Source organism: Poecile atricapillus, chromosome 24, assembly GCF_030490865.1.
Source record: "Poecile atricapillus isolate bPoeAtr1 chromosome 24, bPoeAtr1.hap1, whole genome shotgun sequence".
Lineage (NCBI taxonomy): Eukaryota > Metazoa > Chordata > Aves > Passeriformes > Paridae > Poecile > Poecile atricapillus.
In genome coordinates this window covers 4,038,631-4,161,394 of record NC_081272.1, presented here as the reverse complement: position 1 = coordinate 4,161,394, position 122,764 = coordinate 4,038,631, and the positions used below count along the sequence as shown (strand labels likewise).

The 122,764-nt window shown below is 50.9% G+C and overlaps 6 protein-coding genes across 10 annotated transcripts in view; 4 read left to right on the top strand and 2 right to left on the bottom strand.

The window, feature by feature from the left end:
- The first annotated feature begins 2,190 nt into the window (after window positions 1-2,190).
- On the top strand, window positions 2,191-25,189 carry LOC131587928 (protein argonaute-1). Of its 3 annotated transcripts, XM_058856282.1 has the most exons (19): window positions 2,191-2,343; window positions 9,299-9,482; window positions 10,215-10,335; window positions 10,466-10,647; window positions 10,896-11,032; window positions 11,134-11,268; window positions 11,514-11,601; window positions 12,691-12,838; window positions 12,941-13,060; window positions 13,854-13,976; window positions 14,387-14,520; window positions 15,733-15,917; window positions 16,076-16,235; window positions 16,522-16,612; window positions 18,268-18,462; window positions 18,589-18,723; window positions 19,612-19,713; window positions 20,515-20,714; window positions 21,139-25,189. In XM_058856282.1, exons 1-19 carry the CDS (start codon window positions 2,319-2,321, stop codon window positions 21,245-21,247), a joined length of 2,574 nt encoding a protein of 857 aa, XP_058712265.1. In that variant the 5' UTR covers window positions 2,191-2,318; the 3' UTR covers window positions 21,248-25,189. The 3 variants fall into 3 exon arrangements, 1 of the variants encoding a protein (XP_058712265.1); XR_009279477.1 differs by lacking the exons at window positions 2,191-2,343; window positions 9,299-9,482; window positions 10,215-10,335; window positions 10,466-10,647 and having other exon boundaries at window positions 10,900-11,032; window positions 21,139-21,637; window positions 21,890-25,189; XR_009279478.1 differs by lacking the exons at window positions 2,191-2,343; window positions 9,299-9,482; window positions 10,215-10,335; window positions 10,466-10,647 and having other exon boundaries at window positions 10,900-11,032; window positions 21,139-21,937; window positions 22,745-25,189.
- A 2,618-nt stretch (window positions 25,190-27,807) lies between these two features.
- On the top strand, window positions 27,808-51,827 carry LOC131587927 (protein argonaute-3). 2 transcript variants are annotated; one of them, XM_058856280.1, is made up of 19 exons: window positions 27,808-28,085; window positions 34,730-34,901; window positions 35,930-36,050; window positions 36,588-36,796; window positions 37,945-38,081; window positions 40,168-40,302; window positions 42,446-42,533; window positions 42,662-42,809; window positions 43,118-43,237; window positions 43,728-43,850; window positions 44,026-44,159; window positions 44,594-44,778; window positions 45,050-45,209; window positions 45,852-45,942; window positions 46,737-46,931; window positions 47,261-47,395; window positions 47,967-48,068; window positions 49,103-49,302; window positions 50,272-51,827. In XM_058856280.1, the coding sequence occupies exons 1-19, from the start codon at window positions 28,067-28,069 to the stop codon at window positions 50,408-50,410; spliced, it is 2,613 nt and encodes an 870-aa protein (XP_058712263.1). In that variant the 5' UTR covers window positions 27,808-28,066; the 3' UTR covers window positions 50,411-51,827. The 2 variants fall into 2 exon arrangements, with proteins under 2 accessions (XP_058712263.1, XP_058712264.1); XM_058856281.1 differs by having other exon boundaries at window positions 27,814-28,085; window positions 50,302-51,827.
- A 10,359-nt stretch (window positions 51,828-62,186) lies between these two features.
- Window positions 62,187-68,184, top strand: TEKT2 (tektin 2). The gene is made up of 10 exons (XM_058856486.1): window positions 62,187-62,317; window positions 63,117-63,288; window positions 63,657-63,782; window positions 64,432-64,637; window positions 65,129-65,272; window positions 65,761-65,875; window positions 66,214-66,321; window positions 66,699-66,842; window positions 67,044-67,123; window positions 67,801-68,184. The coding sequence occupies exons 2-10, from the start codon at window positions 63,133-63,135 to the stop codon at window positions 68,000-68,002; spliced, it is 1,281 nt and encodes a 426-aa protein (XP_058712469.1). The 5' UTR covers window positions 62,187-62,317; window positions 63,117-63,132; the 3' UTR covers window positions 68,003-68,184.
- Window positions 68,185-68,363: 179 nt separating this feature from the next.
- ADPRS (ADP-ribosylserine hydrolase) lies at window positions 68,364-73,710 on the top strand. Its single transcript, XM_058856376.1, has 6 exons — window positions 68,364-68,611; window positions 69,931-70,027; window positions 70,787-70,994; window positions 71,084-71,268; window positions 71,360-71,460; window positions 71,976-73,710. The coding sequence occupies exons 1-6, from the start codon at window positions 68,383-68,385 to the stop codon at window positions 72,266-72,268; spliced, it is 1,113 nt and encodes a 370-aa protein (XP_058712359.1). The 5' UTR covers window positions 68,364-68,382; the 3' UTR covers window positions 72,269-73,710.
- Window positions 73,711-77,838: 4,128 nt separating this feature from the next.
- COL8A2 (collagen type VIII alpha 2 chain) lies at window positions 77,839-105,047 on the bottom strand. The gene is made up of 3 exons (XM_058856375.1): window positions 104,990-105,047; window positions 84,534-84,724; window positions 77,839-80,084 (listed from the first exon to the last, which is right to left on the bottom strand). Exons 2-3 carry the CDS (start codon window positions 84,706-84,708, stop codon window positions 78,163-78,165), a joined length of 2,097 nt encoding a protein of 698 aa, XP_058712358.1. The 5' UTR covers window positions 84,709-84,724; window positions 104,990-105,047; the 3' UTR covers window positions 77,839-78,162.
- A 13,948-nt stretch (window positions 105,048-118,995) lies between these two features.
- The window catches only part of TRAPPC3 (trafficking protein particle complex subunit 3), a 5,562-nt gene continuing 1,793 nt past the window's right edge, over window positions 118,996-122,764 (bottom strand). For both annotated transcript variants that reach the window (XM_058856457.1, XM_058856456.1), the window contains 4 exons: window positions 121,826-121,923; window positions 121,483-121,582; window positions 121,044-121,226; window positions 118,996-120,569 (listed from right to left, as the gene is read on the bottom strand). In XM_058856457.1, coding sequence (XP_058712440.1) covers window positions 120,450-120,569; window positions 121,044-121,226; window positions 121,483-121,582; window positions 121,826-121,923 — 501 coding nt within the window. In that variant the 3' untranslated portion in view covers window positions 118,996-120,449. The remainder of the gene's footprint in view (window positions 120,570-121,043; window positions 121,227-121,482; window positions 121,583-121,825; window positions 121,924-122,764) is intronic.

Below are 122,764 nucleotides of genomic sequence, written 5' to 3'. Positions count from 1 at the left end.
CTGGCTGTTGTTGTCTATCAGTTACCCAGGCTTGTGCCCGGAGCTACATCCAAAGGGTGCAGAGGTCAGTGCACGGGATGTCCTGTGTCCACCCTCGCTCAGCCCTTTGGATGGGGAAGGGCCCTGGTTCAGAGCTGGTGTCTGACAGTGCCGACCCCCAACCCCTTTGTGGATGTGCTGTAGGAGTTTTCTGGCTCAATAGCGAGGGAGTGACTCTGCTTTCATTTTCAGAAGGCAGGGCCAGAGGGCATTGATCCATCCCCATCCTGATTCACTGCAAGGCTCTTTCCCTGTCCTCTGGAGGAAAGATCTTGCACTAAATATCACTTACAGATTTTCTTAGACCTTGCTATTGACATTTTCATATTTCTATGTCTAGAGGCTGCAACTTCAATGTAAAATGTTTGCATTTGTTCAGTTTGACTTCTGATGTAATTTTTTGGTTTCTATATTGTTAGACTTGTAATGTTTCAAATGGTATTTTATTAACTTTGGACTGGATGTATGTCTCTAGCAATACGAGGTACTTTCTAAACTGTCCTGGGGCTCACAGCCCCATGTCGAGGTAAGATGCTGGTCGTGTACAATTGCAATGTATTTTTTTTTTTAGCCTGCAGGGGTATTTTGTGTTCATGTGTCCAAAAATAATAATAATAATAAAAAATTGGCATTCTTGTGCCAAATGTTCTGTTTTTCCTTATTGGTGTCCAATAAATGCAATGTACAGAATAAGCAACCAACACTGTTGCCTGTAAACAAATGTCTTAAACTATTTAACTTTTAATTAAAACTTGTACACAATCTGTCACCTGTGGAACTCATTACCACAATATATGTATTTCTGATGCATTAAGAGTTAACAAGTTAAAGAAATACCTATGGGTGACATCTCCCAGGATCCTAAAGGAAGCTGAAATTGCAAATCCCAGGGGTGGGGTTCAGAATGGGCCCGTTTTTATAATATTTGGGAAATTACAGAGAAAATTTGGTGTTCATGGTCTGTACCTGCCTGGAGAGGGGATTCTATATCTGAGAGCTTCATCTTCTCTATGTGAGGTTAGGGTTTATCTCCTCAGACAGCTGCACTGCACTATAAATAATGCAGGAAGAACAGGAAAAGCTTTTGGAGGAGACTGGAGCGTGGGAACTGTGACTGAAACCAGGACAGGATTGTCTGAAATGCCAATACCTTTTGCAGCCCTGCATTAGGTGTCAGTTCTGTTTGCAGGGCAAGCCCTGGGGCTTTGGCACTGAGGTTGCTCAGCCTCATGGAAACCTGAGGAGGTTTCCCCAAGGTTTGCTCATCCTGGTGTCTTCCAAACATGATGTAAAGGTCTCTTGGACCAAACCTCAGGAACCCAGAACTGAGTGATGCGCAGGATTCAGTGCCACAGCCTTGCTGTCTGTGCAGCTCTTACTCCAAAATCCCAGCTGGGTCCTGCTCCAGCCACTCCCTCGGGACAGCAGGAGCTGCTGTCTAGCAAAAGGCAGCATGTCTAGCTTTGACAGCATGAAGTCCTGTGGCTTTTCCACAGGTTTCCTGGAATGGCCCAGCCAGGAACACACACCTGGGCTCGTTTTGGGAATGATGCTCCTGGGGTTTATGATGTTATTGACATCGTCAAGGCACAGGATCGGGAGTTGCATTTCCTGGGAAGGATAGGTCTGGGAGGTGGTGGGAAACGGGATGGAAAAGGGACGCTCTACCCGGTTCTATTGATTTAGATGGAGCAGGACCACGGAGAATTCCTGCCCTGCTCCTGCCTGGCGAGGTTCAGGGCACTTCAGGAATGACCATACAGCGGCCTATGCAAGAAGTACCGCTTCCTCCGCCCGCCCGCACAAAATGAATAAAAAAATAAAAAAACAAAATGTAAAAAAAAAACCCACAAAAACAAAAACACCAAAAACACACCCACACTCACACCCCCCCACACACAAAAAAAAAAAAAAAGAAAAAAAAAAAAAAAAGAAAAACCACGAAATAAATATTTGCGGCAACGGCACAGGGGGAGGCCCGGGCGCCGGCGGCCGGGCCGCGCTCCTCCGGCTGCAGCGAGGCCCCGGCTGGGCACTCCCCGTGGTCCTGAGCGGAGCCCTCGGGTCCCCTGGGTCCCCCCGCTCCCCGCGGGCCCCAAGATGGCGGCAGGGCCGGCGGGCGCCGCCTTTGTTGCGCGCGGGGCCGGGCGGCGGCGGCGCGTGCGCGCGGCGTGAGGGGCGTGAGGCGGCTGCGGCACCGGCCCCGGCCCTGCCCGGCCCCGGCCCCCGGCACGGCCCTGCCCCGGCCCCCGGCTCGGAGCGGTGCCCGCGTGGATGGGATGGAAGCGGGACCCTCGGGACCAGGTACCGCCGGCGGGGATGGAGGGGTGGGAGCGCTGCGCAGCGGGGAGCGCCGAGAGGGCGACGGGGGGCGAAAGGGATGAGGCCGGTGGAACGGGGGGCGGGTGTGCGGCGGGAGCCAGGGGGCCTATACCGGGTGGGGATCGGGGCGGGGGGTGGGGGAGCGCGGTGGAGGGTGTGCGGAGGGCAGCGCGGTGGGTGGTGATGGATGTGGCGGCTGCGCGGGATGTGCGGGGGCGATACCGGGGATCGGGGGCTGTCGGAGGCGCGCGGGGGTCTGAGCAGCGGGGATGCGGGGCAGGCGCGTCCCCCTGGTGCCCCGAAAGCAGCAGTGGTGCGGGCGTAGGGGAAGGGGCGATGGAGGGACTCGCAGAAACCTCTCAGGAGGGGGCACAGGGCCGGGGTCACGTCCAGCCGCAGGTCCCACAGCGCGGAGTGACCCCTGCTCAAGGGGCATGTTCTGTACAAAGCAGCAGGAGCAGCAACCCCCCAGCTCCCCATCCTTTCCCCCAGCTCCCGTTCCATTCCCCCTGCCTACCACCCCCATCCATTCCCCCGGCTGCCATTCCTCCACCCTCCCTGCCATTCCACAGACACCCCCTCTCCAGCTGCCATTTTATCCCCCCCAGCTTCCATTTCATCCCCCTGCTTCCCATCCATCCCCCAGTTCCCCGAGTTCAGGGAGCGGGGGCGCAGGCTGGAGCTGGCGCGAGGCCGGCGACGCCGTGTGCCGTGACAGCACGGAGCGTCTCTTCTGCCCGTGCCAGGGCATGCGCGGAGCCGGGGCTGAGCATGGCCCCGCGGGGCCGAGCTCCAGAGCCACCCTGTACCCCCGTGTCCCCTGCCACAACCTCCGCACGCCCGGCTGGCGACGGGAGCAGCCGGGCAGCTCTGCAGGGGTTTGGAGATTGTTCCCAGGCGGTCTCATCGGCTGCCGCTCGCTCCTGTGCCTGGCCTGAGCATCGTCAACTTGCGATCCTGAGTCGCAGAAGGATTTTGGTGCCTAAAATAAAGCTGAAGGAGGGATGGGGTGATGGCCATGCAGGTCACTGTCCTTCTGAGGCACGGGGTGATGTGGGGATGAGGAGCTGCTACCCTTTTGAGGGAAAGGGCAGTGGGATCAGCAGTTGCTGCCCTGCCATCTCTCTTGTGCTGGTGGATTTGCCACCCGCCATAACACATCATCCTAGTGAGATTTTGACATAAACCTGCTGAGTGTAAACTTCAGCCCTTTCTTAGGATATTTACTTTAAGTGTGGCACAGAAATCTCCCCGTGCCTGTGTTACCTTCTGGCTTCTGGTGCTTTGTGTTTGGGCTGATTTATGGCCTCTGGAAGCCGTGATTTGGCGGCACCGCGGGCTTTGCTGGCGCCTTGGGGCGATAGCAGTGCTGCTGCCTCAGGGCCACGCAGATAACGCTGCTGGGCACCCTCCTATCCCAGCCTGAAACAATGCTCTTAAGGTGCTTTAAAAGAATCTCTTGTATTGGGATGGGGATGCACTCGGTGGACAGGTTTGGGTTTCAGTCCCTGGCCCTGTGAGGGCTGCACTGGGAGCAGGGCTCTGCTGCTGCACCCTTGGGAGTTTCACCTTCTGTCCCCAGACTTGGCTAAAGGATATCTGCTCCCACCCAGATTCACCCCTTGGGCAGGGGACTCATGAACCCCATGTTGTCAGAGGTGCTGTGAATCCTGCCCTGCTGTGGCTCCCCTGGGTATAGGCTTAGCCTTGCATGTGAGCTCTGGTGATGTTGTGGCTTATCAGGGCAATAAAGCAGAAACTGGTGTATGCCTGGATGTGCCCAACATGGAGATGCTTGGACAGGCGGCGGGAAAACCCAGGACATCTGACCCACAGGCAGCATTCAGGGAGGTACACACATGCAGTGGTTTTAAAAACTAAACTTATTTTCCCACAACTTTTAGTTTTCTTTATCCCTTACAAACTTCCTAAAGGCTGTTAATCTCAACTGTTGTCTTCCTGTGCTGAACCTCGCAAAAACCCCAAAGCTGCTCCATCTGTTGGGGCTCTTTATCTTCAGGAAACACGAAATTGCGTATGCCTGGTTCTGGGACAGGATTAGACCGAGAAACAAAGACAGAAGAGGCACCTTGCCTGGAGAAACAGCATGGATGGTTTATCTCTAAACACTCTTTGCAGCCTCTCCCTAAACCCTGGGAAGAACAAAACACAGACAAATTATTAAGATGGCAGATGCAAGGAGGAAGCCAAATCAGGCAGGGAAGCTGCTCCTTAGGCAGGGTGATCTGCACGGAGCCACAGGTGGGTTCAACCTCCACTCTGGGAGCCAGTGGCACTGCAGGGCCGCGGTGGGACATGGAGAGGAGCTGGCGTCACTTTTGTCCTGTCCCTCCAGCACTGGGGGCCGCCTTTGTCTGCGACTCCCGGCTCTGCGCGTCCCTGGCCGCTGCCTGGGCAGTGCAGGAGCAGCGGGAGACCTCATGGTCTCCCAGGCCTAGGCGCCATTAGCAGGGACCCCAGGGTCACTGTGCCGAGTGCATAGCCTGGCTGTGCTACCCGATGTGCTCAGCAGGAGTGCTGGCACTTGCTGTGCCGGTGCTTCTCAAACCCCATAAGAGGGATGGAAAAGAGAGCTGCTGGACAGTTGAGGCCAGCTTGGCAGGACCCTCAGGGGTCGGCTCATGGTTGAGCCGTGTTTGAACCACCAGTATCATACCTCTGGCATCACCATGCTGCCTTCCAGAGCCAGAGCAACTGGAGTACAGCCCCTGCGTGCAGGTGTGATGGAATTGGCACCACTTTGCTGCTGTTCCTTGTGCTCTGTTGCAGCACCTGCAGCTTCACACTCTTGCTCAGCTCAGCCTGTGGGACTGCACGTCCCAGGGTGCAGGGACACCCATTTGGCCAGGCAGGTTTATAGCTTGCACTTTAGGGTGTCACCCATGAGTTCCAGGTGGGAAGCACAGCAGTGTCCTTTGCAATGTTTTGTGTGAGGATACAAAGAACTCAGCAGCTTTCAGATGTCAGTCTGTAGTAAAACGGTTTAGAGCCTGTTTTGGCTCATTTTTTTGCCTGCAGCTACCCCAGTGCAGGACAGGAGCAGAGCTTGGGCAGTTCAGCCTTGCCCGTAGCAGCCAGGCTCTGGTGCATAGACAGGTTTAATGCTGAGCTCTGATGGCTGCAGACGGAGCCTCTGTCCCGTATATGCATCACCTGCTGAAACTCAGTTTGGTTTCAGTTTCAAACCAAAAAGCATCCACAGGTGCAAGACCCTGGCAGTGCTCAGGTCACTCAGGAAGGAACAGGCAGCGATGTCTGGGTTGGCAGAGCTGAGATGGGGCTTTTTGAAGTCTGGGCTCTGTGAAATGGCGTTGGTTGCTGCTTAGAGCCAGTGGTTTTGAAGGTGTCGAGCCTGGAGATTGGGAATGCCAATTGCTCACCCTCCCCAGCAGCTGCTTTTCCCTCTGCCTTTCCTCTTGCTTTGCTCCCGTACATGGATTTCACTTCCGGGGGTAGGGGGTGCGTGTTGTTTCTGGTGTGGTTTAGGATGGGAGATGTCTCGGGGTGAGGATGGACCACGCTGCATGTCTGGTGGCGTTTTTTGTGCCGCGACCCCGTCTGCACATCTCTGGTTCCCTGTATTTTGGCGGGTGGGTGTGCGGAGAGGGGGCCGGCGCGGACCCGCCGCCGCCGCAATAAAACTCCCTTTTGTCTGGGCCCCGTTCCCGCGGCCCCTCGGCTGAATGCGGCGCTGGAGAGGATTTCAATGACATGGTAATTTCATGCTGTCCCACCGGCGGCTTCGCTCGGCGCAGGCAGCTGTTGGGCAGCGGGTCGTGTTCCCCAGCTGTTACAATAAATAACAGAAACAAAGCGTATTCCAGCGCTAATTACCTCAAACTTGCTTTCACTTCGGTGGCGTTGCCCTCGACGCCGTCTCTGCCTGCGGTACCCGGCGCAAGGGCGTCGATGCTCCGCCGCCGGCGCGTCCCCAAGGCACGGCTTTGTGTGCGAAAGTCTGTGATTCCTCCCGGGCCTCGGAATTTCTAATGGCAGCGGATTTCATCCCGCTCACTGGCCGCATTGTGCTGCAGGAACAACACTCGCCCTGCAGCCCCCGGCCCCGGCGCCCGCATTTACATGACAAAGTGGGAGCCTGTGCAGCTCCCATGGAGAGTCGAGGTATGCAGGAGCCCCCCTGTGTGCTGGAAGCCCCCCTGTTTCCATGCACTCTGGGTAGCTTTTTAACGGGGCTTCTTCTTTCTGGCTTCTTTTCTGCTGCCCTGAGCCGGCTTCAGGCATAAAGTGCCTGGGGATGACAGTCGAGCTGTCCGGGATTCTCTGGCAGCATCTTCTGAGCCAGGAGAAGGGTGGCTTTCACTGAGGCAAATCATGGAGGGACCCTGAGTGCTCCTGCTGCTGAGGGCAGGAATGTGGCATGTGAAAGGATGAGCCAAGCTTGCATGTTCACCAAAGGGTTTTGGGGTCTCTCCCACCTGGCTGAAGCAGCCAAGGCTGGGTGGGAGCTTGGCTCATGTGCTGGAGGTGCTGCCTGGTCAGCTGCTTTGGCTTGTCACATTCCAGGACCATGTGTTATGGTCACCAAAAGAAAACTCTCTTAAGTCAGCTCAGGGCTGAACTTGCCCATCCTTGATGCTGGTCATGGTCCTCCCCTGGTCTTTGCAGAGCATCTCCTGTGCCATCAGGTGCTGCTCCCTCTGGCCACTCTGCCCATTTATCTTACCCTGCGTTTGCTGTATCTTCTGGGTCCCATCAAAATTCTGAGCCAACTTTTGTTTTGCTGGAGGCTGGCTCCTTCCTTCATCTGTGATTCATGAGCCTAATTGCAGGGTGTTATGTTCATGAAGCATTTGGGGATCCTCTGGCAAAAGGGTTTGCATGGTAAAGCCTGGAGTGACCAAAGCAGGTGCCAAGTGTGGGATTGATGTGGGGCGAATTGGTCACCTCTCTGCAACTCCTGCCAGCCCCTAACTGGCTTCAGGTCCACTTGGGCACCCAAGTGCCACTGAGCAGCTGGCCAGCTGTGGCCACTGCCCTGTGTTCCGTGCATCTGTAGGGTTACTATGGGCACATAGTGTGCAGTCCTGCTTACACACGGCTGCCAGGATTGTCTGGGGGGTGAGATGATCCAGAGGAGGAGAAGCTGTGGGTGCTGGGCTTGACGTGGCTACAGGAAAGCAGCGGAGAGCTGCTGTCCCCCGACAGATATGGCAGGTGGGTGGTATGGTTCCTCACTCAAAATCAGGGACTGGAGGCTCCAGCAGCACTGGCAAATACCTCTTTGCTTGTGAGCCATGATTTAAAAATGCATCAGCTCGCAGCCAGGGAGCTGGCCACTGCCAAGAAATGTTAATCATGTGGAGACATGACTTACACCGGGAGCAGCTCATCTGAAAATCCGTTCCTTCAAATGAGCTGCTTTTGAAGTGCAGCACAAATGTTTTTTGGGGGCGGCTGGCAGTGACCCTGTCCTGGGGCAGCTGTGGGTGCCTACATAGTCTGAGCCCCACAGTGGACTCGGGGATCCCCACCTTGCTCCAAGTCTTGTGCTGTCTTGTCTGAGGAGGTGCTGGGGCCAGGTGAACCCAGGCTTGGGGCTCCCAGCAGATTTTGAATCTCTTGAGCTGCTGTTGCAGGGCAGAAGCAGGACCAGAGGTTGGCTCTGGAGAATTAACTTCTGCAGTTCAGCCCGTGGATGCTCACAAGAGTTCTCCCATCCCCTGGGTGTCCTGCAGCACTGGTGGCCTTCCATGGGCAGGAAAAGTCTTGTGAAGTTTGGGTGCAAAAGTAAAAGGCAAATTTGAAGCTTAGTTTGCTGCTGTACTGTTTTTCTGCTTCTGATATTTTTAGCCTGGAATGGAAATTTGGATTTAAAAAGAAAGTGGATGGGAGAAAGGGGTGCTAAAAGCACCATGTGTTCTGGAGCTTGAATTGGAGCTGGTTGCTTTGTGGGCCGATGTGGACAGTTGGCCGCGCAGATGGAGCTCTCTGAATACCCCCACACTCGATCCCGACACCAGCCCAGCTGGCTCGGACCTTGTGGTGTTTGAGGAACAAACAGAAGGTGCAGACTGAGAAGGGTGGAGATAGGCAAAGTGGGAATGGGGCAGGAAGGGCTGAGCTCACCTCAGAGAGTAGTGGGGTGGAATAATTCTATGGCAATATTTTAAGATACATTTGAGTGCAAGGGTGCTGTTGATTTAGAAATGCAGCTCAGTCCTGTAACCTTGTACTGGTGCCATCATGCATCTCCAGAACTTCATAAGTGAGACTGTGTAATGGGAATTGTGGAAAAACTGGTATTTCCCTCTTTACAGGTGCCCACACTGCTTCAAGTGGGGATTTGGGATTGGTTTGGATTTTTTGTTGTTTTTTATGGTTTGTTTTTGGTTTTTTGGTTTGGTTTTTTTTTGTTGTTGTTTTTTGGTTTTTTTTTTTTTTTTTTGCAAAACCCAGCAGTTCAACAATTGTGTAGTGCAGATGGAATAATGCGTTTCCTGTGTCTTGTGGCATCCTCCCTCCAGCAATAAGTCGGAATTTGCTGGGGAATGGAGGGGAAATATATGTGTTGTGTCCCTGTTGACAGATTATCCAGGGAATTGCACCCCCTTGGAAAGGGGCACTCTGACAGTGGAGCTGATGCTGCTCTCCCATAGCAGGTGGCAGTGCTGGAGCCTGTGTCAGGGGAGTTGGTGGGGACGCTGTGCCCTGGCACTGCCCTTCAACAGCTCGGCTGGCACCAGTGTTCCCCAGATGGTGCCCAGGGAAGCTGCTTCCTGGTGTGCTGCTCTGAATTCTGCCACTGCCACCTCCTGCCAGGAGGAGGGGTAGTGGGAGACCTACCTTCCTGTTCAGGATGTGGTGATGGAGAGCACTGTGACTGTGAGATCTGTCTGTCTGTCTGTCTGAGTATGGGGTCCCTGGCAGCCCTCCTGACCTGTGCTCTCTTCCACAGCTGCAGGCGCATACCTGCCCCCCTTGCAGCAGGTTTTTCAAGCACCGCGTCGGCCCGGGATAGGAACTGTTGGGAAGCCCATCAAGCTCCTGGCCAACTACTTTGAGGTGGACATTCCCAAGATCGATGTGTATCATTATGAAGTGGATATCAAACCCGATAAATGTCCACGCAGAGTCAACAGGTAAGGCAAGTATTAGAGGTTTGGCACTTGCTCCCTGCTTCGAGTTTCCTAGTGGAGGCTCTCTAAGTGCCTGTCTCTGTCTTTGCAGTAGAAACTATTAGGGTGACTGTTATGGCAGGGGTCACAGCAGTGGCAGGGATCATGGCGCTGCACAATGCCCACAGATGGCTGGATCCCCCAGCCATGTTTGTGCAGCAGTGCTGCTTCCTGGCCTGGGAGCGTGAGGGGTCCAGAGCCTCAGCACAGTCCCTGCTGCTCCAAAGCAGCTGTGCTATTTTGGCAACAATCCTTGATTTAAAAATAGCAAGCCCAGACCTCGGGCCATCATGTACTTTTCTTTGTTTCTCTTTTTGATGTGCTCTTCGCTGCCTGACCCCTCCTGCCCTCAAAGCCTGGGGAGCTTTGTGCCCCAAGGGCCGGTGAGCAGATGCTTCACGTGCTTTCGGCAGCAAGTCATACTGCAGCAGCTCCAGCCACTGTGTGTTCCCCTGTTCCCCTGTGCCATGTCAATTCCTTCTTCCCCCCAGTGCCATGTACACTCCTGCCAAAGCCAATGTACCGAGCACGTGGCTGCTTGTCCAGGGGCTTTCCTGCCCCAGGGGTCTCAGCTCTGCTCTCAGTTGCCCCAGGGAGGAAGACTGGACAGGTTGCAAAAGGTATCAGGCTGTAAAGAAAATTACAAAGCAAACCTCTCCCTTCTCTCCTCCTGCCCCCTCTGTCTTGCCTGTGTAGGGAAGTCGTGGAGTACATGGTGCAGCACTTCAAACCACAGATCTTTGGTGACCGAAAACCAGTCTATGATGGGAAGAAGAACATCTACACTGTCACGGCCTTACCCATTGGGAACGAGCGGGTAAGAGGGGGCAGCAAGCCCCATGTGTGCACTGAGACTTCCCTCCTGCCTGGGAAAGACCAGCAGAAAATGACCCAGCCTCGTCCCTGCAGGGATGCCATGGTCACTGTCCCTTCCCTCCTGCACCCAGGTTGACTTTGAGGTGACGATCCCAGGGGAAGGCAAGGACAGGATATTTAAGGTCTCTATCAAATGGATGGCCATCGTGAGCTGGCGCATGCTGCACGAGGCCCTGGTCAGCGGGCAGATCCCTGTCCCACTGGAGTCCGTCCAGGCACTGGATGTTGCCATGAGGCACCTGGCTTCCATGAGGTACCTGCGCTGAGGGACAATGGGGCTGTGCCAGGGAGGGGGGGGCACTGCTGCCGTTGGCAGACTGCTGTGGCTGAGACTGGCCTTGACAGTTGTAGGAGGCAGCTGTGCCAGTCTTGTCCTTGGGTGCTCCTGCAAAAGAAATAGAGGGGGTGATGCAGCTGGCAGGGTGAGTGCCAGCTTGGGCATCTGGGGGTACTGCTGTGGGCCCAGTGTGTGCCATTGACATCGTTTGCCCTGGTTCACAGGTACACTCCTGTCGGCCGCTCCTTCTTCTCCCCCCCTGAAGGCTACTACCACCCCCTGGGAGGGGGCAGGGAGGTCTGGTTTGGCTTCCACCAGTCAGTCCGGCCTGCCATGTGGAAGATGATGCTCAACATTGATGGTGACGTTATTTCTCATGCGGGGGAGCTGCAGTGGGAGGGCTTGGATGTATTTGGGAAGGCGGGTTGAGAGCAGAGACACATGGTGGTGTCTGTCCCACAGTGTCGGCCACTGCCTTCTACAAAGCCCAGCCTGTCATCGAGTTCATGTGTGAGGTGCTGGACATCCGGAACATCGATGAGCAGCCCAAGCCCCTGACGGACTCACAGAGAGTGCGTTTCACCAAGGAGATCAAAGGTAGAGCCCCCAGGGAGCTCTGGAACCTGTCCCCTGACACTGGCTGTGGCTTGTGTCCCACCTAGCCCCTGCAGTGAGGTGGGGTTGCACATTTTGATTCTGGGACATTCTCATGCTATTGTTGGAGTATCTTCAAGCAGGAAATTAGTTAAGGAAACTGTTGGCAGTATCCTGGGGAAGTTGAGCAAAGGGGAATTGCTCCCATCTTCATCATGACTGTGCTGTGTCTCCCTGTCTCACTTCAGGTCTGAAGGTGGAGGTGACCCACTGTGGGCAGATGAAGAGGAAATACCGTGTGTGTAATGTTACCCGACGGCCAGCCAGCCACCAGACGTAAGGCGGGTGGGCAGATGCCCTTGGAAAAATCTGGGCTGTTCTCTTTGTTAACAGCTGCTGGTGTCATTAGGGGGAGCTGAACCGGAAGCTCCAGTCTTTGCTGGCAAAAGGAGACGTGTCTGGGGCTCCACAGCCCTGTGCCATGTGTGGAGTGGGATGCAGGGCGATGGGAGTGCAGAGGATGCTGTGTCTGGCAGGCGGAGCATGGTGGTGGGCGGGAGCCGACATGCCAGGAATTGTCCTAGTTTTTGCCTCTGGGTTTGTTTTTTTTTCATTCTTAAAATAGTCGCTGCCAGAGCAGAGACTTTGTCAGGGGCTAACATAAGTGTCTGCCATGGAATTTTTTGTGTGTGCCTGAGAGCAGCCTGGCCCTGGGCACTCCTTGGTGTCTCCTGTGCACCAGCATCCTTGGGTTGCAGCCTTGGGGCTTAGTGAGAGCAGGAGGAACATGGCACCTCGCTGATGTAGTCAGCCTGGTTCTCCTGTAATTTTGGTTCGCTACAGAATATCAGGTCAACTCTGAATTTTCATGGAGCTCTTTATGGAGCTGGGAGCAGCTGGTGCTCGCTGAGGATGGGTATTGCGCTCCAGCTGCGGGTGTCGTGGCACATCTCAGCTCTGCAGCCAGGAAGTTTGGGGTTTTTTTCCCCTCTGTTTTTGAGGGGAGATGTTCCCCTCCTGCCTCCCTCTGCCCACCCTGCAACTGCTGTCCTGTACCTGGAGAGGCCAGTTAGCCTTTCCCAGTTCAACTCCCAGGGAGGACGCCAGGCACAGAAACCCTCCGGAGTGCCAGTGTGCTCTATTTTTTTTGCCCAACCATGGCATGTGTGGCATGTCCTGCAATAAACATTTGCCCTGATTAACTGGATTAGTGAGGAAGAGTTTTATTTAGGGACCTCACTCCCACACTGGGGTAAGAGTATTCCTGACTCCATTTCTGAAAATATCTTGTGCTTTTTATTTTGTTGTATGGCAGCTCAGGGTGGGAGCCCAGCAGCTCCCTCTGCCCAGCCACAGTACATAGTGCCTGAGTTCTGGAAGTGTCTGTTCTGAGTAAGTGCATCTTTCATGTCCTGCCTCTTCCAGGTTCCCGCTGCAGCTGGAGAGTGGTCAGACAGTGGAGTGCACAGTGGCTCAGTACTTCAAGCAGAAATACAATCTGCAGCTGAAATACCCTCACCTGCCCTGTCTCCAAGTTGGCCAGGAGCAGAAACACACGTACCTTCCGTTGGAGGTGAGTGTTGGCAGCTGTTGTTTGGGGCTGTGCTCAACTGTGGTCCCCTTGTGTCTTACCTGTCCCCAACACATGGCTGCTCTCTGTTCCCTCCCTGTGCAGGTGTGTAACATCGTGGCAGGCCAGCGGTGCATCAAGAAGCTCACGGACAATCAAACATCAACCATGATAAAAGCAACAGCCAGGTCTGCCCCAGACAGACAGGAGGAAATCAGTCGCCTGGTATGTGACACAGGTCCCTGGGGGGGCAGGATTAGGGCTTGGCACTGATAGCAGGTTATGGTGTTGTGTCTGTGTTGGACGTTGCCATGGTCCTGCTCCTCAGCTGCTCTGTGGTGGAGAGCTGTGACCCACTGAGAAGGTGTTGGTGAGCTTAATGGTGGGGTTTTATCACCCTCTTCCCACTGAATCCCTGTGCAGAGGTGTCTGTGTGTATGTAATGGACACTGGATAGGGGAGCCTGGCTCAAAGAGACCATAGCAAATTCACACCCTTGCACTGATGGAATCTGACCCAAAGGGAGCTGGAACTAAAAATGGGAAACAGATTAGAGACTCACTCCTGGCTGTGGGTGTTAGTGGGGCTGTGTGGTGGGGCTGCAGTACAGGAACTCTGTGCCTGGTCACTGGTTAACGGGGCTGTTGCTCCCCAAATGTGTACATTTGTACACATGTGCATGGCTTTTGAAGCCAGGGACATTTGGTATTCCTTCTGGAACTCTTGATAAGTTTCTTGCCAGTCTGAACTTTCCTGTTGAAATCTTAAATCTCAGGAGCAGGCTGTGCTGTTAGTTGCATTGGTTAGTGTGTTTCAAAATTAGGTCCCCCTGGGTCAGTTTGCAGGAGAGGGTTTGAGCCTCAGTGTTGATCTGCTTGCCCTCCCCTGTCAGAGCTGCTCCACCTGCAGCTCTGTGGAGAACAGGGCTTCAGGTGCCCACATTTGCTGGCCAGCTGCACCTGCCTGGGATGCAGCAGTTGGTCTTACTCCTTCCTGTGGCCCTTCCTGCTCTCTGCAGATGAAGAATGCCAGCTACAACCTGGATCCATACATTCAGGAGTTTGGGATCAAGGTGAAGGATGATATGACTGAGGTGACAGGGCGGGTCCTGCCTGCTCCCATCCTGCAGTATGGAGGCCGGGTAAGTGGGGCTGCCTGGGCTGGGCTGCACTGTGCAGGGAGATGCTGTCAACACCTGGAAACACTGTTTCTGAGCAAAAGTTGTGTTACCTTCATGTTAGAGCTGGAATGTTTTATCAAAGTGTCTTAGCTTCGTGGTTTTTGAGTTTTTTGTAATATAACTGGTTCTGAAAGTTGTAGCCAAGAGTCATTGGTGATGAGATGAAGAGGAGAGGGGTGCTCAGCATAGGGCAGCTTGGGTGAATTTTCTGTCACTGCTGAGGAGCTGAGGCTGTGGATTGCCCATCGCCAGGGAGTCAGCTCCAGGTCCAGCACTGGGACAGGGAGCACAGCCCCAGCCCATGCAGGGGCTCTGGGGCTGCGGGGCTGGGCAGGCTGCGGCCGCGCTCTGACCCTCTGTTTGCCTTGCAGAACCGGGCCATTGCAACTCCCAACCAGGGCGTGTGGGACATGCGAGGGAAGCAGTTCTACAACGGCATTGAGATCAAAGTCTGGGCCATTGCCTGCTTTGCCCCTCAGAAGCAGTGTCGAGAGGAGGTGCTGAAGTAAGGAAAGGGGCAGCCCATGTGGGTGGGGGAAGCCAGAGGGGCCGTGGCTCCAGAGGTGTCCACACTGCTGCTCGCAGCTGGGGACTGCGTGTCCGGCATCACCAGTGCTGGAGCTGCAGGAAGCTCCACTGCTTGTGGTACCAGTCTAATGTGGGGTGTCCAGTTCCTGCTGCTCATGGTTTATCCAGAGAGCCTGTTTGTCTCGGCTGCAAATGGTCCCTAAGCCATCACAGAGCTGCTAGATTGGAGTACCTGTGAGCTGTCAGTCAGGCTCTCCTCGATCTGCTCTTTGTATCAGAGAGCTGCAGTATTCAGAGATGAAACCACCAGCTTTGAAGCTGTATTGAACTCTTCTAGACTGAATCTCCTCAGAGAGAAGGGGTTCTAAGGATTAAAAGTTTCCCCAATAATCTGAAATGATGTAATTCATGTAGGAAGCATCCTAACTTTCCATGGGTTATTACAGAGAAGTTTTGGGCTTTCTGAAAAGCTTTAGTAATTTAGAGAATATGTTTCTGTAGCAAAGTGACACAGAGCAGGAACAGTTTATTTGACTTAGGGAAATGGTCACTTTGGTTTTGGATTCTTCTGGGGCTTCAGGTTTCTCCTGACTGAGAGTGGCTGCATTGAGGTGAGCACTTTGTGTGTCTCTTCTGGGTGTTTGGCATGGTCAGTGTTTGAGGTTTGGAGGAGCTCAGTGTCCATGTCTGCAGTACCTGGGTGCAGGTGGCAGTGACACCGCATTCCTCCCCGTGATCCCTTTGCAGCAGAGCTGTGAACCCTGTGTTCCCTCTGGCTCTTGCTGCATCAAATCAATCCTTGGCATTCCAAAAATCCAGAGTGTGCCTGAATTATGGTAAGTGCAGGGTGACATTAGCTTTGCAGTCACCTGGAAATCAGCTGTGGAAGGCAGCAGGTTTGTCCTCCACTGCTCCAGCTTCCTAAGGGAGAAGGGCTCAGCTCCATTGCATTAAGAAAGAGTCAGTACGTGGGTAAGATGGCACCAAGAGGGGACAGTTTAACCCTGACATGTGCTGGTCTTGTGTTTCCTGTGCCATGCATGTGCTGGGTGCCATAGAGCCACCAATAGGTGATATGCTGGCCCTGTCTCTGTCCTGTGCTGTAGCACTCAGCCGTGGGGCTCTGTGCTTGGTAGCACAGCTGTCCTGCAGGAGGCCTCAGGGCTCACGGCTTCTCCTCCTGGCACAGGAACTTCACAGACCAGCTGCGCAAGATCTCCAAGGATGCTGGGATGCCGATCCAGGGCCAGCCCTGCTTCTGCAAGTATGCCCAGGGTGCAGACAGCGTGGAGCCCATGTTCCGACACCTCAAGAACACCTATTCAGGGCTTCAGCTCATCATTGTCATCCTGCCAGGGAAGACGCCTGTGTATGGTGCGTCTGGGGCAAGCACAGAAAAAAGGTCTTTGGTCTGGCTCTGCAGGGCTGGCTCCTGCAGGGCTCTCTCTCCCCATTCCCAAGGGTGTTGCTGGAAGTGGTACAGGGCTGATTGCCTGTATGCTCACCTGCTTACCTGCTTCCTCTGCCCACAGCCGAAGTGAAGCGTGTTGGGGACACTCTCCTGGGAATGGCCACGCAGTGCGTCCAGGTCAAGAATGTGGTGAAAACCTCCCCACAGACTCTTTCCAACCTCTGCCTCAAGATCAACGTCAAGCTTGGCGGGATCAACAACATCCTTGTGCCTCACCAACGGTTTGTACTGCTACTGCCTCGCATAGTTTTGGGGTTGTACCTCAAGTCCCTTGTGGTGCTGACTGCCTGGCTTTACATGGAGAAGAGGGGGCCTTCATAAAGTAGCTCTTTGAAATGAGGGTTTGTAACTTGTTTCACCTCGTTGATAACGAGCTGTTGATGTGTCCAGGCCAGAGTTGGAGGTCAGGAGATATCCTTGATACCATCTGCTCAGCTCCATTGGGTTGTACATCACCCTGAGATGGCCCCAAAGGCTGACAGCTTGTTCTCTCTCCTCTCCCACCAGCTCTGCCGTCTTTCAGCAGCCGGTGATCTTCCTTGGGGCTGATGTCACCCACCCGCCAGCAGGAGATGGGAAGAAACCCTCCATAACTGCTGTAAGTTCACAGCTTGGTGCCCAAAAACCCTGCAGGATGCTGGAGCTGGAATGGGACTCATGTGTCCATATGTTATTGCTGTCCCCATGATGACTCTTCTCAGGGTGGGCCCGTACCCTGTCAAGTGTTCTTATCCCAGTCCTGGGAAGTTGCATCCCAATCCCTTCCTGCCTCCCTGTGCAGGGAAGCTGTAGTTTTTGGGAACTGCGGGGAGAGTGGCAGCTGCCACCAGATGGGGCTCGTGATGTGCTGGCCCTGAGCGTGGTCTTGGAGAGTGCCAGGAGCTTAGTGCTGCATGGAGTCATCCTGGGGCATCCCTGTCCAGCTGCAGCCCTTCAGGGACCTTCTCCCTACTGGAGAGCTGGGGTTTGGGACATGGGGAAAACTGGACTGACTGGGCTTCTAAGCCCTTTGTGGAGGAGGATTTGCCTCTTCTCAAATGAATAATGAGCATCCATGGAGCAAAGTTCTGCTCAGTGCCAGCGGAGTGAGGGACAGCTTGTGCCTTCCATTGGGCTGGGAGACACTGCCCTGTGCTCGTTGCCATACAGGATAAGCACATCAGCATTTTCCTGTTAAGTTCTTAACTTTCCAGGACTCACAGCTCAGGTTTTCCTTGGCATGCAAATGTGTCTTTGGAGGAATGTTTTTTTTCTTAATTAGAAGGGGTTGGGAAAGGCTTTGGGTTGTTTGCTGTAGGTGTGGGTGGGACAGAACAGGCTGTTTCCTGGCAGCAGAGCTTCCCCTTTGAAAATATCTTCTGTGGTTTGTGCAAGACCACTGGGGCTTTTTTCTTAATTTTTGTGAAAGCATTTTTGAAGCTGCAGGGGAGGAGAAGGGTAAAGCCTCTGGAGCAACTTGACCGTGTCCTTGGTGTGTTGCTGATTGGACTGTAGTAGTGGTTCTGTGGCTGTGAAACTATAGGAACAGTTTTTATTGTACACATTGGCTCCAGTGGGGGAGCCCCAGCCCCAGAGCTCTGTTTGCAAAGGGAAAGTGGAAGCATTGGGGCAACAGATTGACACTACTGAGGATGTGGAGTCTGTGGTGCTTCTCTTCTGCTCAGGGGATGTGGGGCACATGGCACAGTTGCTACTGAGTGTGGGGAGTGAGGCAGCTGGGTGTCTGTTCCCCAGCATGGGCCAGCACTTGATTCATGCTGTCCCTCCAGCCCTGTGTCACAGCCAAGCCAAGCTGCCCCTGACCTGTTGCTCTGACATGTCTGAGATCTGCCTGCACTGCAGTGGGAACTCCCTGCTCAGTGGTTGCCATGCAGTGACTTGACCCACCATGTCCTGGGGCAGCCCCACTTCCTCTCACTTCTGGGAAGGAGAAGTGAAGCAGGGGCAAAGCAGCAGCAGTCCCTCACAGCCACGGCATTCAGTGGCACCAACCAAAGTTGTCTCACTGGAAATTCCCACAAATGTTTAAAAGGGCATGGCAGAGTGTGAGATCAGCATGTGGCCATGACCATGGATGTCCCTTCTGGGCACTGATTGCCTGTACAGTATTTGCTGTCCCATCTGATCTGTGAGTTCAGGTGCTCTGCCCATGGCCAGCCGTGTGTTTGGGAAGCAGGTGAAGGCTGGGAATGTCCCACATCTCCTCTGTCCTTTCTGGTGTAAGACATGGGCCTGGCCTGTCTGTCACTGCAGGTTGTGGGCAGCATGGACGCCCACCCAAGCCGGTACTGTGCCACGGTGCGTGTGCAGCGTCCTCGCCAAGAGATCATTGAGGATTTGTCCTACATGGTGAGGGAGCTCCTCATCCAGTTCTACAAATCCACACGCTTCAAACCCACCAGGATCATCTTCTATCGCGATGGTGTTCCTGAGGGGCAGCTCCCACAGGTGAGGAACCTTCAGATCCCTGTTGGCCAGCGGGGCTGCACCAGCTCCCGTAAGGTTCCTTAAGGGTGCCCAGGGACAGCTGGGTGCTAGTGTGTCCCCTCATTCTGTGTGCCCTTGTCTCTCCAGATCCTTCACTATGAGCTCCTGGCAATCCGAGATGCCTGCATCAAACTGGAGAAGGATTACCAGCCTGGCATCACCTACATTGTCGTCCAGAAGAGGCATCACACCCGGCTCTTCTGTGCAGACAAGAATGAGAGGGTGAGTGCTGCAGGGTGCTAGGGCTGGAGGCGGCTGATTCATCCCTGTCTGATGGAAGAGCCAGCCCTGGCTTTGCCAAGGGGAAATCTCACCACTGGCAGGGAGAGTTCATTCTGAATGAAACGTGCTGCTCAGTGAACGCCTACAGCCACATGGATTAGTCTGCTTCTAGAACCCCAGCCAGCTGTTTATTGTTATTATGAGTTACTGTGTGCTGATGATCCTGGTGACTCTTGAAATAGCCTCTGTCAGCTTGAAAACATCTGTTGTTTTGGTGATAGCTGGAGTTGCTGACGTGACAGGCTGAATAACCCCTTGCTTGCTCACAGCTTGTTCATGTATGCTCTGCAGTAGCACTGATTGCTGTCATTGTTCCTAGATTTGATCTGAATTTAATGGTCAGATTGAGTCTAATCAGACTGCTCCACATGAGCAGGAAGATTTTATCTTGAGAACTAAGGACAGTTTTTGATTAGGATGTAAAAGACCCAGTATCTTGTGGCACAGACTCTAGAACATGTTCTACAGACATCCCTGGAGTTTTGCTCACTTAATCTTCATCTCTAAAGTAGGATGGGCCCCTGCCCAGCCCTCACCCTGATGCTCTCTTTCCCATGCTGTTTGCTATGTCTCTGTGTCATGCCTGGTGTTGATTCCTGCAAAAAATGCCAGCAGGCCTATTTGGGTGGGGAGCAGAGTAGGATGAGCTGCTTCTCTCTCCTCTGAATGGGCACTTAGAGACCATCTCAACATCTCAAATGGACATGGGCACCCTCCACCATGGTCCTGGGGCAGGGCAGATGTCCTTAACTGTGTTAAGGACAGTTCTCTTGGCAACTGGAAATAACCAAACTCTGCAGTGCTTGGATCTCTTTCTATTCCCTGCAGATTGGAAAGAGTGGGAACATCCCAGCAGGAACAACAGTGGATACCAACATCACCCATCCCTTTGAGTTTGACTTCTACCTGTGCAGTCATGCAGGCATTCAGGTACCATGCTCCAGTGCTGGCTCCTGGGATGCTGCTGGGTTTTTTGACTAATGTTGCAGATTGTGCTCTTGTGCATTTGTCCTGGCCCTGTCACAGCCTCCCTTTAGCATGGAGATGTGGGCAGTTGGATTTGAGGATAGTTGGATCTGAGCTGCCACTGCGGTGGTTTGGCAAGCAGGTGCCGGGTCCATGCTGCTGCTGCATTGTGTGGCACGTACTTGGTTTTTCTCCTGAAGCCAAGGGTCTCTCCTAAGAGATTTTTCTCCTTCAGAGTAGCCAATTCAGCAGCTTGTCAGCTGGTGTCTGAGTGTGCTGGGGCGCCCACTTGTCAGTAGGGACCTGCTGTCTGGCAGGAAAGCCAGGCCAGCCGTCCCTGCCTGCTCTGCAGCTGCCTGACTGCAGGCAGCCAAGATTAGTCAGAAACCAGACTGGAAAAACTGCACTCGTGTAATCTGCAGCTGCTTCCAGAAGGGAGGCTGCTCAGCTTCCCCTCCCCTGTGCAGCCAGCAGGAGCTGGCCCAGGGCGATAGGGATGCAGTGGGGGATGCAATGGGATATGCAGTGGGCTGTGGCACAGAGGGAACAGGCACCAGGCAGCATCATTAGTAATGCTTTGCATCTTGGTGCCAAGGGCTTTCCTGCCTTGCTGCTGTGTAGGGTTCTCACAGCAGAGAAGCACAGGCATCCTTCCTGCCTAGGCCGGCTGACAGATCATTTAGATCAGAGAGGGGATGATGGGGATGTGAGGCAGCTTCGTCTGGGTGCAAGCGGTATCTCTCACACCGGCCCCCTCCTTCCCAGGGCACGAGCCGGCCGTCCCACTACTACGTGCTCTGGGATGACAACCGGTTCACGGCGGACGAGCTGCAGATCCTCACGTACCAGCTGTGCCATACCTACGTGCGCTGCACCCGCTCTGTCTCCATCCCGGCCCCAGCCTATTATGCCCGGCTGGTGGCGTTCCGGGCGCGGTACCATCTCGTGGATAAGGAGCACGACAGGTGAGGAGCACAGCCCGTGGCCCTGGGAGGGCAGAGCCATGCATGGCCAGGGGACCTTGATATTTGAAAGTTCCTGTGTCTGAGTGCTGCAGCAGAGCCTTTCTAGGGGAAGACCTGCATGTAGCTGCATCCTCTTAAAGCGCAGCACAGGGGGAATGAGGATAAAGGAGGGTTAAATCCTATCCTGAGCTCCTCCCAGGCTTGTGGGAGCATTCCTTGGGTGTCTGAGCATTTCCAGCTGCCTCAAGGTGCTGGAATCTGCAGTACAGGCACAATCACCAGCATGCACAGCATCCCTATGCACTGCAGTGAGTTGACTTCCTGTGCTGCCAGCATTCGGCTGATCCCCATCTCCAGGGGAGTTTCTCAGTGTTCCCATGGGGAATATATGAAATAATTACACAGTGATTTCCTTGATTTTCAGTGGCGAGGGCAGCCATATATCTGGACAGAGCAACGGCAGAGACCCCCAGGCCTTGGCAAAGGCTGTGCAGGTTCATCAGGACACTTTACGTACCATGTACTTTGCTTGAAAGCCTAACTTTTGTTACCTCACTCAAGAAAGCTTTCAGATTTGTAGGAGCCATACAAAAAAGGAAGCATTGGGACACCTTGGTTTTTTTTTCCAATGAGACATCACTGCAGGGCAGGCAGTGTCGACTCGAGGCAGGAGACCAGCACCACGGGACAGAACGATCCAACACCTTTGTAGGATTGGAAGAGACTGATGATGATGATGATGATAATTTTTTTAATTTTTTCTGGCTTTGCAAAATTTTGACCTGACCAAACACATGAAGGCGTTCAAGGGAAGGGATAAAACTCCCAGGAGGCGGAAGCAGGTTTTCATTTTTAAGATGCAATACTAGAGACTCCTGACTGTGAACTGGCGGCTTTGGTCCTCCGTTGCCCACCAGGCGCTGGTAGGTATTTTTGTGGGTGTTGGGGGGAGGGGATTTTTAGAGCCTTAAAACAGAAGACTAGATTTATAAAACTAATATTTTAGATTATGAGATGCTTTAATGGATTGAGGGGAAAAGAAAAAAAACAAACAACTAGTTTATAGGAGAATTGTAACACTAACAGTTCCCCGCCCCCGAGTAATTCCCCCTGGATAATGTAAGGCACCCTAGCACTTAGCTCAGAACTGAAAACTGTCTTCCTCGTGTTACAAGCTAGTCAGCTGCTGCCGCTCGAAGCAACAGTCACAGACTTTTCCATGGGTGAGTGCCTTACTATGATGCTGCAAAATTTCAATGTTTTTAATCTTGTAAGGAAACTAGTAATCTTGTCTTGATGGTGGTCCATATTTCCATCGGAAGGAGTTAATTTCTATGGTCCTCAGTTGCAGTTTGTGTCAGATCATGACCTCACAGTGGTTAAACCCCATTGAAAGATGTGCACTTTCATACAGGACACGTTTAATGGCTGCTGACCCATTTTTGTTTCCAATGTATTACTTGTTATTTAAAACTGTTTCTGACAAATGGGGGCATCTCAATCCCATGAGGACAGAAAGTGCTATCCATGTTTTTCTTTAGGTTTTTTTCCCCCCTGAATTTTTATGATGGACACCGGGATTTTTTACTAAACATTATTTTTATACGATATTGAGTCTGTTGCCAAAATCCACAAGTCATTAACATTCTCAGAGTTTACATCACCGCACTTCCTGAGGCTGTATGCTCACACCACAGCTCTCCGTTTCTGTCTGATGAGTGCTGCCGACTGCAGCCTGTGCTGTGCCAGGTGCTCCACAGTGCTCGTTGCCCGTGTGCATTCGGCATGTGTCTGCCCAGGCTGCCTGCTTTCCCACCTACCATATCTCCACCTCCAGCACCCCAGGCTCTCACCCTCTCTGCTGCTAGGTTTTGCTGCTCTTTGTGTCATGGTATCACTGCTCTCATGCCCAGGATTTTTATTCTGAAAGCACACCAGATTGTTCCTTAGAATGATGAAATCCCTGTTGTTGTTATGGGGGAAACTCCTGATTTGTCCTTGTACCAGGAAAACAGCCTTTTTCCCCACAGGAACCTGGTCACTGCTTTTCAGACCCATTTTGCTGCACAGTGACCATACGCACGGTGGCGGGGCCATGGTGGCAGCTCAGTACCAATATCATCCGGGCACATTATCTGGGGTTTTTTCTATGAAAGTGTTCACAGCGCTTCCTTCAAGAGACAAACGAGGCGCACGCTCCTGCCACGCTCTGAGGGGAAGAGCTCTGGTATAATTTTCCTGCTGAACGCATTTCCCAGGCGGCCCCACACAAGCGCTGCCCCTGGCCCATGCATGGACAGAAGCACATCTAAACCTCTTTGGTTTGTACTTTCTGACGTTGAAACTTGCCTTGCCTTCATGAAAACCACACCGGTCATGTTGGCCCATTGAGCTGTCCTAACCCTGGGAATTCACTCTTCCCATTTTCTTTTGGGGCAACGTGTTTGTGAACAGTGACAACATCACTATGCTATGCAAACTAAGTGCTGAGCCCACTGATGTCACATTTGGTGAAGAGCCTACGTTTAGCACAGTCCTGTTTTCCTCAAGACCACAGTGTTTGGTTCACATCCTCCTTTGCACCTTGTGTCAACCGCCACTGCTGTATACCCTCAAGGTGATGGGGAGGAGAGCAGGAACTATCCGTGGTCAGTAGGCAGGGAACTCTTAGGAAGGCTTTTAGAGCGTAGGGAACACATCAACACTTAAGTGTCAACATGAGAAGCCTACATTCCTCTACACAAGTGCCTGCATAGTGACACCAATCAGCACCTCCATCTCATCCACCGAACTCTGGCTTGTGTTCACTGAAAACAAAACAATCTCAGAGGGGCTGTTCCTGCTCACCTGGTGTTAGAAGGCTCCTCCATATGAATAAAATTGGGGTCAAGGTCAAGGTTCTCTCTGCAAATCAGTTTGTTCACCAGCATTACACCGGAACGCACCTGGCTGCTGCTCTGCAGTGAGGGGCAAAGGTATTTTGGTTCCTCGTTTTTATTTTAGTGTTTTAGTTGGGTCTAGAATTCTGAAATGTCTTTTAGTAGCTGTGGCATAGCACGTGCCGTTTTTAACCATTTGAAAAGAGATAGTGTGGGCATTTACAGAAACAGCTTGTTGCTCTGTAACAATTTTTTTTTAACCTTGAGACTTGAAATGTAAAATGGACCTTTAAGATTTGCACTCATTTGTAAGGTGGCTGTTCATAGAAAACTATGAATGAAGACTTGCTGATGTAGCACCTACTTTTAACAGCAATTTTAACTACACAAAAGCTTCAAAGCTTCTGAAACTCTCAGCTGTTGACTTGCAGATCATGTTCTGACCTTATTTCACCCTCTGCATTGGGTTTTCATGGTTTTGGATAAACAAAAAAGCCAATCTCAGTAGCTGCTGTGCCCTTTAAACCCTGTTTCCACTTTGAAGAAGTTTAGAGAGGTTGGAGTGACGCGCATGTTTTCTATACCAGACTATGCACTGTACCCTCTCTGCGCTCCGGCATTGGCATTTCTCCCCCTCTCTTGTCCGAGATGCAAATGAGTAGCTGCATGCTGAGGTGTGTTTTGCTGCCTGTAGCGGATAGGTGTTACCCCAGGTACAAATCAGGATCTGTAGTTAGCCACAAACCCCACACGGGCATCCCGATCAGCTCCGAGTCTCTGCCTTCTCCATGCGCACGAATTTCACCTGCGATTGGAAGTGTCGCTGAGTGCATGCAGTTTTGTGGGAAGAGGAGTAGCTTTCATTTACCTGTTGAATGCTGTCGTTTCCCTTATCTCATATCTGAAAAGAACGGGGCAGGAGGGCTGCTCTGCCCTCTCCCCGCAGCTTCCAGGGCAGTCAGGGTGTTCTGGGATCGCACATGATGTCTCAAACAGCCCAAGCATCCAGTGTTGCCTCACGGAAGGTTTTCTTCTTGGAAAATCAGTGTGAAATAAAAGAATGTGATTGTTTCAGGAAGGGAAGCCAGACAGCAGGAGAGCAATAAACAAGTGAAATTCGTATCTTGCCCGAGTGATTTGCACTTCAATAGTTGTGAAAGAAAATTTCCATGACTCCAGTGCTTTTGTGTTCGATTTCCAGCCCCTTTCGTACCTCCTTTCTATGAGCAAGTGTGGGACTGTACATAGGGTGTTTACAGGATGCTCTGTTTGGGTTGTTATTTTTCTTGTGGGTTTTTTTTGCTCTAGCTTGAACTCTGTATGGTCCATTTGTTAAATAGCCGTGAACAGTTGATGTACAGTACTTACTAAACAAACAGCAGCACAAAACTTATTTTATTAAGAAAATATGGCTTATATTTTAAAGGTTGAATATCAATTTTTTTTTTTTTGTATGTGTGGAATTAAGACTGGTGAAGAGTAACAAAGTCCTTGGATTAGGCCAAAAGAAAATACTGTAAGATCCTAACCACCTCTTTATTAAAGAAAGCAGTATGATTAAAGAGCTCCAGAACATTGTATTTATATTGGATTTGATTTAATTGCATTTGTGGATTTTTTTTTTTTTTTTTTGCCTTGGTCCTGATTTTTGCTTGCAACTTCAACTTTGCATACAGTCCCAAGTGTCTGTTACCCTGTAACTGTTGGCAGAAGACCTAAATAAAAGCAATGTGAATATGTTTTTATTGACATAAAAATACTCCTGAGTCACATCGTGTGGGGAAGGGACATGTGCATCCCAGCCATTCCCTCAGGAAAGGCTGGGGGACAAACAGGGAAACACTGACTGGAGCCGAATTGCATCAGACACTGCAGAGGATCCAACACCTCTCACTGTCCAATGAGAGAAACACTTAAGCAAACAAATACATGCTTAAAACTTCTGGGAATATAGTACAATTCCACTTTTTATTAAAACATCACCTGAGAACTGACTGATTTCGGGCTCCTGGGTTAATAGATAATAGAAATGTACATCAAAATATGCTGTTCCTCCAGCCTCTCTGAGTGCTTCAGGGGCTCTTGGCTCTGAGGTGCTTTAAGGACAGATTTCAGACTCCTTTTTGGGTTGAGGTTAAACTTGATCCTCTGGGTTTCTGCAGTGCCTCATGTTTTACATTTCACATCATGTTTTATATTTCCCAGCTTTGCAATTCTTGCAAACATCCTAGCTTTCTCCAATGCCAGCAGCTTATGGTTGAATTTTACAGTCCAGAATTGGAGGTTGTTTGCCATCCTCTGAGTTCTTCGTTGGAGGAGTTCTTTGTTTTACTTTACAAAGGTGCAGGGGCAGACCTTAAGCCAATGAATGATTTAGCAGTTGAGCTGTAACTGGGTTTTTGAATAATGCCAAGGAATTTTAAGGAAGTCCTTGCTAATGGCATGCAGACACTCATCAGTTAATTTACCTAACTGCAGCACGAGAAAGTTATGTCCTGAGCTGGGCACCTGTACAGGTCCTGCACACACCTGGCTGTTTTGTGGGTTGTATCACCTATTTTAAAAGATTCCTACTACATAACAGAATCTTTAGCAGTTTTAAAGGAGCTTTTTCTGTGTGAGGTACAACAGCAAATTGTGCCTTGTACAGCTGGGTCTGGAGTCCTTGGAAAACAGGTCAGAAAACTGGTTTCAAGTGTTAGATTGGCATTTGAGCCCCAGCCCTGGTGCTGATTACAGTGCCCGAGCTGTGGGACCAGATGTGCTGCCCCTGAAGGATGTGTGTTTGCAGAGGTGCCTCTCTCCCACATATCTGCTTCATCCTGGAGATCACATTTTCCACTCCCAATTTCAGTAAAGGAAATATTCTAGTAGGTTACCTTTAATTTGGGTTTAAAATCCTTACTGTGTCACTTACCTGTAAACTAAATTTATGCTTTTAAAGACTAATTCAGCTGGGAATCTCCGGGATGCTAATTCTTAATAATGACCCTGAGATATGGATTATGGGTCTTTAACTTCTGGCCCAAAATTCCAGTTCTTCAGTACCTGCCCAGTTGTTTCCCAGGGGAAGGGCCCCTCTCACTACCAGAAAAAGTCATGTTCTTTCTTCACAATGAGTAGCAGGTTCAAACCCACTTGGACAAGTCCCAGTATACTGTTCTTACTAAAAAATGATCTTTTGAGGGCAGAGGAAATAGAAGTAAAGGTGTCACTGTCTGAGCCAGCACTGAGCCTGTTGCGTCTGTCACTTTCAAATGTCTTCCCGGCATGCCATTTGCCTCTTTCACCCCTCTGCTTGTTTGGTGCCAGTTTGTGTAACAAATCCGTAACGGAACAGTACTGAACATCGCTAAAAAGTCTCAAAAAATGAGAACAGGGCAAGCATAAACTCTGAATTTATGTTGATACAATGAATAATCGAATCATGAATCATGGAATATCCTTAAATTGGAAGGGATCCACAAGGATCATCCAGTCCAATGCCTGGCCCTGCACAGACACCCCAACAATCCCACCCTGCGCTGAGAGCGTTGTCCAAACGCTCCCTGAGTTCTGGCAGGGTCGGGCCCGAGCCCATTCCCTGGGGAGCCCGTCCAGGGCCCTTCCCCGCTCTGGCTTCCGCAGCGCTGTCGCAGCCGGACTCGTTCCGCGTGTTCCCGGACCGGGGCAGCGCGCGGGCCGTGCCGGCGGCTCCGGCGCTCCCAGCGTGTCCACGTCCCGCGCATGGCAACACTTGGGTGCCACCGGGGCCAGAGCGCGGGGGTTCTTCTGGCGAGGTTAGTGAGGATTGAGAAGGCATCAGCTGAGCTCATTGGAGACCGGGCTGGAAGCCCTCGAAGCCGCCGCATACGGCAGCTGCTGCTGCAGGTAGAAAATGCCGCAGACATAATGCGTTGTACTGAAACACCACAGCACTGCGGGGTCGGGAATAATCCCCCGGTGCTTCCGTTCTGACTCCCGATGGGGTCACGTTGTGCTTTCCCGGCGCGGGCGGTGCCGGTGTCCCAACCCCGTCCATCCCGCTCCGGGGCGGCCGCCGGTGCCTGCGGGGCTCCCCCGGCCCTGACGGCCCCGCCAGCTCCCGCCGCCGTTCCCGCCTCCCCCTCGCTGTTGCCGTGGCAACCGCGCCGGCTCGCGCCCCGCCCGCTTCCGGCGCCTCTTCCCCTTCCCCCGGAAAGGAAGGGGCACGCGCGGGGGCAGGGGAAGTGCGGGCGGGATTTCCGGCGTGCGGGGCGCGCGCGCGGCGGGGCGGGAGCGGGCGCGCGAGCCTGGGCTGCGGGGCGGCCACGCCACTTCCGCCTCCGCCGCCGTGTGAGGGGCCGGGACCGCCGGGAGCGGCACCGGGAGCGCCGGGAATTCCGGGAGCAGCGCCGGGAGCGGCCCAGCCGGGAGCGCGGCGGAGGAACCGCCGCCCAGCGCAGCCCCGCGCCGGCCGCCGCAGCCCCGAGCGGCTGCGCCCCAGCTCCATGAATGGAAATCGGCAGCGCAGGTGAGCGCGGGCCCGGCGGGCCCTGGCGGGGTTGGGGAACGGCTCCCCTGCGCCATCCCCCCAACTCCCGGTACTCGCCCCGGTGCCGCGGGGCAGCGGCCGGGCCGAGCCCATCCCGTGGGGGATCGGGCGGGAGGAGCTGAGCTCCGCGGGCAGGGCCCCGGTACCGGGCAGAGCCGGGGCCGAGCCTCTCCGTGCCCTGATTCCCGTGCCGGAGATGGAGGAGGAATTGTCGGTATTTCATAACCGGTGTGCCCGGCTTGCGTAACCCGCGCCGTGCCGGTGCCCGAGGGACGGACCCGCAGAGCCCGGCGGGACCGGGCAGCGCTCCCTCGAGCAGCCCCTGCCGGGCACACACCGGGTGTTTGGCCCCTGTGTGTCAGCGCGCTGACTTTTAGGGCTCGTTCCTGTGCCTTTGGGTGTGCTGCTTCACAATAATCATTCCGAGGTGGTTATTGCCTAGAGAAGTGGTGGCTGCCCCATCCCTGGGTAGTGTCCAAGGCCAGGTTGGACGGAGCTTGGACCAACCTGGGCTAGTGGAAGGTGTCCCTGCCCATGGCAGGGGGTGGAATGGGATGGGCTGTAAGTTATTTTCCAACCCTAAGCGTTCTGTGATTCTGTGAAAATCTTCATATTTTGGCTGTTTGATCCTTTTGCTGGGAAGCACGTGCTCAGTATTTATCAACTTTGTGGTTTAAATGGATTTTGAGGGTTGGAGAAGGAAGTTCTGATTCAATTTTTCAAGATAATTTATTCCAAGTCTGGCAGAACAGCAGAGGAGGATGCAGGGTTGGGCAGTGTTTAATCAGCAGTTCCCTGTCTGTACCTTGGTGGCAAAGGGAATGTCCAAAGCCACCTGGAGTTCCATGTCTGTCACTTGAATAGGTACCACAGGTGGTGAAAATACAAGACTGAGACTGAAGGTGTTAACACAAGACGTGCCTTCCCATCTCCATATGGAGATCCTTTTCTAACATACTTAGAGACTTAAGGACAATGATGGATTTGGCTGGAAAAACTCCCTACCTCAGCTGTTGCCTGGTTTGAGGCTGTGATGGGTTGAGAATATTTTAAGATGCAGGATTTTAAAAATCTGGTGGAATTCATATGATGCTCTCTTACACGATATTAAATAAACTCTGATTAAAACCTGGTGCAATTGTAGTTGTTTCCTGATAAACAGGTTTGCAAGTAAATGGTTTAGTTTTCCTTTGGAGTGGATTTACCTGTTGTTAGGCTGCAATATGTTGGATTTTATCAAAGCTGCTGCAGAGTGTTCCTTGTGGGCTCTGGCAGTGTCCAGCATGCTGGATGGTTCTTCCTATGCTGTGTGATGAGTGAAGTGTTAAGTGCAGTGTTCACATTCCAAGTGTTGGGGTGTTGGAACAGGAGGACACAAACCATCCTTGGTAGAACAAATGAGGATTAAAGCTCTGTCATGAAAGAGAGAAAGACACTTGAGATGTGCTTTGTTTTCTGTGCATGAAGAGAAAACATGGGATAAAATAAGCAGAGAGGGGAACAAAGATTGGTGTCTCAATGTCCCTGGAGTAAAGTGTGGAAGCATGTGCCAGGACATCTTGGGTAAAGCAGTGCTGTAGGTGATTTCCTGTTTGTATGAGAGGCTTAGCTTAAGGAATCTGGGAAGAATTATGGCTCTCCTGGTCTGTGGAATTTTCACGTCACTGAAAATAGGAGCAAGATGTGAAGGTGGCTACTTGGGACGTAGGTTGTGGTGAAACCAAACTGAGGAACAGCAATAAAGTGTTTGGTGGGAAAAGTGCAGGAGAAGCTGCTCTCGGCACAGGTCAGTCATTTGTACTTCCACCAGGAGAATGCCAAAAGGCAGGGAGGTTCAACCAACAGGGGATGTTCCATGATGTAACCAAGTTGTATCAATGCTGATTGTCTTCATTTCCCTGTCCTACTTTGTTCTTTCAAAGCTCATAGCTTTCTGTGTTAAAAGTGTTAAATTGGGTTTTTTTAATTTCAGTTTTTAATGAAGCACTGCAGGCATCCTTAATGTTCTCAAGTATCATACAAACTTTGGGCAGAGAAAATCCCGAGAAGTGTTTTTTCTCTCTGATTCAGAGTAGTGATTTGGGAGGGCCATTAAAGGTCCTGTTTTTGTGGGTGTGGTAGAGCAGGGAAGGGTCTGATTCATAGTTGCCTTCAAAAGTTATTCTACTGTGAGATACAGTGGCAGATTTCCTTTGGAATTGCTGTGGAAGTTTTTCGACTCACAGTATGAACTTTACAAATTGTTTCATCCCCAGAGCTTTACTTTCTCAGGGGTGAAGATGTCAATGACTCTTTCTTGAGCTAATTTTTACCTTCCTGATTTTGGTCTGTGGAAATACCTTCCAGGGAAAACCCTTGCAGGGTTTGTGTGGGCTGGCACATTCTCTTCTCCCGGAGCAATTGGGTATTAACTTCATTCACTATGTGCATATAAGCTGCTTTTTTGGGCTTAAAGCTTTTTGTATTTAGATTTTTTTTAATGGTTCAGAAGCATTGATTGTCTTTTAAATTCTCCCAAAACACTTCAGTGTGTTTTCTGTAAATCCATTAGGCCAGATTGAGTTACCACACCAGTATGTGCTTGTGCAGTTGGCAGTCACAAACCACAGCATCAGATGTTGGCTTTTGATGAGTTTGAACATGACTTAGTATTTGAAACCTTGAAAAAAACCAAACCCTAAATTGCAAGGAGGAATGTTTAGAAAACATGGATTGCATTACTCATAAATAATGTAATGCCACCCAGCAAGGCCAAGTGATAGAAATGAGGCAATTCATGATTTCTGGCAGACAGAGCTGGATCATTGAAACCACCATTTGAGTCAAACCTTCTCTATGTATTTTTTTAATCCAGAACTACATTACTTTTTGCTAGTGATAAGATTTTCTTAGCACTCTACAGGCTGGGCCTCTGAGTAGGGGCCAGGGGCCCTGTGAAAGGGAATCTTTTATTTTTCCCCCTCCATGGAGAGCTCTAGCTCTCCCTGGTGCAGCTCCAGCCCAGCCTGTGATTGGTTCCACAAATCTGCCTCGTGTTCCTGAGCCAGAGTAAGTTGTATTTACCTGCTCAGGCCTTGATGATGTGTTTTGGGCTGTTCCAGCACCCATCCAGTTTTAATCCAGGATTTAGAACTGTTGTATAAACAAAAATAAAACCATTAAGTTATTTCTGTTAATACAATTTGGCTTTATAATGCTGAAGACACAGTGGGAAAGAGGATAATTTTTTTCTGGAAGCTCGGTGGGGATGGCCCTTTCTGTAAGGAAATCTGCATTTCCTATTAGCATCCTGCTGGAGATCAGGGATTTTCTTCATTCTGTAAAAATGTTGTGCGTGCCAGAAGCTGCAGTTTTTCGTACAATGGTGTGCTGGAAGCATTTGCAGGTTTCTGAGCTCCTGCTCGTTGTGTTCAGGCTTTATTCTGACAGGGCTTCTCTGGTTGCTAGGTAGGTGCAGCCAGTGTTTGGATGCAGGCCAGACATGTCCGTGTGCTGGCTGGGCTGCCGAGGAATCACCATCCCTTTCAGCTGTGTTTAAGCTTGATTGGAACATCGACACTTGCGAGGAAGAAAAGATTCTCACTCAGAGCTCATTGGAACCATTAGAGGGACTTGCACAGTGGAGCTGGGAGAGCTTTAAGGTCCCTTCCAAGTCAATCCATTCCATAATCTTGAGACATGCTCCCTTGCTGCACAAAAGCCTTCCAAAAATCTGTCTGAGACACCAGTTTCAGTTGCTGTTTGTGTCTTCATTGCTTTCTGCTATAAATCAGTTGAGTTTTAGTTCCAAATCAGCTGAGGACTTTACTGAGCTAGTTTTATGAATTGAGCTCTACTTCAGCACACTGAACAGACTTGATTGGGAGTTTTCTTTGGATTTTTAAGAACGTCCTAGGAATGTATCTGAAGGGAGCCTACAAGAAAGATGGAGAGGACTATTTACAAGGCCTGGAGTGACAGGGAAACGGCTTCCCACTGCCAGAGGGCAGGCTTAGATGGGATATTGGGAAAGAATTCTTCCCTGTAAGGGTGGAGAGGCCCTGGCACAGGTTACGCAGAGAAGCTGTGACTGCCCCATCCCTGGAAATGTCCAAGGCCAGGCTGGATGGGGCTTGGAGCAGCCTGGGATAGTGGAAGGTGTCCCTGCCCATGGCAGGGGGTAGGAATAAGATGATCTTTAAGGTGCCTTCCAACCCAAACCATTCCATGATTCTATGGTACTTACCTGGTGCTGTAATGGCAGTTTCTTTAATTTCATTTTTATATTGGTTTCTTTAACACAAAGAGGTTTCTCCTCTCAAGCCTGTGGGCAGCTGAGCAGTGCAGAAGTCTCTGGAAGCACTGAGGAGCTGCTCCATCCCCTGTGGAGGCCTCACTGTCCTGCTGCTTTGAGAAAGGTTTTTGAGCCTTGACCCACTTTATTTTTGCATTGGTTAAAGGACCTGAAGGAAAGGATCTGCCACTTGGGCATCCTGTACTCTGCAGAATAATAGTACTTGGAATATTTTTGATTTGTGTGTTTATTTCCATGGGCTTGACACAGGACTTAGGCATGAGGTTGGGTGAGTCACCGATAGATCGGCAGCAGAACCATTCCCAGAGCATCGCTGGTTATTTGGGTTTGAGTCACAGCTCTGAAGCCACTAACACAAGACTTTCATAACAGAATCTGGCAAATCAGTGTCTCTTGAAAGCAAGGTCTTCTGAGTGGGTGCTCCTGTATTTGGGCAGTACTGGCATACTCATGTTTTTAAGTTCATTTGTCCAAGGGAGCTTATGATTCACACAATAATAGCAAAACAGCTGAATTTTTCAAAATGATACCTGAACAGTGTGTAGACCTGCACTTCCGATTCATTTATTGGTCATTTAATTCCTGTTTGCCAAAATCTGGGTTCTAACTTCTTCCAGGGTGGGCTGGGTGAGTGGGACACGCTGACCAGACTAAAAGAACCTTTTTAATGTTATCGTCATTTTAGCAGTTTTGTTAGTCTTTCCTTCATATAGGAACTAAATATAAACTATGGTGTGTATGTCTTCAGAATATTAAAATAAACTATTAACTTGTTTATGCCACTCAAATGTTTCGTAGTAACTTCTTTTTGCTTATGCTTATATTCTGCAAATATAGCTGGAGTAAATTCTAGGGCTGCTTTTACTCATGTGAGAGTATTAAAATGAAGGAAAAGTTGAAGAGAGCAGATGCTTGGAACAAGTTTTGCATAAGCAGAGTCTGTGAGCGGGTTTTAAATGATGCTTCTTGGTTTCTGTTTTGTTTTATCTTGTGGCTCCAAGCCAGCCCCACTCAGAATTTTTCAGTAGTTTTCTGGGTAGAGCCAGACAAATGTTACAGAGGAACTTGGCTTTGATGTTCACCTGTTCTCAGGACATGATTTCCTTCAAGATAATACAGGTTTTTTTACAGAAATTATGGAGATTAATCAAAAGGCAAATAAAAAACATTTTTTCCCAGCACTTGACATTTTAACTCTGCTATGAAAATGAGTGGGCTGGAATTGCTGCCTGCGTCACCGAGTAGGAGGAGAGGGAAGAACTTTGCACTACCTTGCTTTAATGCTCTGTAAATCAGGACATTTGTGCCACGAGTAACTTCTTAAAACTCAGGCTACCAAGCATTTTGGGGTTATTGTTGTTTCTTAACTGGAAAGAGGTATTTTTAAGTGGAAATACTAGTAGAAGTTCTGGGAAATGGGCTATGTTTACTACTGTGTTTGGTTTGTAAGGCATGAGTAATGCAAATCTTGAGTGGAGGGTTCTCATGTAAATGATGCAAAGCAAATTAAATAGAAGAGAATGGAACAAATCTGGGCAGGTATTTTAGCTACTTTTCAAAATACCTATCTCAGTGCAGATTTGGATGCTTCCCTTAGCAGTTCTGGCTATTCTTCTCTAGTGTACAAGTAATCAAGAGTTTTACAATCCTGTCTTAATCTGATTCCTTATTCTTCTGGCAAATTGACTTTATGGGGGCAGTTAGATGGGAGGTAATGGTCTTACTCTTCATCCATTTTCAGGCAGCAAAGTTCAAGAATAATCTGTCTTCCAAGACTAAGCTGATCTTGGCATTGAAATGAAGAGTTTATCTCAAATCCTGTGCATCAGTCCAGAGATACTTCTGTATTTTTGTACTCTGCAGCCACTTGGTTATTACCAGGGTATTCAGAAAAGACTTGTAAAACTTTCTGTGTTATTTTTGGGGTGGTTTTGTTTAAGGATTTTTTTTGTTGGGATTTTGTTGTTGTTGTCGGTTTGTGGGGTTTTTTTTTTGTTTTTGTTTTTTTTGTTGTTTTTTTTTTTTTATTTGTTTTGGATTTTTAGTTGGGTTGTTTTAGGAAATCTCCTAAACAAAACCTCCTGATTTTATTCATGCTGATCGCTGAAGCTCATGAGTAAGAGAACTGTCTAGACGTAGGTGGAGGCTTAGGGATTAATAATGGGCAAGCATTTGTTTGGAATTTCATGGGCAGCATGCTGTTGGAGACAGCTGACTTCCTTTCCTCAAGTGTGCTGGCTCTGGTGCCCACCTGGGGTTTTCCTGGGAGTTGATTCAGGGGATTGTCTGTTGTGCTTTTCTCCTAATCTGTGGGATTTTTCCTTCGCAGGACCCGTGGGGGCACAGCCCCTACTCATGGTGCCCAGACGTCCCGGCTATGGCACCATGGGCAAACCCATTAAACTGCTGGCCAACTGCTTCCAAGTTGAAATCCCAAAGATTGATGTCTACCTCTATGAGGTGGATATCAAACCAGATAAGTGTCCTCGGCGGGTGAACAGGTGAGAAGACACATTTGTCATGTAGATTATACCAATGGGAATGTTGATTAACATCAAGAGCTGTGAAAGGGAGAACTTCTTTCCTTTTCCCCACCTCCCAGCTGGGAGGTAAAAGTGCTGCTGCTCATTCAGCTTGAAGAGGAAGTCAATATCATCTTCCTGAAGTACTTTGGGTTAATATTGCCTAGCCAGGACATGGTGCCAGAGAGCTGCTGCTGTTTGCATGTGCTGAAGGAAAGTGTTTCCATTTTGTGCAACTGAAACACCAAGATTTCCCAAAGAATTCAGATTCCAAAGGCCTGTTAACAGTTGGAGGTGTTCCAAAAGTCTCTTTTTATCTACTACTCTCATCAAGAAGCATCTTTGTATAAGCTGAAAATTTCATGATGGTTTTTCAAGTGTAATTTCAGTGCTTGTGTCAGGTTAATTTTTATTGCCATCAATTTATAATAAAGCAAGGGAGGCAAATCTATAATTGTGTGCAAATTGGATTAGACTTTTACATGATTTTGTAAAAACTCAGGTTATTAAGGACTTAAAGCCAAACCTTTTTTGTTAGGGCATCTCATGTTTATAACTGGTGTAGGCAGAATTCAAAACCCTCATCAACTGAGGAACAGATTAACATTGCTGCAGACAGTACAATGAACTGGCAGAGCTTCCAGTTGGGGGTTTGTGCTGTTTTTTTCACAATATCACTTTGTGGGTTTTTCCCAAGGTAACAGTGTCCTTGTATTCCATAATAAAGATGATGCGAAGGCTTTGGTCATTTCTAGGAGTTTCTGAAATCATTTCAGTACCAATATTTCCCAGTACTTAAACATTTGCATTGATTCTTATTTTATTCTGTATAGTGTTTATTTATTTAGTTCAAGTATGTGAAGCACCTTTTGGAATAGCAGTGGGTGTTTATAATTCACTCAAGTATTGTTTATTGCAACTACTTCAGCAAAACACTAGGGAGTGAGAGCCAGCTTGGGTCTGATCCTTCCTCAGAAACATCTTCAATGTAAATATCCCTTTTCCAGGGACGTGGTGGACTCTATGGTGCAGCATTTTAAAGTGACAATATTTGGGGACCGTAGACCAGTTTATGATGGGAAAAGAAGCCTCTATACAGCCAATCCACTTCCTGTGGCCACTACTGGGGTAAGATAACTGGGATGATGCTGTATTGGTAGCAGCTTTATGGGAAAGGAAAAAACCCAACTTTAAATATTGCTGATGTCAGGAAAGCTGGAAGTATCTTACAGTATCTGTACTGAAACTGAGTCCTTCTGATACATTTCCTGCAAATTCCAGTGTGTGTAAATGTTCATGGAACAGTTGCATTCAGAACTTCCTGTAGAATTTCGTAGCTGCCTTCTAAAGCAAAATTGATTAAAACATTTCATTTTACAGACTGCAACATATGATCTTGTGAATGAATTGAAAAAACAAGCCAGAGTTCTTCTAGAATGTATCGCTTAATGATTAGAGCTGACAAAAAGTTATTATCTTCTTCTGCTTGGTCAGGGCCCAGTTCTCTTCACTTTGTGCATTTGATAATGTACTTTCATCAAATGTGCTGTCTTTCCAATACCTGAGTTTTTGAGTCTCTGGCCCAGTTATGGACAGGGGTAGTCACAAGGCTACCAGACTCCAGATTAAAAAGCTTTTTATTTCTTTCTTTTCTCCTCTGCCCAGGTGGATTTGGATGTGACACTACCCGGAGAAGGTGGAAAAGATCGTCCCTTCAAAGTGTCAATAAAGTTTGTTTCTCGGGTGAGCTGGCACTTGCTGCATGAAGTTTTGACAGGAAGAACCTTGCCTGAGCCTCTGGAACTAGACAAACCTATCAGCACTAACCCTGTTCATGCTGTCGATGTGGTGCTACGACACCTCCCCTCCATGAAGTAGGTTCACTGTCTTCCTGCAGTCTGTCTTTACCTGAAGTATCCCCACTGGGAGACCTTCATCCCCATTTCTTCACAGGTGAAAAGAGAAACTGCTCATTCCCCTTTGCAGCACAGCTGGTGAGCTGAAAGGGGAGCTCGTAGCCAGTCCCGTACAACTGTTTCTGTAGGCAGAGCAGGTGATGTGTGTTGGAAAAGATCAAGAAACAGCAGGCATTTATAATAGGTCTTCATTGAAATGTCGAGAGGTTCCACTGAGCTGTAGCACTGCTGTCCTGGTTCTGCTCAACCTGAGCCAAGTGATGGCAGTGCCTGTGAAAAAGCACAGGTCTCTCTAATCCATTGATACACTGTGACCAATGCACACTTCTCACGTCTGAAATACATGGCTGGGACCAGGTACCTGGCTGAACAAAGTCTCATATTTGTTATTTTATCTCAGAACCCTGAAATTTAGAGAAGGCTAATTTCACTTGAGTTGGTCAATGAAAGTTGCTTTTGAAGTTTGTTGGCTTTGCTCTGATAGGTGTCATTGCGTGTAGCTGACTCCTAAAAAAAGTGCCCTGTGGTTTTGTTGGGAATCCAGTGTTCCTCAGCTTCCCCAGATCTGAAGATGTTAACCTCTATACTAATGCCTGTACATTACAAAACAGGAGGTGTGGGGGCTCAGGAGCAGCTGTTTTCTACTTGTGAGAGAAACATAATTTCCACTAGTTCTTTGTTTGCCCAATAGTTTTTGCTTCTCTCAATGTATCTTGTATTCAAAAGGTCCCTATGAAATAGGAAAAGTGGTATTTATGGGTCAGGTCAGTATAGACAAGGCTGTTGTACACACTCTGCTGTGGTGGAGATTCCACTTTCTTGAAGCAGAAGATCAGGAAGGGTACGTTAACTTAGTTCTTGATTTGTTGTAAAAACTGAAAGTGGTTTGTGCATTGCTAAAAATAGTGAATGTTTTTGTCTAAATTTAAAAGCACTGCAATAGGAACAGAAGCATTCAGGATATTTTGTTTATAGTTGCTTCTTGGCACAGATTGCCAGTGCACAAAATGCCAAAAAAATAATAATGCTGTGTGTTATAATCTTTGTTACATGAATTTTATGTTTGGAAAGCAAGAACATAAATGTGTGGCCACCTGTTTCACTAGGTACACCCCTGTGGGCCGCTCCTTCTTCTCAGCTCCAGAAGGCTATGACCACCCCCTGGGAGGGGGCAGGGAGGTCTGGTTTGGGTTCCATCAGTCAGTCCGACCTGCCATGTGGAAAATGATGCTCAACATCGATGGTAAGTGGAGATTCAGGGCTGAGATTCAGACCAAACATGTATGGCAAAGGCTACCCAGAAATTCTAGTCTTTTTTCCTTACATTTGTCATCATGTCAATGTTTGAGCAGAAATTTAGCTGCCATATAAAGACCAATACCCTATGTAAGAAGGAATTGCACAGGGCTTGCTTTCCTACTTAATTTCAGTCCTGGTGCATCCCCAGTGACAGAGGCAGGTTGCCTGTGCTGTGTCTCAGTGCAGCTGTACACAGTGAGTGGTGCTCAGTACTTCCAAGAAAACTCTGTAAAACATACCCCAAACACTTCTCTGAATAGGGCTGATTGGGATAGGCTTTCTTATGCAAAAGCATGAGCTCTGCAGCACTTTGAGTCCCAGATGAATGGATCTGAGATTGGCTGGTGCCTTTGTCAGACTCCTCATCCTGTGAGCACTCGACTCTATTTAGTTGTTAAACCCTCATGGAAAAGTGTCAGTGGTGGAGGTGCAGGTGCTGCCTGAGGTTTTCTCTGATGTGCATTCAGTTCCCACTGTCTTTGAAAGGCTTTATAAACCCAAGGTAAATTGTCTTGCTTTACATTGAGCACTCCAAGTCAGGTTGTGCTTAGCATCTGTCTTGGAGCATAATAAAATATTGCAGATGTTGAATTGTCTTGCTGGAAATTTGTAAATCCATGTGTTCTGGTTTACATAAATTGTGGTGATTCTTGTGTCACACGGTTTGTTCTTGTAAAATTGCCTTTCTAACAGCAGCTGTGGTTTAAAAAATGAATGTAAAAATCCCAACCTGTCCCAGAAAGAACCAGTGCTGGTATCTATATGCAAGGTACTGAGAGAACTGCAGTTCAGGCAGGAGAAGAGGATGAATTTACACCAATTGATGATGTACTGTGCTGTTACTTTGTGAGGCAAGTTTTTCTTACCAGCATTAGCAAGTGTAGTAGTAATTCTTGGAGTAGAAGTTTTTCAGTCCTTCCTTGTGAATGAGAAATTTTAAGTTCATTGTAAGTGGTGATTCACAGAGCTGTTGTTCTGTTTCCTGATTTGAGGCTGTGAAATTGCCTTCAAATCCCATCACTGGAGGTTTTTCAGTTGTTTAGTTTGATGAGGTTCTCCATGAAAGTGTTGCTGTGGGAGACAACCCACACACTGCCAGGGTGGGGAGAGTGAGGATTTGAGGTCACTCAGAAATCTAGAGGAGTCTTAGGCATCCGGAGGTGTTGGCTGATGCATCATGTGAGGTTGGTAGGCTGCTCAAGTGACACAAGCCTGAAGAATGTTGGGTTGTATCAGCACAGATGTGTGGCGGGTTCGGTACATGAGATCTGGAAATTGATAAATTCTTGTTGAGTATTTCTTTACTGTTGTTACCATTTAAAGTTTTAAACGTATGGAACAGTTTGTGTCTGAACTCTGTCTAGTCCCACCTCACCCTTCCTGCCAAAGGTGTTGTTTCAGTTGCTTATAACTTAGTCCATAAGGTAATTTGTGATCTTCCTTGCATGGAATAAATCAGCTGTCATGCTTAAAACCAGTATATTATCCCTTAAAGTGATTGTGTCATTAGCTTGTGGGGATGGTGAGAGATTTGAATAGATTAAGGGTTCTACGCCCCACTACATGAACACAATTTGTGCATAGTCAAAATAGTGCTCATGTCTACACCAGATACTGTTTCAGTAATTGAGCAGATTGTGTAATTGACAAAATTGTGTGTTGAATTATGTTAGCTTTTAATATTCAAAAGTCAGAGGTAGAGAGGTATTAGTCCTATCTCTGCAGCTTCATACAGAGGTGAATGAGAATGTCTCTCTGGGGTGCTGCGGCTCTCTAGAAATAAATGTTCTCTGGGGAAAAACCCTTCCAAACCTCTGAAATTCCAGGTAGTAGCAGAATGACTGTACCAGGGACAGATGTGTCACTGTGGACCTTTTGCTGGCTTTTTGATATTTTACTCTTGCAGAACTCACTGTTCTGTTTCTAAATGTGCCTGAGGTTTACGTGGAATTCTGAGAAATGTTGATGTATGAAATGCTTCACAATACCTTGACTGGGGTTTTTTACACTTAATGTTTTGCTCTGTGTAGTTTCTGCCACTGCCTTCTACAAAGCACAACCCGTAATTCAGTTCATGTGTGAAGTTCTTGACATTCATAATATTGATGAACAACCAAGACCTCTGACTGATTCTCATCGGGTAAAATTCACCAAAGAGATAAAGGGTGAGTAGAAATGGGTCTGTTTTGTCCCAGGTGACACAATAAAGGTAATTCTAATGGAATTGTTTCGACTGGAAACCTGGTTAACATGCATCAGAAGGGCATGGAACTGCCAAGAGAATTATAGTGTCCATATATGTAGCTCTAGTGCTGAGAGAAGCAGTGTGGCTCTGCAGAGCTGAAGAGCATTCCCAGTGCCTTAGAGGCCAAGAGGGAGCATGTTGTTCATTGCCTGGGCAAAAGTAAGTGGCTGGTGCCAGCCTCTCCTAACCCAGGGTCCCTGAGGCTACCTGGCATTGTGTGTGGGCTCCTGCTGTTTCATTGCTGTGGCAAAGTGAACATTGATTTCAAGGCTAACATTGAATCTTTGAAAGAATGTTGTTACAGTGAGTTCTAATAACTAAATATCTTGTGGAAAAACAGGTACCACTTGCAGCTGAAGGCCAAATTCCATTCCAAATGAATTGCATAAGCTGCTGGTTTGAGTGGTTTCACTCCATATATGCTACTCGGGTTTGTATTTTCCCATATCCTTCATTGCAGTGTAATTTGCAGAGAGAAAAGACGTGAAGCTCAGCTCTTAAACACCTGATGCAACGTTAGACTCTACAGAAATACTGGGCAACTAAAAAGTAAATTTGAACTCTAGTCATAAAGGGATGTGCTCACAGAAGAGTCATGACTGAAAAAAGACTTATAGGAATTATTTTGTATTAGTCCTAACATGCCCCCTTTTACATCTACCTGTCTGTCTTCATTCTGTAGGGCAGGTAACTGGAGATTGAGAAACTGCCTCTTCTTAATCTCAGATGCCTCAGAGGCTCTGTTACCATAGTCAGAAAATGTTGAAAGTTATCCTTTTGCTCTCAGACTTGTCTTTGCTGCTTTAGGGTCTGAGAGCTCCAGCCAGGATGTGACCACATACAGCAAAACAAGCCCTGCATTAGAGCTGGCTGTGTGTGAGCAGCACCGGGGGAGGGCACTGCCTTGGTAGTGTCACAGCAGAGTAATGACAGAGCAGGGAATGGATTCCAGATATCTCTGTGTTCATCAACCCTTGTGTGTGGTCACAGTGCCCCATGTTTTCTCTATTTTCTCTTAATGCTGTGTCAGGGCAGTGGTGGTTTATTTTTGACTGTGAGTAATGCTGATGTTCTTGATGCAATTAGAGTTGTCAGGGAGCAAGGAGGTACATCCAGTGCTGCTTTGTGAAGTCTGTGTCCCCAGCAAACTAAATACAGTCTGGTGTCTGGTACCTGGGGACCTGATTTTGGGTGGGTGTTCAGTCAGTGGTCCACAAACCTCAACAGGATGAGCCATCCAATTGCTCTCCCAAAGGCCTTTACTACTAGACTTCACCAGTATTAGACTTTACTACTGGAGGTGAATCCTTTGAATACCCAGGCTCTGTTTTTAGCTGCTTTCTGTCCCCTGGGGCTGGAGAAAGACAGCAGCGTGTGGATGCTGTGCAGCCCTTGTGTGATAAGCTCAGTGCTCCCAGCAGATGTTGAGGCTGCTCTGTGTGAACAGCACAGTGTGTGCACAGTCACAGCAACAGCCCCCAGAGCCTCTTGGAGCTGCCACTGTCATGATTATCGTGGGCAGAGGTAAGTCTGGAGAGGCTCTGGTGTGTAGGCTGGGTGCTTTGAGGCGAGATGCTCAAAATTCAAAGTTCAACTTGGTCAATGAAATTAAAGAAAATTACGGGCTGAATGTAAAAACAAACAACAAATAAAAAGCTGGGGGGAAAGACGATAAAGTAGAAACCTGTTTTTGCCCTTTTAATTTCAAATACATTGGAACTGATAGTTTAGAGAGATGTACAAGACTGAGAATAAGAGGATATGGTGAAAAACTGCTCTCTGAGTTCAGTCAATGCTTTTTAAATGAAACTGCTAAATGAAATTCAGAAGACAATGAACATTAAATATTCTACGTCATGCTTTCTTTCTGAAGATAGTAATGAGGATTAGTCAGAACTCAAATTATAATGAAAGTAAAAATGTTTAGAGAATAATAATTTCTTACATTTGTGCTATTTGATGCTGACCCCAAAGCTGTTACGTTCTATGATTTGAAACCTTGTGTCTTCTGTGTACATGTTTGTGTAGTTATGGCATCAGGGTTTTTTTATGCTTTTATGCAGGCCTAAAGGTAGAAGTGACTCACTGTGGGACAATGAGAAGGAAGTACCGTGTCTGTAACGTAACAAGACGGCCTGCAAGTCATCAAACGTAAGAGGCTTTTTGTCAGAGCATGAAATGTGTGATAGTTTCACACTGAGTAACAGGACCTGATATTCCATTAATTTTGGGACAATGTTATTTGACAGCTAATATTATACTAACGTCTGTCTTCTCAGCTTTCCTTTACAGCTAGAAAATGGCCAGACTGTGGAGAGGACAGTAGCACAGTATTTCAGAGAGAAATACAACCTCCAGCTGAAATACCCTCACCTTCCTTGTCTGCAAGTGGGACAGGAACAAAAACACACCTACCTGCCTTTAGAAGTAAGAGCCTTACTCTGACTGATCAGCTGGGTTTGGATGGGTTCTATCAGTTTGCAAAACATTAAGAATTTATGCTCTTTGCAATACAAGTGTGTTCACAGGTTTACATGTTCAACCCTCTTAATTTCAGACTAAAGACTGTCTGCATCCTAAAGTGCTTTAAAGTGTAGAAATACAAGAAAGAACAGGAAGTTGCTTAAACATGTTGGCCTTGTGGTTTATAGTGACAGCAGAGTGTGGTGTGTGTACAGTGTGATGTGATCTGAGTGCTTCTGGTGTGAATTAATGCTTCTGATTTCCCCATGCAGGTGTGTAACATCGTGGCAGGCCAGCGTTGTATCAAGAAGCTCACAGACAATCAGACATCAACCATGATAAAAGCGACAGCCAGGTCTGCGCCAGACAGGCAGGAGGAGATCAGCAGATTGGTGAGTGCCCTAGTCCCAGCTCCATGGGACACTGGGCTGGATTATATCCATGCAAAACTTCCTAGTCTTTTAATTCCTCCTTTTCCTTTAACTGAATAGATTTTAACTACTTTTTTTAATAGGATTTATTTAAAATGGCCTGCAATGATAGCATGAATACAGGCTCTTTCTTGCATTATTATCTCTACAACTAATTTACTGTGAAGAAACACTTAAAAAAATCCTTTAGAACGAACAAACTCCAAATGAGCACTTGCATAATGAAGGGAACAGAAACCATCTCATCCACTATATCTCATGGTAGTAATTGTTTTCATTGGGGATGGGTTGATAGTGTTGAGCAGTCAAGTCTGAGCCTTTTTCAATGAAATTGTTGTAAGAACACTTCTGCAATGTTCCTGTTAACCTATGGCTTGTTATATGGATTATAATCAGATACCATGTAAAATAACATGTACATTTCCATGTAACATGGAAAAATCTCTCCCAGGTAAGAAGTGCAAATTATGATGCAGATCCATTTGTCCAAGAGTTCCAGTTCAAAGTGCGGGATGAGATGGCCCATGTGACAGGACGTGTGCTCCCAGCCCCGATGCTGCAGTACGGAGGACGGGTGAGGCTTTGGCTTTTCCTCTGGTTTCCTTTTTGAGGAGTGATTTCTTGTACACCTTGACTCTACTGGGATCAGACTTTGAATAATAAACTCTTCTTTGTTATCCTGAAACTGCAAATAGCACTGGCTGCTTCTTTTTCAGTCGCTTGAGTGTCTGTTGCTTTTGTTTCCCCAGAATCGAACCGTGGCAACACCAAGCCACGGCGTGTGGGACATGCGAGGGAAACAGTTCCACACTGGGGTGGAGATCAAGATGTGGGCCATAGCTTGCTTTGCAACACAGAGACAGTGCAGAGAAGAAATTCTGAAGTAAGGCATGTCGTGGTTCAGGCTTTGGACTGTTCTCTTAATGGAGTGAAACATGAATGTAGGATTACAATGAGCATTTTACCTGGGTTCAATGTGAGATATTAGGGTGAGAATCTGGGCTGGTGTGCTTCCATGCTGGAAGCTACAGTCAAAACACTGTACTGGGTACACTGTGGGGTGTTGGTTGTGTGCTATCACTGTATATAGTCCCTTCTGACATCTTGAACAAAGTACTGAAGGTGTCTAGACTATTTTTTAACCCATTCTGGCCTGTGGCATTTCACAGCTGTACAGCCTTCACATAACAAACCTTTTTTTAAATGCTGCTTTAAAAGCTATTTGGAATCATCCTCCTTTGATGGTTCTGTCCCTTTGTGCGTTGGTTATCATGTACTGTTGCTACTGCAAAAATCCAAAAATCTTCTCATCTGCAGGGGTTTCACAGACCAGCTGCGCAAGATCTCCAAGGATGCTGGGATGCCGATCCAGGGCCAGCCCTGCTTCTGCAAGTATGCCCAGGGTGCAGACAGCGTGGAGCCCATGTTCCGACACCTCAAGAACACCTATTCAGGGCTTCAGCTCATCATTGTCATCCTGCCAGGGAAGACACCTGTGTATGGTAAGGGCACACCTCTGTCTTCACCTGTTATGTCAGGTATCATTTGGAGAAATCTGCTGCCCAGCATATGTTAAAAATCACTCAGAACCATCCCTTAAGTATTAGAAACCACTGTTTTGTTGGAAGATAAATTGGAAGCAGGTCTGAGTATGCAGATAAGTTAGAAGTTACTGCAGAGTATGTGCTCTGAAGTTACTGTGACTTAGCTAAGATGGAAATGCAGCAATAACCTCGAATGGACTCAAGTTGTCTCCTTGTATTTGCTTCCCAGCGGAGGTGAAGCGCGTGGGAGATACACTGCTGGGAATGGCCACACAGTGTGTTCAGGTCAAGAACGTCATTAAAACATCTCCACAGACCCTCTCAAATCTGTGCCTGAAGATTAACGTTAAACTAGGAGGAATCAACAACATCCTTGTACCTCATCAACGGTAAGACACTGGAGATTGTGTTGGGTATTCTTTTAACAGATGTGGTTACATTTGCTGCTTAGCACCCAAAATTTAAATGTGGCCAAGTTTGAAGTTAAAATAGTCTTCTGATAGTAGTATGTGGTATTTGAAGTAGAATTAAATTCCTTCCGGCGCAGGCTCAGAGTGGTGGTTGGTCCGTGCATTAGGTCTTCAGCCAAGATTCTTGTCAAATGTTTGATCATTATCAAAGCTGAAATGAGGCACAGTTGTGTGAGGAAGAATGTTTTAAAGGCAGTGTAAGACCATCCTGGTGCCCAGGTACTGGAGAACAGTGTAATGTAATCTGTATGCTGGTGCTATAGCTCAGTGGTGCCCAGGGGACCCCCAGGGCCTCTGAAGCCCCTGGCTGTGCCACTCCTCTGAAGGCCTGGGGCTGCTCCCCACCAGAATCATGCCCCAGTTCTGGCAGTGTGTTTGCAGCGTGTTTTGGGCTCTGCTGGGGAGGGTTCCAAGTTCACCTCTTGTGCACAAAGATCCCATTGTTGAGCCTTGGCCCGGGTACCTGATAAGGCTGAGACATAAACAACCCCCACGGTGAGTAATGACCTTGCGGCAGCTCTTCAGCTACAAGTGTGACTTAGCACTTTTTTCTTTTTGAAGACCTTCTGTGTTCCAGCAGCCAGTGATCTTTTTGGGAGCTGATGTCACTCACCCTCCAGCTGGAGATGGGAAGAAGCCTTCCATTGCTGCTGTAAGTTTTATTAAATTTACATGGTATTTTTTTCATCTTGGGTAAATGTTAGAACAGTAAATGCGACTCATGGACTGTATCTGTATCAAATATCTTTCAGGGTTTATGCCAGTTCTTTGTACAGATTCCCAATGACATTAAAAACCATGTATTTAAAAGGAAAAAACTGCCTGATACTTCAGAGTGGTTCCTTAGCTCTTTAATTTTATAAATCAAGGTAAAATGGCATTGTTAAATAATATATTTCAGCAGAAATACTCTCAAGGAAACAACACAGCTTGGTGACATTAGCTAGTAACATTTTTTGTCTTTTTCAAGGAGAAAAGTGTAATTAAAGGCCTGATTTGGCAGAAATGTTTTTGATATTTCTTACCTTTTGTGTTGGTACAGTCCAGGAACTCAAAGTGGTGATTGGAAGCTTGGTCAATCCTCTCCTACTTCGTCCCCTTGGTATTTTAGTTGTCATTGATTGCAGTTATGGAAACTGCATTTGTGTTTAACTAAGGGAAGCTGAAGTTTTTCTCAGTGTAAAAGGTGAGAAAACATCACAGAAAAAAATGTCTGGATTATAAAACTATGCCACAGTGAGAAGACAAATTCTGCAGGTGCATTTCAGGATGCTAGGGGGCAAAAGGTTTTAAACCTGTACCAAATACAAGTTCCTGTTGAAAGTGTTACTGTGGTTGTTGTCTAGCACAAATATCTTGTACTTGCTGCTCTTGGCTTTTTTGTTTTTAATTGTTTTGGTATAGATTTGAGCTTGAAGCCCCTTCCCTGCTGCACTCTCCCTGCAGGTTGTAGGCAGCATGGATGCTCATCCCAGCCGGTACTGTGCCACGGTGAGGGTCCAGCGGCCCCGGCAGGAGATCATCCAGGACCTGGCCTCCATGGTCAGAGAGCTGCTCATCCAGTTCTACAAATCAACACGGTTCAAGCCCACCCGTATCATCTTCTACAGGGACGGGGTCTCTGAGGGACAGTTCCGACAGGTTGGTTCAGTTTCTTGAAAGTTCCTGTTACTCTGTAGTAGTTGCAGGTCTTGTTTTGTACTGTTTGAGTTGCTTACGTTTACACAAAATAATTGAGACTTTTAAGGGGAGAGATTTTTAATCTTGTTGGGTAAGAAGAGTTGCAGCTGTTTTCCTGTCTGGGAAGGAGAAGTCTTCAAATTTTGGGAACCACATATCTCTAATCACTTTCTGAGATTACCAGCTGTGTACTAAAGTTGTGCCTACTGTTAACTACACCAAGTCAGTAGGTGGTGTATATAGGATACAGTGGAAAGAAAACCTAAGTTCTTCTGTTCTTGTGCTTGTAGGTTTTGTATTATGAACTGCTGGCCATTAGAGAAGCCTGCATCAGTTTGGAGAAAGATTACCAGCCTGGAATAACCTACATTGTGGTGCAGAAGCGACACCATACGCGGCTGTTCTGTGCTGACAGAACAGAAAGGGTAATCACTGCCCTCTGAGTAGCCTTTTGGGAAAGCTTCATGTCAAGCTTTTAGGCTGCTGGAGAAAATATTAGCATGGGCTTCTGTTCATCTGGTTGAATGTACATGCAAGGAGGTGTTGATTTGATAAAATGGGGCCTCAAATTGAAAAATCATTGACCTTAAGTATGTTAAAAACCCCCACAACCTTTCATTGGAGCTAAAGTCCATGTGACTACTCAGAACCAATCTCTAGCAGTTGTAATAGAAGAAAGTACAAAATGGTGGAACCTTTTTTCTGAGTTAGTCAATCCAAACTGAAGCTGACAACTCTAAATACAAATATCTGTGCAGCTCTTCAGTCTGAGCCAGAAAGTTCTGATGTGCTGGAGGTGCAGTGTTGTGTAAAGTGCTGGAGAGCCATCCAGTGTCCTTGTCAAATCTCCAAGGCTGATGTAGTGGCACATTCCACACAGTTCTGTGGCACTTCATGTGCTGAAACCTTGCCAGTGGTGAATAGAAGCTTGCATTTTTCATTACAGTTGAGCTGTTATAAGCAGCTGAGGCCACACTTACCAAACCTCTTCTCTAGGTTGGACGAAGTGGCAATATTCCAGCTGGGACAACTGTAGATACAGACATTACACACCCCTACGAATTTGATTTTTACCTCTGTAGCCATGCTGGAATACAGGTATGGTTGTTTTGTGTAAGTAAATGTGAATTTAGAACACATTGTTTTTCTCCTTTTCGTGACACCTGAATACAGTTATTTAGCAGGGAAATGTTCTTTTAGCTTGGTTTTATCTGAGATAAAACATTTTTGTGGGACTTAGAGAATGATTTGCTTAACAGGTGGTCTCTGCTACATATTTAAATTTGCACTGATGTAAGTGGTGCTTTTTAAAGTTTGTGTTTAAAGAAGCCACTTTATTTTGTAATGTTTTTTCTGCAAAAAAAGATTTCAGCTTTTATCAGGCTCTTGCTTAAAATGTAAAAAAAAAATTGTTCTGTAGATTTTTATCATGTGAGTCTGACCGCATTGTCATCAGTTTTGTTTAGATTGGCCAGGCATTACTTCTTTTCAAGTTTTGAATCATTTCAGTGGGTTTTTTGTCAGTGGGTTTTTTGCTTGTGTCTGAGCAAGCTGGTTTTGGCCCCTTGGAAAAAGAAATTTATTGAAATTGCAGCTCATTGTGTTTAATATAGCAAGGCATAAAGAACCTCAACTAAATTGATACTTCAGATGTATTTGTTTTAAAAAGAGAGACTTCTAGCTTGGCTAAAGCACAACTATTTACCCAATTCAGGTGCACTGTAAGATTTAACTTGAGTTTCTAGTGTTCATACTTGCAATTAGGGTGCTCAGGAGCTGGCGGGATGTAAAAGCACTGGTTATTTCTCTGGGATGTTGCTCTGTGAGAAACAGTTTAATTGAAGGTAGGTAAAAGGTGCTGTAATTGTGGTTCAGTCACGTTGGGAGCAGATGCTGATCACTGAGGGTTATGTAGAAGGGGTTTTATCCAAGCAAGAACATTTAGAGCAATATAATCATGTATATGTTAGACTTACTCATCTGTAAATACATTTAGGCCTGACATAAAACTGAACTTGTTTGGCTGCTGTTACGTAGGAGCTCACACTAGATAGCCTGGCCCTTTCTGAACATCAAAACCTGGCTTGTTTATGGAAATCCAGAGAAGTGACCCTCCATTCCCATCTCTGCAGGGAACCAGCCGTCCCTCCCACTACCACGTCCTGTGGGATGATAACTGTTTCACAGCAGATGAGCTGCAGCTGCTGACGTACCAGCTGTGCCACACGTATGTGCGCTGCACCCGCTCCGTCTCCATCCCCGCGCCCGCCTACTACGCTCACCTGGTGGCATTCAGAGCACGCTACCACCTTGTGGACAAGGAACACGACAGGTAAATCACAGGCTGTGCTCAGGGTTTAGTCCCCACTGCTCTCCTCTACTGTCAGGCCCAAAGACACCTGACTACAGGAAGTTCCTGCTGGTCTTGCACTTAGTTTTTGTTGCCTCTAGGACTGATGTTAAGATCAGCACTCCTGGCAGCTGCTGCTCTACATCAAACCAGTGTGGGTTGGTGGATTTTAATGAATAACACTCAGATTAAAAGAATTCAGTTACTGATGTATTTAGTTATGACTCTGATGTGGTCTGAGGGAATCAAGCCATGGATTTAATTTTTTTGCTATAGGATCAGAGTAGTCATGAATGAACCAAATGTTAAGTGCTTCCACTTATCTAACTCTGTACGTCAGAAATATTTTATAATCTTCAAGCCATCAATGTATTTATAAAAAGCTTATTTTCAGCTGAACAAGCTGAGTAGCCATGGTGAAGAGATTTGTCAAAAGCTTCAAGGTTGCTGGGTGAATACAAGTTGATATTTCTCAGTGTCCAGTTCTGACACTCATGCTGTGTTGGTGAAGGGTCTGGAAAGTCAATCCTTTGGGTAGCAGCTGGGGGGGCTCAGCCTGGAGAAAAGGAAGCTCAGGGGGGACCTTCTCAGTCTCTACAGCTCCCTGACAGGAGGGTGCAGCCAGGGCTGGTTGGGCTTCCAGGTAACAAGGACAAGTCATGGGGAAACAGCCTCATGCTGTGCCAGGGGAGGGTCAGGTTGGACATCAGGAGGGATTTCTCTATGGAAAGGAGAAATTTGCATTGGAAGGGGCTGCCCAGGGAGGTGGTGGAGCCCCATCCTTGCAGGTGTTCAAGAACAACTGGACATGGCACTCAGTGCTCAGGGCTGGGTGATGTGGTTGGGATCAATCACAGGTTGGACTTGATCTTAGAGGTCATTTCCAGCCTCAGTGATTCTGTCAAAGAGATGCAGAAGCAGCTTTTTGATCCAAATTAATACAATTTACAGCCCTGCCTGTCTCTCCCTCGTTCCCTGCAGTGCTGAAGGGAGCCACGTGTCAGGACAGAGCAACGGGCGAGACCCGCAGGCCCTGGCGAAGGCTGTACAGATTCACCAAGACACCTTACGCACGATGTACTTCGCTTAAGTCAATGACCCAGGAGACACTCACGGAGAGGAGAACTGAGAACTTAAGCCACATACAATGTATGTTTCCAGGGGGTTGGTTTAGGGGCTGTGCCTCCCATCGTGCTGGAGCTGACGCTGTGCAGGGGCGAGAGGCTCACCCTTAAATTGACACGAGGAAGATTGTTTACTTCATCCAGGAACACAGCACTATTATGCAATATGAAACCAGCCAACTGCTTTTTTGGGGCGGGCTCCTGGGGGAAGCACCGCCATAATTTTTTTTTAATTATTATTTCTCGTAGTTTAACCCTCTTCTGCCTTTACCTCAAGTTGCTCGGCAGCACAACTATTGTTGCAAAAAAAAAAAAAGTAATAATAAACTAAAATCTATTGTGTAATTTAAAACAAAAAACAAACCACCTTTTAGGAACAATCACAGTGATTGTTTGGAGAAGGGAAGTGTGCAAAAAAGAAAATAAGTTTTTAATCCCCGTGCATTGAGGAATCTTTCTCTCAGTATTGCCATCGAGCATTCGAATGTGTGAACATATCCAAGTGCATTGGAATGCAACACTAGCTAGGAAGCAGTGAGTGGGGGAAGATGTTTTGCACACTAATCCAATAATTTGAGCCTAATTTAGCCAATGGCTGCCTTTGTGTCTTTTCTCACAGCTTTGGAGTTCTCAGCTCCAAGAGTTCCCTTTCAAAAGCAATCCAAGAAGCTCGTGGTTCATGTGCAGGCAGTAGTGACCCAACTCTTCTTGCTCCCTGGGGGAATTTACTAAAGCTGCTGTTTTACCTAGTCCAAAAGTTTCAATTTTTTCCTATCTGGCGAGTCAAATCTGTTGAAGCTTCACGTAAGATCTGATGTCCCAGGTTTTCTGGGATGACATACAGTAATCACCAGAACTGAAACTTTAGAGCTAAGGTCTTTATGGAAAAAAAAGAAACATGCTACTTTACTTGCTGCCTCTCACACCTTAATGTGATTCATATGTATGTGTGTTTGAAGTTTAGCTTCCTTTTGTTTCTTTTATATTTATTAGAATAATAATAATGCTTTAATTTAATTATTACAGAACATATGGTCAACAGCAACTTTTATTTTTTAGAAATGTAATCATGTTTATTTTTAAAAAAAAGAAACTGACAACTTGTTTTGCTATCTTTTAGTGCAATAAGCATTCTAAAGAAAAACTGTGTCCATTGAGCTGTACTGAAGCAGTGTCTGTACCACGGACTGTGGGAGAATGGACACCTCCAGGATTTTAAAAGGACAAAGTAAAAGCCTTAATTTTGAAAGGAAAGTTTTATAGTCAGAAGGAATCTTGAATTTTCCTTTTTTAAATCAAAAAAAAATACAAAAAATGCTTCTAGACTTCTGCAAGCTTTACTTGTTGTTGCAGTCTTTTGATTTAATAAAGGAATTGGCCTTATTTTTGGCTTTGAAATGTGGAGCATATTTGAATTAAATGGACAGGGTTTTGTATTAAGATCTCAGTTTTTACATGCTTAGTTAAACCTATTTGACATCAGTAAAATGTCTGGAACTAATAAAAGTTTTTAGGCTTTTTTCCTCTTTGATAGTGACTTTCCTTTTAAAATTAAGTTATTGGTAACTTCATTTCACTTTGCAAATAAAGAGGGCTGGGATAGTTCTAACATGTTAAATTACCGAAATGTGAAACAAACCAATGGGACTCTTTCATTCCACTTTAAAACCAATGTTTAAGATGTCAGAGACGAGTGTTTATTCAACGAGGGGACTGGGTAGTTTTGCACTTTGTAAACTTGTGAACTGCATTTTTGACTGTTTTTATTTGCACTGGTTCATAGTATATTTACTGCAGCTGTTTGTATGGGCATTGCTGTGATCCCAGCCCTCCCGACCTCCACCTGCTCTCACATGAAAACCTGGTTGGTCTAAATAGCTTCTCTCCTCATTCTCACCAAATCCGCTGTTTGCCAATATACTGTATTTTGAGCCTAAAATCTGAGCCCATTTTGCTTCACCAGGCATGAACCCCCTTTTTTCTGCCAGAAAAACCAAGTACTGTATTTTGTGTGTTTGTATATTGTATGAAAATGTCCGTAGTGCTGTTCACAACACTGTCTGCAAGAGCTTTACTAACAGCTGGCGTAGATACCTATTTTATCTCTCAAAACCAAGGAAAATAATGTAAAATACTAACTTGGCAAAGCTAAAATTGCACTGGAAACAGTGGTGGGGGTGGGCATGACTGGGGTGTTCGGAGGGGAGGTGAGGGTGGCTGGGGGGCTCAGCAGGGCCCCGAAGGGTTGGGGGCCCTCAGAGCCAGGGGGTCCCAGCTCAGAGTGCCCTGTCCCTGCGAGTGCCTTCGGACACACCTGGTGCAGGGAGGAGGCTGCGACCAAGTCCTTTGAGTGAGGTGGATTCTCAGTGAGTCTCTCAGATGTTTTTTCCAGTCTGTGGCCTGACACTTTTCTCCTAAAGCTCTCTCAGTAGCAGTGCCGTTTGTAAAAGGTTCAGCTTAAGCTTTATACAGAAATTTCTTTTGCAACAGAGAACTTTTTTTGTTAAAGAAAACAATTTTAGAAAGAGTTTTTGTGGACTTCTGGCATTTAGCTGAAAGTTCCTTTTTACAAAGCCTTCTAATTCTCCTTTCAAAGCTGCTTCTCATCCTGCCCACGCTCGGTGACTTGGATTTGAGAAGCTTTTTTGCTCCCTACTTTCACCAAAAACTAAAGAAACTTCATTGGCAAAGTGACTTCAGTTGTCAAGGTAACATTGTACCTGGTTTTCATGTGAAGAGTATTTGGAAGTTTTAATCTCTCCTTGGTTTTGCAAATATCTTCGTCAAGTGCCGATACTTCTTTGTATTACGATATCAAGTTACTGACGTTGTGAGGGCCACACATTTATGATGCTGTAGCTGCTATATTTATTTAAATGGAGATGGACAATTACTGCACTAAGGAATGAGGAGAAAAGCAAGGAATCAAGGTTAGTTAGATATCTTGGGTTTTTTTCAAAAGAGAATTAATGGTGTGAAATATCAAGTGTAACAAAGGGTGCTGTCATTTTAACTGAGATTAAATAGCCAGATATTCTTCTTTTGTTTAAAAACATATATATTTTGATGTTTGCAGTTTGGGGGTGGGGGGTTGGGATAAATGGTACCTCATCTGTGGTGGCAGTTTCCAGTATATTTTCAGAGTATATGGATTTCTTTTATTTTTGTACCTGCTCTCCTTGAAAAAGAAAAAAAAAAAAAATCGCAAATTTTATGTGCTGTTTGAGGAAATCTTGAGTGGCACAGCAGATCCCCCTCTCCGGCTGGGAGCTGGCTGTGGATAGTCCAAAGAGGGTTATGGGCACAGGCTGATGGCTCTTCTTGCTTTGCAGACACCAGCCTCGGGTTTCTGCCTGTGGAGGAAAGCAGTTCCCATCTCCTCAGACACTGCATTGAGACCTCACTTGTACTGAACAAGTGCCACTAAGTGCTCCCATGGTGGGGGCAGCCCCAGGGCCCTGAGAGCAGCCCCAGGGTATCACCGAGCCCCTCCTCACACAGCCAGCCCTGCCCAAACCTCCCACCTGGCCACTCTAGATCCAGAGCTGGAGAGAATCATAGAATGTTTGTGGTTGAGGCGTTAAACTTGCGACACTTGCCAACAGGAGGAGTGACTCCACTGTAAGTCGCCTTTTTCCCTTTCTAGGGACCTGAGCCTTGGCCATTTGACTCAGGATCGCTGTGTCACTGTTCCGTGTGTCATCTGGTTACACGTGTCCAAAAGTTATTTTTATAGGATTCATTCCGGTGTTCTTTTGGGAGTTTGGCCACAGAAATGGTTTTCAGGAGTAAAATGGGTTTCTGGAAGTAGTCAGTCAAATTATTTCAAGATGCTCTTGGTCCTAAATGATTTTCACTTCTTTATGTACAAATACTTGTCCTATAAAATGCTCAACATGAGATACCATGTAGTCTACTGTAAAAATTCCAGCTACATATACTGGTTTTCTACTAGTCTTAAAGTTCACTCTGGTGAAATTCCAAGCTCAAGCTTGAGGCCTTTTTTTTTTTTCCCCCCCTTTTCTTATACTTTCTTCATATCTTGTCCACTTCTGGTATTTTCCCTGTTTTGTGAACTGAGGGTTTAGAACCTTACTCAAAGCACTTTTATAACTAAGGAATCAAAAGCTCAGATTATGTATGTTGGACCTGTAAATTCAGTTTTCAAAGGTGGTCGTTTCTAAATGGCCATCGTGGTCTCTGGTCAGGCTGGGCAGATGCTCTGTCCCTTTCAGTGCTGTGGAGTTTCACGGCTGCTACTGGCAGGTTGATTTGATCTAGTGAAAAATTCCATAGGGGTGTCAAAGGGAAAGATTTCTGTCTTTTCTACCCAAAGATGGTACTTTAGGTTGATGCTGTATGTTTGGAATATCATTTTTGGTTTGGCACATGTTGAAATCAAACTTCACTTAGCCAATTCACTCCTTGTTTTTGTAAAATATTGTGGTTAAGAGCTTGAGCTCGTTGATGCTTTCTGTTGGTAGAAGATTTTGTACTTTCTGTAGCTGAGGTATGAGCAAGATGGATACAGGATCCTACATCTTACTTCCCAAGCAGAATCTTAAATTCCCGATCTTCATGACACTAAAACCCAAATTGTTGTCCCCCGAGTAGACAAAGGTGCATATGGAGAGGAAGTAATTGTAAGGGAGAGGCGTTTGAGGGAAAATATCAAAGCATTGGTTTGGTGAGAATGAGAGTGTTGGGGAGACTCCATCCACTTTCCATCCCATGTGCCCTGGCCTTTCACATCCTGTCTGAGGTACCCCCTCACCTGACATGGGTTGTTACCGTAGGGTCCTTTTCAAACAAAGCAGTTCCACTGTTTAAAACTTGGAGTGACTTTTATTTTTTTTAAGCAAGACAGTCCTCAGAAAGTGCCTTTTTAGAAGATGGTGCTGTAGATTTTTATTTTCCAGTTGTACGTGGCTGCAAATTTAAGATAAATTATTGAAAATGCCAAGTGTTTGATGGTATCTTTTAGGTACTTTCAAGCATCAGCGTCTCTGAGTCAGGACCAAGAATAGCCAAGGAAGGTGTTTTCCTTTGGAGGGAGAGGCATTGAGGAACGATCACCAAATTCAGCTGGTAGGCTGTGGTTAGGTTGGGTTTGGTCTATGTGATTTACCTCTTCATATTGAGGGGGCTGGCGGTTTGGGGTGTGGGAGAAGCCGTGGGGACATAATTGGTGCTGAGAGGAATCCATACCTCCCGAAGAATGTCTTCTCTTAGGGGAAGCACATTCCCAAAGATGGAGACAAACTGAAGGGTGTCTTTGAAAGATGTCTTAAGGATGGCCTGGGAGATGGTTGGTCCTCACATGGCTTGTGTGTGTTCAGGATGGGTCAGTGGGTCTTCTGATTGCCAGCTGAGATCTGGATGCTCTGGATGGGAGCAGCTTGGTGGCTGGGCAATGCCACAGAGGGGGTGGGTCCATGGTGAGTTTGGTGAGCGTTCCTGCAGTCAGGAAAAGCTGTAGACTAGACTATTAAACACTGCACCTCAGTAACCTTGTAATGCTGCATAAAGTAATAATAATAGCAAAGTTGTGCTTTGATGACACTGTAATGTGCTTGCACATGCCTGCAAAAAACACTTCCCTTTCCTTTGGTATCGGTCTGAATAGCAGTTATGGGACTTTTCTTTGATGATGAGCCTTGTCCTTTGTTGTGGTGTTTCTATATATTGGTGGTCTGTGTGCAGCTCATAAGTCTGTGTGTCTGCTCTGTGTGTTGCTTTTAACACTTACTTTTAGGCAGGAGAAGTTTCTGAGTGTTTTGGTTTTCTTCTCCAAAGAAAGTTGGCTTAACCAGTTGTGTTTGAGAGGAGACAGTTAACCCGCTTGCCATAGACAAGTGCTTCATTGGTACCTTGTTTCTCTACAACTAAAATGATTTTGTGCATTTTATTACTGTTTATAGTGTTGGGCATTCAAGATGTGGAATAACTTGATGTCAGGATATTTTTAAATATCAGGAGCTTAACCACAGCACTCACTGAGTAATTCCAAGTGGTCTCTTTGCAGGAATATGTTCATGTCCAGACTTTTTGTAGGAGCAAGCAGAACTTCTGGGCATAGTCAGCAAAATACGTGGGGTTCAGAATCCTAGCACTGGGCAATGCCCTTGCTGAGTTGCCCACACCTTGTTGAGGGGATGCTGCAGCTCCCCAGGCACAAGTTGACTCTCTTTGCTCTGTAATTTCTTCTGATGAAAGTTTGAGACATGATCCAATGTCTCTTGTAGCTTGTACCAACTTTCTTGTCTTATTGCAGTGCCCAATGCCACTGTGTTGGTATTTAAGCTTGCCATGATGTTCAATTATTTTATATTTCCAATTTCTCTATGTTACCAGGCTGGGGTTTAGAAAGCATTTTTCAGTCTAAATTCTGAGCCAAAACCGTGTCTCCTGACCCTTTTAGTTGTAGCTGTTGCTATCTTTTAGACTAAAAAGGGCCAAAAACCTTGCACCATCAGCTTGTTTGCAGCAATATTCTCCATCTCCTCCCCTGTCTATCAACCAACTGCTTTGTTTCATTTAGCTCATACTGAACCTGTTGAGATTTAGAAGGAAGTTGGTGCCTCTTCTTTCTATCAAAAGGAATGAACTTGCACCTGATAAAGCAGTTTTTTCTGTTGGACACAAATCTCTTGCCTTGGTGTCCATGAGCTGCCACATGGGAAGTTTAATTCTAGTAGAAGTGTTTCTGTTGCAGTTATTGGAGGGTGCATGATAGTTTAAAGTATCCAAATTAAATAAGAGCTAACAAATCACTAAAAATAGACATTATTAAAATACTTTAAATTAAAAAAACAAAAACAACCCAGCAAACCAAAACACAACAAGGAGCAGCTGCAGGTGGACAGGGAGGACCTTCTCAAGGAGATGGAGAATCTGTGGGACGTTGAGATCCTGTGGCTGTTGGGACAGGTCTGCAAGGGAAAGAAAAAAGGTGGAAGAGGCTGAAAGGGCAGACTCAAAGTAACAGAGTGCAGTAGGAGTTATTTAGACTAAAAATTACCAAGTGGGAAAATCAAAACAGAATATTGACGCTAATGAAGAAGCAGCAGAGCCTCCTTTGCCTCCTGTAGGAAATGAAAAAGCAAAACTTGACAGTTGGTGTTTTCCTTCAGTACCTTTCAGTAATTGAAAAGGCCTGTAAGAACGATGGGAGTGAACTTTTAGGAGGGCCAGTTGCCACAGGATACAGGGTGATGGTTTTAAATTAAGGGAGGTCAGTTTGAATTAGATTTAAGAAGTTTTTTACAATGTGTGTGATAAAACACTGGCACAGGTTGCCCAGAAAAGCTGTGGCTGCTCCATCCCTGAAAACATCCAAGCTGTCAGGTTGGCTGGGGCTTGGAGCAACCTGGTCCAGAGGTGCCAGGTCAGAGCAGGGGGGTTTGTCTGGATGAGCTTTAAGAGATCCCTTCCAACCCAAATTACTCTGTTATTCTCTGACTGCTAATTCAAAAACTAATATATGAGGGGAAAAGCATGTTCCTGTATATTTTTAAGGGTGCCTGTTCTTCTCCAGGACTGTGCTGTGAGCAGGTGGCAGTGCCTGTGACAGCTCCCCCCTGAAATCAAACTGGGGTTTTATCCAAACCTTGGAATCCCTTACTTGGGTGAAACAGATGCAACTTCCAGTGGATCCACTGGTTCAAACAGCAGTGACCCAAGGGAGTTGTGATTTTCAAATTTGTGAGCAATATGTGGCCCTTCTGTACAATACATGTGCCCTGAGAGATTGCTGGTTACCTGGAGGTGTACCCGACTCCCAGGAACAGCAGCAGGCAGGTGTAGAGGTCATTTTGCTGTAGCACTGCAGTTGCTCTGCTTTTACTCAGCTCTTACCTCCCCATTCCCTGAACAGGGTCTTTCTCCCTCCACTGCCTGTATGGAATTAGCTATGTTGAGGCTGCTTTGACTGAGTGGAGCACAGATCAGTTCTGGATGTGAGGGTGGGATGGTGAAAAAAGCCTGTAGAAACAAAGGACTGGGTAGGAGATGGGTGGCTGTCAGGTGAGCTGTGATCAGCTCACACCTTTCAGGGACATTGATGGGGACATCAGACATGAGCTTGGGTATCCTGAACTTTTTGTGTTGGACTTGAACTCACTGAGAGCAAGTATGTGCCTTTTTCTGACCAGGAACAGAGCTGGTAAAACCTGTACTTGCATTGGTAGGATGGTTAGTATTTTTCTTGTTTTTAAAGCTCAAAGTCCTTGGTCAGACTTGGATTTCTGTTGAATTACTTAATCAAAGCAAGCCCTGAATTATTTGTGAATTAGAACTACCCAGAGAGGAGAAGCTTTTAAAATAACTGGTTTCTGGAGAGTAATGTCATCAAATAAACCTACTTCCTGATAGACTTGCAATTTTTTAAAATAAAATTTAACCTTGATATGTTTATCTAATGAGAATCATTAATTCTGCCTTTATTTGAATGTTGCCTCTCCAGTGATGTCCTTGCTCTTTACTGTGCTCCTGCAGCTTTCCATACACTCCATTGCCTCTCCCCTCTCCACCCACATGGAGGTTGCAGGGACATGGGGAATGTTGTCCAGTGAATGTCGGGGAGCAGTGCTAAGCTCTGGCTCAGTGGGAACGTGGAGGTGAAGATTAAACATCACAGATAAGTTCAAAAAGGAGTTTGCCAGCAGCAGGGGGGTGGCTGTGTCTGGGAACAGAATCGTGTGGTCACTTGGGTGTGGAAAGAGGAACAATCCCCCATCCTCTGACACCAGATCCCCATTGTAGACACTGCACTGTGCAGAAGTAGGCACCTGTGTGCTTAGATGCCAGTTTGGGCTTTAAGCTGCTAAAAAAAGTGGGTTTTCAGACCAAAATGGAAGAGCTTTTCCCCCAGGTTCTCTTTGAAGCTGTTTTGAGACATTGGTAAGTTGGCCAGCCAGGAGTTCTGGAATCAGCTGGCTCTGAAGCAGGTTCCCTTTCTGACCTGGGGGAAATGATTCTGCCTCATTTATCATCTAGAAAATGTTTGCGATGATTCATGTCACCTTATGAGAGTAAGTTACTAGGTAATCTGAGGGTGAACCATATCATGACGGTGAACTCACGATACAAACCTGTGCAATTCTTGCATGTTTGCATCTTCAAGTGAATCCAGTTGTTTGGAGCCCATTCTTGCTGGGAGCTGGAGCTCTTGCCTCCCATCCTATTGCAGCTCTGCCTGAGACTGAAGCCCCTTGGGGTCAGTCCCATGTTTGCCATCTTGCTTTCTTTAAACGAACCCATTTGTTGTAAAACAGACGCTCAGAGGGCAAGTTTGAAATGAAATGGGTTTTTTAAATTAAAGGGTTTTTTTTTTCATTGCTGAGAATTACACAGGTCTTTCAAATGCATTTGGCAGTTGGAAAATTAATTCTGTAACACTATCTAGCAACACAAAAATATGTCTGTATGTTGAATTTAGGGCCATGCTTGCCCATAAATCATAGATCCACAACCCATTTCAGTATAGGTGTGCAAAAGTTAGCTTTTAAAATAGTTACTAATAAACTTTCATTTTGCTTACACTTGCAAATCTCTTAAATATCTTCAAAACCAGTTTATTTGGTAGAAAATACATGTCTTGGTAGGTAGTGTCCGCTCAGATGTAATAGCAAAGTGATGCCCACTTGAGCAATGCTGAATTTAAAGAACTTTTGGAAGTTTTGGAACCTGTTGGTGTTCCAGCAGAGTGAAAATTTGAGTATTGCTCCTGAAGTAGTGAGGATAATTTAACACCAACAAAACTTGGTGAGAGGAAGAATGCCAGAGATGGAGTTTGGCTTCTGGCAACTTTGCAGTGCAGAATGGCTTCTTCTGGGTACTCGCTTTTGTGCATCACTTCTCTCCTGTGGCTGTAGTGTTTACTTTTTTTTAAAATGTGATTTCTGTTTTTCAGTGAAATCTTCTCATTTTTGCAGTTTTCAGTGTTGAATCTCACCTTGGGACTACATGTTTTCCTGTAGAAAAACCTGCTTCTAGCTCATTGTGTTTGGTATCTGTTTGCAGGCAGGTGTGAAAAGTGAGCTGCAGCACAGCAGTGGGGCAGGCAGAGTAAGTTTTGAGTCAGAAATGTTGATTTTACAGGCACTGGTGTACAGATCAGAGTTCCAGGGGAGCAGTGACACTTTGGGCTTGCAGGGTATGGACCCTCCTGCCTGATGTTCTTTTCTTTTCCCTTGGTATAAGTAGTTTAGCTCCCCAGGTTGCCTCATGATGGATAAATGGTGCTTGATGGGGAAAAACTGGGCTGTTCACCTGGCTGGAGGTGTGTGATCATGGACAAGGACATTGCCTGTCAGCAGGTCTTACTTCAGAACTTTCACAGTAATTGGTAACTTGGTTATGAGCCAATATTAAAAGATTTTCAGAAGGTGACCCAGGTGGCATTGTGTGTGCCATAAACATCACTGGCCAGTGAGCTGTGTTAGTTTTGGAGACTGCTGAAAGCAATGTCACACATAGAAATTTTGTGTATTTAATACCATGTGTTTAAATTGTTTTAAAAAAGTCACTCTGTTTGGGATTCTTTTTCTGAATGAAATTCTAATAAACCAGTCCTGGTGGACTGATCCTCTCCCATGTGTCTGCTCTTTCTCATATGCTGGTAACTGCTCCCCTGTTTTGGTATCCCATTGCTTCGGCAAGAGCGTGAATGTGTTCCCACCATGAAGGTCCTGGAGGCTTTCGAAGCAAAAGGGAAATGTTTCAAGAGTAAAGTAGGGCTGTGACTTGAGACGTTGCACAAATAGATTGTAGATGGATGGCAAACAAACTGGTAAAAGCCTTTATTTTTACTTAACCATCTTGACCATGTGTGCCTCTTTGTACCGTGGGCTGCAGCTGTGCGGGGTGGGAGGGAACGTGTTGGTGTTTGAGATGTACTTGCTAAGCAGAAGCCGTGTCCTCTGCCCCTTCTCCCTTTCTGGAAAAATTGTTCTTGCCAAAATTTTCTACCTGTTGCAAGAGTTGCTTTCCTTCCAGCACAGTAAAATGTCGACTTCTCTCACTGTTCCTTCCCTCTCGTAGGCATCTGTAACCTCTGTACGACTGTGTATAGGACACAGCAGTCATCGATCTCTGCTGGCTATAGATACCATCAACTTGCGTGTATTGTAAACGAACTGTATTCATTTGAAAAATAAAATTTTTTTGAAATGCACGTGTGTGAGACTATTTATTTATACTTGCATCATTTTGATTTATTCCCAAAGCAAGGAGCAGATGGAAGTGTTGGTTTGGGTTGGGGAGATGTGGAGGGAGGCACGCCAGGCACATCTAAGGACAGAAAACCATTTACTTTTGGTCTACTTTGGATTTTAATGCCTTTTAACTAAATTAAAAAAAAAAAACCAAAAAAACAGGCGAGAGCTTGTCGAAGTGCCCACAGCCGTTCTGGGGCAGGATGGCTGCTGTGCAAATGGGAAAGGGCTCTGGAAGTGGACACTCCCGGCTCCTTCCTGCTTTATGGGCCATTTCGTGGGATTTTTTAAAACCATATTATTTGGCGTTGATTTGGGCGCTGCTTTGCTGCAGTTCGCCGTGTCCCTGTCACCGACACCCGCCCAAGAGCCGCCGCCGCACCCGCCGGGGCCGCCCGGCAACGGCTCCGCGCGAGAGCGGGGAACGGTGAGGGGATAGCGGGGATCGGCCGGGAACGGTGAGAGAAGAGGGGGGACGAGGGGATCGACCAGAAAAAGTGAGAGGAAAGTGGAGAGCATCTGGGAACGGTGAGTGGAGAAGGGGGAAAATCGGCCGGCAACGGTGAGGGGAGAGAGCGGCCCCGCCCTGGTCCAGCCCTGAGGGGAAGCGGGAGCACTGTGGGTCCGGAGGAGCTGAGTGCCCTCATACCAGCCGGGGTGAGGCCCCTTGCGAGCTGGCGGCTGAGCCCTTTTCCTCTTTCTCCCCTTTCCGTCTTTCCCCTCCACCTGTGGTCGGGACCCTGTGCCTCGCCGCCCTTTGTGCCCTCCCTCGGGGCTTCCTTCCTTCCCTTCAGGAATTGCTGGCCTGGACATCTCCCTCAGCCCAACTTCATGTCGGTGGCTGTGCCTGAGGAGCTCCGGCCCAGCGCCCTGTGCCCGCGGGGGCTGCGGCAGACACGGCATATCCCGCCGCCAAGGGATTTTGTCCCAGAACTGCCCCTGACCGTGGGTTTGGGCACCTGCATCCCTCTCGGGAGCTCCTCGGAACTTCTGGAGTGGGGTCTGCAGTTTCTGCTGGAAAAAAGGTGTGCTGGAAAAAAGGATAAGCTTAAAAACTCAGCTGTTCCTTCAAAGCCTTGGAGCCCCCTGGGGTCACAGCCCTGGGCTGAGCCTTCAGTGGTAGCACAACAAAATCAGTCATGTCCTCAGCTGTTTTTGTCCAAGCTCAGTAAATATCATGTGGAAGCTGGTGCTGTGAGCAGCTCCTTGTCCCTGAAAACAGTTCTATTCCTAGGGAGGAACAGGTGGGACAGGTGCACAGGGTTTTTCCCTCTGGCCCAGGGCAGAGGATGGCTCCCGTCACCTGCCCTTGTGCTCCCCCATTTTAAGGACTTGAGTCTGCATTAGGCCAGGTGCCAGGTTGTAGCTTGCTGCTGCTTTTCTCCTGAAGAGCTCTGCAGCTCCATTTCGGGTGTATTTCCATGAATAAACACATAAATCTTCCACTTCCTTTCAGACACCTGTTCAGCGAGATGGCCTCACTAAGTGTAAAGCCAGGCCAGCGCTTCACCTTGCCGGACTGGCAGAACAACTCCCTCCTCATCTCAGCTGATGCCGAACAGCAGCGTTTTAATTCCCATCATATCCGTCAGGAAGGACGAGCTCTCCGCAATGAAACTGGCAACCAGGTGAGCCCTCTGGCAGGGGGGTTGCTCACAGGTTTGTCAGGATAGTGGGCTGAGGAGCTGGGGAGAGTGTTTAGATTTGGGTGTATGGGTACCTGTACAGAACATGCTAAATATGGACATTTTCTCCCTGTAAACCCACCTGCAATGATGTATCTGTACTGTCATAAAATCCCCATGTGTGTTTCCCACATTCACTGGCACTCATGTTGCTCTCTGTGCTCTCCATTTGTGTAAATGACTGTGATTCCAAATGGCAAGGTGTTGTATTCCTGTGAGAGGCTCAGTCAGTCTTGAAAATGAGGAAGGGCTTCAGCAAGATTCACAACTACAATTTTAAAAAGAGTAATGGCATTTCTCTCTAATTCCAGGCAAGATGGGATGAGCACAACAGCCGAACCCGCCTCAATGATCGTATCATCAGTGTGGACAGATGGAGAGAGGCCCTGGCCAAATGCCTCACAGAGATTGATTTGGAAATTGATGCCTTAACCAAAGTATGTTGGGAAGGCAGATGGCTGGAAATGAACTTACACTCTCAACATGGGATGCGAAATAACTGAGGCTTGTCTCGTGCAATGGGCAAACCCATCTGGAGTTCAAGGGGGGGCTTCTCACTAGATATATTTGTGTGTATATGTATATATATATATATATATTTTATACTGAGATCCATACCTGATGGAATGACTTCCTGGAAAACAAACCACTGTGTTCTTGGCTCAGCCAAGCCATATCATGCAGTTGTATATTGCCTGTTCCTGTTTGGATTTCTGGGTAAATTTTTTTGTTTGGACTTTTTATAAATCTCTGAAGGATAATAAGTTTTTTAACACCATCCTTCAAAAATTTTTGGGTTTAAATAGAGAATAGCAGTGGGAGATCTCTGATACTGTGAATTCTAAACCCAGAGGCTGCTGCTGCTTCTGGAGTTGTTAATCCCCAGCAAGGTGTGATTCTCAATGCAAATGGCAGGTGTAGAGGACTACGGTGTTTGGCTCTGGAAATTTTTATTCCAGACTTGATAAAAGGTTTCAGAACTGCAAAGACAATGTGATCCCTCTTAATGATGGTATGGGTGGGTTCCCCTTTCTCTCTCCCATCTCTATAAGATCCCTCCTACACATGGTTGATTGCTTCTTCCAGGTGAAGGAAGCAGCAGAAAATGCCATCCAGGCAAAGAACTTGTGTTTGGATGTTGCCATTGAGTGCCTGACGTTCCGTGAGAGCCGTCGTGACATTGATGTGGTGAGAGATCCTGTGGAAGAGGAGCTACTCAAAGAGGTGAAGGTGATTGAGAAAACCAAGAAAGAGCTGCAGCAGCGAGTGGATGATGCCTTCAAACAGCTCTGGTGAGGAGTGACAGCTTTTGGCTGATGACTGCTCTCTTTGCTTGGTCCCAGATACTTCATATGTCTCTAATGCCACGCTGAGATGGGCAGGCAGGCAGGGAACCACACACGAGCCCTGGATGATTTTCAGGGTCTGGGGTTTGGCAGGGAAGGGTGTGTCAAGGGCAACTTCACAATCACCCTTTGGAAATTTTGTCCCAGATCTCTTGTACCACCTGCCCATTTAGGAATCAGTGGCCACAAGGTGTTAAAGCTCCCAGGCCCTGATACTCAGGGAGTCCTTTGCAGCTCCATTCTCCAGGGCAATACAGTGCAGGGTCCGAGGTAGCCAGGCAGACACTGCTGGGCAGGTCGGGCCCATTTCCCAGGGAGTGTGGGAGCTCATAATTTACATCACAAAGTTGACTAACACAGTGATGAAGGCTTTGGGAATTGTGAGCTGCCCCTGCCCTGGGCCTGCTCCCCCTTGACTCAAGCCTGGTTCTCTGCAGTCTCTTAAAGGAAGCTCGTCAGCAGCTGAGCTGTGACCACAGGCACAAGGTGGAAACATTGGAACTTGATCGGCAGTGCATGTCCTTCAATCCCACCTCTGGTAACATCTCCTTCAAGGTCAATCCAACACGGATCCCAGATGGGTAAGGAAAAAAAAATCTGTCCTTGTGTGGCCAAATCTGCCCCAAGCCCTGGGATGCTTTTTCCTTCCATGCTGTGTTGGGGCTTGATGGGTAGAGTTTTGGAGAGAGCTCAAAACAGAAGTTGGCTGTGGCATAGGGAAGCCACAGACTTTTGGGAGATAGTCTTTGTCACCACAAATCCAGCAGGGGCCAGGTGCCCTGCCTCTCTCCTGTCTGGCTGTAGGTGACACTCAGCACGTGGTGTCACCTCTGTGCAGCTGGTCCCCCCTGAGCTGTGCCATTTTCACTTGCCTGGCATTCCCTTCCATGGTTGGGATGTGTCCCTGGGTGGAGCAGATGTTGGGCCTGATGGGGTTCAGTTTCTGAGGAGATGAGGCAAGATGTGACCTCCAGAATAATTTTGTGCTGCCATCCTGGTCTGCAGCAGGTGGTTCCTTTAAAATGTCTTGCAAACACTCAATTTATTTTTGTAACTGATTTGTTCACAGAACAACTGCACTTCGTGAGTGGGAACTGAACAGCCAGTGCAACAAGGACCATGCTGAGGCAGAAATGAAAGCCTCAGTTGATCTCCGAGGAGCGATCACACTTAGCATTGCCCAGGTAAACTGCTCTCTTAGCCCAGAATCCATGATGCCATTCTGGATCTGGTGTGGGAGAGTGGCAGGCATGTCTCTGTATCTGTGTGGAAGCAGCTGCCCTCATAGTTTAAGAAGGAGTTTGGTTATACTGCCGAGCTTGCAGCAGTCTCAGCAAGCTGGAGGACATGTCCTTGTCCATTGATCCCTGCCTTTTGGCTGCTGGGGGAGTGTGACCTGCACGCATGTGGCTGCAACCAAACCCAAGTTTTGCTCCTGGACTTGTCCCAGCCTTCCTGGCACAGCTTGGGGGAGACACAGACACCTTGCAGCCATGTGTGACTGGAGCCGTTCTCTCCTCAGACAAACAATGAGCTGGATGCTCAGCGTATAGCTACAGAGTTTGCGCTGAGGAAGAGGATTAGAGACATGGAAGGAGCCCTTAGTGAGCTGAGATGGCAGGAGCAGAATGTAAGTGTTGTTTCTTTGGTCATCGACTACAATCCTGGCTGGGAATGGAATCCCAAAGGCTGTTTGTTACATGGAAAGTGACTCAGCCTGAGCATAGTTTCCACATGTTTCCTGTTCAGAGGCACACATACAACCCCAGCAGTATCCCACCTCTCGTAAGTGCTTTTCTGGCACTGCTTGGCAGCACTGCCAGGTTTGGGCCTTTTTATCTCACCCCTTGTCTCAGCAGCACCATCCTGATCCATATGGAAGCTGAGGATTCAGTCCTCAGAAGCCCTTGAGTAAAATCTATCCAGCACAGTAACATTCCCACAGACATGAGGAGCAGTTTCCCAGTCTGTATCTTGAGCTGTCCCTCATGACACGTCTATCCTTAGACCTTGGAAGAAATTGCTGAAATGGAGGAGGAGATCCGGCAACTGGAGGAAGATCTCCGGAAGAGAACACTGGATCTGAAAGTGGCTCACACCCGCCTGGAGACGCGCACATACCGGCCCCACATTGAACTCTGCCGGGATCAGGTACCTCACATGGCATGGTCCCTGCAGGGAACTGACTGGGAATGGGGCTTTGAAAAACGTGGATGAGTTTTGGAGCAGCTGAGCAATGGATCCTACAGTGACATAGCACAGCAAGGAAATGTCAGAGCTGGGGGAGAGGGAAGTGAAGGAACTGTGGCCTTTGACAACACCCTGTTAAGTGCTGTCCCCTCCAACCTGCAGGCTCAGTACGGACTGACAGACGAGGTCCAGCAGCTGGAGGGGACAATCCGTGTGCTCCAGAAGAAGCGGACAGAGTCACAGTGAGTGTCCTGCTGCCCAGGAACAGCAGTGCTCAGCACTGGCCTGAGGGGATGAGGCTGTGGGTGTCCCTGCTCTGGGCACGCCTCCAGCCTCTTGGTGCTCATGGTACTTGGGCTCATGAGGGGCAGCAGTGTTTAGACTTGGTGGGTGCGGGATGCAGGCACAAGGGTCTGTGCTGGAATGGGAATGAGGCTCCTCTGACTCCTGCTTGACTCTGAATTCATCCAGGCCCTGGCTGGGCCAAAAGGGACAAAAAAAGAGAGTGACAAGGAAGGAACAGAAGTGCTGCTGTGTGCTGGCAGTTCCCTGAGTGCACATTTCTTGCTGCCCTCCCAGAGCAGTGTGCAGCCTTGCTATTCACTGCTCCAAATAATAAGTATCTGATGAGTTTGCTCTTTGTACAGGGCCAAATGATGCCAGAAAGTGGGAAGTTGGGTGTTTCCTGTCCAGTTTAAAATCTTGGAATATCCTGAGTTGGGAGAGACACAAAAGAATCACTGAGACCAGCTCCTGGCCCTGCACAGGACACCCCAACAATCCCACCCTGTGCTTGAAAGCATTTTCCAAATGTTCCTTGAGCTCTGGCAGGCTTAGTGCTGTGACCATTCCCTGGGGAGCCTGTTCCTGGGAAGCAATGCATTTGATCCCAGCTCCTGTCCCATCTGCTCATTCCTAGGGATGCATTAGACGCTCTTTACCGACAACTTCACCGAATTCAGACTGATATTGGCTACAAAACCAATTCTCTGCAGCTGGACAACAAGTGCACGGACACCCGGAAAAAGCTTGTGGTCCCTGTGGAGAAATTTGAACCAGAGGTCGATGCCATCAACCGCACCAGGAATCTGCCGAGGAAGAGTCAGCTGGAGCTGGCTTAGCGTACAGGGAATTGTGCAAGCGCGGGGGAAAACTCCCGGTGATTCAGTTCCGTAGCAAGGAAAAGAGACATCTGTGTCGCATTTTGGGAGAATGGAATTCTCCTCCTAGTTTGTTTTGTAACTGTCTGGCCCTTGGATGATGTTTACAGCCTCCCGCGCTCCGAGGAGATTTATAAACAATAAAGGGCCTGTCCCCAGTTGTCATCCGCGATGATTAAATCCAGCTGGATTCCAGGAGGGATGAAAGGAACAGGCGGGTGTGCTGTGGGTACCGCGGTCCTCCGGGCCGCCAGGGGGCAGTGTGCGCGGAAGCGCCTTCGGCGCCGTCTCGCACACTGCCCCCTGGCGGCCCGGGGGAAGAAGGCGCCGGGCACGGCAAGATGGCGGCGGCGGGTCCTGCCTCAGGCCCCGGGCGGCTCCCGGCTCGTCCTCGGCCAGGCCTCGCTCGGTTCCGGGGCTGCTTGGCCGGGGCGTTGTTGGGGGATTGCCTGGGAGCTGTTTTCGAAGGCAGGAGCGTCGTGAAGCTGCCGGAGCTGCTGAGTTTCCTCAAAGGGCTGGAACCGGCGCCGCTTGAGGAGGGAGGGGAAGCGGCGGGGAGCGCACGTGGAGGTGCGTGGGGGGGAACGCGGCACATCCCCATGTCCCCCTTCACAAACCCCGCACGGCACTCGGCACTCCAGAGGTTCGGGTTAGGTCCCAGAACTCCCCTGGGTGTTCTGGCTTTGGGGTCTTTGTGCCCCACTCCCTCAGCACCGTCAGGACTGGGCTTTGGGGTGTGCCCAGCCTGCAGAACCTGCAACACTTCTGCTCCACTGAAACGTGGGACCCCCAGGTCCTTACCCCTCACCTGGTTATGGGGCATTCTCTGCTGTGACTGCCCTGGCTGTCCCCTGCCCTGCTGTGGACCCCTGTGCTGTGGGGATTCAACACCCATTCCTGATTTCCTAGGAATTCCTTAGGGACGCCGCTGATGCAGAGGGACCTGTGGTTTGCTCTGCTCGGCGTGCTGCTCCTACTCCAGGGAGCTGAGGTGGAGTGTGCTGTGAATGGGTGTGACAGTGCTGGGGTGTCAGCAGTGAGCAGTGGTACCAAAACTTGAGTAGAAGAGTGAGAGAAGAACAGAGTTGTTATTCAGCTCTTAGGAAGTGATTGCAACCTTCCAGTGCATGAGGGGAGTCTGCAGGAAAGACTGAGTCCATTGACAAATGCCTGGAGTGACAGGACACAGGGAATGGCTTCCCACTGCCAGAGAGGAGGGTTAGATGGGATACTCAGAAGGAATTCTTCCCTATGGGGGTGGGGAGGCCCTGACACACAGGTTGTCCAAAGAAGGTGTAGCTGCTCCATTCCTGGAAGTGTTCCGGGCCAGACTGTATGGGGCTTGGAGCAACCTGGGATAGTAGAAAGTGTCCCTGCTCATGTCAGGAAGTGGAACAGGGTGGGTTTTAAGGTTGTTTCCAACCCAAACCATCCTGGAAATCTGTAATTCTCTGTTGGCCTGACTCTTGTCCATATATGTACCTTCGGATGTCAGACATTTTCTCCTGGCTCTTACTAATCTTGAAGTATATTCTGTGTCATTATAGCTGTGGATGCAGCTCCCTGGCTGTGTCTCCTTACTCTGACAACCATTGCAGTGTCAACCTCAGAGTGCCAGGGAACTTGAATTCCAGTCAGATTTGAGTTGGAAGGCACCTTAAAAATCATCCAGTTCCACCCCCTGCCATGGGCAGGGACACCTTCCACTGTCCCAGGTTCCTCCAAGCCCCGTCCAACCTGGCCTTGGACACTGCCAGGGATCCAGGGACAACCACAGCTGATCCAGGCAATTTGTGGCAGTCAGGCCTTGGAGATGAGGGTGGTGCTGGTAAAGGGCAGGAGCAGTTTGTCCCTGGCTGCTGGTGTCACTCTTTGCCCTCCCATTGCAGAGTTGCTGCCATACACGGATGACACAGCCATGAGCAGGTCGGTGGTGCAGTCACTGCTGGCCAAGCAGGAGTTCGATGAGGTTGACATGGCCAAGAGGTGAGGATGAGGCTTCCTGAAGGTGTAACCATCACTGTGACTGTCTGTGGAAGGGGTCAGGGCCTGAGGCAGACTAATTCTAATTACTAATATTTACAGGGGAAAAAGTTAGGAAAGAGGTGGTTAATCCTTTAGTTTGTTGTTGCTTTGCCATGCCTTAGACTGTGCAGCAGCGTCAGCTTCAGTGTGGAGTCTGAAGCTGCCTTGACAGGGCAGTGCTGCTGTGTGTCAGCTTTGTATGTGTTCACCTTTGGGGAGGAGAATGCTTAGAGAGTCCAGAAACATTTTGTTTCATGTTTATTTGTTGCTATTTATGTTTGTACTGCCCTTAATTTAGAGAGGGAATAGCAGTGAGCTCAGCTTGACTTTGTTTATGATCCATTTCCCTGTTGAATCCCCAGCCCTGAGAGCATTTGGTTCCACTTAAGGGAAGGCATTTCTTTGTTTAGAAGACTCTTCCATTGAACTTGAACAAAAGACTTTCCTTGTGGTTGTGGCCCTCGGAAATGTTTCTAGTTTGCTTCTATTTTGAGGCAGAGTTGAGAGGGAAACAAGTGGGTTATGGAAGGTGATGTTTATACATCCTTCTTTCACACTGCTCTTTGGGAATTGCTTCCCTGCAGAACTGAATCACTGAGCCCTGGCTGTCATTGATTTACATGTGTGTTATTAATTCACTTCAGCAAGAGACTTCATCCAATCACAAACCCCAAGTAACAGACCAAACCTCTGGGTGTTTTCCCACCCTGCCCACACCAGGTTTGCTGAAGAATACAAGAAGGAGCCCAACAGGGGCTATGGGATGGCCGTGGTCAATGTCTTCAAGAAGCTCCTGAGCCCCAAGTGCAACGATGTGTTTGAGCCCGCGAGAGCCCAGTTCAACGGAAAGGGCTCCTATGGGAATGGCGGGGCCATGAGAGTGGCCGGCATCTCCCTCGTCTATTCTGACGTCCAGGATGTCAAGAAGGTAATGGAACATTCTGGGCTTCTCTGGGTGTCCCTGCTGCCAGGGGAGCGTCCCAGGAAGCTTTTCTGACACTGGGGTTTCTCTGGCAGTTTGCGAAGCTGAGCGCAGAGCTGACCCATGCCAACTCCCTGGGCTACAATGGGGCCATCCTGCAGGCCCTGGCTGTGCACCTGGCACTGCAGGAAGGGCTTAGCAGGGAAACCTTCCTGGAGCAGCTCATCAGCCACATGGAACACGTGGAGGCAAATGACAAGTCTCTCAGTGATGCCCGAGCGTGAGTAGCTTGGGGAAAGCCCCAACCCTGCTGTGGTGGTTTGTTCTGGCTCTTCACGTTCTCTCCTCTTGACTGCACTCTCTCTTTGCAGGCTAGGGTTTGAGGATTTACCATTTTCCAAGCGTCTAAAGAAAATCAAGGAATTTTTGGAGCTCAGCAGTGTTCCCAAAGCAGATGTATTGTTTGAGTTGGGTGAGTACGTTTCTTAATACAAGCATTAGGAAAGCTGGAAGCAGGACTAACTCAGCAAGCCTGGTAGATGTATATTCCCCCAGATTCCTCTTCAGCCTGTGCTGCCTGTCAGGTACAGAATATGCTGAAAAAGTGGCCTGTGCTTAACCATCAGGAATTCTGAGTCTCAACCCAGTGATTTTCTCTATGTATTGATATGAAAAAAATGTCTTGCTAAGGGAAATTTACATTGCTTAATGTTTCTTAACATTCCAAGATCTCTTTAAGGGCTATTGGGCCATCATGTTGAATGGGAATGAGTAGATGTGTATGGCCAGGCTGTACTGGGGTAACTGGGAATTACTCTGCAGGATGTGAGTGGTACTGGGGAACTGGGGAGTTCCTGGGGGACAAACTTATGCACCTTTTCCTGGTAAAATCCATGATACCGTTATGGAAAGTTACTGGCAACATCAAGTTGCAGTAGGAAGGGAAAAGGATGGAAGCCCAGAGGGTACTGACGGGGTGTGTTCCAGGCAATGGCATCGCTGCACTGCGCTCTGTCCCCACTGCCATTTACTCCTTCCTGCGCTGCATGGACACTGATCCTGACATTCCTGACCACTACAATGCCCTGCAGAGAACCATCATCTTCTGCATCTCCCTGGGGGGAGACACGGACACCATCGCCACCATGGCGGGGGCCATTGCTGGCGCCTATTACGGGGAGGAGCAGGTGCCCCCAAGCTGGGAGCAGAGCTGTGAGGCTTTCCAGGAGACCCAGAGGATGGCCACGAGCCTCTATGAACTCTACTGCCAGCGGCTCTGAGCTCTGGGGCAGCACCAGGGCTTTTCTGAAGGTGAAGGGATGGTCAGCTCTGCTTCTCTGGTCGGACCCAGTGGTGGATCTGTGCCATCAGCCAACACCAGCGAGCCTCACCTGGGAAGGGTGCTTGCTGCTGGGAACCAGAGCCAGCTTGGAAAAGAGGGGACATCCCCTTCAGTCACAGATCAGCTGGGAAGTGGCTGCACTTGGACAGTGGGTGCAGCTCCCTGAGTGTACATAAGTGTCTCATTTCCATAGGATTTCTGCTGCTTGCTTTGTCCACCATTGTGCCATTTGTCATTGCAGTTACTGGCAGGTGTCTGAATCTGCAGACATTCTCCCTGTACTCTGCTCCTGTGTCCAGGTTGTCACCTATGCTGAATTAGGATAATGGAGTGTAGATTTCTGGGAAGGTTTGTTGCCTTAAAGGCAGAATGAGAAGGGCCAGAGAAGGGAGAAGGGATTTTTTTGCATTGCTGATGGCTCTGTGAGAGACCTTTGATGCCTGCAGACAATCTCGGCTGGCTCATTGTCCCTGCTGGGAGAGGGTGTCACTAATTGCTGCTCTCTTCCTGGTCTTTGACCCTATGATCCAGCAGGCACCTGCTGCACTTTGTGCCCCCTTGCACAGCTGCTGTTACACTGCTGCAGCCACCTAACCCATGCATCCTGTATATGCCCAGAGCACCAAGTGAGATTCCTGTTTAAATTACAGAGTACCCCAAACTGAAACAGACCCACAAGGATCATAAGAGTCCAGCTTCTGTGGAGTGCAGATCTGGGAGTGGAGGTGTTATAAGTGTTTTGAATGAACTCTTTTATATAGTGTTAAACTAGGGTTTGAATGATTGTAATTGTTGGTTTTGTTGGTATGTTCTTGTTTTCCGCCCCCCCCCCCCCCCATTAACTGTATTGGTTTTGGTCCCAGTTGTCTGTTATGTAGACCCCTCCTAGTTTTCCTGAACATTCCTTATCAATCACCTTAACCCTGCCCCGACCCCCTAGCCATCATTGTAAACCCCACCTCTTCTTCTAGACCGTTCCATGTCTACCATTCCTGCCTCAATACTTTATTGGTGGTTATGTTACATTCCCGCCTTCATTGTATCCCCATTGGTCCTTGAGAGTGTACCCGCCTTCCCTCACTCCTCCTCCCGAGAGCTCCCATTGGACCCTGGGTTGTCCCCTACCCTGGAGATCGGGTCGTATTTAACCTCTTGCACAGCTGTGTTCGGGGGCTCTCTCCTCGGGTTATCAGTAAGGGAATTCAGGCTAACCTGGGTTCCAATTCCTGTTGATTCTTTGAGTTATCAAATAAAAGGTTTGGCTGCTTGCCTTTTTAACATCTAGCAAGAGTCCAGACCCTTCTTTTTGACAGAGGTAGTACAGGGATAGAATGCCTGGTTCTGCTGCAGTCAGCCACAAAAGTGACTTGAGCAGGATGCAGGAGGTCACTTATCACAGTCTTAGCCTCTGTACTTGGTAAAAACTGCCACAAAAGTGACTTGAGCAGGATGCAGGAGGTCACTTATCACAGTCTTAGCCTCTGTACTTGGTAAAAACTGCCCCAAAATTACAGGGAAAGGTGGGTTAATTGGGGACATCAGTATTTAAAAGAAGCTGGTGCTGGTGGCCAAGAACATTCTAGCACAACTGTGTTCCAGAATTATACATTTAAAACCTTTTCCTAGTGGAGCTGGTCAAAAAGGGAGAAACAGCTTGGGAATGGCACATCTAGAAAGGGTTGGAAACTTTTTAATAATTGAAAACAAAAAGTCATCATATGGAAATGTTTATAAACTTAAATGTGACAGTGTAACTCTTGTTTCTCCAGTATGTCTTGTGACACTGGGAAATGGCCATGGTGCTCCCCCGTGGTGTCAGGCACATGGTGGCTGTGTCAGGCTGTATGCACATGTGGGGATCTGGCTGCCATGGGTCCTTCCAGTTTTCCCTGTAGTCTGCTTCCTTCAAGTTCCAGTCTTTTGTGTGATGCTCTAAATGGGTTTTCCTTGTATAAATGGATTCTTGTCTTGGGAACATGTGGAGTTTTTGTCTGTTGTATATTTTTGTATTGTGCTGCAGATCTGAGCTGTAAAATATCAGGTTTTCTACATTATTCTGCCAGAGGGGCAACCAGGTTAATGTAATTATTTAAAAGAAGATATTTTTCTTTTCTTTAAAAGAAGAAGCCACTTTAAAATTTTAAATGTTTGGAACTCTGACAAGCAAAGAGCTCCTGTTTAAAGACTAGAGCCCTAGTTTCCTTGGAAAGAAGTAAAATCCCTCAGTTATCTTTGTTAAGTAGCCACTGCTTTGGTGTTTTCAGTCAAGTCATGAAGTTGTGCATCCTCAGTGCCAAGAGGACGAGGAGTAGTTCTTGGTACAAGGGTGAGTTGATGCTGGGCATTGCGAGGAGGGCCTTTGGAAAGGCCTCTTTTCCTTAGCCTGTGGAGGGAGTTCAGGTGCTGGAATCCAGCGTGTGATGATGGTGCAGAGACCAGGGAATTCACTTGGAGCCTCATGAGGCAGGAGGATGGCCTGCTCCTTGGAATGAGCTTTTGAAGGTGCCTGTGTGTCAGCCAAGCTTTCCTGGAAAAGTTTTGCCTCTGCCAGGTGAGATCAGGTGGGAAAACACATTTTCTTCTCTTTGGACTGTGCGCCTGTGAAGGTGCTTTACAGGTAAGTCACCAGTCCTGAGTGTTCCTCACTCACTCAGGATGGAGGCTGGCTGTGCACAAGGTGTGTGATGTAGGATAAAAAAAAATCATGACAAAAAAAACACATGGAAAGGAAAGGGAATTCCTAAGACTTCAACTTGAGTCACTCAAATTAAAAATCACCAGGCTGTAAGGATATGGATTTCAACCTTTTCTAAAACTGAATTTCTGGAGTCTTAATCACAAGAAGCATGCCATAATGTTTTGCATAAGGCTATTAATTAGGGAATGTGCAGGGAATGAGCGAGATGATTTGAGGTGGGAATACAGTGTAAGAGAACTGTATGAGACAGAGCAAGTCCCAGGACAAAGCACAGCTGAGCCCACCCTCTATACAATAAGTTTTATTGATGTTTGTCAATACAATCAAGTACTGCAGTTTTAGTTGTGAAGAGCAGGTCAGTTTTGGGTCACAAAGAGTGCATTTTAAACCAACTTTTACTAGGACAGTGCATGTAATAAGTATTTACAAAACTAAAAACCTCTATATACTAGGTTAGAAATGAAGATACTAGAGGCAAATTTAAAAAAAAATAGTAAGAATTTGTATATAAAAATGCACAACTAACGCAGTTTTCAGCATTAAAAATAGACATACCTCATCCAACCCAACCTTTTTTATTCTTGTGATTGAAACCAAAATCCCACACGCTCACACACACGACAGAAAATAATCCTTTCTGCTGGCTAATATGTACTCAGTATTCCAGAAAAAAAAAAATCCTTCTGAAGAGTGAACAGCCTCCCTCATCCTGTGCATCTTTTTTTTTTTTTTTTTTTTTAGCCTAACTATGTGCGTGTAATATCTTTGCTTTCCATTAGTGTGTAAATGTAAGAGGTTAAATAGCTTTGAGGGGTGATTATGGGTTCGCTTTGCATGTGAAGGGAAAGTGGAATTACAAAACAGTATCTACAGCACAAACTCAATCTGGGGGTGGTTACAGTGAGAAGTTTGGTTGTTGCTTTTTGCCAGCTCGAACAAGAAGTCTGGAATGAAGCAGAACAGAACAAGAAGAGATGGGCTGTAGATTAGGCACAGTATAAATAAGTCGCTTTGAGGAGCAGCATGAGGCTCCCACCAGGCATGACATCTCCTGGCCCTGTGCAAGGCTGGACCAGCTCAAATCCCTCTGTTCTCCACAGAAAAGGAGACAAATCCCCTCCCAGAACCCTCCCTTACCAAACCTGGGCTTGGAAAAATCATCTAAGCTTCCACTTTTAATTTTAGGGACTGTTCCTGTTCCTGCTGGGAAATAACCTGTTAGGACCACAACCCAAATGGTCCTGACCCTGCCCTCAGGAGTTAAAAACGTCCAGTGGGATCAGACACCTTTCAGCTTGAGGAGTTTCATCTCTGCATGAAACTTGCAGCTTTAAGGAGAGAAATTCACAGGGAGGGGACACACAGTCCCAACAGGCAGTGCCCAGAGCACTGGCCTTCCAACTGCAAATTTCCTTCTTGTGTTTCTTAATTTCAGGGATAGGTGAGTTTTTAAAAGGAAGGCCTGAATGGCAAGAGGCAGAAACACAGGACAGGCTTGAGGAGAAAACAAACAAGCAAAACAGAAATAGGAAAAGAAAAGTTGTTTAAATTATCTCAGAGTCCATCTGGAAACAAGCCCAGTCCCAGTCTTGCTACATTTCTTTGGCCATCAAACAGGCTTTAGGAAAATGCAAAGGTCAGAGCTAGTGACCAAATTGTTGCTATTTCTCAGGGATGTGCCTTTGCAGAGGGACATGCAGTGGGATATGCACATGGATTGACTGCAGCAGCATGCTCCTGGACTGGGATGTGCAGCATCCCTCTCCTGGAAGTAGCAGTGACTGTTCTACTGTAAGAAAACCTGCAGAGCCACAAGATCTGTGTGGGGCAGTGTCATCATGCCTGGCCTAGAGCCCTGCAGCTCATGCTCAGGTCAGTAATGCTCCAAGCATTAGAGAGACAAAGTGGTAACAACAGGCAAGCTAAGTCACGGAGTGGCCCCAGGGCTGGTGCCCTGTCACAGGTACGTATTGCACTACACTTGTAAATGATGTTCTTAAATGGGTCTTAGCACCATGGTGAAATCACTGCTTGGAAAGTTAGAACCAGCACTATTTTTTCTTAATTCCAAGATTCCCAGAGAAAGGGGGGACACCAATGCAAGAGTTCACACATCCCAAAAGAGTGAGACAAGAAAAGCAAGTTGTCCATCAGTGGCACTTCCTTATGTCACACCAGCTGGCAGCACCATGAGCTGGGCTCACATTGTCATCCTTACGTGAGCAGAGATGCTCCTGAGGCCAAGCAAGTCTTTGGGCTGCAGAGACAGATGGGACAGGACCAGCCCTTGGACTTCCCAGCAGGTGAATGGAGAGAGCAGATCGTTGTTCATCATGAGGGTCCCAGCTTCCCTCACTGCCTTTGCAACCGGTCATGGCATCCTCCCAGGTACCAGTGCCTGGATGATTTTATTCCTAAAGGTGCTGGGGGGAGGGTTAAAAATAATATTTACTTCTTAGAAGAAGGTGCTTATGCAAAGTGTTCCACTCTTTAGGATTATAAATCCAACCACACTGAATCCAGAGTAAATTGGAGAGACTGCCCCAAAGCACAGTCTGGAAAAACAGGTGTCAGCGAGCCTGAAACTTGGGCATCTGATGTTTTGGAAGGAAATTTCTCAATCCAGAGTGGATCCCTGCTGCTGTACGGATCTGAGTAAGTGCCCGGGACCTTGCGTTGGTTACCAAACATGCCAGCCATGACACAGCTGGATTTATTTATCTAGCATTCCAAATGGGAAATGAGGGCACTTGACACAGACCACGGGGGTCTGGTCATCCTGTGACCCCCTCTCTGGGTCACAGAACCAGATCCTTGCCATCCCAAGCGTGTTCCTGTGTTTGATGTCCAGTCACTGGGGTATTTATTCCAAATATGCTTTGTTGAGGAAGTTGCTCCCCTCCCTCCCTTCTCCCCCCAAAAAAGAAAGGTAGATGGATAGATGTCTCCTTCCCAATTACCCTCTTGACTCATGGATCAAACAGCATGAAGCAAGGTCTCATGACAATGTCTTGCGTGTTCTTCCCAGTGATTTTTCTTTTTTGCATTAATTTTAAAACACTTTTTTTATTAAAAAAAAAAAAAAAGACAGTTTATGGCTAAAGTGGGTGAAAAGGAAAAGTGCCCAACAGCTGTTATGTGGGGCAGAGCAGGAACCCAGAGAAGGAGGAGTGGATGTATTCCGTGGAGTACAGCCCATTGGCCTGGTCCGAGGGCATTTGTACCCAGACCTGGTCATTCTCCTTGAGTTCAAGCACAGCACTGCCCGAGGCCTGGTCCAGGTACCCCTTTTTGTACTCATCATAGGTGTAGGTGGCCGGCACGTTGTTCTTATACAGGGCCACCCAAACGTTGGTCCCTTTGACATGCACATGGTAGGCAAAGTAGTAGATTCCAGATATGGGGCAGGTGAAGATCCCGGTGACTGGGTTGTAGCCATTGTGTCCATTATACAAGGTCCGGTCAAACTTGACGGGCATGCCGGATGCAGGGAAGGGGGAGGTGAGGATGGCAGTGAAGGCCGGCGCGATGCGGGCAGCAAGCTCTCCACGGCCATACTGAGGCTTGCCCGGCTTCCCGTTGCCCAGCACAGCTCCCTCCACGCCACCGTCTGGCAGGTGCAGCCCTGCGATGCCCGTCTCGTCCAGCACCCCGGGCGCTCCTGGTGGCCCAGGTGGCCCCGGTGGGCCTGGTGGCCCGTTCAGCCCCGGTGTTCCTGGCATTCCAGGTGGGCCGATGGGTCCAGCCATGCCAGGCTCGCCGGTCTTCCCCTCGCCGGGAATGCCAGGGAGACCGGGCTCCCCTTTCAAGCCTGGTAACCCCTGAGGCCCCATGGGACCAGCAGGTCCTTGCAATCCCGGGATGCCAGAGGGGCCCCTCAGCCCCGGCTGCCCCGGGATCCCACCATCCCCCTTGGGCCCGGGGCCACCCGTCAATCCAGGCACCCCCGGAAGGCCGATGAACCCTGGTTCACCTTTGGGGCCCGTTGGGCCGGGAGGTCCCAGTGACCCGGGCAGGCCCCTTTCTCCCGGCACCCCCGGCTTCCCCGCGAAGCCGTTCGGGCCCTGGTCTCCACGCATCCCCGGAATTCCCGGGGGCCCACTCGGCCCCACGTCCCCCTTGGGGCCGGGCAGCCCGTGCTTGCCCGGCAGCCCCATGGACCCCGGCGGGCCCGGCGGGCCGATGATGCCGGCAGGGCCTGGCTCTCCCGGCTCCCCATCAACGCCGGGCTCCCCCTTATCGCCGATGGCTCCCTGTGCCCCGGGCTGCCCGCGGTCTCCTTTCAGCCCGGGCATGCCTGGCTTCCCATAGCCCGTGGGGCCTGGCAGGCCAGGGAGGCCGCGGATCCCGGGCTCTCCCTTCGGTCCCATGGGGCCCTGTATTCCCGGTACACCCGCGACGCCCGGGACACCGATCCCGTCGATCCCGGGGGGTCCCCGCGGCCCCACAGGGCCGGGCTCCCCGGTGACACCCGGCCCGCCCGGGGGCCCCATGTCGCCCTTGTCCCCGGGCGCGCCCGGCAGCCCATCGAGGCCAGGCTTCCCAACGCCGGCGGGCCCCGGGGGCCCTGCGGGGCCGGGAGGGCCCCCGTTCCCCCGGGGCCCCGGTAAGCCTGGCTTCCCCACGCCGTTCTCACCCTTCATCCCTCGTTCTCCGCGGGGACCTGGCTCTCCTTTCGGGCCAGGCTCTCCCCGAAACCCGGGCAGGCCGGGGCCACCCTGGGGACCCGGCTTCCCATTGACAGAGAGGCCGGCTGGCCCGGGCAGCCCCGGCGGGCCAGGAAGTCCCCTCGGCCCTTGCTCCCCACGCATGCCAGGCTCACCCTTGGCTCCGGGCATCCCTTTCATACCAGCCTTTCCGGGGAGTCCTGGGATGCCGGGTTTCCCAATGCCCGAGAAGCCAGGGGGCCCAGCGGGCCCAGGCTGGCCGTGCATTCCCGGCTTCCCCGTGCCCGGTTTTCCTGGGTAGCCGGGAGGCCCGGGGGGTCCACGCGGGCCGGGCTTCCCTGGCGGTCCTGGCTCGCCTTTGAGGTCCATGGGCAGCAGCGGCGGCATGTCTGTGGAGAGAGCAGAGTGTCACTAGAGCCGGCTGTGGGCAAGGAGCGTCCTTGGGATGTTGGAACCGGGGTATGTTAAACAACGGCTGGGCTGGGCTGGGCTGGGCTGGGCTGGGCTGGGCTGGGCTGGGCTAGGCTAGAAGGGGGACCCTTCCACTTAAATACGGCCACAGCAGCTTCCTGAGCCCCCACATCAGCAGGGCTGTCCTGACGCAAGGCCAAAGCCCAGAGTTCTCATTCCATGAGGCTTCACATCCCTCCATGATGTCAGGTGACACCATGGAAGGTGCCAGTGCTGCTCTCAGCTCTGGCAGGGCTATTTGGTGATGAGTTACTGCAGGGTGTTTTTAGAGCTGGATGCAAACCTCCAGCTGCCTCACTTCCCAGCAGCCTCAAAAGCACTGTGGGATTCAGTTGCTCCTGCCTGGGTTTAGCTGAGAGGATGGCGATAGAGCAAGCCAAGACTCAGGATAATCCCTCAGCCCGTCCCACAAGTCCAGGGCCTTTAATCCTTTTGGATTAAAAAGAGAACTCTTGGACATGTACTTGAGAGCCTGAGGAGGCAATGGGTGCATGGGTTAGGCCATGCCCACAGTGCTTTCTGGCACAGCTCCCGAGTCCAGCAAGGCGGAGAAAAACCAAAGAGTGAAAAAGCTCTAGGGATGGAGGAGAAGCCAAGAGCTGGGATGGAAATGCAGCCTCCGGTCCATCCAAATGAGTCAGCCCAGCTGGGAATAGGCCACAACCACTTGACATTTCAAGAATTTATTGAGGTCTTTTGCAAACGGATATAAGAAAGAAACTAATGTGCTGAGAGACTCCAAAGGCAAGGAGAGGCAGATGACATGCCCACCATAACTCAGCATTGAAAGCACAGACGTGAGCATAAATAACTCTTCAAGGCTGGCCCTGGCAGGGTGTCACCTCCCATGTGACACCAGGAAAGGGTGAGAAAGAATAAATCTGACAAACTCTTTTTTGGGCAGTTTGAAATGAAGGAAATACTCAACAGTCACATGTACATGGGATGATAATAAGAAATACGAAAGGCAGAGGAAAGGGCTGTGACATCTTGGGTGAATTTAAATCAAATCTGCCCAAGGGAGACCATTCCAGTTGGGAAGAGATCTATATGGATGAGTTCCTGGGATGGGGACGGATCCTGCCTGGGGTGGGAGCAGGATACAAGGCTGCATGCCACAGTCCCCAAGGTCTGCCAGTCTGGCCTCCTCAGTGAGCCAAGCTGGGCTTTGGGAGCATGGACACACGTGGTGTTGTGATCCGCCAGCATGGAGATTTCCTCAGTCAACGGGAAAAGCTTATGGGAGATTTGAGACACGTGAAAAGAATAACTGTGGCAGCAGCAGGCACAAATCCCGGAGAATCGGAGGTGGCTTTGCCTGCCCTGAACACAGCAATTAGCTCTGGCCCTTCCCAGCCCGGTGCTGCTTTGTTTTCCTTTGGGTGATGGAAACATTTTTAGAGCTTATCTATAAATCAAAGCCTGGCCCACATCCTCAGCTGTAGCTGCGGTCACTTGGCTCTCTTGATGAAGGAAATACTTGTCTGTCATGACACTGCTGCTGGATTTCTGCAAACTTCTGCTCCTCACCCCAGAAAATGGTGTGGGAAAGAGGACAAGGGAGCTGTGCAGTGCTGCACTATTTCTAGGGTTTGAATTCTGGAAAAAAATTCTCCAGAAAATTATTTCAATGTGTTTTCTCCCCCCATTTTTTATTTATTTTTTTTTTTTTTCTTGCAATGGCTTGAAATGAATTAGTTTTCTAGGTCATTTTGCATGGAATCAGAACAAGGATCTACAGCTGAACCCACAAAGGAAGGAAAAAGCACACACACACTCTCTGACACAAGGCAGTGGAGAGAAACGCCAGGCAGGAGCTGCCAGCTTGCAGGCGGCCAAAAAAGCAGACGGGAAAACCAAACCGGGGCCATCAGCAGAGAGAAACTGGGACACTGCAGCCCCACTGGTGTCCAATTTCAAAAGCCCATGTCTTGCCACAGACACATGTCTCGGAGCTCTGTGCTTCGCAGCACTAGCGTGGGGTTCTGTGTTCCCCTCGAAGCATGAACTGAGCTGCCATGAATGTTATCGCAGAGCCAGCTGGGGCAGTGGGAAGGGGATTGGGCAGGAATGACCCCCTGGGAGCTCCCACATGGGCACCATGGAGCTTTCCACCTCCTGAGGAACATGGACATAGGCAGGTGGGAGCTGCAGCCCCTATGGAGCTGCGTTCATCCCGCTAAGGACCCCTCCTGCCTGGAGAAGTGACCCAGCAGCACAGACCGGCCAGCAAGAGGAATAATCCGTCAGGATGGGAAGTGGCTCCCAGCCATGAGCAGCCAGCAGTGGGTCTGGCCAGCACGGCCAGATGACACTGTAGGAACGAGAGGTTGGATGCTCTGTGGCAGAGCCCAGCCAAGCTTGTTCCAGAGTGGCTGCCAAGCCCTGTCTCGTGAGAGAGTTTCACAGGCTCACAGGGATGTTGTGTGGGATCAGTTTTAGCACCTCTCATACTGTCTCCTAGCAGTGGGTGTCCCAGCACAGCACTCACTCATGGGTTTACCTGGCTGCAGGGCCATCAACATGGTTTAAATTAAGGCAAAGGAAATCCCAGTATGCAAATCTCTGCTTCAATGTCCTGAGCATTTCAGCATTTAGCAGCATCTCCTCCCCTGAGCTCACTCTATGCTCTGGGGCAGCTATTTTTGAGTGAGAAAAGGTGTCTGGCACCCTGAGGAAACCTGTCACTCACCAGCTGGCACCTGGAGGCAGGAGGGAACCCCCTGGTCCCCAGGCCAGGCTGGGGCAGCCCGGGGGTCCCACACAGCTCCCACCGGGTCGGGGTAACCCCTCAGAGGCATGGCACAGCCCTGTGCTGTCGCAGCCAGTCAGCTGAGCTCCCCGAGCAGGGCAGAAGGCCAGCAGGGATTTTCTTTGCCAAATTAGAGGTTAAGCAGAGATGGGAGCTCAGTGGGATCCAGGAGGCACTGGCTTCCCCAGCTGCCTCTGTGTGGCCCCACAGCTGGTGGCTTGGGCTGCAGCTGTTCCTGTGTCCCCCTCTCCTGTCCCCCACCTGTCCTCTCCTTCCCAAGGGTTTTAGAGGAGTAATGTCCAGGGGACTTCTGTGCTCTGCCCTGCCTCAATGTCCCTGGTCTAACCTGGCAGAGCTTGTCCAAACTCTTCCTTGTCCCAGCCTGGCACACTTGCTGCTCTCCCCAGCATAGACAGCGTTGCTCAGAGGCAATGCAAGCTGCTCCCATGCATAGGAAGAAAGGAAAAAAAGAAGGGAGAACAGCAGGGAGATATTTGAATCCAGTCCCACCAGCAGCTGAAGTGTTCCTGTGCTACGCTGGAAGGTTTTGGCTCTGGCTGGGATTCAGGGAGCAGCTTTACAACAGCTGGGAAGGGGGCAGGGAGAGGGGGGCTTGTAGCACACTTCAGCTCCAGGTTTTGCTGTGTATTTTCTGACATATTTGCTGAGCTGAACTCCTGATAAGCCATTCAGCCCTCCAGTAAATAAGCCATCGGTGGCCCAGCCTTCTTCAGTTTCTCCTCCCAGAGCCAAGACTTCAGTTCCTGGGAAGGTCCAAGTCTGTGACAACCTGTGAGAAAGCTCCGGTGCTCTTCCCAAGGGCCAAGCACCGACCTGGTGGGTCTGGATACCCGAGCCCAGCAGTGCCCCATCCATGGTGGTGCCAGCACTGAGGTGGATGCAGGCAGGGCAGCTGGGGACGGGTTACAGAAGGCTCGAGGTGCTGGAGCCCCAGCTGTGCGGAACAATGACCCTGGTGCCTCTGCCCCTCTGGGTGCACATCACTCGGTGGGGAGCGATTTAACATGTGTGGAGTTTCTGGTCGCTACTCTCTGAGAAAAGAAATGCCTCTCTCCTGCTCTTCCCTCCCCAGGCTGGGTCTCAGCTCCAGCCTTGGCACTCTTTCCTTTCCCAGCTGGTGCAAAATGCAGACAAGGAAACGGAAAAGGTGGAGGAGTGGAAAAAGCCTTGCCAGGACAGCTCAGGTTTAACAGCAGGGAGAGGCAGAGATGGTGAGTGCTGGGACTTCTGTGCCTCCCTCTGCTGGGGAGGGGCAGGAGGGCAGGAGCCAGAGGCTGGAGGGTCCCCTGTGTCCCCTGGCTCCCAGACCAAGGGGCCCATGGGTGCTCTCCCGGCCCCAGCAAAGGGCTTCACTTCCCTGCTGAGCCTCTACCCGTGTTCATCCTGTCCTTTTGCACTGGGTTAGAGATCAAAATGGTCCCTCCATGCTTGGCCCAAAGTGTTTTGGACAGCAGCATCCACAGCTGTGCCAGGCGGCTCCCAGGAGCTCTGACCTTGAGGGTAGAGGATGACAAGTGCTCAAAGGCTCTGAGACGCCATGTCCCCTCCCCACTGCCCCATGTCCTCCCACAGTCCCACAGAATGCATCCCTTACCCAGGTACTGCCCTTTGCCTTCACGGAATGGGGGTCCCAGGGGTCCCTTCACCATGGGCTGCATGTACTTGACTTGAGCGTAGCCCCCCACGCCGCCACCTGTGACCAAGCGAGGGCCCAGCACTATCACCATCGTCCCCAGCATCAGCAGCAGCGCCACGACGTCTGGCAGCATCCTGCTCCCACGGCTCCTGCAACAGTGACAAAGCAACAGTGAGACTGGGTACACGCCCCCACCTCATCAGGACCAGCTGGGAATCCCCATGGGAACGGGACTCCCTTGAATTTGCGTTTTTGTGGGTCAGAGATCATGCTGCCCTTCCCAATACACCACAGCTGGGAGATGCATGGTAAATACAGTTTACAGAATGTAATCCCGGAATCACTGAGGTTGGAAAAGACCTCCAAGACCATTGAGGCCAACCTGTGACTGATCCCCACCTTGCCACTAGCCCAAAACACTGAGTGCCACATCCAGTTGTTCCTCAGACACCTCCAGGGATTGGGAATCCACCACTTCCTTGGGCAGCCCATTCCACATAGAAATTCTTTCTGATGTCCAGCCTGAACCACCCCTAGCACAGCTTGAGGCTCTTCCCTCATCTTGCACTGTAACCAACCACGGGAGTGCCCAGTGGAGTCTTACAGAAGCTGCCCTGACTATCTGTGGTAACTCTCACATGCGTTATACATTTTTAACAAATAGGGGGGAAAAAAGGCAGATGAGACCTGCAGGCCACTGAGCCCAGCATTGCTGTCACATCCCTCAAGTGAGCAGGCCCCTGTGAGAGGCATAGGCTGCCACTGCCAAGCCCTGCCTTCCCTGGGGGCAGTCAGTGGGGGCTGAGGCTCCCAGGTGGGTGCTGGGCCAAACCCTCAATGTGGGAGCCAGAGACTTGCTGCGTTTGTGGCTCAATTGTGGCGCTTCACAGGCAGTGCTGGGAACTTTCACCAAGGATGAGGGACAGGACATGGGAGCAGCCTCAGCCTTAAGTGCCTGTTTATTTAAAATAAACTCCCTTTATAAATACTCTTTTCCTCTAGCAACTCTCCCTGTCAGCTGCACGTGCAGAGCTGCAAACAGATTGATTTGCAAAGAACATTTATTTTTGGAAGTTTAAACAACACGTGACACCACAGAGCTTTGTGCTGCTTTTCCTCCTTCTTGCAATAATTTACCTGTGGTGGTTATTAATGAGAATTAAGCTCATGGCCTGTCCCGCTGGGGAGCAGGGAGCAGGGCTGCTGCATGCCGGGATTTCATCGGAATTTCCTGAATCGCTTTTGCTGAAGCAGCAGTGAAACAACAAAAAAAACAAAAGCTGCAGCTGAGAGAAAAAACAACCCAAATGAAAACAAAATTAAAGCAAATTAAGTCAAGGGAGCAGGGAGCCCAGGCATGGGATTGTTCCTGATGCCACAAGGGCTTGGCAGGTTTTTGGAGTCTCCAGGGACAAGGCAGCCTTGACAGCTGCTCCTGTGCCTGGAAAATAGTCTGAGAGTCAGCTGAGGGCTGGAGGGGACAGGGATGGCCCTACCAGCAGCACGATGGACCCTGTGAGGATGCGGGTGGCAGATACTGGAAGAGGAGCTCTGTCTTGCCCATCCCACCAGAGCCACAGGCCTGGAGCGGTGCCATTCCCATTGAGACACCCAGAGCCGAGGCTGTGGGTCAGGTGGCACTGCCAGGGACACGAGTGACAGCCAGCCCTGGCCTCCTTGGCAGCATGGCCGGAGCCTCGCTGTCATTGTTGTTTTTCTGTCTTCAGGGTCGAGTAGAGGAACGCTTCTTTTTATGAAGCATTATTTTACAAGGATTTGTTTAAGGGGGAAAGAATCCCATTTTAAGGGATTGCAGCTGTAAAAATATGGTTTCTGTTAAATAAAAGAGGAGAACAAACCCCTGAATCAGCTATTTACTTGTTTTCCTTACCTGGTATGACCTCTGTGCCTCCATCTCTACCTCCCTCCCTTCCTAGCTCTCTCCTCTCCCACCTGAGCTGGATTCACCCTGCTCCTCCCCTCCACTGGGCTGTTTTCTCGGGATGTTGCCATAGGAGCAGCACCCAGGGGTGGTTCAGCCCCTTGCTACTGGGCACTGCATCCTCCTTCTGTGAGGCCTCAGCCCTCGGGGAGAGGTGGGATGCAGAGAAAATGGAGCCAGAGTGAAGGGGGAGAGAGGACAAGGGAATCTGAGCACGGTTTTGTTGTGTATTGGATGTGAAACTGAGTTCCCTGCTCTGTGTCCTCTGCCACCCCCTTGATTCAGCTGGGTCATTCCAGCTGCCCCAGTCTCTGCAGAGCAACAGGGGGAGCCTGGCCTAAGCCCCCTAGGTAGATATTCCTCAACAAAAGGGGTCTCCTGTGCTGTCCCCACCGGCCATGCCTGGCACTGAGGCCTCCTGCTACTCGCACTCTCCAGGCAGTGAGTTAATAACAATAAAATGGAAACATCTGGAATCTCATATGATGGATAAAGTGTGCACAACGTGCTTGTGGAGAGGATCTTTCATGCTTGAAATCTCCTTTGTTATGAATTGATAATTAATCACACGGAGCAGCCACACGATGCTCCCATCTCACCTGGCAGGTTGTGAATGGTGGCCAATCCACTGTGTGTATGGGCTGGCTACAGACAGACAGACAGACAGACAGACAGACAGACAGACAGGGGTCACCTGCCCATCCTCCTGGGGGACACCTGCCCATCCTCCTGGGGGTCACCTGCCTGTCCTGGAGTCTGGGATCAAGAACTTGCTCTTGCATGGCAAACAGAAACCCCACAAGATTAATTTTTTTCCCACTTGGAGCAGGGGGGATGCTTTGGGGGTCCCAATTGTAGCCCCTCCTGGCTCACTCTACTCTGCCTGGGCATTGCAGCCACCAGGCTGAGCACAGAGGCAGCTCCAGCCCCCCCCAGCACACTCCAGTACGAGCAAAACCATCCCTTGACACAAAGCCAAGCCCAGCGGGAGCTGCTGAGCCAGGAGGGTTCATACAGGGGCAGCACTTGAGGGGTCCATGCTGTTCTCTGGGGATGCTGGAGCAGGATGGGGCCTGGCAACACCGCTCTGCTGGGCTCTGGGGGGAGCAGGGCCCCGACCCAGCACTGAGACCCCTGGCACGGCTTCAGAGCTGCCGCTGCTGCCATGCTGATGGTGCGAGTGTCGGCTCCCCTGGCAGGCGGCGAGCAGACGTGTTAAAAACCCCTGGCACGCCATGAAAGCACTGGGAACAGAGAAAAAATCTCACACTTAAAGCATGAGAAAAGATACAAGAAATGTCACCTTGTTCTTGCATGAAAACAACTGGCCCGGGCCGCCTTCGTCGCTCCAGAACTGCTCATGGCTTGTGCTGGGCAGCCTGGTGAGCTCCCAGCGTGTTCCTGGCATGCTCCTGGTCATTCCCAGAGGAAGAGGGCTGCTGCCTCCAGCACTGTCCCACTCTCCCCACAGAGCCCAAGTCAGCACTCTCATGCCTGTGGACTGGGCAATGTTCCTGTGAACACCATGGCCTCGCTTCCCCATGGACACGGCCAGGGCTGTTGGCTGAGCTGGGGCTGATTTATGGCCCCTGTTGCTTAAATATTAATGAAGGGCCTGGCCAGCCCCGCGCCTGGTCCCTTTAAGGCTAATTATTTTTTAAGTCAATGTATGTGATCCACAGGGGATCTGCCATTGTGACTAAAGGTCGACACAATAGGGAACTTCTTTAAACCCGGCAGTCAAAGCGTGGTCAGTTTGGGGCACAGCATGTGCTTGCTGGCACTCACCCGAACTCTGGCCCCACATCCATCCCAGGGCCACACCAGCCCCGCAGAGGGGCTCAGGGATGAGGCAGAATGGGGAATTTGATGCACTTCAACTGCATCCCAGGCTCACTGGTGAGGCCTCATCCCATCCTGGTTTCTGTCCCCATGCCCATTGCTCTCCCCATCCTCTTCCCCATGCCTGTACCCACCTCAGTCTCTGTGCTCTGGATCACAAGGCACAGCCACCACATCTGGAAGCCGTGGCAGAAGCTGGCTGGGGGGGAGCAGTGGGAAGCACCTCGCACTCTCCAAGGGCGGGGGGACGCAGGGAAAGGGAAGCACCGGGAGCAGCCGGCGCGTGTGGGTGGGCTGGAGCAGGCAGGCTTGGCTGCCGCCGTGTCCCATCGAGCTGCTCCATCCTCCGGCCATTTACAATAAAAAATAAAGCAGGGAGGATTTCCAAGCCCAACACGGGGCTGGCCCGGGTCCAGCGCGAGGTCGATGATTTGCTTTGCGCTACACATGCTTTAAAAATAATGGTAAACCGAGTCAAAAACGAAAAGTGAGCTATGAAGAGGGAGAGCAGCACGTTGTTTCCGCAGGCCGGGCTGCGAAAGCCAAAGGCATCAGGGAGCATCTCGGTTGAGCAGCGCCGGAGAGCGGGGGAGACTTGGCACCAGCCTGTCCTTAACTGCATGACACCTGATCCCATCCAAGGCTGCTGTACGCACTGCCGGAGCCGGAGCCGGAGCCGGAGCCGCAGCCGGAGCCGGAGCCGGAGCCGGAGCCGGAGCCGGAGCCGGAGCCGGGGCCGGAGCCGGAGCCTCGCTCGCCAGCAGCCCAGGGAACAAGAAAACATTTTCCTTGACGGAGAAAAAAACGCCCCACCCCATCTGCAGGGACCTGCTCCCCTGCACAGTGCCCGCACCTGGTCCTGAATGGAGCAGGATAGGCATGGCACAGCCTGGCACGGCATGGCATGGTACAGCTTGGTACAGCATGGGACAGCATGGCATGGTACAGCATGGTACAGCCTGGTACGGCATGGCATGGCATGGCAGGGCATGGCACAGGATGGCATGGCACGGTACATCATGGCATGCTACAACATGGCACAGCCTGGCACGGGATGGCATGGCATGGCATGACCTGGCATGACACAGCATGGCACAGCCCAGCAGGTCATGACACGGCCCAGCACAGCATGACGGTGGTGCAGGCTGCCCACGGCTCACACTGCCTGGAGCTGGGGATCCCGGGCTCCTGCAGCGGTGCCAGCGCCAGGGGCGGTGCCAGCACTTGATCCCGCGGCGGCCGGGTCAGGGCTCAGCTCAAGCGGATTAGTGACCCCGGGCGTGTGCGCCAGGAGCGCAGCCGCAGGTCACGGCTCAGGGCTTAATCCCTCACCTCCAGCCGTCAAAACTCCTCGGAAGCATGGAGGGCACCGGTGATCGCTGCCGTGGGGCTGAGGCTGTCCCTGCAGAAGAGTGGGCACCACCAGGCCCAGGTGGAGACCCCCGGGTCTGGGTGGAAAACCCTGGTTCGGAGCTGCAGGCTCCTGCCTGGGGCAAGGCTCAGCTTGGCTCACGGCATCCCTGTCGTGCTGCAGTTCCCTCACTGATATACAGCTGGGAAGTTGCCCACGGAGGTGAGACCCAGAGGATATGTTCCCCCTTGCCCTGGCCCCAGTGGAGGGTTTCTGCACCCCAAATCCCTGGTCTCATCCCGCCGCCAGCCTCCACTCCACCGAAATACCAGAGCTGCAGCATTAATAACAGGGTTCCCTGCCAGGTGCATAGTTTGACCAGTCGAATCACATATGCCAAACCACAGGTATTTTATGAGACGTTTCCTGTTATGAAGACATTTTTGTGAGGATTCATTTTTTTTTTCTTCCCTTCTTCTTCCCCTCTCCTCCTCCTCCTCTTCTTCCCAGTGGGATGGTCACCTGCCCGGGGAACAGATGTGACGCTGTCCCTGAGGGCTGGAAGAGCAGAGCAGTAGCCAAGTGCCAGAGCTGGGCTGCAGTAAGGATGAGGGTGCTGAGGGTGCTGGAGGGTTCCATCCCTTCAGCTGGAACCCCTTCCCAGGGGACTTCACAGGGGCTGTGCAGGGTCCAAACTGCTCTGCAAGCCCAAGCTCAAGCTGTGACCAAGCACAGACACTTGTGCCCAGATCCTGGTGTGGGATGTGGAGCGTTTGCCCAGACACCACAGGGAGGGACAGGGGCTGCCAGCCCCAGTGAGCTGCTGGAGCATTGGGCATCGCTCCCAAGGAGCCTGTTCTGGCTGGAGAAGCACTGCTCCAGGGGTCCTGGGGGGAGCAGTGGGAAGCACTTGGCTTTTCCCAGAGGTCCGCAGGTCAGGCCTACCTTGCTCTCGCAGTTCCTGTGCAGAAATAACGTTTTCTAAGGCAATGGGTGTTTTGCAAAGAAATCTGCTAAGCCTGGAGGGACCCACAGAGAGCAATTCCCGTCTCAGGGAATTTGCAGGCAAGTGGCCATCTACCGCAGACATTTAAACTTCCAGCCTCGTGCTGGGGTCACCAGCTTCATTATAATGAGCCTTCTGGGGCAGGGTGCTCAGGGCGGCTCCCTTTGGGGGGCTGCAGGCTGGGACATGTGGGGCAGCAGCACTGTGGCTGTTCCAGCCGTACTCACCCATCCGACGGGAAGGGAACTGCTGCTAAGGGGGATGCACTGGGAGCCCATAACAGCACTTGGGGAGCCCACAGTGGCTCCGGGTGCAACAAGGAGCCTCAGCAGCAGCACCTGCTCTCCCAGAGGAAAGACGTGGCATCTCACCGTGGTAAATACAAGCTCTAGAGCAGTGGGACAACATGGAGCCAGCACCCCCGAGCTGACTCCTGATGCCCCAGGACAGCCGGTGCTACTGGTCAGCAGCTCAGTCCCTGGCACAGCATCCCCACCACGGTGTCCCTACCCCGTGGTTTTCCCACCTGAGCTCTCCACTCCTCCCTCAGCACCCGCTCAGGTACGACAGTAAATGTGTGAATTGTTGTGAAAACATCCTCTCCTGTCTAAAACACCGGGAACATCCCCCATCTCTGCCCCAGCTGCTCGGACAAGAACCTGCCTCGCTCTGTTTATCCTAACAGTAATTTTATTTTAACGCCAGAGTTTGAAATCCTGTCTGCTTGATTTTGTTGTGTCCTTTGATCTCCATTTCCTCTCCTCTTCCAGATTTTTAGCAACCCCCCAGGTGAGGCCGGCTGGTGCCAGCACTGCTGCCTGCGCCTGCCCTCCCAGGCAGCCCCCGCTCCCGCACATCCTCCCCGCGATTATCCTCCCCAGAACCCTCTGACAAAACACCCGGTGAGACCCGCTTCACCCTCGGAGCTGCATCTCCTCAGGGGACACTCCAGAGCTCGGTTCCAACAGGGCAAGACCCTGGTTGGGGCCCCCCCCGGCTCCACCAGTCCCTTCCCGACCACTGCAAATCCTCCCGGTGCGGCCACTCCCCGGCTGCCACCGCTCCCTGTCCCGCAGGGGGGGTGCCAGCCCTTGGGGACAACGGCGTGGCCGCAGGTGATGGGCCTTGCCCGGAGCGGTGTTGGGATGCCCCTGCCTGAGGTTCAGCCTGGGCAGGTGCCGTGTGCCCGGGGAGGGTCAGTGTCCCCCCGCTGCCGTGTCGCCGAGCTGGCCCCTGCGCCGCTTCTGGGGTTAACAGGGGAAAAATACTGTTTATGCTTCTCTAATATCGAGCTTCTGTTTTGCATTTGCCGTTTCTTCAAAGATAGGGAGCCGCCTCTGCCAAGATTCCAGAGGAGATATCCTCAGCAATGCCGACCGCACTCCCCACCGCACTCAAAGAAAACAAATGTCAGGCCAAGGATTGATATGAAATAGTTTAAAAATGAGAAAAAGCTGCCTTACAGCTAGGTTTACATTAAAATAAATTTCAGGAGCGGGAGGCTCGGCTGTGTCCCTCCCTGGCGGGTGGCGCTGGGGGATGGGGTTACCTGCTGGGGCGGTGCCTCGGTCCTGCCATCGCCTCGGCATCGGCTTCCCCATCCCCTTGCCATCCCCATCCCTTCACCATTTCTACACCCATCCCCTCGCCATCGCCTCCTCATCCCCATCCTCTGCTGCCCCCAAGGCCATGCACCATAAAGGAGCACTCCTGGCACAGCAGCTGTGTGCAGCTGCTTCTCCATTTCCACACCTAGGGAAGGGGATGGAATGCACGTTTCAGGCAGTATTTATGTTATTTAATTTAATTTAATTTCTGTGAGCTGATTTGAGACCCCAGCCAGCCCGAGGTGTTCAGTGGGAACCCTGACAAAACACTCCTGTATCCCACACTCCCATCTGGCACAGCCTCATGTTCCTGGCTGGATTTCAGATTTCCCCTGTGCCCTGTAATCCCCATTTTAGGGGGTGTCCTCTCTGCCAGGCTGTGCTCCTCAGGCCTCACAGCACCGTGGGTCTCCATGCCCTCATCCCAATGGACAGCCTACATGTGCCTTTCCATTGGGACAGTCATGGGTTGTGAAAAATCAAGCAGATTTCTTCCCAGAATTTTGTTTGGAAAAAATTTGCCTGATGCTGTCACAAGACGTTTCACCATTGCTGAATCAGCTGCTTTGATTTTTCAATTTGATTTTTTTTTCCTTTTTTGTAGTTTTCACATTTCCTTTGTCTTGGAGTTGACAGCCTCACAGGGAATTCCAGTGGCCCTGCTTTCCTGGGGATTACGCCAAACCCCCCGTGCCCCAGGACAACATGCAGACGCAGCAGAGTCCCACAGGACAGCTGGATGACATGTCCTGGGGAACATGAGGTGCCACTCAGTGTCCCCACGTGCACCATCTCTGTCGATAACCATCTTTCAATATCACTTAATGCCAGCGTGCTATGACCCAAAGCCACACTCTCATTTCCAGGCTCCAAATTTCCAGTTCAGTCAAGTATTCCATTGAATTTGTTTTAGAGGGTTCCAGACCACCCCCTTTGCCTGGACCCCTGCACCCACAAATGTGTTCATCTCCCACTGCTCTTCTCCTCCCCATGTGACACCATTGGGTAGCTCTGCCCTGCTCAGGGCACACAGCCTCTGTGGAGCAACCAGACCTGGGCAGGGCCAGACCAGAGGGAAATGGTATGGATTTAACATGTCCCAGATCATTCCAGAGGAAAAACCACTTCTGGACCCAGGATGGAGAAAGGAGAAGCTGGGACAGTGCTGGGAACTGGCTAAGAAAGGCCCAGAGGAGCCAGTGACCTTCATGGCTCCAGAGCATCTGCCTTGGGCGTCACTGTTACCATTGACACTTTGCCAAGCAAAACTGGGAACTTGGAGCTGCAGCACCAGTGGAAAGCAGTGCAGAATATATGGAATATTTTCTTAGTAGGACTCATTTGTTTCTGTTAGAGATGCTGGCCCTGGATGGACACGCAGCCAGTGGCACTCAGGATTGTCTCCATGTCCCTGCAGTGTCCCAGGGGACTGAGAATGGGATGGAGTCTGGTGCCTCAGGGTCAGTCCATGGTTTTGCACCCCTGTGCTCCCATCTGGTACATTCAAATGCTCCCATTCGGAAGCAACGAGGCGCAAAACCGGACACTGAATGTGGGGACAGGAGACACTTATTACAAAACCTGTTGTTTAGGCTTCGATCTGGAAAAACACTCAGCTCACTCTGAGTTCTCCTCCGGCCTGTGTCATGTCATGTCATGGAACCTCCCTCGGTCTCCACTCGGAACATACTGCCCAGAGGGTCTCCTCCTGCCAGTAGAACGCTGCTGAGCCCAGCCAGGAGCCCCTGCCTTGGCCCCTTGTTTGGGCACAGGTGCCAGGAGGCTGCCGAGGTGCTCAGGATGGGGCTGGCATGGTTACTGCACCCAAGGAACCCCAACGGTTATGCCAATCATTTCCCCGTGTTAGTAGCAGACCCAGATCCTGGGAACAGACCCAGATCTGGGAATAGATCCAAACCTGGGGATCAGACCTGATGCAGGGATCAGACCAAACCTGGGGCATTTTGTTGCCCTCTAGGAAGTGTCGGGTGCATGGCAGCCCCATTTGGGCATCTGCTGCAGGTGCCACGCTGCCACACGGGCCTGGCATTTCTGAGCAATGAAACACGGGGAAAAATTAAATTTACCTATTCAGCCTATTTTCCTAAAGGACAATTATAAAAAACACAAAATAACAGAAGATAAAAGATACCCAAGGAACCATTCAGCTTTCAGCCTAATGGGAAGAGGGTAGAGAAAAGCGCTGGAGGTAGGGATGGCAGCAGGCAATGCCTGGGGAGGTTGAGGTGACACCTCCTCTGTGCCTCGAGTGGCTGCAGAACCCACCTGGGACAGGCAACACCAGCTTCACCCCTGCTACAGAAATAACTGGGATTAGCAGAGTGATTGCAGGGGTGTCTCGGAGAGATGTGGGGCTCCATAGCATCCCACCCCATCCCAGATGCTCTGGCAGTGCTCAGCCAGCACCCGGCACACCCACGGCATGGCCGGCTCCCGGGAGCCTTCCTGCACAAGCCCACGGACATTTTCCACTGCTTTTACAGCAAGAGAATTAAAATGCTGTTTTCTGAAGGCTGGGCACGTTGAAATGCCAGGCCCTGGGTGGAATGTGGCGGGGGCGCGGTGGGAGGAGGGCTCTGGTCTCGGTTCCCTAATGGAATCCCCATCAGTGCCAGCCTTTGCCCCAAGGGAGGCACCGGGGGCTGCGGCCGCTTCCATCCCCGCGGGCAGCGGGGAGCGGAGGCCACCGCTTCGAGGAGCCCTGGACGGGGTTCTGCCCCTGCACTTGGCTCCCGGCACTGTCTCCTGCCCACTGCCGGGCTCTTTTTGTTGGGAGGTTACAGCTGCCCCTTCCCACGGCCCCCGCTGGGCTCTGCCAGGGCCGGAGCACGGTCCTGATGAGCCAATGGAAAGCAAATTCCGTGTGACGCCAGTGTCCCACGGCCTCTGGCCGCTCCTGCCCTTCAGCAGCCCAGCGCCACAGCCCCACACGGTGTGTGGCCGGGCAGTGCGGGAGGTGAGGTGCTGAGGCCGGCACTCTCCTCCCGGTTCTTCAGTAACCGGAGATAGCCAAGGGGCCACTCGCGGCAGCCAATGTCCCCTCTGCGCAGTGCCAGCACACGCCGTGCCCTAGGGATGCTCCCGCACCCGTCCTTTCATCTCCGGGCATGGCTCTGGTGTCTGCTGCTCACTTCTGGACACCCCTACTGGCTGTGGGGCAGCCAGGCCTGGGGAACATGTCCCGTTAGGAGGTTGGTGGGAGCAGGAACACATCCCAGATGGCCAGGGCAGTGTGTCCCAGCACGTCAGGAGGGGTGGGGAGGGGGACACGGCCCTTTTGTGCAAGAGCAGCCAGAACAGGGTTGGGAAGCCAGGAGAGCGACGGGTGTCTCCCGAATTCAGCAGCCACATGCCCCGTGTCAGGGTGGTAGGACTAATTCAGGAGCTTTCAGCACCATCCAGAGAGGTGTCCGACACTTTATAAACCCGCTGGCTCCTGCGCAGCTCCAGCCTCTCACATGCAGGAAAAAGCCCATCGGAGCCAAGACAAACAGAACCAGCAGCATCCCTGTGCAGCGGGATGCAGCGTCGAGCGGGCCAAGGATACTCTGGCTGGACCACCAGGCCCTGGTGGCCAGAGATGGCCGTGCCCTGGCACCATGGCCCCGGGGCCAGGCTCCAACAGCACAGGCTGCCATGGCATTCCCGCAGCTGCCCTTTGTGTGCTGGCTGTGCAGGGGCTCTTTGGAGCAGGTGGAAGGATGCCAGTGGGATCCTGAATGCTGCCCCCAGTGTAGGGGATGCTGCTCGTGCCCAAAGGCAGAGAGGGATGTGAATTCCCACAGCTCCCATTGAGTGTGAGGGTGAGCTCCAGCCCTGTGTGAGGGGCCAGAAGGGCTGCCCCTGGATGGATTGCCCCAGCTCCAGCCCCCAGCAGTGTGGCAACAACTGAATTATTGTCAGTGTGTGCCAGGGACATGAGCGTGACAGGGAATTCAATGAACCCAGTGCATTCTGCTGGTCCCAGCCCAGGCCAATCCCATAAAATGCCCCATCAGCACAACCAGCAAGGAGGGACAGCAGCTCCTGCCCCTCCATCTCCCCCAGGCACCATCCAGGGGCAAAGCATGGCCCAGGCACCCCAAGGTGGATGCAGACAAAGGCAGTGCAAGTGCCAGCTCCAGCTCCAGCTGCTCTGGGGACTCAGCTAATGGGGTCCATTTACTGGGTAGTTCTTGGAATAACAAATTGTATCATCCAAAAAAGCAAAACCACAAAAGGGGATCAGCTTGCAGCTCTGCTCACAAAAGCCTCTTGTCTGGAGGCCCCCCGCGCCCCCCAATCTCGGAGAGAAAACTCAATTTAACCAAAATAAACAGCACACCCAGCCCTGTGCTCTCACGCTCCATGGCAAGCTGCAGAGCAATGTGGATCAACCTGACCCTGCAGTTGGCAAATGTCATCAGTGGGCACTTGGCTGTGCCACACAGTTCTGGAGCTGCTGACCACCCCATCCAGCCAAAACTGAGCTGGCTGGTGCTCAGAGGGCCATGGTGCAAACCCCAGTGCTGTTCCATCTCCCAGTCCATCCCAGTTAGCAGCAAACACGTGGAGGGAAAGGGCAGGACTCATGCAGGAACAGGGAAGATGAAGCCATGGATTTCCCTGTACCAGGATGAAGGATGAGGGTTGACACCTGCTAAACCTTCTAATCCCCCTAACTCATCCCTGACAGCTTTCTCCCAGGCTGGAGCCCACTGACCCGGTGGGAGGTGGAAGTTTAGAGCAAATGAGGTTCCCAGCATGGCAGGATGATCCCAGCCTGCAGCGGGACCAGCTGGATGGACCCACTGGCTCCCTCTGGTTTCTAAATCCCACAAAGGTGTCCTGTGTCTCCTCCCATTTACCCAGGGTCACCCAAGGTCACGAGCTTCTGTTTGCATCCTAAGAGGACACAGTGGCTGAGATGCTCACCTGGGTTCTGTCCTGGGAGGCTGCAAGAGGGGGAGGGCTGAAGGGAGGGGAGTTACACCCTTTCCCAGTGGGGCAGATCTCCAGGATGATGGCATTTTTGAACTATTTCTTCAGTTGGGGTTGGACCCCAGGGACTAAACTACATCCCAAGCCAAGAGTCCTCCAGCAGCAGCCCTGCAGAGGTCCTACCTTTGGGAAGGTGACCCTGCCATGCCCCAGCAGTAGTGGACAGAGGTATGCATCTCCCACAGCTCTGGTCTTCACACCTTCTTGTGCAGGGCAGGAGCACCAGCTCCCAACCCTTGCTCCCACACTGCTTCAGCCCCCAGCCCTAGTTAGGTATCCCCAGCCCCAAAAATCACTTGAAATCTGCAATCTGAGCAGTTTTGCCCAGGTTTTGGACCAGGTTCCACCCCTGGGCCAGCTGCTACCATCCAGGGGACTCAAGCAGACTGTCTGTGTTGCCTCATCCCACACATGCAGGGAGAGCACTGGGTGCTGGGATGGGAACGCTTGTGGCCACAACCTTCACAGAGCTTTGGGGACAAATACACCTGGACTCCCACATCCCCTGGGAGCACAGGACAGGATGGGACTGCTGAAGTCCCATGCCTGGCTGTTTCCCAGACAGTCAGTCCAGCATCTCTTCCCAGCCGGATGCCCCCAGGAAGCCGAGGCCAGCGCAGCTCCGGACTGGGGGCGACCGCGCCGTCACAGCCCATCTGCCGCGGGTAATTCACCGCCTGCCCGGCAGCACTCTGGCTGCATTCCTGCCCTAAGTACCGCGGATTTGCTGTGCTTTATGAAAAATGAGAAGAATGTTTTAAATGAAATTAATTCTGACGAACCCAAGATTTCATAAAAGCACTGCCTGGGCATGGTTTGGCATAGGCCTGCTCTTGTTCACTCTAGTGCCTCCCTGGGGGGAGGAAAATACCAGGCTTGGCATGAAATAATTACAGACTCCTTGTATAGCTCAATTTATGGCTGCTGGAGGAGTGCTGGGGTCTTGTCGTGGCCCATAGCTGATGGTTGGCAATGACATCTCGTGTGGTCTTTAATGAATGGCTATGCGAGGTGTAATGGAAAGGACCATCAGCACCAACTGTGCCGGGCTGTTGGAGAAGTGCTTTACACCTGAGTGTCCCATGCCAGGCCTCAGGGGTCATCCCGCACTGCCACAGGAGCTGATACTTCCTAGCACAGTGTAGTGCTGGCACAGACTGGGTCCATTCGTGGTGTGGACATGTCTGTGCCAGCGGTGGGAAGGAGCAAGCGGAGGATCGGGCAGTGGGCATGGAGCCACTGGTGTTCTGCGTGGCCCCACCAGCTTCCTTTGGATGCAGACAGAGGAACTGCTGCGGCCTTGCCCGGCTCTCCCTTTCATCTTGACTTTAAAAAGACACTAAATTAAAACCATAAAGGCACCCAAGCCCTGAAGGGACTCTGCTGTCCCGCTGGCCCCCACACCAGGGATGCTCGGCAGGACATAGCGCTCGTGCACAGCAGGAGCAACTCGCAGGGCCCTGACCTTGTTATTTATGTAACACAAAGCTCTTTTCCTCTGTTCATGCACTGCCATGAGCTAGATGCTGAGACCCCCACAATGTGACCCTGAGGGGTCTGTGGGCCCATGGCAATTGATGGGTTTTAGAGTCTTTGAACTGCTGTGAGGGGCAGGGGGTTGGCCTGGCTCCAACTGTGGAATAGGCTCCCCAGAGATGTGGTGGAGTCAGAATCCCTGGAAGAGCTCAAAAAACAGACATGGCATTTCACACCACAGTTTAGTGGGCATGGGGTATTTGGTTGAAGGCTGGACTTGAAGGGCTTTTCCAACCTTAATGATTCTGTGTGCCTGCAGTGCCTGGGCACGGGCCTGGTTTGGGGTCTGCCCTTGACCCAGGCTTCCCACCCTGGGGCTGTGGGCTCTGCCCTCTAGGGTTATCAGCTCAGGCCTACGGGGCACAAAGCATCTGAAATTAAAGGCAAAGCAAAGACAAAGGTATCGCTACTGTAATCCAAACCCAGGCCCAGGCCGGGATCTGCCCATGGGTTGTGAGTGCCAGACTGGCAATATCAGGAAATATGAAGAAATAGCAATAAAAGTCATCTTGTTCTTGTCTGCTGGCTCACAGCACACAGAGCAGTGAGAAATACCTTTCTGAAGTTGTTGACAATGCATATTTGAGGCTGAAAATATGCTTCTCTGGCAAAAGCCCACATATTTAACCCCGGTGGGCACTGGCAGTTCACCCTGTGAGTCCAGAGCAGGACTTCAGGGAGGGCAGTGGAACTTCCCAGCCTGCCTGGGCACAGCAGCTTGGGAGATGCTGCTCTGGCCGCTGACATGGAGCAGGATGTGAGGGAGATAAGTGTTGAGTGTTGAAATGAAAGCTACAGTGAGAGCAAAGGACCTGCTGCAGCTTTGTGCCATGCCAAGCCTCCCGCCGCCTTATCAGTGCTTCTCTGAGAATGATGGCTGTGTTGTCCTGACATTAAATATTCTCCTTGTGGTGATCCATATCTCCTCCATTTGTCGCAGAACCCGAACGCTCCAGCCCTGATGCACACCCTGGATTCACACTCTCAGCCCTGGAGCCAAGCCAAAATCTCCAAAGGAAAAATGCAGCCAGAGCTTCCAAGTTTCATGGTGAAACCACATGATTTTGATGGGAAGCCATAAATCAGTCCCAGGCTCTCTCAGCCTCTGGTAACTTCTTAAAACAAACCTGGGCTGAATTCTGTGTCTTGCAATGAAATCCGAAAGCAGGTGAATTGGCTGCAGCGTTTATGCATCACCACAAGTGAGTGCACGGAGCAGCCCCAACTGCTCTGGACAGCCCCGACTCTTGTCTGAGTGGGTTCAACTATCCCACAACGATGGGGCACAACCAAAGCATCACCCACCTTCTGTGGGTACCCAGAAGAGGCCTGAGTGCTGCCCAATCCCTGCAACACTGCTGAGACCTTCCCAGCCCTGGGGGCATGGACACCACTGCCACAGCAGGGACAGGACAGGGAACACCCCAGCAAAGAGATAGGCGGGACCTGCTGCCCTGCCCTGCTAGGAAAATGGGCATGGGGAAAGGGGTAAATCCTCATGTGGCTGCAGGGATGAGGGCAGCCCTGAGGTGGTCTGGCCTCAAGGCCTTAGGTTTCTGAACAAAACAAAGTGAAGGCTCTTATTTGGCTAATGTGCCTCTGAAGAAAGGCTCTATCCTTGTTTGCTCTCGCTGCTGCATTGTCTGTGGAGAAAGACAGGGATAGTTCTCATCTGATACAGCAATATCATCTCGCCCATCTGGACAGGGCTCTTTACAAGACCCTGCTTTAGAATTTAGATCCCTGGGAACTTGGAAGGCAGCAGTGAAACAAAACCCTCCATCAGAACAATAAAGAGACTCTCAGTGACAGCCAGAGCTCTGTGGGGCAGTCACAGGAGTGCTATGAGGTCCCAGGGGTCCAGCATTGCCAGGCTGCTCCGGTGTGCAGCAGGTTTGCAGAAATCTGCTGGTCTGGGGCAATTTCTGGGGCCACATCCTGCCTGGGGAATGAAGAACTTGGGCTGGGAGTGCTGCAAGAAGTAAGGACTCAGACTTTTGGTGCAAAACAGCCAAGCTGGGCAAGGCATTGCATCGGCCACCGCATCCACAGCAGGTGAACATTGAAGTTGTTGTCCTCCTCCCTGACTGCTCCCTGCCAAGCCCTGTCCTGGATGGAGGTGCCTGGAAGAACCTCTGAGGACAAGCATCTCTAGATGGGCCAGCGGGATGGGCTTGGCCCCAGGGAAGGTCACAGAGACCAGACCTGGCTGCTCTGCAGATTTTGGCTGCAGTTGCTGCCTGTGATCTGGAGCTTAGCTCTGTGAACTCGGCTGACACTGAAGCCAGAGGCCATGGGAGCACTCTACAGCCACTGGGCTGAGGGGACAGCAAATGGCCTCACACTGCCACCTTTAGCTCTTTTTTAATCTCATCCCATTTTTGGTAGGACCCATCTCCCCAGCCAAGCCCAAAAGTGCTGCAGAGAGGCAGCAGCCATCAGGAGCCGTGGGGTCCCTGCTCCTGGGATGCTCCTGTGAGAACATGGGAGAACAGGGCAGGATAAGGCTTTGGTGAAGAGTCCAGCTCCTGCAGCTCTTTGGGGAAGACAAGCAATGCCTAGGGGTGAGCCAGGCTTTTGGGGAGCAGAGCATCACATCCACATCCCAGCAGCCACGCCAGCCCCTGTACCCCCCCGTCCCCGTGCAGATGTTTCCCGGAGCGCTGCCATCCCTCCAGCTCTTCCCAGCCAGGATGGATCCCATTGCTTTGAAGTCTGCAGCTGATGCACAGGGTTATTGCAGCCAGAGCAGACAGCCCTGGGGAAGAGCCAGGCAGCCAGGGATGTGACTCAGGAACGGCTCCGGTGACAGGGGGAAAAGGAAAAGCGGTTTATTATGTCTGTGCCGGCATCCAAGTCGCCAACGCAGGGAAGCAATGTGCAGCTGAGCCCTGAGCAGGAGGGGAGAGCTGGGGGGCTGGCAGTGTGGAGTGTCACCACTGCTTCACCAGCCACCCTGAGGGTCCCAATCCCACTGGATTACTGCAGGACACAGCCAGGTTCTAGCAGAACCATGCCCTGCTCCTCAAATGCCCAGCACAGGGAACCCCTGAGTGCAAAAGAGGGAATGGGCATGTGTCAATGTGTGTGTCCCCCACCGCCCCCGCTGCCTTCATTAAGGCAGTTAATTTCCCTCTCTAATTAGCTGTGACAAAGTGCATGGGGGACTGGGGATGCTCAGTGCCCAACAGAGTCGATGGGGCACCATTTCCCAGAGGGAAAAAGGTGGGATTGAGAAACCGAGGGAAGACAAATGCAATTTGGTGTCTTTTTATCCCTTCCTTTTCTGAACTGTGAGATTTTATTGTCACAGATATTTTCTTTAGTGAAGAGGAATAGAAATTCTGCTCCTTCCTGGGCTGTGGACAAGATGAAATAGGAGAGAATAATAGAGGGGTGTGTAGGGACAGACAGGACCAGCCCCATGCCCTCCCCACCAGGTTAATGCCTTTTGCAGGTGCCACAGCCCAAATCCCTTTGATTGGCCATTATCGTGGCATGTGAAGAGCCCAGCTACTGCCAGCCATGGCCCCCAGGGCCCATGGAGGAGGTTTTGTCCCCCACATCCCAGATCCAGAGAGCAGAGCACTAAAACCAGGCGGTTTCATCTCCACCTTCCCAGGAGAGGCTGCACACAGTGCCAGCAGCTGAGCACTTGGATGCACCACGCAGTGCTGGCATCCTGTGATGGATCAGCACTGAAAACAGCACCCTGATAATCTGCCTCCCCAGCAGCCATAAAACTGTCTTCCCAGTTCCTCCAGAGAGGATTTACAGTGGTTCAAAGCATTCTGGAGCGGCCTGCAGAGGTGAGAGCTCCCCGCGGGTGCTGCCCCCACACCTGGGGCACTCTGTGGCTTCATGGTGATGCCCCCAGATCTTGGCCTCCAGTCACTCCACTTGATTCCCCCCAAACTAATGCTCCTCAACAGGGACTTGCCAGCCCCCCAGAGCAAGTCAGTGACCCTAAGGTCACTGACCCCAGGAGCCCCTCACTAAGGTCCCAGCGCCCCCCAAAAGACTCTTCTCTGGGCTGTTGCTGTGCCCTGTGCTGAGTCCCCGATGGGGACAGCTGGTCTGTAGCTACAGTCACAGCCTTGGTGGCCATCACTCGAGGGACAGCACCTCACCCAGCCATGGGCTCACTGAGAGGTGGCTGCTCACCAGCCCTGGCTCTGGGCCACAACCCCTGGGCACAGCCCATGCTGGGCCCCTCTGGCACCAGGAAATCTTCCAGCACTGGGCACAGGGAATGGGAGCGCTGCCCCAATGCTCCCCCTGCTCCATATCCAAGTGGGAAACCGAAAACCCAATGCAAGGCGAGCTGTGCTGAGCCCCTGCCAAGAGCCATGGACAGAAATATCCTTGATTTCACCAAGGTGTGAATAACTTTTGACACTTCTAGGGCTTATTGCCTTAAAAAAATCCCCCCTCAGTCCCCATTCACACTCGGCAGGACTGTGTTTCATATGAATGGAATATATGAATCACTGCAAAGAATTTAAATGCTTCCCTGTACAAAGAAACGCTCCCTCCCCGCCTCTGTGGCTGGGCTCTGCGCTGCCTAAAACAAAGGCATGGCAGGAGATGGGATAAATCCTGATCACTACACTGCTGCCTCCTTGGACAAGGGCAACCTGGCCTCTCAGTTTGACCCAGTGCAGTGGGGCAGAGCCTTCACCACCTATTTCAACCCACAACCAACTGCCCTGGCCACAGCACCAGTGGTTTCCAAAATTCCAATGAGCCCCTGACAGCTGCTGGATTCACATCTCTGTGTGCTGTTTGCGTTTCAGCTCTGCTCCTGCTTCTAAACCTAGTTTTCAGATTGGAACAGGCAAAGAAAATTGCTTTGTTGCCATTCCTCTGGCCAGTTTGGGAGAAACCACCACCCCATTGCTGAGAGATTGGGTCAGCTGGGCTGATGGAAACCAGGCGAGTCTTCCTGCAAGAACCTCTCCCATTTTTTAGCAGCTTGGGTCTTGCTGCTTCTTTTCCCTTTGGACAACAGGACAAGGAGGAAAAATGTAACTGGAAGCCTGGTGCGGCCCCACTGCACTTCCAGCTGTGATGTTTCCTCTGGCATCGCTGCCTCAGCTCCACACATGAGGTTGTGTCCAGAGCCCCAGTGGAGCGAGGAAAGCCAAGATGGGGCTTCAGGCACCTGGGTTACATTAATCCTTAAAAGAGCAGGGACAGGACAGCCCCTGTGCCCCAGCACGGCACTGCCCCTGCCCAGGGGCTCGCAGCCACCAGCCCTGCTGCCAGGTCTGTGTCCTAAATTCGCAGGATCCGGCTCTGAAAAGAGCCGCTTTGTTTCCCAGTATCCCTCGCAGATGGATCAAAACTGCATTTTTACAGAAGCAATAAAAATCCCAGGAATTCACCGGCCTTATGATTTATTAAACATGTTCCTTATAGCAAAGCTGCCCATAGATGAGAAATATCTCTGGTAGGTTATTGCCTAGCCTGGGGCTACCGTACAGGGGGGATCTTTCCTGGCTTATTGGGAATGTTCAAAGCTGGAGAACCTGGTAGCTCAGGAGCCAATTAACAGCAACACTCTTAAAAAAATAAGCACCTTGTGTTTCCCAAGGTTTTTGTGGAAGGCAGGACAGTGCCAGTACCCGGGAATGGTGCAGGTACCCGGGTGCAGATGTTGGGAGCTGCGGGAGGGGACAAGACTCCAGGCGGGGCTGAGGCAGTAAGTGCCAGCAGTGGCTGTCCCAAAGGTCACGGCACTTTCCCCAAAACACTTTTGTTCTCACAAACATATTTCCTAACAGCAGAAAGAAAGGTCTGGGCACTGGGAGACGGCAGAGGCTCTGGGGAGGATTCCCTGGGAACGGGACGTGACCGAGGTGGGTCAGAGGAGGGAGAAAAGATGAGAAAAAGTAAAGTAGAGGAAAGCGGGCTCAGACCTGCCGGAGGAGGGATGGCTGGAGCGTCCTGAGGTGTTCCTCGGGGAAAGGGCACCAGAACAGCAGGACTCGTGACTGGGAAATCCACGGGATCAACTCCCGCCCGAGCCCGGCGCAGCCCGCGGGATGCGCAGGCGAGCGGGAGCAGGAGCGGGGCCGGGAGCGGTGGGGCCCTGACCCCATCCCGGCCGAGCGGCGCGGACCTTACCTCACCTCCCCTCGGCGGAGTGGAGCGGAGCTGCGGGCACGGGCGGTCGCTGGCGGTCGCGGCGGGCCGGGCCGGGCCGGGCCGGGCACCCCGCGGGGCGGAGCGGGGCGGGAGGGAGGGCGGAGCGGGGCCGGGGGTGCGGGAGGTGCGGGGAATGCGAAGCGGAGCCGTGGGTGCGGAGGGATGCGAAGCGGGAAGGGGGGATGCGGAGAGAGGGATGCGGAGCGGGATCAGGGGTGCTGGGGATGCAGAGCGGGACCAAAGGTGCGGGGGGTGCGGAGCGGGGCCACGCCGGGGCGGCTGCTGAGATTTCTCTCTTTTCCTTCTTTTTTCCACTCTCCCCTCGCCGGTCCCAGCCCGGCCGCGCTGCTCGTTCCTCCGGCGCGGGAGGGAGACTGCGCGCACCGCACCCCCGAGAGCCCCTGCCCCCGCCCCCCGGCCCCTCCTCGCCACCCCACCCGGGACAGGGGCCCGTGGACACGGCCGCCCCCAGACCCGCCCGCCTTTCACGGAGCAGGGATGCCCTGTGTCCCGGGGATGCTGATGTCAGCAATAGCAGCCATAAAGGTGGGAAAAGAGCTCCCTTCCATCTGCAGAGCCCGCGGGACTGGGTGCTGCCTGCCCCTGGGATGGGGCCCAATGGGGTCCAACATTCTTTCCCCTTCTTAGCCCGTTCGGCAGCCCAGGGCTGGAGCAGCGTCGCCCCCACGCTCACCCAAAACCATCGCCCACTTCCTTTGTGGAGATGGGGCCACAGCAGGAGATGATCCCCATTTCTGTGGTGGGGGAAATCCGCCACCCTGAAAATTCCTTTGCCCTGGACAACTGTTTTGTTCGGACTGGGTCCTGCTGACTCGTGTCTTGGCACAGCATTAAATCACACACTAGGACGGAGGTGCCCTCAATCACAGGAGAACGGGGTGCCTGCAGCCCCGTCCTCTCGCACTTCCCAGCCACCGCACTGCCCACGGCCAAGGCGGAAGAGCTGTGGCATCCCGCTGGCAGCCGCGTGCCAGGCACAGCCGGACCACCGCAGGCACTGCCGCAGCTGCAGGGGTGCATGGGTGCGGGGATGCAGGGCCCCGGTGTGCCCCGGGAGGCAGATTAGGGTTGCTCAGGCAACGGGCACGGAGAAAACCCGTCGGGATGGAGGCCGCTGGGTGCACAAGGGTGTTTGTTTTCCGTATTAAGCGCCTGAGCAAGGGGGGCATCAGACGGCTAATCCCCCCTCAATGCCTTTCCCCGGAGAGCAGCCGCCGTGGGGCCGGACCCTACTCCCAAGAATGCTGATGTGCTGTGCCCTGCGAGGGTGGACGTGGCTGGGATCCCTTCTGTGCCCTGAGCAGGCAAGGCTGGGGGTCCCCAGTCCCCACAGCGGGGCACGGTGGGCAGCTCAGAGCAGCCCCAAGGCCTCTCCAGGCCAGGGCTGAACCCGAATGAACCACGGCACATGGTGACTGCTCAGGATGGTTGCTGGCAGCAGCTGCTCCGCCACCAGCTCAGCACCACGGCCACGGTGTTCCTGCAGTATCAGCTCTCTTGCCCATGCCCTTATCCCATCTGCAGCACCAGGGCACAGGGCAGAGCATGGAGGGGCCTCCACTGGCACGGCAGGTCCCACAGAAGTGAACCAGCGTTGTTTAACCAGAGCTCTCACTGGCAAAGCATTTCCTCCGCTCAGAGACTTGTTTGCCAGCACAGACATTCCTCTGTCCCGCAGAGCACACCATCAGCTGCAGCCTCGCTCCGTGCTGGCCTCTAACGCCTGTCATTGCTCCTGTGCTGGCTCGTTCCTTCCCAGGCTGTCCCTTCACCAGGATGGAGCCAGGGGTGCAGCTGTGGCACCCTGGCCATGCCACCTCGGCTGTGCTGTGCCACTCTGGCTGCTCCTGGCCATGCACAGGCTTCTTCTCACTGCCCAGCAATGGTCATTTTTGCTCTGGGGTCTTCTAACCCCTCACTGGGTTCTTTCTTTTCTATCTTGTGGAGTTACAGCTGCTTCTGACTGCAGCCCCCTGTTCCTCTGGTTTGGGTGCTGGTGCACCTGCTCACTGGCAGAGCAAAGAACTGAAAAATATGTAGGACTTGAATAAACATTACCAAGCAACACCTGACCCATCAGTGTGTTATCAATATTCTTGTACTAAAGGCAAAAGCCAGCCCTGTACCAGCTGTTGGGAAAATTACAATGAAATTAACTCTATTCCAGCCCAAAAGGTATCCAGGTGTGCGCTCAAATCTTGCAGCCTGAGGCTGCAGCAATCCCAGCTCCCTGTGCTGAGCCAGGAAAGAGAACAACATCCCAACTCACCCAATGGCATAACTCTGAGTAATTCATCCTACTTAAAATTTATTTATTTGAGATAAACAACTGATACCTCTCAGCACTGAGCTGAGCTACTGCTGATGGCTCTGCTTCCCAGTGGGAGAGGGAAGCTGGGCTTAGAGTGGGATTTAGTGGCTCTGCTGCCTGTATCTCCTGGCAGCTGTGCGACCACTGCTGTGCCAGGGCTCCACGGTGTCCCCAGCATTGCGCTGGCCCTGCCAGGGCCACACGTGAACCAGTGAGAGCTCCAGTGCCACAGCAGCCCTGGGCACTGCTGCACCTCAGGGTCCCACTGCCTCCCAAAATCCCTGTCCCAGCCATCCAGCTGCTCCACACTGGAGGAACAAGAGAGAGGGAGGAGACATAATTCAATCTAGGTCTGAAAAATGCCTTAACTTAATTTTGGTGGGTCACGGACATAATCAAATCAGCTCTGTGCATTGGAATATCGTTTCCATGTTTCCACAAAGACGGATAATTGTGCTTGGAAAACCAGCCCTTGGTGCTCAGTGGGGAAATGTGCCATGGGGGTGGAAGGGGGCCAGGAGCTGGGCTGGCAGTGCTGACCAGAGCCGGGGTGTGCTGCTATGCCTGCTCAGGGTACTGGTATGGGTTGATGAGGGCAGACAAAGGGCTGGGAGCATCGCCCCGCTGTGCCAGCAGTGACATGCAGGTGAGAGGTGGCCCGGCCAGGAGGACACTGGGCAGGGAGAGGTGGTATTGGCACAGTGCGGGGTGAGCCACGGCTCCGTGTGGAGCATGGTGCCAGATCCCAGCTTTCGGGAACATTCAGTGATGGATTAAATGCAATCTGACTACCACTGTGGGAGGTTGGAGAGAATTACTTCATACAAATGCACTTTGGAAAGTATTTAGAGTAAAATTTTCAAAAGCCCCTGAACGACTTAAGAGCCAAAATCCCATTTTCCAAAGTCACTTAAATGAGCAAGAAAAGATCAGTTAAGAAAATACGCGAGCAGCCAGGGCCTGGGGGCACGGGCTGTGGTGTCGGCGGGTGCAGCACCACACCACGATCAGCCACTGCAGCCCTTACCCTGGGAGACACAAGGATGCATCGGCCTCAAAAAACATCCCTGTGTTTCTTCCTGAGGAATCAGCCCGGGATGGGTCCCTCTGGGTCAGATCGAAGGGAATGGTCCCGCTGGGGTCAGGGACAGCGCCCAGCTCAGGAGCTGTGGGGCTGCCGCTGCCACCTCCGGTTCCCATTGCGGACCCCGCCGGGGTATCCACCGGCTGTAACGGGAGAAGGCAGAGCTGCAGCTGGGAACTGAAGGGCTCCTTCCCTTACCCCACAACCGCTGCAGCCTTCTAAAGGCATCTCCAGTTCCCCGCTCAGCATCCTAATGAACCGCAAGGGCAGCTGAGACCCTTTGAGGCAGCAGCCATGGAGACTCAACCCCCCCAAAGAGCAAATCCCAAAGCAATTAGCTTTGCAAGGCTCGGCCGGGCTGGTGGAGGTTCCACATTCCTCGGTGGCTGTAAAGCTCTTTACTGGGATTGTTTTCCTGCGTGAGCCCTGCCCGGGGTACACATAGTGGCTCCAGCTCCCAGCACCTTTGGTGCATGCAATAAAAAAACACTCTCACATTGCCTTTCCTTGGGCTGAATCGCAGCGAGTTCATACACTTCCCCCAATAGAAAGCAAAAAGGATCTGAGACAGAATTCTTGATCCAGGATCCTTTACAATTCCTGGAGGACATTTTTGGAAAGGGAAGGGTTGTATTTACTTTGGCAGCTGACTCTGCTCCTATATACATATGCATGGAAAAACTGCACTCACCTACTGTTTCCAAGGCTTCCTTGTCTGCAGTGCACCAGCCCAGGTGGTAGCTGGCGGCCCCTGGACCTCTATTTGGAAATGGCACGTGGAATTGGAAGCTGAAGTTTAGATCTCTCCCCAGGGCAGCCCTGGAGGCTGCTGGCCCTTCCCAGGAGCACTGGAGGGGATGCAGCAGCCCCGGAACTCATCACAGCTCAACACAACCAGAGGCAGGACAGTCCCTGTGATGCCCCCATGTGACCCCACCACCCTCCTCTCCTGGCATCTCTCCCCACCTGTACCTCCAGCCTTCCTGTGGGTGCTGTGATTAATTCACTGACAGTGGGGTTGGAATAAATCCACTCATTGGCACGTTGTAAATTCATCATGTGCTGGGGACACACAGTCCAGCCCACCATAAACACTGCTGGCTACAAGCTAGTAAATCTGCCTCCAGAGCTGGTGGATGAATGGAGTCCCTGGGTCCTGGGGGCTGCTCCAATATGGAGCTGGGGTGACCCCACAGCACCCAGCTGTCTCTGAAAGGAGGTGGTTCAAGAAAGGGCTGTCAGGAGAAGCCCAGCTGCTGCTGTCACCCTCCCAGTTTGTATCTTTCCTGCCCTGGTGGTAGGGGTGGGTGTTCCTATTAGTACTGGGGACCCATGTGATGAGGGCAGGGTGCTGCAGCCTGTTTGGGAGCTGGCTAGAGCACACAGAGGAAGTTTGTTACCCTGGTGTTCTGCTGAGCTGCTGAAATGTTCAGGCAGTAAACTAGTTGTAAAACAGAAAAAAAAAAAAACCCAAAACATTTTATTATCCACCAAACAGCTGCTGCTTCATTTATGGGGGTCATTATCTGAGGAGGTCAGGCTGGCAGAGCAGAGACAGCAGCCCAGGTCTTGGTGGGCTCCAGGCTCCTGGCACCCCCAACTCAGCTTCTCCATCCCCCAGTGCCACAGGGGGCACAGGCAGGGAAGGGCACCTGTGGCTGTAGGGTTTTATCAGCTGCACTATTGCTGGGGCTGTCAGCAGGTTGCTCTGGGGAAGTGGCATGGGGGGGATCCACCTGCAGGGCCAGACAGTGCATGAGCAGCTGCACCAGGGAGAGCAGGGAGCGGGCATCAGGGCTGGTTCCCATCGTCTTCCCCGGGAAAGGAAGCTGGGGCAGAGTTCATCTTCCCTTTCCCAGAGGAAGCCAAGTGCTTGGGATGTGGCACTGGCACAGGTTGCAGATGCCATCCTGGGGGGCTGAGGCTGCAGCAGCCCCAGCACTGCACGGAGCCTGTTCCCCCTGGAGAACTGAATGCAGGGCTGAGGGGCACCACCAGGGATGATATCCCCATGGAGGCATGAGCATCAACCAGGGACAGACAATCATGTGGACATGCCAGGTGTTGCCCTGCTGCTCCCTTTTCTCGTTCTCCATCCCTTGTGCCTCCTTTGCCCATTCTGGTGGGAGCTGTGTGCTCCACATTGGCCCATTTTGGGGACCTGGAACATGGCTTCTTCCAGCACTAGGGAGGGGGCCTGGTGTCTGTGCCTGCCCCAGTGCAGCACTATGGCCCAAGAGCTCCAGGCAGCTCCAGCCTCTATGAAATAATTTGTTATTTTAGTTGTAAAACAGTAAGTGGCCCATTTCCAGGAGGAGAAGGGAAAAGCCAAACAGCCCCACTCCTGTTAATGACTGAACAAGTCAGTCAGCATGGGAGCAGGACTTGTCTCCCCTGTGCCCCCTCTGACATTCCTGTGCCCTCTCCATTGCCATGGAGTAGCATAAGGGCAGAGCTAATGGTTGATTACCAGGGCTGCCACCTCTCAGAGGAGCTGCTGTTCAGGGCCACAGCACTGCAGTGCCACAGGCTGCAGAGGATCCTCTGTTTCAGAAGTAACAGTGGAGCTCCGGTGTGTCCAGTATAGCACCAGTGCCCAAGCCATTGCCCAGCCATGGCTGTCACCAGGATGTTCCCAGGCACAGCAGTGAGGTGAGAGCAGCACAGCATAAGCCAACCAAAGCTGTCACAATCTCTAACCCTTTATGCCCCATGTTGGGTGCTGGGACAAGTTTCCCCATCTGAGCTTCAAAGGGGATGGGAAGTCCCAGGATGGAGGTGGGGATGGATGGGATTGTGTTGTTTCCTAGGCCAGGTGTGGGTGTAGTTTTCTTCTTGGCATCTTCCCTGCCCCCAGGGATGGGGACACCCCCTGCTGTTGCTCTGAGCAGGAGCCCTGGGGTGCAGCAGGGACTCAGCAGGGCCCTGCTCAAGGATTTTTCTCCCCAGCAGAAGCAGTGCCTGCTCTGAGTGCTGGGAATGGACAAAGAACCCAACCCCATTTCATCAGGGTAATTTCCAGGATCCCAGGGATCTTGCAGCGATGCTGGGGCAGCCCAAGCATCACTCCCAGAATCTGGCAGCACCATGTGGAGGGCTCCAGGGCCATGCAGGCAACACCCTTCCCGCTGTCAGGTTAAGGACTCGAGTCCTCAAAAATGCAAAAAATGCACCGGGAATCGAGGTTGGCCTGAAGAGTTTTGATCTTTCCGCAATTGCTGCAGGATTGCTGTAAGTGCATCCAGATGGCTTAGACCACACAGACGCAGCGCCCACCGCCATCGTCACCTTCAACCACCCCGTCCCACCCCTCCTGCCCTGCTCCTTCACCTCAGGGGCTGGGGGGATGTGCCAAGGGGCAGCGCTCAGGGACACGGCAGGTTGAGCTGCATGTGACTAGGGTCAACCCTAAAGGGTGGCAGTGGGGTGGTCTGTCCCCTAGGGCTGGTGGCTTGTCATGTGGCCCCAGGGTGGCAGGGCTATTGCCCCAACTTGTACCTGGGGTGAGGAATGTGACCTCCCATTGTTTTGCTAAATGTAATGGAGACCTGAGCACACTGTAGCTAAACTTCAGAGCAGCTGCTGAGAGGTGATGTTGAACTGTGTCTCAAAACCATTGGCTTTGTCCCCTTGGCTCTGGCACAACCCCTGCACAGCTCCTCAGTGTGTCAGGTCCCTGCCTGGCTCTGCGACTTCACTATTTCAGTGATCACTGCTAGTGCCAAAACTTCCAAGAGGAAGGAAGATGGTCATGGTAGTTTAGAAGAGGTGAGTGTTGTGCCTACAGGAAGCCGAGGCAGGGCAGACCTGCACTTATTCTGGTGCTTTTACTGCATCTCAGAGCTGAGGAGGGAAGAATGGAAGGATAGATGAAGGCTGGCAGACACCCTGGCCTCGAGTTGTTCCCCAGAGATGTTTGGTCCCAGCTCAGGGCATCTCTTCTGGCCCCATCTTCCCATCCTTCTCTTCCTCTCTTCCTGCTCCCCAAGATCTGATGAGCAGGTGATGCTAAATCAGACAAAGACTCGTTCTCACCCACCAATCACATTACTCATGCTCAGAGCCATAGTGGGAACAGGGCTGGCGAGGCAGTGCAGGTGCTTGGATTTGGACAGGGGTGCTGGAGTGGGAAGAGGGGCACAGGCAGGGCTGGGGGTCCCTCCTGCCCATGTGGGGGCCCCTAGAGCACAGTGGTGCTGGCAGCACTGACCCCTGGTCTCACTCCTTGCAGGAGTGAGAATGTATTTACCCAGAACTTGCTCCTTAGGGAATAAACCCGCAGTGGCTTTTTGTCAAAAAGCATGAACATTTCTAGGCAGTTCAGAATTTCTTTTCCTGAAAGCGAGTTCCCAGGAAGGAAAACATGTTTTGGCCAAAAACTGATGCCCAGTTCTGAGTGGTTTAGCTGAAAACAGAAGATACAGTGTCAGCAGCGAGAGTGTCTCACCACCGAGGACACCAGGTCCCCCAGTGCAAGGGACCCGGGGCTGCGCCCCAGCTGGAATCACCCCAATGCCAGCCCAGCTGTCAGTGTAGGGCTCGTGTGGTACGTGGTGGGGATGCTCCCAGCATCCATCATGTTCCTCTCCCATCACCTCCCATCACCTGGAGTAAGGTCCTGGTCCCATCCCTGCTGGCCTCCTTGCCCCTGGTCCCAGCCGAGCACCCGCAGGCCGGTGGCTGTGCTCCCCCTCCCCTGCACTGCCCACCAAACTGAGGAAGTCACAACCGCAGAGCTCTTGAAAGCATTTTTTTGGTGGAGACCACCGGTACTGAGAGATTAAAATTGCTGTTGTTTCTTCCATTACTCAGCTTTCCTGAATTATGGGGTGTAATACTCAGGGAGTGGGAATAATTAGGGGAGAACAATGGCAGGCTTGAAGGCTTAACTACGCCTGTGTGGTACTGCCGGCCAGGCCAGCCTGCTGTCACATTTCTCTAGGCCTCCATTTTCCACAGCCCGTGCCAAGCCTGTTCCACCACGGTACCCACTCCGGCTTCCTCATTCCTGGAGCTCTGCTCCCCGGAATGTCCCGGTTAACACTCAGTTCCCCGGCTGCCAGCCAGCACCCACAGCACAGTGCTCTGTGCCCTGCCTGGCTGGGATGCGGGAGCCTGGGGGATGCAGGAGTGTGGGGCAGAGGGATGCTGAACCCTGGAGTAAAAGGATGCGGGAGCTCAGGGGATGTGGGAGTGAGGGAGGCTGGAGGGATGCAGGAGGCCAGGGCAACCCCATTGCCTTTCGGTCCTCTCCAGGCTCCTCCGCATGAGGCAAGCAGAGGTCCCACCAGGTCATTTCAGTGTTTCATGCTCAGGGAAGCCGCTGGATTTCTCCCCTTGGCAGGGAACACCCTCCAGCTCCTCAGCGGCATCTTGCTCAAGAGCCTTCCCAGCAATGGCTCGGCGCTGCGGGGCCTGGGGAGCAGTGACAGCCCTGGCCGAGAGCTTGGGCAAGAGGCCACAATGCTGGTCCCAGCCCCAGGCAGTCGCTGGCTCCAGCTGGGGCATGCGGGCAGCTGTGGGGGGCTCTGTGCCTGCCATGGGACAGGGACAAGGACCCACAGCCCAGGGCAGAGCCAGCCCAGTGCCTGGCAACTTCTCCCTGAGCTCTTGGATGTCAGCGCTAGCGCTAATTAAAATAAAAGCAATATTTTTTTGCTGTAAAAAGAGACATTGTTCTGTCGAGCACTTTCCCCGAGTCAGCTCCTGTGTCTGTGTGATGGGCAGGGAGAAGCCAATGGGATCCTGGGTCTGCAAGGAACGTCTGGGGCTTTGCTTCATTCGGGGAGGGGATTGGTTTTGAATTTTCAAATAGTTTTCTCGTTTCTCTATTAACAACTATTTAGAAGTCTTGACTGCAGCCATCCCTGGTCATCCAGGCATCTGGTTCAGTCCTGCTTGTGGTGAGCCACTTGCCATGGCAGGGACAGGGTGGGGTTGGGGATGGGATCAGGGCTGGGGGATGAGATGGGATCAGGGACAGCTCATTAGGTCTCCACTTTAATGTTTTCTTAAAACATTAATTAAACATAAGGGGGCAGGTGTGAGCTTTTCAGAAACTTGCTCTGCTCTCAGAATTCCTGGTCTCTCAGGAGCTCCTGTTTTTTCTCACAAACAGTCTCAAGACTTTATTTTTCTGCTGAAAAACAGCCAGAGTGGAATCATATTTTAGTTATTGAACACTTCAAGGAAAATTTCCATAGCTACCAATTGGGATTGTGGCTAGGATGGGAGTTCACTGATACCTGAAGTTAGTCATCTGTACCCAGTGGTCCTGAGTGACACCCTTTGAGCTCTCCTGGGCAGCAGCAGCTGTGCCAGGATCTCTCTCAGAGCAGAATTCCTCTTGGAGCTCATTCTGTCTGTGATACCCAGAGGACCAATGATGAGGGTGGAGCCTGGGTTGGTATCCCCCACCACCACTACGGGGCTCTACCCTTCACCATTGAGAAAATGCATCAATGTGAGTATTTTGCTGAACTCGAGGGGAATTTTTCACAGGTCTGTTCCTTTGTGCAAGCTCTTTATGTCCCAGTGTGTGCACATTATAGATGTTGCTACTTTAGACTGATAATTCAATTAGAGCGATGTTTATAGAAAATCCCATTCGAGTCATTTTTTATGAGTTAAATTATTAAATTGATCAAGTGCTGCTATTGCTGTGTTAATGAGGTATTATTATGATTAAGTGTTGGTAAATCCTTTAGACTTAATCCACTGATCCAATCTGAGACTAAATTTAGTAAGGGGCTCCTCTCTGTGCCTGGTGACTCAGCTTGGGAGTGTCCCCTAACCCCTTGCATTCCTGACTTTTTCCTCCCTTCCTTTTTCTCTCCCCATTTCCACTTAAATCATTGTAGACTGTTTTTAATCCTATTTTTCTTGGTGTGATTTATCTACACCATAAGAAATAGAGTGACAGAATTATATCAAACTTGCTTTTGCCCGTGATTCAGCCCCAAACCCCTCATTAACCACAGGCTTAGGGAAAGAGCCACCATTCTAGAGGCTTCCTTACTTGGAAGCCACAATTAAAACTATTTTAAAAGAAAACAAACATTTCTCATCGAAATTCCTGCCTGTTTCTGGCTCTCGTTGTGGGCCAAGGCTGCTCAGCACCAGCAGCTTTCCGAGCTGCCTCTGGGCAAACCCACCATGCTGGGCTCTGGGAGTCCTGGCTGCAGCTGGGAAAATGGAAATTTTCCTGTGGAAATTCAGGAAGGCTGGAGCGGCTTCCTCGGGTCCAGCGAGCTCATGGCTCCGCTGTCTCCGGGGCAAAGCCGGTGCCTGAGCTGTTCCCATCCCACGGGTCCCCGGCAGTTTTGGGGGGATCCCGGCCACCCCCCGCACCTCCGGCAGCTGAAAGCGGCTTCCAGAGGGGAGCGGAGCTGCTGCTGCTGGGACCGTGGCGCTGTGCTTTGAATTACTGGGGTTTGGGGGTGTGGGGTGGAATGAGGTATGGGGGACTGGACTGTCCCACTCGGGGAGAGCCCCGGCGTCCTCACCGGTCATGCCACGGGTCTGGGAATGGTGGCGTGGCCGATGTCACCCTCCTTCCCTGCGACCGGATCGTCCCTTCCCATTGCAGCTGCCGCTGCCCAAAGGGCCACACAGAGGAACTGAGCACCACGGAGACCCGGGACCTGAGCAGGGGCAGGAGGACACTGAGATGAGTCCACCCTGCATGTGCCTCTGGTGGCCTGTCTGTGCCGGAGGAAGGACGATTCTCCCTGCATTTCCCTTCGCCCAGGACTCAGCAGCCGCCTCGGGCGCAGTGTTGGCTTTCACAGGGCTGGATCCGCTCCGCAGCCGGGCAGAGCGTGGGAGGAGGGTGCCGATCCCGCTTAGGAAACACAAAACAATAAAAGAAGAACAATGGAGCTTCCTTCCCGTCACCCCAAATACCAAACGCCACCAGAATGTGGCTCAGCTCCGAGCAGCGCTGCCGGGGCTGCTCCTGTGTCCCCTGACCCGAGGGAGGAACTGTAGACACCTCCTCCTCTTCCGCGCCCTGGCTAGGGATGCTGCGGGAAGGCGCGTGCCAAGGAGCATCGCCAAAGGGCTGCCCTGACCCGGCACTGCTGCCAGAGGCATTCCCAGTTTTGCAAACTGCGTTTGGGCCAGGGTAGGGGGTGCAGCGTGGCCGTGCCTTGCGAGGAGATTTTGTCAGCTGCCTGCACTTCCAGGGTATCCAAACACATATTGCAGCCGGCCCAGGGGCCCAGGAAGGGTTATAAAAACATCCAGATAGTCAAACTCACCAGATCATTATCAGCCAGGGAACATGTTCTCATGGATTTGGTGCCTGTGTAGTGCCAAGCACGGGGAGATGCTCGGCCAGGTTGGTCACAGCTGGGCATCCTGGGGGGAGCTGGACCCACATCCCGAGTATCCCACAGCTGGATGTGGCAGGCACTTAGGACACAGGGCCAGAGCCCCCTGAGGGACTGGTACCTGCCTGTCCCTGCTGGCTCCACCTGCACCTTGGCTGCCTGGGGCCACCAGCACCTTGCCAGACCTGCCAACAAGCCCCGTCCCTGGTGCACGAGCCCTTGTGGGTGAGACATCCTTCGCACTGCGTCGGTGAGTGCCCAGCACCTTGGCCAGGCACATCTGGCTGAAAGCTGTGGGAGCTGCCCTGGCAATGAGGACACCAGCCCGGAAATGCCTCTTTCCCAGAGAGATTCTCTTGTCCTATGCAGGATCCCCTCCCAGTGCCGTCACTGCCCTTTCAGCAAGTGCTGGACTGTGGGGTCTGGACAGTGCCAAGGGATGTCACCCACCCTGTTTTGGGTGACAGAAGCCAAGCTAGGAGCTCTGCTTCCTACTGGAGAGTAGAGAAGGGACCACCTGGCTCACGGCTGGTGAAAGACTGGGGAGTGTGGCTGGAGCTCGCCACCAGCCAGGAGCAGCAGCCAGGTTGTCCAGGTTTTCCAACACTGGCCAGGTTGTCCCCACTCTGGGGACATAAACTGGTTTAAACCCTCACCCTGGACCCTGTGAGTCACACACTGACCTTCAGCTCCTGCCAAATGCACTCCATCAGGACAACACCCATTTTCCTGCAGGAAGAGGACAAGGGCTGGAAAGCTCCTTCCACCTCTGCAGGCACTGCAGCAACCAAAGCTCTTCCATCCTGCTGCTGTGGGAGCCTGGGATGTGGTTGGTACACGGTGCTGTGGCCAATGCCATCACGGGGTACTCAGGCTGGTGATGGGGGAGCTCTCCCCAGGCCCTGCAGCATTGCTCTCCGGCACCGCTCCCACCCCATGTCCCACATTCCCCCCTTGACTTGTTGCTATTGTCATCTCCAATATCACACAGGGATGTGAGAGGCTGGAAGTTGCCTCTTTTCCTGCCAGGTTAAATCGCTCACTAGGAATGTCTATGATTCCCACAAGTCAACTTTCCCCTCTGCGGTATGTGTCAGGGGTCAGGGCTGGCACCACATGAAAGCGACGGGTATTCAATAACCGAGAGCCGTGGAAAGGCTTCAGTCCAAGCCCAGCCACGTTGGGGTTTATTGATGCAGATGCCTTTCCCCATTTGTTTCCTATAAACAGCACATGGTAATATTTAGTAGGTTTCAAACAGAGCTTTTTGCATATTCTCCCTTGTCTGCAGCGAGCTGCTCAGTAGTAGACAGTTTTAATTTTCTTAATGCAATTTCTGCTTTTTGTTCTTCCAGAAGGTCTGGGCTGGTTTTGACCCTGTCGCCCCAGCAAATTACTGTAATTCCCAAGGGGCTGGGAGCAGGAGTCCAGAATCCACTCTCTGAAGGGGTGAGGACAAGGGATCTCACTCCCCACAGACCCTCTGGGACAGCCTCAGGAGCCGGGTGCATACTGGGACTGTTTGGGGCTGCCCTGGCTGGCTCCCACTCCTGGCCAGACTGGCAGCACGTGGTGCTTGCCAGCTCCAGAGAAAAAAAAACATATTATTGCAAAAGTTGCCACTTCCCCATCCTCAGAGCTGGCAGAGGTCAGGGCACAGCCCTGGGTGCTCAGTGCCCAGGATGGAGTGTGACTGCAGGGTGACCCTGGAGCAGAGATCCCACCAGAGCAGGGCTCCTGGGGAGCACTTACACAAGAAAGTGAAGCATGAACCGCTCCTGGAGAGCAGCCGCTGCTGTTCCTTGTCTCCACGCTCCTGGCAGCAGCACTACATGGCTGATGCCAGCCATGGAGCCACATTGAGCTGGCAGCAGAGGAAGCTCAGATGCCCCTCCAGGTGATTTTTTGCTACTGTAAATGCCCACAGAGTCTTGGCTCTGCAGTAGCTGCCTCGGGCTGGCAGCAGAGTCCCAGCCACTGAGCACACAGTGGATTCACAGATGCCAAGCCAGCAACACTGAGTGTCTCCCCCCAGCCCCTCCGTGTGTGGAATACTGGGCAGGTTCCTCCAGGCAGCAGCTTCCAGGCGCACCAGCAGCCAGGAATTCTTGGTGCAGCGCTACCATCACCCTGCCAGCCCTGGGCACCCCGTCACCATTGTCACCCTGCCAGCCTCAGGCAGGGGTTGAGCCCCTGCTGCCACTCCCCACCAGCACACAGGCAAGAGACCAAAGAATTGACACCGTGATTCTTTTAATGCAATTGATTCTAAAATGCAGCTGTAAAGTGACTTGGAATGGTCAACAATGAGAAATAAGGGATGGTTTTGAGCTCTGCACTGTGACCATGCGGCACCTCTGCCACCAACACCCACCTGCCACCGCTAGGCCACTGCCATGCCTCTGACTGCTCTTACAGCCACTCACTGTTCCTTCACAGGGCACATGTCACACAGGACATCCAAAGGGACTATTCAGGGCCAAAAAGGGACAGGGCAAGCCATCCAGTGCCAGATGACCCAACATTCCTCCAGAAAAGCCAAAAAAAAGCAGCACAAGCAGTGGGTTGCTCCCTCTCACCTCATATTCAGGCATCAACCAATGCAGATTCCGGAGCTCACAAAGACCTTGAGGGGCTGTGTCTTCATGCTACATAAAGTGATTTGGGAACCCAGTGCCTGACTGTTCTTTGGCTCTGGGTGGTAGAGGAAGCTGATGTTCCAATCTCTTGCTTTTTGTTATCTAATACTTCTTTATGTATTTATTTTTGAGAGCAGCAAGTGCCACAGGTCATGTTACTGGGAAATTCTACTGAACACCAGTGAGAACAAACCCAGGCATCGCCCTCACACCATGCAGCCTTTACATTCCCAAACAGAAGAACAGAACCTGAAATGTCTTTACCCCCTCGCAGGCCTCAGCCTGAGTTTGGTTCTCACTCTGTGACTCCCCATAGAGCCCTGGGCTGTGCCCACTGTGGAGCACTGGTGCCATTTTAGCCACTCTTTCTCCAGGTAAAATAGTTCCTACTGCTCCACTGGAGTTTGACCTCTCCCCTCCCAAGAGGCTTTCTGGGGGAGGGAGACTGGAAAGGCCATGGGATTCCCAGATTTCTGTGGTGCCCCCTGAACAGAGCAGCCCCTGCCCTGGTGCCAGCACTCCCACAGCTCTCCCCAGTCACTCCTTTGGATCAAGCCTGCATTTGCCAGTGACTTCAGAATCAAGTGCAGGAAGCCAGTTTGATCTACAGCAACACTACACACATCTCCAAACACCTCATTTAAGGAAGGGCAGGGTTTAGCAGGGTATCAGTGGGCTCTTGTAGCTTGGTCTCCAATTCTGGCCATCTGATACCAACGCAGATGCGAAGAGATCGGAGCTCTCCTGGAGTCTGAGCAGTTGTTCTCACACAACCCAGGTCACAATTGGAAACTGAGCCTAGGAAACCCCCAGGGGGAGGGAAAAGGACATCACATGATGAAAAAGCTTCAGAATGAACCTGGGAAATAAACACCAACCAGACAATAATCTTCTACAGAGGATCAAAGTGAGAGTAGAAGAAAATAACATCTGAGACAATCAGTGAGTCTGTCTGAGTGTGCACGGGCAGGAGATCCCTATGGATCTGTGAGGAAAGCTAATGGCCAAACCCAGCTGGTCCCTCCAGTCCCCAGGGAGATGGGGCTGTGGTTCACTCTTCCCCAGCTGGAAGGTTGTCTTCAATCCTCCTGATGAACTTCATCCGTATTTCTGTGACGCTGTCACCCTTCAGGGTGTCCTGGACAAACTTCACATCGACAGCCATCTGCACCTAAGTGAGGGAAGAGTAGAGAGGAGCTGGTAACTCTCTCCTCCCAGCAGCTTCTCCAGGGATTGAATGACCCTGGAGCACCAGCTTAAGGGCTCTAAGGGCATGACATGACACACAGGGCTCGACACAGTCCTAAATTTGAGACACAGCTGTTCTCTTGTCCTGAGCAATTCCCAGCTAGGGCTCACAGCAGTTGCGGAGTGAGGATTTTGGAACTTCATACAAACTCAGGGAGATACTACCAGTGCTTGAACTTGGCTTGAGAGCTGAAGGGGCTCAGGCACCACCTCTGGGCCTCAGCTGCCACACATGACAGCACCCAAATGCTCCTGCAGCTCTGCCCTTCTCCTGGGAATGCGTTTCAAGTCCAAAGCAAACCCAGAAGTCAGGCACACGAGCCAGAATTCAAATATCTGCTGACACTTGGCTATCCATATACCCATCCCAAGGAAGACAGAGAGAGATGTGGCTCACCATTTCCAGGGCACCTCGCAGCACCCCACAGAGCAGGTTGGAGTAGATGAGGGTTGAGTGGTTGTCAGGGAGCTCCACAAAGTCCACCAAGGGGTTATTTTCCAAGATCAGGGAGAACTCATCACCCCCAGGGCTCCAGTTGGTGATGCTCGGAGTGATGCCCAGGTACATCTTAAATGCAATCTGTTGTGGCAAACAAGAGAAAGAAAAACAGGTGAGGCAACAGCACAGTGTTGATCTTTGTAAAATTATTCAAGGGGTTTGCAAACATCTCTCCTTTCTTCCAGTTCCCACCAGCCAGCAGTACTTGGGCTAAAGCTTTTTTTTCCCTCCCCAAAATCTTTGTCAGACTCTCATAACAGTCCCATGAGTAGCAAATATTCCATCCTCACATGCAAAACCCCAAAAAAGCCTGACAAAGCTGCGCTTGGACATTTACCTTTGCAATAACATCTGCAGTTTCACGGAAATCATGGCATCTCCCAACATTGGAACGGGCCAGGAAGTCCTCAATGAGCCGGACACCGATGTTGTAACCCCTGTGAAGGGACCAGAGCAACAGCTTTAGAAAGACAACAAATATTTATAAAAGAAGAAGATAGTGAAGAAGCAAAGTCTAATCTGAGAAATTACAGTGTTAAATAACTTCAGCCTGCCTGGATTTTGCTGCTGGAGCAGCACACAGGGATGTGGTCGTGATCCCTGCTGTGATCCATGCAGTGATCCCAGCTCCCACACAGTTATAGCACAACAGATCCACTCCCACTTGTGCATCCACTCACATTTTGTCCAGCTGCTTGTTGACATCATCGTCATTCTCATAGTCCTTGCAGAGCTGGGTCACCAGGGCGCCGTACGTCAGCGTGAACAGCTCCGAGTTCTGTGCACAGGAAAAGAGATTGGCCTACCAGAACCTGCCCAGGCTCCACTGCCTCTGCGTCCAGCGCCGCCACCATCGGCACGGAGGGGAACTGGGACCTGCTGTCTCAAAGGAATCTGGTGCTTAATAAGGAGAGATCCCAGCTCCAATTCTGGCAACAACTTCATTCTCCTCAGAACAGGGCTTGGAGGAACCTGGTCTACTGGAAGGTGCCCCTGCCTTTGGCAGGGGGTGGAACTGGAGCAGTTTTAAGATCTCTTTCAACCCAAACCATTCTGGGACTTTGGGAAAGAGATCAACACCTCCTGGATTGCTGGAGGTGCCATGCCAGGGTCCTGAATTTACCTCTACCACTGGCCTAGAGCTGAGATCTGACTCAAACTCTTCCCTCTGTTTCATGAACATGTTACAAGTGGGCAGTGCCCATTAGGCTCCAGCTCTGGTCCTTTCAAGAGACCCAAAATGCTCCTCCAGTCAGGGATTTATGAAATTCTGTACCACGAAAAAGGACTCATCCGGAAAAAGTTTTCATCTTAGAAAGTTGTCCAGCCACAGAATTTGCTTCACAGATTGAAATCAGCTCCTCAGACCCATAATAGGCTCAGAGAAGCCAAACCCAGGCCAGCTCAGCATTCAGGTGCTGCTGTGCATATCCACTCTGGGACTGGCCAGGACCAAAGTCACTCATGTTTTCTTTCCACAATTGTCAGATTTGCAGAAAATTTGTGAAAAAAAGGAAAAGTTCTCTTCTCCCAGCCACTACCTTCAATCCTCACCCTTAAATGATGTCAAAGAGCATTTTTTGGGAGCCATTAAGTCAGACCAGTGATTAACGAGGTTG

What these genes read in the sequence shown, in the direction of transcription:
- COL8A2 (XM_058856375.1), bottom strand. Translation starts at nt 84,708, where the DNA reads ATGCTGCCAGACGTCGTGGCGCTGCTGCTGATGCTGGGGACGATGGTG. An exon ending in AGGCAAAGGGCAGTACCTGG is followed by an intron (nt 80,085 to 84,533) that starts GTAAGGGATGCA and finishes CTCTCTCCACAG; the next exon opens with ACATGCCGCCGCTGCTGCCC.
- LOC131587928 (XM_058856282.1), top strand. Translation starts at nt 2,319, where the DNA reads ATGGAAGCGGGACCCTCGGGACCAG. An exon ending in TGTCGAGAGGAGGTGCTGAA is followed by an intron (nt 14,521 to 15,732) that starts GTAAGGAAAGGG and finishes CTCCTGGCACAG; the next exon opens with GAACTTCACAGACCAGCTGC. An exon ending in CTGAGGGGCAGCTCCCACAG is followed by an intron (nt 18,463 to 18,588) that starts GTGAGGAACCTT and finishes TTGTCTCTCCAG; the next exon opens with ATCCTTCACTATGAGCTCCT.
- TEKT2 (XM_058856486.1), top strand. Translation starts at nt 63,133, where the DNA reads ATGGCCTCACTAAGTGTAAAGCCAGGCCAGCGCTTCACCTTGCCGGAC. An exon ending in AAATTGATGCCTTAACCAAA is followed by an intron (nt 63,783 to 64,431) that starts GTATGTTGGGAA and finishes TGCTTCTTCCAG; the next exon opens with GTGAAGGAAGCAGCAGAAAA. An exon ending in CCAACACGGATCCCAGATGG is followed by an intron (nt 65,273 to 65,760) that starts GTAAGGAAAAAA and finishes ATTTGTTCACAG; the next exon opens with AACAACTGCACTTCGTGAGT.
- ADPRS (XM_058856376.1), top strand. Translation starts at nt 68,383, where the DNA reads ATGGCGGCGGCGGGTCCTGCCTCAGGCCCCGGGCGGCTCCCGGCTCGT. An exon ending in GAGGTTGACATGGCCAAGAG is followed by an intron (nt 70,028 to 70,786) that starts GTGAGGATGAGG and finishes TGCCCACACCAG; the next exon opens with GTTTGCTGAAGAATACAAGA. An exon ending in ACGTCCAGGATGTCAAGAAG is followed by an intron (nt 70,995 to 71,083) that starts GTAATGGAACAT and finishes TTTCTCTGGCAG; the next exon opens with TTTGCGAAGCTGAGCGCAGA.
- LOC131587927 (XM_058856280.1), top strand. An exon ending in CGACACCTCCCCTCCATGAA is followed by an intron (nt 36,797 to 37,944) that starts GTAGGTTCACTG and finishes CTGTTTCACTAG; the next exon opens with GTACACCCCTGTGGGCCGCT. An exon ending in AGAAGCCTTCCATTGCTGCT is followed by an intron (nt 45,943 to 46,736) that starts GTAAGTTTTATT and finishes CTCTCCCTGCAG; the next exon opens with GTTGTAGGCAGCATGGATGC.